The sequence below is a fragment of the Sebastes fasciatus genome, chromosome 5 (assembly GCF_043250625.1).
Source record: "Sebastes fasciatus isolate fSebFas1 chromosome 5, fSebFas1.pri, whole genome shotgun sequence".
NCBI classification, from domain to species: Eukaryota; Metazoa; Chordata; class Actinopteri; order Perciformes; family Sebastidae; genus Sebastes; species Sebastes fasciatus.
The window spans coordinates 17,788,740-17,932,918 of record NC_133799.1 but is presented as its reverse complement, the minus strand read 5'-3'; the positions used below and the strand labels follow the sequence as shown (position 1 = coordinate 17,932,918).

Below are 144,179 nucleotides of genomic sequence, written 5' to 3'. Positions count from 1 at the left end.
TATACAGTTAGATAGTTTATTGCAGTGGTTCCTAAATTAGAAATTATATACAAAACAAGTTCTGCTACACAAATTTGTAGGGCTGTCCTCTACCAAAGAAATTCTTAGCCGACAAACACTCATGCAATTTAGTCGACTAATCGATTAGTTGATATAATCCTCATAAGTTTCTTGAAATTGAATGATTTAGCAAGAAAAAAGCATGAAAAGGACTAATCGACTAAATAAATCGTAGTCGACCGAGACAAAACGACTGATTAGTTGACTGATCAACTAAGAGGAGGCAACCCTACAAATTTGCATTCATTTTTTTTTTTACTCTCTCTAGCCTTTATATTTGTAAAATATTTGATATTTTTACCTCTTTGGACATCAACAATGAAACCATCTGAGAAGTTTGGAGATAAAATTGCTGGAACTGGGCCCTGTTCTTCAGATGTAGCTTGTTCTTACTGGTGTCGTTTGTGGTTCACAGTAAACCGTCGAGGTCACGATCCGGCTGACTGTCAATAAACCTGCCCTTTTACAGTTTTGGGCTTAAGGACTTTTTGCTCTGACAGCACTTCCAGATATAAATTAAGACAGCTTTGTAGATCAACAACAAACCAACATGTTTTGTTTTTTTCATGTAAAATTTTAACCTTTATTTACAAAAAAGTAATTGTATCTATAGCTGTCAAATAAAAACTGGGATAATAAAATGTCCCTCTGAAGCAAAGAGTAGAAATAGAACGTTTCTTAAAATGGAAATACTCATGTAAAGTACAAGTACCTTGAAATTGGTTCTGGGTTATATATCAATATTATATCGATATTGTGATATGAGACTAGATATTGTCTTAGATTTTGGATATCATAATATGTGTTTTCTTTTCCTGGTTTTAAAGGCTGCATTATAGTAAAGTGATGTGATTTTCTTAACTTACCAGACTGTTATCTTTTACCCACTTATCACGTCATTATATCCACAATACTGATGATTATTTATCAAAAATGTAAATATTTTGTAAAAGCACCAATAGTCAACTCTACAATATCGTTGCAGTATTGATATTGAGGTATTTGGTCAAAAATATTATGTTTGATTTTCTCCATATCGCCTAGCCCTACTTGAAGATGTAGTACCTGAGTGAATGTACTTGGTGTCTTTACACCCCTGTAAATCATAAATGGTAAACGACTACTCTTCAACATGACGAACATGTTGACGGTCACTTAATTAACTTTATTAGGTTTGTAAAAAAGCAATGACAGCATTCAAGCCAAAGATCCTGTCAAGAGGTCCACAAAGTTACCTCACTCCCTCTCTCGCTGGGAGGATATTAAAGCTGAAACAGTCTCACTGTTATGGAAAGCTGAAACTAGCACTCAAGTTCAAACACAACAGCAAGGACACACCGCAGGGCGAAACAAGGGAGAGTCCCGTCAGTCTTTAAATGGCTGGAGGTGTGTGATGCTATGTGGCCTCATAGGGGGAGATGACCGACCCAGTTGGCAGCGGCGTTTTCCACAACACATACATCACAGGAGACCCTCATCGCTTGTTGAGATGTAAATAGACAAGTGACACAAGGAACAGACAATGGCAGATGCATAATGACGTACAAAGGTATCCGTTACCAAAACAGCGTGAGAGGCGCTGAGCAGGTCACCTGCAGATCAAACACTGTCTGTGGAACAAAGTTGAATCTTTTCAAATGTGTCCTTGACACTTCAAAATCCCAGGTGAATGAATCCTAATGAATTTGAGCGTATTGCAGAGGTGACGGGAATCACAAGTCTTAGGTCACTCCAAGTTGCTGTCCTCCAGCTTGTGGCCGCAGAGGCAGACGGTGCAGCCCATCACTCCAGACAGAGTCAGGATAGCCAGCAGGATGGCCCACCAATGAGCCTGCACAGGATAAATAAAATGATTGCATGTGAGTTTGGATTACTGTTGACCGTATTATTTTGACCAGGCTTTTGTCATGCTAATCGGGGAAATGTTTTGCAGTGAACTAAAAAACAAAAGCTTCCTTCATGATCTTGTAACAGATTTTTTGGGTGACAGGAAATACAACAAACCATTCGTTGTATCCCAAAACAGAATACTTAATGTCTTCACATCTTGAGAAGCTGGAACCTGAGAGATTTTTCAACCCGATCTCACGGGAGGGCTCATAAAGAGCACGACATTCCCGTGTGTCATGATTACGCATTTTAGGCTTTTCGTGTATCATTTATACGCCACATTGTTAACGTGAAATTTTCACGGTTATGTTTAGGCAACAGAACTATACGGTAACATCCGCAGTTAGGTTTAGGCAACAAAACCACTTAAGGCTGGCCTACACTAAAAGATTTTTGTGAGAGAGCCCACACATAACGACATGTTATGATACATTTAACAATGTTGTTCCTATAGTGTGTGGAGAGCAACGATTTGACCAAAACAGCAGAACACACACCAACAGATTCCATTCATGAACAACAAGAGTCTCTCACGATCAAATGTGACTTTAGTGTAAATAAACATGGCCGACGACAGGCAGGATGAATTAGTGATGTTAGTTTTTGTACTACTTTGTAATGAAAATTCACAAAGTCATGGAGTGACGTTAAATAAACACTTGTGTTGTTGCTGCAAATCAGCAAGTTCAGGCCCAAAATCAGCTTGAATCGTGTAGTGTGTACCTGGCATTAGTTAGGTTTGGAAAAACATCACGGTTGGGCTGCAGCATACGCATTACGCAGATGCATTTGCAGTCAGTACAGACTACATGGCGTACACATGACACACCAAAAGCAACAGAGCCGTTGTTATTGCATGTACAATTACTTACAAAATACCATGTCATTCATATGCCATTTGGTGAGACTGGGATGGAACGTTTTATAATTTTTTCTTGAAACAATGACTTAAAAGATGAGAAAACCGTTGCATATCTGTCAATCGACCTATTGATTCATTGACTAATCTTCAAATCCCTAATTGACAATATCAATTTACATGCACAATCATTTCTATGACCTCACAAGGTTGAATCACATACAGTATGAGCTTTTATCTGTGAATAACAAAACAGCAGAAAATTGCAACAAGAGCAGTTTGAATTTTTACTCTCTTAGTGGCAGTATGGATAGATTCATGTTGGGTATCTGGTGTCATATTCTTGGTTGAACTTATGAACCTGCACTGTTTTGTTGTGATCTCTAGTTGGGCGTAGCAACATACTTTGCTGTAGGTGTGGTAAAACAACATAATGGTTCCTGAAATGAGGGGTGATTTCTGTCTTCAGTGAAACGGATGGCTGAGCCTTGAGGTGCTCTTTTAACCCAAATGGGCATTCCTGATTCTCCGCGCTGTCATGACGAGCTAAACCTCAAAGGCAGCGACGACTGAAACATCGAAGACAGCTGAACATCGGGGCAGGAGGTTTAACAAACACTGAGCTGAGGACGTCACCTACAGCAAACATCTGCTGCATCTTAACAATGACGACGTCCGTGGCCATAGAATACGGTAATATGGTATTTCAACCACATGCTGAAACGTTGCATCTGACCTGATGGCCAGAAAACCATTGATCAAATCTATAAAGTTAATACATGAAGACCTGTTTGATTAAGATCTCTGTGTACAATAAGACACTAATATTTCCTTTGAAAAAGTAGTAAAAGGAAGTGAAACAGCTCACTGATTACAACACTGATTAGATGAACCCTGTGGAGCTTTCATCGTAAACAAACACAGTTTTGTTTACCTTCATATTGCCTTTAGGCTTAACAAACATGTTGAATGCACAATGCATGTTTAGGTGCATTATCACCAGCAGCTGTTAGAGCCTGCAGCAGCCAGTTTAAATGTACAGCATAATTTAAACTATAGAAGGACCTGCTCATCAAAACATGACTCCACAGCGCCTCCAGTGGCCAAAAACTCAGCAGGGTGCCTTTAAGGTGACACAACAGCAGCCACTGTGGCCACATGTGACAATTACTAGATAATGGTAAATGCTGAAATGTAGTTTGGTACGGTAGCTCAAGTAGAGAAGAGTCACAGAGTCTCATGTTTCACAACAATATCCAGGTATCAAAGTTTGCAAACATTAGCTAACATTAGCCACCATGAGCTACTGGTCATATCAGACCAAGCAAAGGTCTTTACAGACTGGCAGTGCTTTTTTTCGTAAGATTAATTCGCACCTCAATATATTTTTTCGAACTGTTGTTTTGCCATGATTACTTCCATAGCATACGATTTTCAGGAGGGCATCAAGGCCAGACCAAGTCCCCACGACGACGTAGCAACATACTATTTTTTCTGAAAAGTGAAGCCAAAGCAGGTGTGCCTTAAACTTGCATTCTTTCTAATAGCCAGCAGGGGGCGACTCCTCTGGTTGCAAAAAGAAGTCTGATTGTATAGAAGTCTATGAGAAAATGAGCCTACTTCTCACTTGATTTATTACCTCAGTAAACATTGTAAACATGAGTTTATGGTCTCAATCTCTAGTTTCAAGTCTTCTTCAATACAGCATGATGTTCATTTAGTAAATTATGGTCCCGTTTAGAGTCAAATAGACCATAAAGCAGGGTATGCTTTAGGGCGTGGCTACCTTGTGATTGACAGGTTGCTACCACAGCGTTGTCCGGTCTGGGTGTTGTGTTTTCGTCTTACAACTTTAACCCTTTTACAGTGTTTTCAGTTTATGAAAGTTAATTGTAACATTTTGATCGCCCTAAAAATGTCTTATTCAGCGTTCGGTTGTACTAAGCACCACCCTCTCACTTCTGGTTGCAAAAAAACAAGATGGCGATGCTGAATTCCAAGCTTCAAAACGACAGTACACAAACCAATGGTAGACGTCACGGTGACTACGTCTTACATACAGTCTATGAGTATCAATAATGGGATGACATCCTTATTAACTGTTCTTCAACTTTACTCTCCATTATTTCACATTATGCTGTTATCAAACTAATCGTAGGAAACCTTCACCTTCATCCACTCCGCTATGTCATCGAAGTCATCCAAATTGAGGAAGGAGTTTTTCAGTCTTGCGATGGGGCCATCTGCATCCAGCAGACGACACACGTGGAATTTGTCGCAGTATCCCCGGTTCCCTGAGCACGGAGCGCCGCCGACCAACGCCAACGCCTTCTTTTGGAAGTGACGGGACAGCACAGAGGAGGTGGTGCTGGCACACGTCTCGGGCTTACCTGCCATTGAATCACATCAGATACATCATAATACATATCTACTTAAAGCCACTATGTATATAATTTAAACATTTCTGACTTTGGTAGTATATTTTTTTCTACAAATAATAACAAACCAAAATTGGAAAATTGTTTTCAAAACATAGATAACAAACTTCTAGCATCCGGGACAACAACTGAAAAATGTGATTCAAAACAAAACACCTGTTATAGTTTGTACAGGGACCATCGTGTCAGATGGTGTCTGGTGTGATAGTATTTAGGTCATCCGACGGAAAACAATAAAGTAACCTCAGTACAAATTGACACAGGGTGACGTGTTGGGACACAAAGCGTAAACACATTCCTCGGTGGTGGAGGACACATCGCAGGCCTGTAGTTACCGGGCTGCTGGCAGCACATGTGGCATTTCTCCTTCATGGAGTCTCCTGGACAGTCACACTGCTGCAGACTGTGCTTCACACACACCGACTCGACACAGATCTGCACAGAGAAACAGAGACGCTCATTAAGGTTAAGTTTAAACATCCCTGGTTCTGGATAAAGTTAAGCTTAGGTCCATAAAAAACCTCAGAAAAATCTTGAAGATAGAGCAAATATAGGTAAAAGTACTAAGTATACAGTTCCATGCATCCGCTCCCAGTTCTGATGTAGAAGCGTACCTCAGGGTGTGTCGGTACAGCGTGACATCACTGTTTGATGTGGTTAAAGGTGCCACAAAGCTCTTTCTGACCACACACAGGTGAATGAAGCCTCTTTCCCACTGGACAAAAAACCCCACTAACATCTGGCTTTTGTCTTCAGTGGGAAGGTTAAAATCGGCATTCATTCCCGGGACAAATTACTCTGTAGTAGTCTCTGGTATGGTCACGGCGCCGATCGGATAACATGAAATGGACATGCTAATTGTCGCCCCTTTTCCGGTGCGATGCTGTAGAAACCCCCCCGCCCCCTCATTTTTCTACTGTTCCAACTCTGGTTTGAGAGTTTGAAAGAGAGACTGAATAATTAACAGATAGAAAAAAAGAAATAACCACCGTAACATTTTCACTGTTTACAAACCATGTCCGTGACGATGAACCTGACGCACCGGGAAAACCCCCCAGAAAGGCCAGTGCAACGGCACGGCATATTCACAACGGGTAAGGAGTCTATTGCCTATTTTTAGCAGGTTTTTCTGTATTTAAAAAAATAACAACGCATAATCAAGCTAATTTTGGTGGGAAAAAGGTATCTGGTTACTCGTTAACAGTAAGTTGCTTGTTAAAACGTTAATCAGAAAAAAAATTCTCTCAAATCTTGCTGTATTTTTCCTTCTGTTTCCTAATATTACATCTGGGTTTGTTTATTTTGCATTTTACTGAACAATTACATAAATTATTGTTCATTGTTATTATTGTTTGTTATTTACTCAGTCTTTGGGAACACATTCTTGACAGTTTAATCTTTTGTAATGTGAGTAATTTGCTTCACACATGAGGCTTCGTAGCAGCCAATTATTCTCCGGTACTTGCTGTCATGTCCCTTTTCCGAATTCGGTTCGAATGTCACCTGTTTCCCTTTCAGTTGATTGGAGGTTATTCAGATCAACTGTTGCACAGGGTGTGGGAATTGTGGCTCCTAATCAATAACTGAGAGCAGCTTGGTGCATTATTCTTCCTGGCCAATCAGAGCGAGACGACGCTCTTTCTTCAGGGCTTAAAAGAGGTGAAGAATGACACACCCAGGACACTCTGATCCTTCTCTGATATAACGCAGACCTCATTTTAGCACATATTGTCAGCCAGAAACTCTGGTCCCTAGGCCTCTTTGAGACTTCTTTGCCGTTTTAACTTTTCTGATTGAGGGTGATTTTCTGAAACCTAGCTGGAGTGAATATTAAAGAACACCTTTCCACTATAGGTTACCTGCATCAGGGCAGAGCTTAGTGCTATTTGTGCAAGAGATAATAGCTGAACAAGCCTAACAATAAAATAACGCCTGCAGGCTTTATTTTGTTTCCTTATTTTATTGTTTTATCTTCATACACATTTCTTTATAATCAAAGAGGCATTTTTCATTATTATTAAAGAGGCCTTTTTTTCAGAGTGAAGGCACTTGTGAGATTTGTTTCCCAAAATAAATATGTCTTTATTTGTTGGGAACTGGTTCTCAGGCTTCTTCCCAATCAGCTGAAATCTGGGGAATCGGTACCGCCCCCCAGCTTTACACACTTTATTTTCTTCAAAAGGCTGACATAAATATAAAGTTTCTTTGAAGAACTGAACCAAAATGAGGCTTTAACTCTGTTTATTTGTACAGAGTGAGTCAGCTTTCCTGTTTTCTGTTCATTTGATTCTTAGAAGGATTTGAGCATTTAGTCGAAAGTGAGTCGGCTGAAATAATTTGATTAATTTGAGCACTATAACTAAAACCTTCATTTTTTATCTTGCATCATTAGATTCCTTTACTTTTCCAGTTGTTATGATCGATGTTGCTGGATGAGATCTTCAGAAGTTAGCACACTTAGCACCTCTGGAGAGTAATATATCAAGAATAACATTCACAGCTGGAATAAATTCCTCGCCTCTCAGGAGGACATCGTTAAACGCCCTTTTAACGGTGGAGGAATTCTGGTCAATGTGGTAACCTGGGTTAGATCAGATCTTTTCTTAGTAACCAGGATTACATCAGATCTTTTCTTAGTAATGTTGTGTTGCAATGGTGCATTTGTTTACAAATAAAGTGGATTGTGAACACACTTATTGGACAGTGGAACATCTGATTGAATCAAGATGTTCGTTGTGTTAGCTGATATATAAACAGGAAGCACTGAATCAGTTTTGCAATATCATATAAACAATAATCTATGAATAGATAGAATTTATTTCTAATTAATGATATCTGTCTGGTTGTGAAGTGTGTTTAACTACAAATCATGTATTCTTAACATTTTTGCGAAACATATTTGAAAGCAGGTGATACAGGTTGGAATACACTGTGTTGCACAGTGTAGCCACACGCGAGCGCGCATATGCACTGGCGTGTTATATCTAGTGAAGCCCGTCTTGCAAAACAGTGTTGGCCGCGGTCGGAGGACGCGGAGGAGACCGTAGTTTTGGTCTCCAGGGCCGGAGTCTCTGCTGTACTCTGCTCCTCTGCCTGCTTGCCTTCACTCAGCTCGCTCCACCTCACCTGCATGCGTGCACACTACACACTGCAGAAGACTTCGTAGCTCTGAGAATATCTAGTGAATGTACAGTGGACGTTTGTGCAGAAATAACTGCTGCAGCTCCTCCAGACCAACAGAGGTTTCCCGTGTCTTGTGAAGTGACGGGGCTCCGCTCAGTGACGGGGCTCCGCAGTGAGAAACGTTATCGTCTCCGACCGGGTGCCGGTGTCTCCCTCCGACCGCGGTCGGGAGGCTGAAGCAGGAAAAGCCAACGCTAGGATCAGCAGTGATTCATGGAGAGACCTTCGTCTGGTCAGCTAACATTACTGCCAAGCAGGTGAAATATAGAGTGATATTGTGGTTTTAGCTGACGTGTGTCGCCTCACTGTTTTGAGCGATGCTCGTTCATGTCTATTTAAAGCGAGCAAGCGCGAGCCCGATGCTGACTTTCGTTGACTTAACGGCCACAAGTGTCGCTGTTAACAAGCATTTCTGATTCTTACGAACAGTCCCTTTAAAGTTAGGGTAGGTGATTTTGAGAAATTAGCAAGAGTACGCTAGATTTGAAAAATTATCCAACCAAAAAACCCAGCTTAGTGTTGCAACTCTTTTCCAATGAAAGTAGCTAGCAGCACTAGCTCCAAAGGTCACTAAATCTAGAGAGAAAGTCACTAAGTCGGCAACACTGCCAGTCTGTCCCTTCAGGCCTCCCTCCATAGCCACTCCCCGAAAAATATCAAAATGAACTTAAACAACGAACATGACTATTGGTACATTGAAAGCTCCAGAATAGTTACTAAATGGGCCTTAAGGTGAGATTGTTTTCAGAGTCAAGAATAAACTCCAAAACATAGATAATCACTTTTTTTTTCTTTTCTGGACCAGCTTTGCAACATCGCTGTACACTTTCACACTTTGTTGGGCAATATAGTCGAAGCATATTGAATCACAGGGGTGATGTGCGGTGGATGTTGTGGCCTCACCCCGTTCATGCAGACACGCGTGCCCTGACTGCACACTGTGAGGTTTTCCTTTGCGCTCGGCTCGGAGCAGAGCGGGGAGAGGCCTGAACACATGCCTTCTCTCTGACAGTCTGTCTCTTCATCGCAGGTCTCACCCGCCGGCTTGAACTCACAATCCTGACCGCAGCACAGGCCCTGACTTGGACTGAGAGAAAGCACCACACACAAAGAGCCATTTATAAATAAAACAACGACTCACCTAGGAGATAGAACATCAACAAAGATGAATATGGTGTGCTGCTTCAAATTCTCCTGAAAACTAGAAATGTGTAAAGCTTTTATGCTGACTCTGCTGGTCTGTGTACCTGCAGGTTTTACCAGACTTGAGAAGACACTGGATTCCTACATGCTGTTTAGCGCTGAAGCAGCAGAGGTCTGTCTCGTTGTGACCGACATCACACTCCTCGCCTTCCTCGACAATCTGGTTTCCACAGATGGGCTGATCACTGACTGGCCAGAAAGAACAGACAAGCAGATAAACACACACAAGTAAACACAGTTCACAGTTATTTACAGTGACTGATACACAGTGTAAATGTTTGACCCCTGACTCAGCAAGCAACCCGCTGGTGAACACTGTCTGATCTTTTCTTCCTCACCCACAAAACAGTCGTCCTTCTTCAGCTTCAGGGTCTTGCTGATGTGTTCGATGCTGCAGGGCGAGAACTTCTCGTTGTTTTCGCGAACCTCGTCTGTGGCGTGAGGGAACATCAGGTACCTGCCTTTGCCGCCGCTGGAGCCGAGGTTTCCGCAGTTTGAGCCCTCGTCGTGCTGGAACAAAGACAGAACACCAGAAATGAACATGTTTTTTTCTGGATATATTATATTTTTACACACTGAGCAAATGGAATAAGCAGTTATTTGGACATTTTCCATTAAAAGTACTCAGCCGTGGACAGAAACAGCGGGGGGAAACAAATGATGTAACCAAGATGAAACATTTGTCTCCATCCTTGTTATAGGCCATCATCGCAGACAGTAAAAATGTTTTCAGTGCAGCCCACGGACAGTTCCGAATGGGCAAAAGAACATTATGACAGAAGTTTGTGATGGCCATCCCCATGCTCTATTAGGTCTCATAAATTGTTGCAGCAATGTTTGGGTTGATATCATTCGTTACAAGGATTTGTTGCAAAATTTAACCATTTTATACCACTTGAGAATTGATAAAAATTATCAAAAATCCCTCCAAAATACCAGATTAAGACACCAAGACCTTGAGGAACTCCATGGAAAAAGCCATGCTGTGTTTTAGTATCAAAAACTTTTGACATTTCTGCAAGCATTGCATTTTTCAGCGATTGGATGGCGAACACTTCTGTCCTGTAAACTGCTCGGAAATCCCCTTATTGTCAATCTTTATTCTCTAATTTATCTCTTTATGCGATTCCAAGACTGTTTAGGAACCCCAGTATGCAGAAATATTCAAACACACCATTTTTAGAATAGGCGAAAATAACACATTTAAAATGCATTAAAAAAACTGCATGTTTTTTGCCCCAAAACTGCATGTGATTATCTTAAAGTGGGCATGTCTGTAAAGTCTCTAATGGGTACCCAGAGAACCCATTTTCATTCGCATATGTTGAGGTCAGAGGTCAAGGGACCCCTTTGAAAGTCGCTATGCTAGTTTTTCTCGCCAAATTTGTAGCGTTATTTAGCATTCTTCCCGACAAGCTAGCATGACATGGTTGGTACCACTGGATTCTTTGGTTTTCTAATTTCGTATGATCCCAATACCTTCACTCTAGCTTGAAAACTGAGCCTGGCAGTTAAAGTTATCTTTGTTATATAAACATATCCTTTATGCAGTCAAAAGATGTCCCTTGTATCTGATGGCCATGAAGCAACAGACAGAGGAATGTCGGGACACCGAGAAACACAACAGAAAGCTCCTCCTGCTTTGATCAGAGATGTTTGTGGAACAGTTTCTGCAACTCATGTTCTCTGGATGTCAAACTCACGGGTGAATTATAGACCAGGGGGCGGGAAAGACTTGAATTTAACATGGATCGTGTTTTGATGCGGGTATTTCTGCATCTGTTCTTGATCAGTTTAATGGATGTAGTTTTATAGTTTGCACTATAGCTGTCAGTGTCTGCTGCTCTGGGGTTAACACTAACAGAACTGCATGTCCCAGCACATGTTGGTGTGGTTTCAAAAGAATAGTACACTTATCTTTGTTTTGTTATTTTTTTTGGGTTCATTTGGTATCATATAGGGATTTAAATTTAACGCTGCAGTCACAACAAAAAACGTGGCAAGCAGTGCAAAAAAAGAACAGCAGCCAAGTACTGTAAGAGTGTATATCAGTAGTGTACTCTGTCAATTTTGCACATTTCCTGTCCTTCCTGTTTACTTCTTAAACACCTGCTAGTGGTTTTACAGATACTGTCACCGCAGACATAACCTAGATTCAACTTTAACATAAACAACCCATCAAGAAAAACGATAAATGTTGTGACTGTAAAGCTTTTTGGTCTCGGAGGGAAACAAGTTCAGTCAAGTCTTCTCTAAATCTGACTTTGTGGCTAGTAATTACCAGAGGTGTGGACTCAAATTAGACACCAATGACTCGTGACTTCAGTTGGATTTGAGCCTTTTGATTTAAATACTTGATACCTTCCCCCAAGCCCAAAGATTAAAAAAGTACGTTATTTAAAAAATGTGCCACAAACCCAATTAATTTCCCTTCATTTCCTGAATCAACTAACGTTAACTCTTTTCATTCCCAGCAAGTCGACACTTAATTCCTCAGATCCACTTTGTTTGAATCAATCCGACATCATCCAATCAAGTTGCAGGAGAGAACCATGAAAAACTAAAGATACGTTACTGATCGCCAGTTGGAAAAAATTATACCAAATATAATTTCTTTCACGTACAAAAACTATGCGGCGTTCAACAAACAACAAATTGCAGTATGCAAAATGCGTGGGACAAAAATGACAGATGGAGACTGGAAACTCTAAGTTTAGGACTCGTCAGTCTTGACTTGCAAACACTTGAGACTTACTTGTGACTTGCAAAACAATGACTTGGTCCCACCTCTGGTAATCACTGTTCTGTATTTTGTGTTGTGCATTTATCTTGATTCTGTTTGTTTAAACTATTTATACATTTCAAGTAGAGCTGAGACAATTAGTCGATTAACTGATTAGTCAAACATAATTGGCAACTATTTTGACAATTGATTAATTGTTCCAGTGATTTTTTTTCAAGCAAAAATACTAAACATTATCTGGTTCCAGCTACTCCCGGGAGAGAATTTGCTGCTTTTATTTGTCATATATGATAATACTATGAATATCTTGAGGTTTTGGACTGTTGGTCAGACATTTGAAGGGTTCACGTTGGAACTTTTCACTATTTTCTAACATTTTTTAGTCAAAACTAGGGCCGTCACATTATCAGATTTTCGCTACACGATTATCATGGCCAATAGAATTCACGATAATGATATTTTCGCAATATTTAAAGAAGATTTGAAAAAAAACAACCGATTATGCTATCAGTCAAATTCATTGTTTATTCTGCATATTTTTTTGTGCAAGTTAATTACACTCAAAATACGAGTGTAGGGAGGTGGAGAGAGAGTCTGTAATCATAATTGTATATATAAAATGATTTAAGAGGCGCTGGATTATTTACACAATATTATAATATGTGTATTATTAACATGATATCAATATTTTATGTTTAAATATCACGGTTATCGTCAATACCGGTATATTGTTGCATTATTAAATTAAAACATAATTGTTAGTTTCTTATCTAATTAAGGGTTAAGAGCATGAAATGTAGCAACCAATTGTAAAAAAAATCAAAATGGTAGGAAGGAGCAGGACAACACAGAATTATATATTTCTATTTACTATATTTTGATTGTATCTTTCGCCTGAGCAGAAAATTGATCCGCAGCACACAGCTCTGAAAGCCACTGTATGCAATACAGTATCTGGTTTAAAGGGAAGTAGGCCAAAGGCCAAAGCAGCTCTTTACCCAGAATTCACTCTGCCCACCCCTCTCTCTCCTCCAACGTGATCGCTACAAGTCTCAGATGAAGCCCCGTGCGAGAGATTTCCTCATGTGCTTCCTCCAGCCTGTCCGGCCTGGAAACAATGAGACATGCCTGTCACAGGAGCCGGGGACACCAGAATTTACAGTAGTTTATCTTCTAAAATCCCGCAGCGTCCGACATAGCAGAACTAATCTGCTCAGGAACGCCCCCAGAAGACTCTTTGGTCTGTGGAGGTGTGAATAGCAGAGGGCCGGGTGAAAAACGCGGCTGGCATTTTGGGCAGTGGGAGAAAGGTTGCAGGTGTTAGCAGCCGTCACACATGGAGAGAGGCGTGTGCATTTCTGTGTGTGTGTATACACACGTAAACTGTGTGTGCTGTTAAGCTGGGAGCAGAGGTTGTAAATGAAAATAAACAGAAAAGAGGGAAATCAGAGATCCTCCCTCTCCTCTTATTTCAGATTATCCAGTGAGGCTGAGCCAAGAGTCGCTATGAAATAAACCAGTCAATACAGGCCAAGGTCTCTAATGCCCACATAAGTGAATCATTCACAGGCAATTTGTTGCGGTTCGGCGCAAACAGCCATGTATGCCCAGTGAGAACATGTAAGGGAAGTCTAAGTCTAAGGTTAGTCTCTTTGAATCAGGGGGGATTTGCCATGTTGAATTATCATTCAAGACGCAACCCACGCAGTCTCATGTTAGACTAGAAAGTGTTTGAATCCTCGGTTCACTGGGGCACCAAAAGGGGTTCAGGGTAACAGCTCATTGTAGTAGTCTAAGCTTAGACCTTTAACACAGACATGTTATGATAGAAAATCACAGCAAGCCAGTCGATAAAACAAATTCTCACACTAACAGGATCCTGCAACTGGAACACTTTGCAATGCGACCATAGTTAAAGAGGACCTATAATGCTCATTTTCAGGCTCATACTTGTATTTTGGGTTTTCTACCAGAATGTTTACATGTTAAAAAAAATGCTCTATTAATTCTCATACTGGCTGTGCTGCAGCACCTCTTTTCACCCTCTGTCTGAAACGCTCTGTTTGACCTCCTGCCCGCCCCCCAAAGTCTGCTCCGATTGGTCAGCTGGACCACTCTTCTGTGATTGGTCAACCGAACCAAACTCTTCGGACTTCGCTCCAGCTCCACTCTAAGTAGCTTTGATTGAGGGTATGCCAAACTAGCCGCTAAGCAGGTATTATGCAAATGTATAACTTGGTGACATCATTAAGTTACGGAAGAAAAGACGGGACTTCAGGCGAGGCGTTTCAGGCAGTTCAGGAGCAGTGTTACTGTGGGGGAGTGTAACTCCCTTTGGGGCGGACTTTGTAACTTGCAGACCTTCTACATGCACAAAAAACTATATAACACACTAAATGAAAGGCGGAAAGCAGAAAAGCATAATAGGTCCTCTTTAATGTTATTAATCAATATCCTGCTATGGAACGTTTAAATGTCTGCTAAAATATCCACAAAGGGACACAAGTTTGGCTTTTTTACATATGCTATTACCTTATTAGTAATATCTCTGCAAACCACTATTAATGACCAATAATTTAAAGGGAAATTCCACCCTAAAACAGACTCTACATTGTGCAACTTCAGTGATTTCAGACAGCTATCTGCAACTGTTTATACTAAACTTCCTATCTATGTAGGGCACAAAAAGTATCCTTAAAGTTCACATTATCAGGGGAATGTCATGGGATAAATTGAGTGTTAATATTCAGTGTAGGCATGAGTGGTTGGTTTGATTGAGCCACTTTTTGAAGACCCCCCTCTTCATTCACTATCAGACAGATGTTGTTAATGTTTTGTAAAGTTGGTGACGGCGACTGACCGGTGATCCCAGGCTGTGGCCGAGCTCGTGAGCGAGGGTCAGCTGGACGTGTGGACGAGGCAGGAATCGTCCGTAGTTCTGAATGGTGACCAGACCGGTGTTCAGGGTGGAGGTCCGGCCATTACGCAGGGTAGTCTCCTTGGAACATATTCCTCCCCAGTTACCTGAAGGGCACACATAAAAAGTTTGTGAAGAGTTTGTCAGACCCAATGTAAACATTTGCATTTCACTTTGCAATACACTTTGGTTGCATAACTGACCTTGTGCTACTGGAAATACCTTAAACCAACAATTTTTAGCTGAAGCGTTATCGACCTCTGAGGCCCCTTGTCGGGGAGACAGACAGACCAACAGACCTGCTGAACTTCTCTCGTTTCACATCAAAGCCTGCTCAGCCATTAGGCCTCCAATGGTCTCAATCTGCTGTTGGGTTTTACGTAACGTCCCTGAAAGCTATTCCCACAATTACAAACAGCTGGCCACGTTCACATGGATGCGTGGTTGGGATGTGACATCCTGTTTCAGCTGTCCAGCCAGAGGACAGCTTTTACAGGAACTATTCCCATTGGTCAAACTGGGCACCTATGATAAGGTTCCTCAGAGAGACTGGTACCAACCATGTTATAGCTAGCTAGCTCGTCTCAAAGGAGGTTAAATAACGCTATCAAGTTATGCTAAATTTTGGCAAGGAAAAACTGTCATGGCTATTTTCAAAGGGGTCTCTTGACCTCTGACCTCAAGATATGTGAATGAAAATGGGTTCTATGGGTACCCACAAGTCTCCTCTTTACAGACATGCCCACTTTATGATAATCACATGCAGTTTGGGGCAAGTCATAGTCAAGTCAGCACACTGACACACTGACAGCTGTTGTTGCCTGTTGAGTTTGCCATGTTATGATTTGAGCATATTTGTTATGCTAAATGCAGTACCTGTGAGGGTTTCTGGACAATATTTGTCATTGTTTTGTGTTGTTAATTGGTTTCCAATAATACATATATACATACATTTGCATAAAGCAGCATATTTGCCTACTCCCATGTTGATAAGAGTATAACATACTTGACAAATCTCCCTTTAAGGAGATTTGAAAAGGTATCTTTTCAATATTGATATTCGATATTCCTCGTCCATCATTGTTTCCTCAGCACTTATTGCCACCAAGTCTTTCAACCAGCTGCCTTGGGAGTAATCTCCATGTGTCCAACCTCTCTCTCCATTGGTTCCCTCCATGTGTGGTTCAGGTTGCACTCACGTGAATTTTATGTAACATCTCTTACACAATGTTGTCAGCAGCACCATTTAGATGGGAGAGGCTCGTGAGGTGCACGTCTGTTAAAGATATTTAGCGCCTGTTTCAGAGAAATCCGAGTTCACTAGGTGTTACTGAGCACTGTGGGAACCAGTCACGGGCATCTGGATCTCGTGTTTTTGTACGCAGTGGGCGTAAGTGTGACGTCCAGGAACGGCGAGGGACAGTTAGAGGTTGAAAAACAAAAACAAAAGTGCCCCTTTATCTGTGCTGTTGTAGAAACAATGAAGGTACTGTAGGGGTGAGGAGCAAAGACAAGCCGGTTACTCTACCGTCATATGTCAGGTGAAGGAGGCTGCCAGTGACAATAGAGTAAGCTGAGACTTTATTTGATCCCTTGATGTTTGATGTCACATGATGGCTTTTACCAGAAATGAGAAAGCACATTGATTATTTTTTTAGCTTTAGAGGAAAACTCTAAAGGAATTGTCTTTATTAATTGTACTCATCACCGCCAAAAGTATAAAGTCAACAGTTTCATATCAACAAACTGTCAGGACAGACCCCCTCAGCCATGTTAATCAAGAATTCTGGATGCATTTCTCCGCGGATTCCCAGCTTTTGACCTAAAATGGCCTCCCTGGTGGGCTATTCAAGGAGCCGGGTTTCCTAGAAAGAGCTTACTTTGGAGGGCTGCGCTGTGGTTTTTGGCAGCGCGAGCAGAAAGGGGCTGCGGATTTGTGTCCCCTCCTCCCTCTCGTCTTCGCCACAGAAAAGAGCCGCAATGAAAGACTCCTATTATTAGCTCGTTGGAAAAACACAAGCGACCCTCCGGATCACTTAATGCCACACACTCACCATCAGGGGGAAACAAGCAAACACACACACTAAGACACACATAGCACCCGCCTCAAGGAATATTTGGTATCAATTAACATCATAGACACACACTCTTTCACACGGTTTAATATGAGCACACAAACAATAGTAAAGGGGCAGTCTTTCCTTGGATAAACAAGCGGGGGGGAGTCCGGGTGTCCGAATAACACTTTAACAACAAAAACAGACACAGCGAGCGATTTGACCTCTAATAACACTGACCAAAGTTCCCAGAGAAGTACAATGGATGTTTTCTGGACGTCTATCAAAAGTATTGTAAATAATGTAACATCATCCGATGACTTCCCATCACTGCTCTCTTTGTCTCCAGAGTTCATTGACCTTCACGTTGCAAATCTCAATAGGATTTTCTTGCTGTATTGTGAGACCAAATTTGACCATTTTGTTGCGTGAATACAAATAACAGACTTGCTGGAATGCATCACAGGTCTTCTTATTCAACCTTATTTTTTGTGTTTTTGCTGTCGTTGATATCAGGTGTGATAACATTTGACTCACGCTTAACGAGAATATTGATCAGACAGATTAAATCAGGCAATTAATTCTCCAACTTAAATCTAAACCATAAAAGTGTATCATAATCATTATTGGACCTGAAGTACCACTACAAAATCAAATGGATGTTTACAATGGACCGCTTGGCAAATAACTTTATAGTTTTATAATGAAGGAAAAGGCTTCACAGTAACACGCTTCAACAGGCCTGTCCAGGGCTCTCAGAGTATGGCAATCATGTATCGGCAGAGACTTCAGAGATTTTTGGTCAAAAGTATACTGGAGCACACGGATATTTAAGGCAACCAACTTTATTAGAGGACTAATGTTTCGACGCCAGCCAGGCGCGTCTTCATCAGAGCCAAACAATACAGAGATTCACATTCTCTTAAATAACCTCCCTTAATGAGGAACTAATTCAGCACAGTCTGGAAAAATAGGCAGGGGACAATAAGCTGCATGTGGACAGGGTTCACAATTATACAAAAGAGAAAAGGAAATATATAACTATTTTAGAATTTAACATAAGTTATTTATAGATGTACTTTAGCTTCAGTGTTTTTATGGAGTAGTATTGTTGGTATACATACAGTATAGGGTATCCCGAAGATGGGTGGTGTGTGATCGATTGTGGTTGGCCACTCTGGGCCAAAATGCCGGGGACGATACTTTGTCCCAGTCCAGCCCCGCGTAGTAGTCGCGTCCCATGAGAACAGTGGAAGGTTAAAGGGGACATATCATGCTCATTTCCAAGTTCATCCTTGTATTTTGGGTTTCTACTAGAACATGTTTATATGCTTTAAAAGGTCCAGTGTGTAAGATCTGGCGGTATCTAGCGGTGAAGTGAATAGATTGCAACCAACTGAAGCCTCTTCCGTGTGCCAAGCGTGTTGGAGAGCTACGGTGGCTGACGCGAAAACGAGCGTATGTTCCTCGCTAGAGCCATTTGGAGCAGAGCCAGTGAGTAGAGTGTGTGTGTGTGTACGTGGGAAGTGAGTGGTGAAGCAAGAGAGAGAGAGTGGCGGCGACGGGAGCGACTCCGACCCAAGCAGGAAAAGTTAACAGTGTTTGGTTTGTCCGTTCTGTCCTACTGTAGAAACATGGCGGTACAACATGGTGGACACCGTGGAGAGAGGACCCGCTCCCTATGTAGATATAAACGTCTCATTCTAATCTAACGAAAACACGACTGTTCTTATTATCAGGTGATTATACACTAAAGAAAACATACTTATTAATTTTATATTCCATTTCTGCCAATAGATCCCCCGAAATGTTACACACTGCTCCTTTAATTGTTGGACTTATATTCTGTGGTATATGGGTAGGGACTGGGAGACGCCATATTTTTAAGGTTATACTCTGCCTGGATTATTTTTTTTACGACAGAAATGACCACAATCGACAGAAAGTAGAGAGTCTGATCTATTCAAACATCTATTATATGTTCATATTCATGTAACTTTCCATCCTGCTAGCAGGCAGTGAAAGACATAGTAGTGGAGGCGTCCCAAGGGCAACAATGGAAGGTTAAAAATCAACATGTCAAGGATATACATTTATGGTGTTATTTTAGTCTTTATGAGTTTGTACTCCCAAAAAGATCATTAAGCTAAAAAATAAACCAAACATCCACAACAACGCCGAAATTATTGTGTGGAAATTTACTATTTGTTCCTCAATTAGTCCCAGGAGAGGAAGGGATGGTACTGGTGCGAAAGCTTGAGTGGCACGAGACGTTTAGACCCTGAACGCCTCGACCTCCGCTGACGTATGAACACACGACTCTCAGAGGTCAGAGGAGGAGGTCCAAGTGATTGTTGGCGGCTGTGTGTGAGCATGTGTCTATGTCTGTGTGTGTGTGCGTGCTGTAAGCTGTAGTGGCATTGTGGTCTTTGAGTTTACGGTCTCTTTATGGTTAATGGGCCTCGTATGTCCCAACACCAGTAATAAACTGGTGAATGTGGGTTATGGAAACACTGAGGTTGAGCGTATCTGTTTCTGGAGGTCAAACATTATCCACGTTTATACCCTTCAGGGCGATCACATGAGACTGGAATAGTCACAACAATGTCACCGCCACTATGAATGTGTGTGTGTGTGTGTGTGTGTGTGTGTGGCTCACGTGAGACGTCACCATGGCGATCAAGCTGAGGAATGCAGTCAGAAATCCTCACTAAGATGTCTGGGAGTGGCGTGCATGTGTGTGTGTGTGTCAAAGGTTCATGTCATTGTGGTGGTCTGCTTTCACGCCCCTCAGTTTAGCCAATCGAAAGCTGCGTCTGAGTGAATGTCATAGAGACGAGCAGGAAGAACCTCCTACCACAACAATCCTAACATTCACCAGAGCTCAGAGTTGTGGCTGATTAGTTATGTTCTAGTGAATTAGTGTATTTAGGTCATTGACCTGTAATGTAATAAAAGTTAAACAGTGATTGGAAGTTTGCGATTTTTCTCTTAAAGCAGATTCTGTTCGTTGTTTTGTAAGAAAAAGTCAGATATCATTAAGAGTTAATATCAAATTCAGTACAAGGTTATGATAGTTTTGACTTTTCGATTTTAGTTTTAGATAGTTTCCAGAGTGTGTTTGTTAGTTTTAGTTTAGTTTCAGTTTTTCCAAAAAGGTTTAGTTTTTATATGTTTAGTATTCGTTTGTTTTTGTTGGGCCAGGTATAGAAGTATGTAGCTAGATATACATACAAAATACATGGTTGGAGAACTGTGTAGGAATGTCCATAATGTTTAATGTATAATCTTCGTTCTACTTTAATGTCCGATCTCCTGGAAGGCCGAGTCCGTTCCGTTTCTGTGGTTCAACGTCACGAGAGTTGACGGAAATTCATGCCGTCTCCTTTTTTAGGTAGTGATTTATTATAGCTAAAAAACTAAAACTTAAATAAATTATATTTAATATAATATTATAATAATTTAATATTTTTATTAGTTTTTACTCAGGCAATATCGTTTCAGTTTATTTTTTCTTAAAGTATATAGTTTTTAGTTAGTTTAAATTTACTAACAATATATTTCACTGCTTATTTTCATTTTAGTTTAGGTATTAGTTTACTATAATAACCCTGGTTCAGTAACACTGCATTGTGAGTTTAACTGGTATTTTGTAACAATATGCTAAAGAGAAAGATTTTATGACTTCACTGAATTATAATCCTGTTACATTATAGAAGAACCGAAAAGTGAGTTCATAACAGCCTGATGCAAATTATTACTTTTAAAGGAGAAATTCTTTTTTTTATTGCTTCAATCTCAGTGAAAGGGTGTGGTATGTTTTTTTTTAATTTGTTTTCTCATTTGTCTATTTTTTTTGTAAATGTGATATGTCATATAGGTTTTGTCTGTAAATAATATAATTAGAATGAAAAGAAATAATGAAACATGTCCATAATGTCGTCTCTTCTTGGCGTTTACGAATAATTTCAGCCTGACAGCAGCAGCTTAACATGCAAATCACTGGGATTGTTAATTGACGAGTTCGCTCACGTTTTGCTTTTGTGCTCTCAAACCAAAACACTGCTCGTATGAAAGGCCTGAAATACGGGCTGTTTAAGTCCTGCAACTCTGAGTGCCACAACATCATTTGATGCAGGAAAACCAACAGAGGCTGACATACAATGTGCACATCTGTTGTAACTCCTTAATTGACCCGACTAATGAACTAGACACGTAGTGTGCAGTTGCACCGGTTTTTACACCTGCTTTACGCAAAAAAACCTGTCAATCCAAACCAATCACCCTGGATCACCTCCGTCACGGGTCAGATCATTCACACTGATCTGTAAACTGTGAGTGTGTGTAGGAACGTGGCCTCTGGCGAGCTTGTGTTACATGAAGACCAGGGAGGCCAGAGAAGGAAATGCGATTTGATAGATCAACAGAGATTCATGCAGAGATTCACACGGAGCGGCAGAGCAGCAAAACATGATTTCACTTTTCATGACAGACCATACTCTGTATCACAAGCTATATAGTGTTTTTACAAAGCTTTACAAAGTAATAAAATAAAAAGAGAGCCGTTCAAGTGTGTGACTACTTTTCTTAATCAACCTGCTGTTTTATGGCTTCTTCCTCCAAGCGAAATAAAGTAATGGTAAAGTAAAGTATTCCTCATCCCTGGTTGTGTCTACAAGGTAACCTGCAAATTGCACAAACTTGCAAAAATACTTGCGAGACTTGCTGCCTTCTTCTAACCTTAAACAGTGGAGGTTAATGCCTAACCTTAACCATTTCGCGAGTTTCACAATTTGCTTGTTACCTTCTAGACAGGACCCTAATACCAGCTACACGTCTTTACTGATTTTTGGACTTCTGTGCTCTGAGGCAAATATGCAAATCACTGCAGCCTACATGTACAGTAAGTGTGTTACTTACGTACATAGTGAGACCAACTCACCAGCTTTGCCCTCCCAGGCGAGCCCCAGCACTCCGCTGTAGTCTCTGTTAGTGAGCAGGTAGGACAGACAGAAGTTGCCCCAGTTCTTCTCAGAGTACAGACTCAATAGTTTCTCAGGCCCGATGTACAGGGGGTTCAGAGGATCGTCTTTGTCCTCCTCCTTATCCATCTGGATGGAGACGGGACAAGGAGCTCATTTGACTTATAAGAATACAAACAATTATAGGCTACTTCCTCCACAGCTAAGAGAAAGTTAGCATAATATTTCAGTCATTTGAAATCATTTTGAGGCTGAGAGTCCCTGTTTGACTCTCACTGGTAGAAAAAGACATACAGACACCATCTGAGACTGATGCATTAAGGATTACTAGTTACTAAAGTTATCATTGTGTCACTCTAAGATGTGGCACAATTGTGTTGTTGTTGTTTGAAGGATCTTACTTTGAGGGATTTCAGTTTAAAGTTGATCAGCTTGACTCCATCAAAATCCACCTTGTCGTAGATGTCGTTCACAGCTTGCATGTAGGAGGCGACCTGAGAAACACACATTTATGTGAGAAAACACTCAATAGCAATAGTTTTCAGGGCCACCGTAGCTTCAGAAGGCAATAAATTGAAGGTTTTGACAATCACAAAACAGTATTTCCAGCCTGTTCGCACGAAAAGGCGTATGATGAATGCCACGATAATGCGCAAAGCACTTAGCGTGCAATAAGAAGGCCGTTCTTGCTTTTGCCGTGTCATTTGTACGCCATGTAGTCTGTAATGACTGCGACGTAAACGCATCTGCGTGACCATGTTACACTCAGAGCTAGTGACGTACAATACAAACTGAGAAAGTCCGCTTATGATGGACGGGAGGGGAGGTGGATGGGTCCAACAAACACAGGACTTTTAACCAGAAGACTGGTGTTCGAGACCGGTGTCTTGTTTTACAAGTTACGTTAGTGATGTTATTTTGTGACGTTCGTGACATGTTTTCTGTACTTATGTTTCGTTGTTTCCGTACGTATTTTTTATAAGCGCAACCATGACATTTTTCCTAAACCTAACTAAGTGGTTTTGTTGCATAAACCTAACCGTGGGCGTTACCGTAGTTTTGTTGTGTGGCGTACAAAAACATGCAAAAAGCCTAAAATGCGTCCTCATGACACGTGGAATGTCCGTGTAATGTTGTGCTATTTATACGTCTTCCTGTTAGACCGGGTTGATATTTCACAGTAGATTTAACAACTTATCCTTTTGACAATGTACTTGACTCTCCCTGAACTGCCTCACCTCTCTGATACATTATGCAGATTCAAACACCCGTGACCGAGTTTTGATCATGATTCATAAATGGACCACGTGAGGTAATCTGTAAAGTGAGGTGAGTGTTTTTCAGCGTGGGTGGCACAGCCGGTCTAGAGAGGCATGTGCAAACCGGTCACATGTGAAGGTCTGAGTCTATAGAGCAGGACACGAACATACAGCAAGGCCTACTGGGATTTTCCATCAATGTTAATATTTGTCACCTTAGACGCCTCATATGACTCTGAAACCAGGTCAGCGGAGATGGACAACAGCATTTTGTCTATTTACACTCTCAGATTACATCACGGCATCACTTACGGTATAGTTTCTGTCCTGATGCAACACAAATCTGGCTCCGAACCAGAGACAACAAGAAGTTTGTTTTAGGTGGAAAGAATCTGAGGAGGTCATGAGAGGATGGACAGCAGGAGGAAGGCCAGAGAGAATAACAACGTGGCCACAGAAACCAGCTCAGGACAGGCGTTCTTACTCAATAACGGACCTTGCTGTGGTCACAAAGATTTAATTTTAAAAAGCACTGATGTAAAACCTGGATCAGATGCTGAGAACATGAATCTAAAATAATGAGATAAAATGAAACAATCTATGATGTTATAATTTCGTATCAAATAAGGAATGTAATGACAAATACTGTTTATTGGTTTTAATTTAGGGGAAGCTACAGAGGTATTTATGTTCAAGTTATGTCACTGGATTCCCACATCAGTATGTGGCTAAACTCAATATCAGGAGAGCATCTCATATGACCTCTGACCCCAATGACAAATGCATTGTTCAGACAGAGAATCTTCAACACAGACACTTAAATCACTGTTATCTTTCCTATTGCACTGAGACAATGCAGCTTTTAACCCAGTATGTCACTCAAATCTGAGTTTAAAGCCAGTCAGCCAACACAACAAGGAAATAAATAATCGAGATAAGAAGTGTCACCCATTGGTTTGTGGACTACCGTTTTGAAGCTTCGAGTTCGGCATTTTGGATGTGGACTGGCTGCTCTGTGCCAGGCCTTTACACCTGGCACAGAGCTTTATTAGGCCAAATGTCTTCGACCCATGTGCCACCAGAGAGAAGGCTCTGAACCTCTTCCCTACTGCTGCCGTGTGACAGCTGTGTGCGCCTGTGCAGGCCCTGGCATGTGGTGCTTTATTCAGCCTCGCTGCAGCAACAGCTTGGCCCTTTTATTTAGTATTATTACATGTCTTTGTTGAATACTCGACTCTGATTCTACGGTCTGTTATTTCTGTATAGCAGACGGTTGCCATCAGTGCAGTTCTGATGTCAGACTCTCGTTTTTGTTTCAAATTATTGATTTCTTAAGTAAGTAGCCGTGTAATAAGCGGGATAATGTACAGCTAGTGCAGGTCATTGTTGTGAAATAAACCCCTTCAGTGCGATGCAGCAGTTGTCTGTGGCATGTGGACCCCGACCTGAAGTGGAGGCGTCTTGCATCACCCTGAATTATCCCTTACTTGTTGAATGCCATCCATCCATCTGCAACCGCTTATCCCGTTAGGGGTCGCGGTTGAATGCCTCAGTGGTAAATAATTCACTACCTCAAAAAACATTTTTGTCCTCTATCCTTTTAGTCATTAGAGAAAAACCTGCCAAAAAAAAGAAAGGTTTTAATCATGATCAAAATGCCTGCCTTAGTCCAGCAAACGGCTAATCAAAGATCAATATAAAAATCCTGAAATATTTCACAAGGACAGACCCTAAGTGAGATCACAGACTGCTCATATTAGGTCAGTTCAGTTAAAATAAGGGGAAATTCAACATTAAACAAATTTAAATTCCCTTTCCTCGGTCACTATTTTGAAACAAGACAACATAAGAAGGATCGCTGATCCAGTGCCAAATGACACTAGCATTACATCAGGTGAACTTTGATTGCAGCACCGTGTACCCAGGACGCTGTATTTAGGGACAGAGTTGCAAAATCAGCCAATGGCCGAGGAAATCCTGTTGGGTTTTGATGCTCCTGCTGGATGTTTCATTACACTGGAAATACTCCGCAGTACATTGTGTTCTCAGAGGCCCGAAACATCAGGCAGCTCAGGTATCAGCAGCATCACAGTGTCTCACCCTGGAGGGGGTGACACTCTGGCTTGAGCCTTTTCTTTGTGTTCAGAAAAATAGGTCACTGTATCTGAACTTCAGTGACCTCTATTTATCAGCTATAAGTATAAGTAGTATTTGGCATTTGATTTTTTTTCTGTGTGTGTGTTAACCCTTTTGACTACTAGAAGATTAAGAAAACTTGTATGAAACTTCATGTCTTGTCAAGATAAATGATGAGAACAGAGTTGAAGCGGTCACCTGAGCAAGGACTGCGTCAGAGGACTTAAACTTCTTGTAGTAGAGGTGGTCAGCGTGGAAGTGGAGCAGGCAACTGGTCTTTGACTCATCGACTGTTCTCCTTGACCGGCTCGCTGGCGCCTCCTGTGGGTGAAAATTGCAGAAAACGGAAGAAATTACAGGTGAACAGATTTTAAAGGGGACACAGTGTAGATTTGGCAGATGTGAATCCTCCTAAAATCACCAGCATGTACTTGAACCTCTCCTCAGATTTAGTCAATATTCGTTCTTATATTGAAGGTGTAAATTCATGAACGTGTGGCTGACGTGTATATGAAAACATCAAAATGTGATGTCATTATACCGGGGACGCCCCATGTCCCAGGGGGAAATGGGACGTGCAGACACAGGGACACAACATGGACGCTCCACTAGGAACAACATGTGTTCAGACCATTTTATGACCAAAAAGGAAATGATCTCTGCCGGCAGGCATGTTGTCAAAAATAGATTCATAAATGTCCCAACATCCATTGTTGATCATGAAGATTTGGATCGTTCCCTAGTTGGTCAAAGGTTAGCACTTAGTACCCAAGGGAGAGATTAGCTAAATAGATTTGGCAGATGTTTATTCCGTCATACCTGTTTATATAATCACAATCAAGGTTGTGTGATGGATCTGGATCAGTAGCAGCTTTATACTTTATACAAATATATCTAACTATAAAGCATGGAATCTCTGATTGTCTGTGTGTCCTTCACATATCTCGAGAACGACTCGATCGACTTCATATTTGGTGGATGTATTGCTGGGGTCCGAAGGACATGCAGTGTTGAATTTGGTACAATTTGGACATGTTCAATATTAATAAACTCTGGATAAACAAGCGACAGCGCTCTGTGCAGCAGCGGGGGGGTCGGGGCTTCACGGCTCTGCAGACTCCAGCATGTCGTCCGTAGCGGGCAGACTGCGGCTCATTGCAGTTCACTGCTGGATGTACTAACGTTACAGCCGAACTCTTCTTCACTTTCCTGGAGTCAACCCGAGCAGTGATGCAGAATCAAACCAGATTGCATTTCACCGGTGTGACAGTGTGTAAACATAGAGTGTATATAAAAAGCAGTCATAGTCACAGTGACGTCACCCATTGGTTGCTGTTTTGAAGCCTCGAGTTTTGCATTTTGGCCATTGTCATCTTGGGTTTTAAATTTCACCGGTGTTTCTGACTGTGAGTGGTTGCGACTTGGGTGTATGACGCAACTATGTCATGGCAGGTGTATTGCTGAGGACCCAAGGAAGCGCAGTGTTGAGTGTGAAGTAGTTTGTATGAGCGGTTCTCGAGAAAGCTGCAAGCAGCAAGACCACAGACCGCACATTCAGCCCGTTCTGAATAGGCTTGTTTTGAACGGGCTCTGACTGCACTAGTACTGTAAATGTAGCTGAGGCCTGTCAAGAAGCAGCTCATCTTTCAGCTTTCTGTGTTCATCACTTCTGCTGCTGTCATACTGTAGCATCCTGCTGGAAGTAAATCCTGTAATTTGCTCTCGGTGACTCAACAGGCTAAATAAAAGTGACCAAACGAATGAATAAGGTCAGTTATATTTACAGATGAATCACTGGTGAATTAATTGGCTATAAATGGCATTGCAGAGGAGGAAACTTAGAGGGTGAGGACAGAAAAAGAAAGTGTGCGTAAGTGTTTTTATGTGAGGTGATGTCTGGACTGTCCTACCTCATCGGGTCGGAGGCTTTGGGCGAGGAGGTTTAGAGGTTCTGCACCACAGAATTCATCAGTTCCACCAGTTCTCATGGATGGCAGGACTACACAAAAACAAGCAGAGACACTTTTAAATCAGACAATTAAATTAACTGATTTATTTACAAAAACATAAATTACGTTGCAAGAAGAGATGAGATGTGGATGACAGTAAAGTCAGCTGTGTAAGTGTGTGAATGTGTAGAAAAAATAGTGTGCGGGTCTTGATGGGAAAAATGGTAAAGGACAGATTTTGGGGGAGTGGTCTGGAAGGATCTTTTAACACCCATTCTTTCAACAATCCTTGAAGAACTCTTTTTTTGTCATGCGATTAATTTGCACGCCAATATATTTTTTTTAACTTTTTTTTTGTCATGAATACTTTCACACAGAAAGTGAATATTAAGCGGCAAAAAAGTGTCATACTTATTTTTTCAGAACAATATTTTTCTGAGCTTTCAGGACCGTGAATAAAGGCTTCAACCAATCACGTTGAGTTGCATCTATATTTATGAAACAACAACACGGAGGCAACGTAGTTTGGACCAAGACGGCAAACTGTATTACTCCTTTCAACCTTGACAAAGGCAGCGCAGACCAGATTGGTGGTCGTGTCTAGAGGGTAAACCACAATCAGTTTGTGGTTAAGGTTAGGATAGGTCATCGGGCAGCGAGTCTCGCAAGACTTATTGCACGTTTTCGCAATTTGCGGGTTACCTTCTAGACATGACCCAGATCGCTCCTGTCCACTCCTTCCATTCTTACCTTTCACAATAAAAGCCCTAGACATATAATATTCGCAGGAGAGTATTTAATTGTAATTGTATATTTATTGTAACCCTTTCCTCAAAAAAGGGTTCTTCAGAAGCAAATGGTTCTGGGTAGAACCTCAGCCCTTCAGGAAGAACCCTTTATGGTGGGAATATATAAAGGCAGCTTTGATATGTACTGGGAGCATTGGCCCAAAGTGGACAGCCCTGCCTACCAATTACATGAACCTGCTTTACAAGAGCCAACAAGGCACAAACAAACACACTCTCCTTCAGTCAAACACACAAAGATGCAGGTTTAAACACACAGACAAACAAACAAACACTGTCATCAGTAATTTTTTCCTTGAACATGTTCCATCAGTGAGTGAACTTTTTTACGACACCACATCAATGACTCACTTCAACGTGGGCGTATCAAATAAAACAGTGTTCTCGAATCATAATAAATAATTGAACAGAGATTAAACACCAGGTTTGGTTCAACCCACTACTGTTTGTTGGAGCAAACAGGATATTGTGCAAAGTAAGCCCACAAATAAACACACACATTGATGTGGGTCAGGGCCACAGTCTGATCTTTGCAAAAATTATTTGTTTGAGCTGGAACATGTTGCGTCGTGTGTATGCTTAACCAGGAGCAATGATCGGGGGAGGCAATGAATCATACCAGGAATAACAGATATTATCTCTTTCTGGGTCCTGAGCGAGGGGGGTTTCCGGGGGCCTAAACACCCATGCATGTGCTTTTCTAAAATGTGGGCAATATTTGGCAAATAGAGTCAATATCAGATAGGAAACCACGTCAAATCAACGATCTGATGTTTCCTGATATCTTTCCTGACATTTCAAGGTCTTGCAGTAAGTTTCCACACTTGACACAAAGTAGAGATGCTGGGTCATGTGACTTCTCTTGTTTACTCAAAAGGTGCACAAGGTCACAATTGTTGCTTTATGACCCCAATCATAGAAAACATGAGAGGCTTGTTTCCTGGAGGTTAAGTTTACTACTTTCCGGATTTAAGATACAGCAGTTATTTCCCACAGGGGTCCAACTAATGACCCCAGACATATAACTCTGTTGGTGTATTGCATGTGATCTCACATATGGTAAATTAACTTGTATTTATATAATGCCTTTCTAGGCCTCCGATCACTCAAAATGCTTTACACTATATGTCAACATTGTCAACATGGCTACCATTCAAGGTGCCAACCTGCCCATCAGGATCTAATCTAAACACTCATTCACACACTGATGGCACAGCCTTCGGGAACAAGTCGGGGTTAAGTATCTTGCTCAAGGACACTTCGACATGTGGACTGGAGGAGCCAGGGATCGAACCGCAGACCTTCCAATTGAGCGACAGCCTCCCCGTAGTTTAAAGCATTAACTATGCTTTACATTTTAACCTTTTCTTATACAGAACAATTTAAAACAACGTGTGCAGGAATCCATTGAATTCATTGCTCCTTAGTGACCAGAGGACCCACATTTGGAAATCAGTGTTGCGGTCTTTTTGTGGGAGCCATGGGGCAGTCTGTGGAATACGCTGTGATAGCTGCTGGTTTGATTTCACGTCTGCAATGTGCAACACCTCTGGGAAGGCCGCCTCGTTCAGATTGATGAAATAATGACGGGATTGCAGTCGAGGGAGACATTGCATTTGTATAAATTGGCCCGTCTTGTTGCTCTGGCAAAGACACAGAATTCCATAAAAATGCAATGAGCCAAAACTTCATTGCAGCAGAGTGTATTGGGTTTATGTTCAGGGACTGTGGGGGATCTGCATATGGAGGAAATAATGCAATGTAAAGTGCTGAAAAATGTTTCAGCATAATGTAAAATAATGAAAACAATAGGTTTCATTGGCCCTGTGGTTATAGCCTGATTCTAATGTACAAAAAATAAACCATTCATGTGGTGCGCTTTGAGCTCCACAACTTACAGTAGAGTCACATGACATAATCACTTTCACATGCCGTTGGCAGTAATGTGAGAGTAGACAATGTTTTGCCAGTTAACCCGGTGACCTGTAAGAACTTCAAGGGGTAATGCACAGTGTGTGCATGTGTATGTATGTATGCATGTGCGTGTGAAACACTCATTCACCAGTGCAACATCTCCCAATATCCCTGCATCAGACCTACAGTGAGGGACCGGCAACACATGATTGGATCACACCATCCTACGAAAGTCCTGCAGCCAATCGCAAACCAGTTATTCCTTCTATACATGGCATGAGTGGGGGTGGGCTGTGGGGGTGGACGTGGAGGGCTAAATGCCGGGTGTCGACCCACCGACAGAATTATTTCCAGACCTTATTCTCTCTCCTTCTCAGTTTGTTTCTGTGTCCCCATCATACTATGGGAGATGCATGTTTCTGGCCTGTGTTGCAAAAAAAAAAAAAAGAATCACGCTATAAAACAATTACAAACTATTAGTGCAAGACTTGGAAAAGAAAATGATTTCCCAAATGAAAAATGAGTGTCACATTTCAGTCCAGACTTCCCAGCAGCTTTTGGAAACTAGTTCTACGGTTAAGGGTAGTGTAAAAAAAAAACACTTTAGCCAGTGTATAGTGTATAAAGTCACATATATTTTTGCATTATGGTTGGGGAGTTTGGTTTCCTGGGGGCACAACACTGGCTAAAAAAGGTGTTGAAATGCCCCCTTTTTAAACCAGGATATGTTTGTACTGCAGTGGAACATTTTGACTTAAAGTCACTGCCCAAGTGCTTCATGAATGATCCTTTGGTCAGGCCAAGTGCCCTCAAGTGCCCTCAAGTGAAAGATAATCCTAAACCTAAATATAACATAACACTAAACTCTGTGTGTCGTAGAAGTTTTTTCTCCACTGCCCATGAGAGAGTCTGTGCACACCACTCCTCAGGGACAAATGCCTGTTGCTTGGATTAAACCTCTAATCTATTAAACCACAAGGCCACAAGTGTTCTTATGAATAACATGATTCACGTTTGGTGGGAGATTTCCCCGCTTAGTCCAGATTTTATGCCTCATGTAGTCCAGATATCCTGTATCAACCCGCATCCTCCCCATTTACGCAAGTGATGAAACCACCAGAGCTGAAGCTGCTGTCCACTCGGTATGATACTGTATGTCTATCTGTCACGGAACAATCACGCTTTCTTGCAACTGTAACAGCTGGTTCTTTAGCACTAATGCATAAGGCTGATAAGCCATTGCTGCAACACAGAAAGTTCAGCCAGTTTTCCCAAAGAGATATTTCTCAAACCCTCCGTGCTTGTATAATATAATGTGGCAATGAATACCACGAAGAAATAGATGTTTGAAGAATCAGTAACATGATTGTTAAACTGAAGATTTGGCATATTGGTATGTGTTTAATCTTAATGGAAGATCTCTCCTGTGTGCCAAGCGTGTAGAAAAACTACAGTGGCCGACATGAAAATGCAAATGGCCCTCTCTAGAGCCTGTTGTTGTAAGAATAGTGTAGTTCATTTGGAGCAGAGCCAGTGCGTAGAGTGTGTGTTTACAGGGGAAGTGAGTGGTGAAGCAAGAGAGAGAGAGAGAGCGGTGGCGACGGCAGCGAGTAACATTATCGACTCCGGCCCAAGCAGGAAAAGTTAACAGTGTTTGGTTCGTCCGTTCTGGGCTACTGTAGAAACATGTTGGTGCGACATGGCGGACTCCGTGGAGAGAGGACCTGCTCCCTATGTAGATATAAACAGCTCATTTAGCATCACACGCATTTACCTTCATCCCTTCACCATTGTGACATCATGATGGGGGTTTTCATACTATTAATGTGTCCTGTTTATCATTCAATATGTGGAATGATGCCCTTAATGTTTCAAGTGTTTGATTTTCAAGCAAAACAAGCAGGTGGTGATTGTGCAAAATGCAAAATGGCCGCCCTGGGTCGTCCTTTGTGTCCCAGACCTGAGAGACCTCACGACATCCTACATTCCAGGGGAGATTAATGTCCTTATACAACCTTTGTAGCCCCCAGACGACAACGACAGGAAGTGGAAAGATACACAGGAGTATACACATTATGTCAGCCCCCGCGAGTCCTAAATTACCACTTGTTGGGAAGCATTGATTGTGAATGATTTGGCACATGATATTTCAATAAACAGTTTCCTGCAGATATGCAGGCCTGTGAATGAAAGAACAGGATGTTGTCAGCCGCGACGTTATCTCATGTAAATGTTGCTCCAGTCATGAAAGAGGTGGAAGAGATGGCGGGAGGCGTAGGGAGAAAGGCAGCCATGGAGTCTGAGTAGACTTACAGTAAGGACAAACAGGGGGGTGGGGGGTTTGGCACGAACTGCACTGTTTCTAGGAAAATGCTTTCATGGAAATAATCTCATTCCGATGCGAATGCGCATGCGCAGCAGGAGAAACACACAGATAGAAAGACATGCACATTAACATTTTGACAGCTCTCACTGATGACTGACATCTGGCCAAGCCGACACATTCATAAGCCAACGAAGAGTTTGTTTCCAATGCCTTCAAGTTCCTCTACATGCTGCTCTTTTTTCCTCACCTTTACCTTTAGAAACTCATATCCTTCTCCTGCCATTGTACCCTTTCCTCCTCCTCTTTCACCTTCATATCTGCCATTGTACCCTTTCCTCCTCCTCTTTCACCTTCATATCTGCCATTGTACCCTTTCCTCCTCCTCTTTCACCTTCATACCTGTCTCCTTACTTTAGCCCCCATCTGTTCTCCCCCTCCTTCAAAAGTCACACCATCTTCTGTTTAACTTTTCTTTGGCCTGTGCCCAGGAAGGGTGCCAACACCCCCCAGAGCTCTAAATAGGTTTTGCTGTTATATTATAACACTACTCTTACTACAAGTTAGGGCTGCAGATAATTTATTGACCCCTAGTAACCTTGGTTTGTACAAGAGCTTGAGGCTGCAGATGTATAGATACAGTATGAGAACAGAGCAATGAGGATTAGTAACAGGAGGAAGATGTTTGTCTTTCTGTGAGACTACCAGGAGGCCCATGAATCAAACTGTTGGGGGGAGATCTACTGTAGAAAGGAATTTGTTGTCGTGCTCTTGCCATAATCACCAAATTGCCATAAAGCAGCTGAGGTTAGGGGGCGTCAGTTTGACAATTTCAATCTGCAGATGCACAAGTTTAATTTTTCATCCTGGACACCGAGGGCAGTAAGAAGTTACTACAGAGCCAATTTAAGCTTGAAAACATGTGCAGAGAAAACATGTTCCTAAAGTGGAAAATGGAAGGTATAGTCTTACCCATGTCATCCTCGTGGTAGATTATAGAGTGGTGATCTGTTTGACTGCTGGTGTATCTATGTACTGGCTCTATGTGATAGGTCCCGTTGTCTGTATGGATGGTTCCCTCAAACTGACCCTGTAACACCGAGCCATGGCAGGCTGAACCACGTTCACCTGCATGACCAGGTCAAGAGAGATAACATGTCAGGGTCAGTGAGGTGAAAATGAACAGAGATAACTGAGGTATAGAGACAGACAGACAGATAGACAGACAAAATAAATAGATAAGATACCGAGAGAAGCTTAAAGATTAGAGGCAGCGTTAAAACATCAGAGAGAGAGAGATGAGATATGAGGCGAGAGTGAGAAAGCGACGAATTTACTTTTCAATCTGCACAGTTCAACATGTTTTACTTTGTTCTTCAAATTTCATTAATCAGGAATTAAAAACAGATTTCCATCCAAATGTTTTATCCAGATGTTTTATGCAATCCTTAGAAACTATAATTGACTGTAGATGTTCGATGATTAAAACCTTTGATGCCAGTAAATTTGCTTAGACTTGAATCACAGGTACATTGTTATCCCTGTTATACCCACCCTCTAGTGTTCCTGAATATATGTGGGAGAGGTCAGGCGATGTAGAACCATTTTCACTGACCACCATGAAATTTTCGGAAAACGCTGCTACATCGCGTTTCAAACGCAGACGGAAAGTTCTGCAGGAAACAAAAACACAGATGTGGTCAAAGCTTTGTAGTGTGGTGGAAGGTATGTAGATCTATCAACAGCAGACAAATGTGGACAATTAATTGTTGACATATGTTATGGGTTTGGGAACCTGGAATAAAGGGTTCAAACAGAGAAAAAGTGAAAATTTAGCCAAACTGTGTATGTTTAAGAGGGCTTTTGAAACAAACACCACAGTTAGAGATGTGAAGTTACCTGTGGAAAGCAGTAAAGTCCAACTGCAGCGTGTGTTCCTGAGGTTGTGAGGCTCTCCTGACTCTCAGGTGCTTCCTGTGAAGATCCTCCCTGTCGTATGACAAGCCCTCATAATGCTTTATATATGGACTGATGTCACTCACAGCACCTGGCGAAAAGGAAGATTTCCAGTCACATCACATAGCTTCACACCGCACAGAGAAACCAGACAAGGATGCCAACTTTCACCTTCTATGTGTATCATCTTCAGTGAACTGATTGCTGCAGCCAATCACATCATAAAATCAGCCTTTATGCAGATGACATGTTGTTATACTTAAAACAGATTCTTGCATGTTCTTGCAAGAAATATTAATTCCTCTACAATTTTACATTGAAAATTTAACTAAAACATGAAAACCTCTCTGAAGATGCAAGTAGGTTTCATATACAGTTACAAATGGGGACAGATAACAGCACAACGAAAAACATACTAATGTAAAAGATTTGTTCAACTGGCAATAAATTAGTTTATTTGTTTTTATTGTTTATCTGTGACAACTCTTGAAAATAATGTTCAGATTGATATGAAATTTGGTGAGCACATTCATGCTCCCGATGAAAACCAATAAACCGAAAAATCTTTTGTGATTTTACCCCATTGCCACCGTCAGACCAAATTTGGACTGCCGTTTATGACTGCATGACTGATGACGGATCTGTCGTCTGAGTGTTGACGGTGAAAGTGCTGACTAACCGGAGAAAGCCTTGGAAGAGGCTTGTGCTCTCCTGTACAAGGTGGTAATCACTGTTGCCCCTCCTGAGTGAATCACACTTACCTAAACCCTTAATAAACGCTTGTACGACATTAATCACAACTACGTAAACCAAACATCATGTCTACATCACTGACAGGTTTAGCGTGAAAGCTCCTGTTTGCTGCATTCCTGAGGAGACAGGTTGAGACACGTCTGAGCCCAGAAGAGGCCAGTCCACCACAGAAGCCCAAAACTGCATATTCATACAAACACATCCACATGCACACCCACGCAAGACTGACACACACACACACACACAAAACTCAAACAACACACACACACACACACTTATTCTTATCTTATCTGAACACCCCACCAACACATTACCTGTAATCCCTTCACGGCAGGCGACCAACAGCAGCAGCAGCCAGTAGTGTTGAACCCCCATGGTCTCCTCATTGGTGTGTTTTTGTTTTCTTTCTCCTCCTTCGCTCACACCCGTTTCTCTTTTTCATCCCATTACCTTTCTCTTTCACCAGCTTCCTACCTGTGGCCGTCCCTCACTGGAATGTGACTAGTTGGGAGCCAGAGGAGATGCAAACACTGACAGTAGAAAGGCATATTCAGACTTGTTTACGAGCATATGATGAGTTATCTGCACTGTTAAAGGAGGGCTTTGAAAGACAGTTGTAAGAGGATTACTTACTAAAATAGTAAGTGTGGTGTGGTAAATATGAAAAGTGATATGAACATTTGCAATTGTAGCTGTAATTTTAAAGGCAGGATGGGTAGGATTTCCCTACAATCAGTGGCGGATTAAGGTGTTCAGGGGCCCACAGGCTACTCTTTGTGTGGGGCTCCCTTCTCATCGTGCCATGTGTAAAAGTGTGTTAGGAATATTACATGGCCCACAGGTACACACCTGGAGAGCATACACTCACACATTGAGACAGCCATTATGCTAAGCCTTTATATATTTAGCAATTTAGGGATTTTCTTTAGTAGATCTTGGTCACGGTGCTCTTTCTGCCATTGTGCTTTTCGTAAATATTGGGGTAATTTGGCAGTAATTCCAAAGAAATTTCAAATAGGTTACTTGCTAATTATCATCTAATTTCCAAGAAATTTACAGACCTGTAAAATGAAACCTTGACACAAAAAAGGTTGAGAACCACTTCTGTAGATGAAAGGTCAAAGATCACCAAGTATATAACAATTCATCCTGAAGGGGAGAAATTCTAGGGCACCGATCATTTACATTTTGAGACATTTCTCTCACAAATTTTGGGGGAATCTGGAGATCAGGAAAGTCGTTTTGGGGGACCATGAAAGTCTGTAGCAATCATGGCAATAGTTGTTGAGATATTTCAGTCTTGACCAAAGTGGAAGACCGCCCAACCGTCCGAAGTGAGAAATCCCTCGAGCCATGCCACATGTGTAGCTAAAAAGAACTTGCATTAGTGCGTCATTGATATTATTGCCAAATTTTGAACTTTGATTGATTTGCTGTATTTCCTGCAAAGGAAAAGGCCTCCCACAGGTCTTATTATAGACTCTTGTGTGGTAGAGAAAGTACTAAAATGGTTCCAAATATGGGAAGGAAGTAATCATTTGTATGACTCACACTGTGTCAGAGGTATATTGTGGGCTCATTCTAAACAAAGTGGGACGGCTTTAGGTAATTTTGAGGAACCATAACGTCTCAAAATGGGACACAATTTGACCTTGAAATGAGGTAAAGTAAAACAAAGGTTATGCTATTAAAGTAAAAGCCTTCTCGATGTGTGAACTTCTGCATTGATGAAAAGCAACAACGGTTTGTTGAACATTAAATTAAAGAGAAAATATTACATAATTTCTCAAAATGTACCTTAAAGGGAGATTTGTCAAGGATTTAATACTCTTATCAACATGGGAGTGGGCAAATATGCTCCTTTATGCAAATGTATGTATATATTTATTTTTGGAAATCAATAAACAACACATAACAATGACAAATATTGTCCAGAAACCCTCACAGGTACTGCATTTAGCATAAAAAATGTGCTCAAATCATAACATGGCAAACTCAAGCCCAACAGGCAACAACAGCTGTCAGTGTGTCAGTGTGCTGACTTGACTATGACTTGCCCCAAACTGCATGTGATTATCATAAAGTGGGCATATCTGTTAAGGGGAGACTTGTGGGTACCCATAGAACCCATTTTCATCCACATATCTTGAGGTCAGAGGTCAAAGGATCCCTTTGAAAATCGCCATGACAGTTTTTCCTCGCCAAAATTTTGTGTAAGTTTGGAGCATTATTTAACCTCCTTTGCGACAAGCTAGTATGACATGGTTGGTACCAATGGATTCCTTAGGTTTTTATAGTTTCATATGATACCAGTATCTTCACTCTAGCTTTTTAAAACTCAGCCCGCTACAACCTAAAAATCGCAAGTTGCGGTAATGCTTTAAAGAAATTAGTGCCGTTAAAACTAATTTGCGTTAACGCATTATTATTGCGTCAACTTTGACTACTCTACTACAAACATTTAAGAGTATTCGTTGATCTCATTCATCCATTATAATTAACTCAGTGAGTTCTGTTGAGGTGTTAGGGGATTCTGATCGTGATGCATGTGACTGTCGTGTTACAACGATGACATACCATCCACTATCTATTACTTCTTATATCTTAGCTGGGTCACATCCAGCAACAGATGTCACACTTTGGTCAGACAGACAGGTTCTTGGCCTGAGACGCTACTACGGACATCATACTACACCGCTGACTTACTCCCTCAGGTCAATGTTTTACAGCTCGGTTTAGAGCTTAACCTCCCCCGTCCTCTAATCATCCACCGACTGCCTCCCCCAGAAAACTCCTGCTTCGCACCGATTGGCCGGGAAGGGATCACCCGGATTCAAGCCATGACATCACAGATTCAGACACACCCACGAGGGCAGGCTCGCACAAATATACACACACACACACATTCCCATATGGAGGTACTTGCAACCTAACACCCTCGGGTATCCCTAAAGTTGTCCTAGTGAGCACCAAAGTTTTAAGCATTTGAATGAGTTTTGCTATTTTAAGAGGTTTGACAGCAAAATGAAAATGTAATGAAAAGTTGAACACCTGCACAACTTTTACTCCTCCTGAAGGGCCCTTGTTAAACTTTTACTTCTCTTGTAATTACCTTTATTTTGAAGTGTGGAAAGGTAACTCTAGGACGTTGACTTTAGATGGAAAGGCTACCGAAAGCTTTTTCTTGTGAAATGGGATTTGACCTCAGCATTTATGTCAAGCTCAAAGTTGTTCTGCCTCACTTGAGAACATTGGAAAGAACTACAACACCAATATCTCAACAGAGGAAGCATTTAAAAGTGAAATCTATGCTTGTTTCCCAAGTGTTCCTTACCAAAAAGAAGTTTATTCAAGTGTGCTAATAGTATACTTCTTTTAAACTTAAAATAAGAGAGTATACTTACAGTTTACTTTTTATGTGCTTATCAGAGATATACTGTACTTGACAAAAGCATACTTAAGTATACTTGACTTAGAAAAGTCCAAGTATATTTGGCCTGTAGGCCTACTTGTACTTAAGAAAAGTCTAATTAAGTATTCTTGAGTAGCAGACTCGAATCTCTGCTGAAAAAGTGGGCTACAAGTATACTTGCAGTATAAAAATTAGTATAACTACTACTATATCAAACTAGTAGTTTACTGAGAGTATGCTTTAAAGTGCACTTCCATAAACTATCAAGTGGGCTACAAGTATATACAAGTATACTTTCAGTATAAAACTATTAAACTAGTAGATAGTATATATTTTAAAGAGTACTTTTATAAAGTGGGATACAAGTATAAAACTAGTGAACTATCAGTTTACTTGTAGTATAGTTGCAGTACAAAATAAAACTTAGATATAAACTTGTTGTGTACTCAAAGTTTACTGTTCTTACACTTAAAGTACACTTAAAAGTATACTTTTATAAACTAAAAAGTGGGCAAATTTAGTCCCAAGAAGTATTAAAGTAGTAGACTTACAACTATACTACTAGTACATTGATATTAGTATACTTAATACATAAAGTATACTTGGGAAATATATACTTGAACTTTACTTATGCATACTTCATAAAATAAACTTGAAGTATTCTACTTTTTCGTAAGGGATTTCCCAAATGTTTATATCTCAGTTCTTGTTACATGAATGGCAAACTCTTACATGATGTATGCACTGGTGTAACTGATCCTGTCAGCTCTGGGAACGCGTCCACATATAGATTCTCTGCTCTGCATTAAATATTCATGTTCGTTCCTACTTTCTGGTTTTGCATGATGTGAAGTTCTCATGAGGTTTGCTCATTGCTTGACTGAAGTGTTTTAATGGGGGGTTTCTGGTTGCTTTTGAGGCTAATTCAAACCAACACTACGCATGACATCCAATCTGACCCCACAAATGTCTCGGCATTTAGTGCTAGACAAAGGATCATGGGATAATTAGTGCGACTGCAGGCCCTTAGCAGGTTTCTTTGCTTCTCGAAGGGTTCATAGGCTATGGGAATTATCAAATCACATCATTCTGCTGACATAGCCAACTGGTTAACCCCTTCATGGACTTGACCCACTTCACAAAGGGCCGCGGCGTTTCCTTTCTTCGTGCCCGGGCACCGCACAATATCCAGCCTGTGTCACGCTCCATAATGAGCACATTGTATTCAAAGCGTTGACATAGATCCGAGCCGTGCAGATAAGCCCGCTGTCATCCATCTCTGTCTCGTTATTGATGCAGCTGATGCCTTCGCCTGCACTCTGACAGCTGAGAACTTCATGTTTGTCCATCATGCTGTTCAATTCTTCTCAAATCAAATGTATATCAGTGTGCAGTGAACACATTTACACTTATTGCTCTTAACATGAATAACTGTCAAAATATTTCAACATGGCTCTGTCTGCATTGTAGTTCCAGAAATGTTGATTTAACCAATATTGATAGCACATTCTGGAAACCATTTGTTGAATGCGATCATGTATCATAAATCTATGCGATTCATGGTTAAATATGTCAGTTATCTTACTATAAACAAAATAGACGCATAGCCTCAAAGTTATTTTTGCAAAAGTTTGAAACATGATTGTTAATTCCTTGTTGCAGCTAACAAAAAAGTAATTTGAAGGTTCATCATATTTGTTACAGTAAGCCTCACACTGGTGAAATCTCTCAGTTCAGTTGAAGACAGGAAGTGTCAGAGTTTTACGGCAATAGTCAGTCCACTTGTAATGCAATGCTTCCCCCTAGAGAAAGCTTTTGAAAATGAAGCATAAAGACAATGGAGCTGCATGGATTATTAATTTATATGCAGCTTTATTTCCTTTTTCATTAATGTTGTTTTTTTTGTGCACATCATAATGATTTCTTTTTCAATGTTTTCGATAGAGTTTTGAAATTGTCTTTGTTGCATGATGTATGAAAATTTTAAAGGTCCCATATTGTAAAAAGTGAGATTTTCATGTCTTTTTTTAAATTATAAAGCAGGTTTAAGTTCTATATAAATACTGTGTAAGTATCAAAATGCTCAATACACAGAGAAATACACACAGCCTGCAGAAACTGTGCGTTTGAAACAAGCTGTCAGGATTTCAGTACATTTGTGATGTCACAAATCAAAAATATATAGACCATAGATATAAAACAGTGACCGTTCATGAAATAGACTTTTATTCATTGTTAAACTCAAATTTACATCACAGGAACTATACAACCGTGTCCCCTCTTTTGTTTTCTTCTGTCCTGTGTCTCCTCAGTCTCCGTCTTTCACGGTCTAAACTGTTGTATCTGTGTAACTTAGCCGAGCCCACGTCGTGACGTCACAGGCTAGAGTACTGCGACATGGCGTCTGTCCTTGGAGTCAGCCTGGATCCAGTGGAGAGTGCTGGCTAGGCTGCTGGCTATTATGGACAACACCACCCACCCACTTCACCACACTTTGGCCAGACAGAGGAGCACATTCAATGAAAGACTTCTCCTACCTCGGTGTACCACGGAGCGGCACAGAAGGTCCTTCTTACCCACTGCCATCAGACTGTACAACTCATCTCTGGACTAACTAAATAACACCCCCCTTTCTCACACACACCCACACACTGTCACTCATCCGTCCACCAGTGCAGTCAGACATGCATCACATTTGGACATTAGCACCTGCGCTTGCTAACCAGCTTTTAAGAGTATTTATTGCTAATGCCTATTTTTAATCTTATTTATTCTTATTATATTCTTAATCTTGTTGTGTGCTTGATCTATCTTTTGTTGCTGTAACTCAGAAATTTCCCCTCTGGGATTAATAACCCCTAATTAATAAAGTACCTACCTACCTACCTCTTGCCACAAAAGATGAAACAAAGCTTCTTTTTCTTTTAAATGCTTACATTTGTCATGTTTGTTATATAATTGTTCATTAGAGTGGAAATTTAGTAAACCAGCTTAACTTGGTTGACTGTTTCAATTCCACTTTAAATCATGTAAACATGCTCTGGTAGGAACACAAAATGCAAGTATAAACCTGAAAATGATCATATGGGACCTTTAACTTTATGACCCATTGTCCCATTTATATAGTTTTTTCTACTGCCACTACACACACTTTTAAGTTTCATGTTGTCTTTTCAAATCATGATGACGTAAGTGGATGAAGTCAGGACAAATTGACAAACAAGCAACCAGCACACTCTGGTTGATACTGAGTGCAAAGATCTGCATGTAGTAATGTTTGTTTATTGATATTTAGTAAAACCTTTTAAATGGTGCATACGGCATTTCCTCAAATCTCTCAATATCCCCGTCTTGTGTATATCTTACTCATTGCCATCTTGGGCCCAAGGTCATGACCTACCCAAAACAACCAGTCAGACGACGTCTTTTGGACAAAAGATTAGAGAACAACTGCAGGGACTATCAGCAGAGACTGGAGCAGTGTCTGCAGCAAACATCAGGATAAACTGTGTTTGGTATGGCTCTGAAGTAAAATACTTCCTTAAAACACATCCACTAACCTTGACACATTTGGGAATGTTGTGCGGTCAATGTCATGTTGAAAGACTTTCTGTTACAATTTTAAAAAAAAAGAAAATGACAATGTTTCCAACCACAGTTTCGCTGTCATCATCACATTATTTTTTTTTGCTTAACACAACACATAGTAATAGTATAGTAGTAGTAATAATATTGACAAATGTGTACCACTTTGGTTTATTTGTCTATTTACAAAAGAAAAAAAACAGTTTGCCATTTTGCAATAATACGTCAGTACACATGATCCAGCACAAGGCTGCTCAGAGTCAATGATACTTTGATCACTGACGCAACAGTCAAAGGAGCTTTATTTCTGATGAGCCACACTGCCACTCCAGTATGAACTAGATTATTTTGCCCTTTTGTTGAATTTTGTACGAGCTGGAAGCAACACTAGACTGCACTGGTTTTCACTGGAATGGTTTCCTTTTTCTACAAACAGTTTTTTTTAAAGACGTCATAACCACATAAAAACCTTTTCCCCTCCCTTTGATTGAAGCAGCAGTTGTCTTTACATGTAAGTGAATGAGTACAGGCAGACATGCAGATGATAAATAGCAAGTAACCTATTTGAATTTTTGGGGGAATTACTGCCAAATAACCCCAATATTTACCTCAAAATTTATCGAAAATGTATTTATTATAAACATTATTTAATACTTATATTCCGCTATTCCAATAGCTGGTAATTTATTTGATTAAGGAAAAGAACACAAAGTTAATTGATATGCTTTATAACCATGTCTGCTGATAAATAGATAATAATTAGCAAATAACTTCTTTGAAATTTCTTTAAAAACTCCCTGAATCATTACATTAGCTACCAGGTTACATTAGTGTAGATAATAAGTCACACAATGGTGAGATTAGTGCCTAATCAGAAGTGTCTTCTATTAGTTTTAGTTTTCCACCTCTGATGAAGAGCAGCGCACAGCTGCTTCTCAAGCTCAAGGGCCCTATTTTAACGATTATATGCTATTTATATTATTAAATAATGTTTATAATAAAGTTATTATTAATACATTTTGAGGTAAATATTGGGGGTAATTTGGCAGCAATTCCAAAGAAATTTCAAATAGGTTACTTGCTAATTATCACCTATACCATGAAATTTGCGGACCTGTAAAATGAAGTGTTGCCCAGAATTTATGGGGACCATGTTGCTCATTTCCATAGTTTCTAAGTCACCACATTCCTACATGAATTCCACTTGCAGGAAACAGATGCTGAGAAAGAACAATCAGGGCCTGTTTGGTGCTCTGCCTCTTGACAATTGTGATACTCTGCAAATCCAGCAGAGGGAGCTGCTCACACACACTTTTATACTACATTCGTGAGCAAACAGTGAGGACAGGAGGGGGTTAAAGGGAAACCAGCTTATATTATGTTCTACTAGGGAGGGAGGATGGGCGTGACTCAGTAAAAGTAGAAAAAGTATGCTGACACAAAATACAACTTTAAAAGGGATTTTGAAACAATTTGGAATAAATGGTAAAATAGGGAGTTTATTAGAGTAAAGAGCCAACATAACATAAACATCTCTAATAAGATCAGGCCTGTGTGTGTGTGTGTGTGTGTGTGTGTGTGTGTGTGTGTGTGTGTGTGTCCTCGTCTGTTTATACTGGTGATGACAAATGACCCCCTTCCATTAGTCCCTAAATGAAGCCATATGTTTAACAGTATGGGGGCGAGGCGAAAAAAGACACTGACCTGTTCTCAGCCACCATCACACACACACACACACACACACACACACACACACACACACACACACACACACACAGACACACACTATAGTCAGCAGCACCAACCAGTATATTATTCTTATGCTTGTGTAATGTGTTTTCATGTCATCCATTGGCTTATTTAAAACTTGGTAGCTAATGCTGATGACTAGTTTAAAGGGGAACTATCCCCATTTTCAAAATCCAAACATGTTATTCCACTGGTCTAAGACAGTCCAAAAATATTAGTAAAAACACAACTCTCCCAAATTTAAAAGCTAGAGCGCTAATGCTGCAATCCATTGCAAGTCGGAGGTCGATAATTCCGAGCCGGTATTTCCGACTTCCAATCTAAATGCGTCTAAATGCATCTCCTTAGGATAACATGGACACAACCGCAGCAAACTGATGTTTGTAAGTGTGTATATATGTAAGTGTCTGAGCTTCACAAGCATCTACAGAGGACCTACATCAATTACCATGGCGCCATTAGAGAAGAGAAACGCATGTAAAATACCCATCTTTAAATTAACAATTAGAGAATACTGTGGGTAAATATTTCTGAAAATTTAATTTATGACATTTTAAGGATCCTCGGGAACCCTGTTAAAAGAGACAGGTGGAGTAGACTAGTACCACATGCTCGCAAAGACTTCTATCAAGCACAAATGAACCGAATGGAAATGGATATGGCAGTCACAACGCTGTTACAGCACGTTTCACAACACAAGCACTGCATAAAAGACTACATAAAGTAAAAGAAAATGCTGGAAAGGTAATACATTCTGGTTTTTGGCTTTGAGAGACAGTAGCTCATGTTCACACATATTGATTGAACTTTCCTAGGCCATGGAAATAACACGTTGGCATTCTTAATTTAGGTGGTGTTCCCATTTAAAACAGTTCTAGAGAGTGCATCAGATGTGACAATATTTCTGTGACTTTGGTATGTGACACAGAGGTGCTAAATATGTGAAAAATGAACGCGAGTTTGGTAATTAGTCGAGAGAGAAGATGTTGGAACGGTGAGTGTGATTTTACAGAACGGTGCAGCTGAGAGAGCAACAAGCTTTACAAAAGACGTCATGGAGTGACCATTGTGTGCTGACGTGGGTGGGAAGTTCAGTCCCAAACCAGAGGGACATTTCAGGCCAGGCTGGTGTCCAAGTTGCCACAGAGAGGAACCAGCAGTCACAAATCGAGCCCATGCAGCGCTGGTTTCGGGGCGTTCCTTCAGTATCAGGATTCAGACTTTAATGTGAGCGGCCAGTGGAGGGAGCAGGGGAGGGGGGTGAGAAGAGAGAGTTTTGGGGAGGTTAAAGTCGAGGCAGGGAGCATTGTTTTGGATGAGGTGCCGGGGTTGGAGAGAGTGAAGTTCAGCCAAGAGAGATTTACCGTAAGACTAGAGTCTGGATGAGGAGCTTGACTCAAAATGAATTTGATTTTATCCATTTCATGTGAGATTTAACGGCAGCGTTCAGCCGAGATGACTCTCACACAGTCGTCACATGCTCTCCTCAACACCTTCGACTTCCTTTTTGTTTCATTTCTAATCCAGGAAGGGTGTTGATCACTCATACGGCGACCTTTGACCTCTAACAACTATGTTGGCAGTGGCAGTGCCTCTGGGTTCACGCAGAGCTGGCAGCTATCAGCAGCCTATCAGCAGAATGGCTGCAGGATAACGTCATACATTCTTCCTGCATGGGCTCCTGAGTGTGGCACCAAGATAACCTTGTTGCTTTGTTAAACTGCTAACAGCTTTGTCCTTGGATACTCACCTTTTAGAAAGACATGAGGTCAATTGTAATACTGTCTACAAAAACAATAGTAGTACATTGCAAGAAGCATATTTATTATGCATGTAATTTACTTTAAAAGCTGCTCTAATCAATGTTTTCATATGAACACTGGGTCCAATGTGTGTGATGTGACAAACCCACAGAGAATTATTACCCAACTCTGTAGTTCCCCTCAGCTCTACAGATCTTTATAGCCTGTTTTAGCTAATTGTTTTGGTTTTACAACCCTCAACTTTACAGTTTGTTTCCTGGCCACAGCGGGCACTAAACAGCAGATAAAGTTAGCAGACTAAGTTAGCAACAAGCTGCTGACGAATTGGAGCATTTAGCAGCTACAGAATCAAATATTTTTCTCAGGAGTGGGTGGAGACCAAAACAGAGCTAAAAGGAGAATTTGACTTATATTCACCAGATCATCAGAAATAAACAGACAGGCGACAGTTAGCCATATTATGAGAAAAATAAAGCATTTCTTTTTAACATTAAAGCATGTAAACATGTTCTAGCCCAAACCCAAAATACAAGTATGCACCTGAAAATGAGCATAATAGATCCTCTTTAATTCATGCAGCAAATCATCATGGCGTATGCATTACCTAAACATGTGTTTGTACCCTTATTATAAAATGTTACCAACTTCAAACAACCAAAGTGAGCAGAAGGTTGCAGAGAAGCAAACAGTAAAAGCTTTGCAAATATCTATGTACTGAGTTTTAATGAGATCTGACGTAATTCAGAATACACTTTTATTGTAGATTTCATATCTTCCTTTTCCACTTCATCATACCAGGTGCCGGGTGAGATACGTTTTATTTCCACTTTTTTTGTGGCTGTCTCTCCTCTCTGTCCTCCGCCACCAGAAAAGGTCTACTGTACATTTCCCCTCCCTCCTCTCCTCTCCTTCCTCTCTCTCCCTGTCAGCCCCTCTCTCATGAATGAGTGTGATGAGGTGATAAACACTCTGAATAACTGGTGCAAGACAGGCTCTCATTACAGCCATTCAACCACAGGGCTCTTTATTTACACATCCTCTGTGAGCAACGCCACAGAGCCAAATGTTAGGCCAGATAACAGAGGGTAAGATGAGGGGGCACCAACACAGACACACACACAGTGTTTTGTGATGGTGAAAGCAATAAAGGGAGCCAAGGGTTGAGTTAACATGTTGACATGGCCTCGTTGGGGCAGAGGTCACACACACACACACACACACACACACACACACACATACACATTCTGTATGCTTTATTTTAATCCACCAATTTTAAGTAGGCTTAGAGGTTACAAACAGCTGTCTTGCTCTTTCTTGTGTCAACCTGCCAATCGTAACCCACTTACAGTCAGTTTGTGAACAGCTTCAGTATCTCTAATAAACATTGAGCCCAGCGTTACAACAAGTTCTGGATCCGGTGGAGGTGTGTTGCTTCCAGTGGCCAACGTCCGGGTCTGAAAAGTGAAGCCAATGCGGAAGTGCCTTAAACTTGTATTCTTTCTTATAGTTAGCAGGGGGCGACTCCTCTGGTTGCAAAAAGAAGTCTGATTGCATAGAAGTATATGAGAAAATGACCCTACTTCTCACTTGATTTATTACCTCAGTAAACATTGTAAACATGAGTTTATGGTCTCAATCACTAGTTTCAAGTCTTCTTCAATACAGCATGATGTTCATTTAGTAAGTTATGGTCCCATTTATAGTCAAATAGACCATAAAGCAGGGTATACTTTAGGGCGTGGCTACCTTGTGATTGACAGGTTGCTACCACAGAGTTGTCCGTGTGTTTTAACCATTTCACTGTGTATTTTCAGTTCATGAACGTTAATTATAACCTTTTTGGTTGCCTGGAAATGTCTTATTCAGTGTTCGGTTGTACTTAGCTCCACCTTAACTTTAACAAAAAAACAATATGGTAATAGCCAAAATGCTGAAATTGAGGCTTCAAAACGGCGGTCCACAAACCAATGGGTGAGGTCACGGTGACCACATCCACTTCTTAGATACAGTCGATGGTTGCTTCAGGCACCGTGAGACATGAGATTTGGTTCTAGGGTGTCCACTTTGAGTAACAAATCCATGAATTTGAGGGCTTTGCAGATGCCAGAACACTACACAGAGGTTTATAATATGAAGGATTTTACAAGTCTGGAAAATGATCGCATTGGCGAATATTTTCTCTTTTGATGCAGTGATTGCGTGGTAAATAGTAATCCACCAGGAATGTGTACAAGTACATGATTGGCCAACGCAGTGCCTCATGTCATCTCATTCTGGTGGGCCTGTGAATGTCTGAGGTGAGGTCAGAGAATCACCAAAGCTGGTAGGCTTCATCCTCTGGGAACCATGAATGTCTGTACCAAATTTCACAGAAATCCATTAAAATTGTTGTTGAGATATTTCATTCTGGACTTCAGACCGACGTTGCCTGCCATGCTGCCAAAACTTCTCTTCGGCCTTTGTCAACAAAAACAACATAAGGCGTGTTACAGATGTTACACAACAGGTCCTATCCTGACACCATCCTGGCATCACTCGTGAATATTTGAACATAATTGTCTTGGTGACACGCCTCTGACATCAGTGGCAATTAAATCAACAATACAGTCAGGTCATGTGTCATGTCACACACACATTAAGTTAGGGAACTTGTGTAATTCCCTTGACAATACACAACAATTTCCCATAATAGCTTTAGATGCATCTTTTGTTTACAGTTGCTTTAAATTGCAAATCATTTTCCCATGTGGAAGAAATGCATGGGGTCTGTTTCCCACACTCCTCTCCACTTAATATGACTCAGACAGACGACGTGAATGTTTCTCATGTCTGTGCAGCAGGTCACCGGCTTTGCCATAAAGATACGGTCATGACCAGGACTAATGTGTGCCTCAAGTCATAAATGCTCTGATAGTGAAATGTTATGAAAATGTGAGTTATGGCGAACCACATTGCATGGCTGCACTCATAATTCATTTACAAAAAGAAGGAAATACTCTTTCCCTTCTTCCAAGTTTGGTTTCTGATAAAAAGTTTTTGAATTTTGTTCTGTTTCCTAAAGTCTTTCCTCACTCACAGGCTTCCAGCCTGCGTTTCCCTGCTGTCTCTGACTATATCTTAGCCCTATTCCCCAGTGAGAATAGTTTTGGGGAGTTTTTTACCTTAAAAGGCCATGTGGAGTGGAGCGCTGGTTTCCTGTGGGAGGGCTTTCCTCTCTCTGACTCTGGAGCTGGAGGCCGGGCCCATCCTCATCCTCTCTCACCCTTCAGTCACTCCCACTTACACACACACACAAACACATCGCCTTCCTTTTTACACTTTCAGCGAAGTGGTGAAATCCAGCTACAGCCAGATGTGTGTGTGTGTGTTCATGTGTGCGATCCGCGCTGACCTCCTTAGCTAACAGGAGGTGAACACACGGTCACACAGGAAAATAAGGTAATGAGGGGGACAAAGAGTAAAGAGAGGGAAGTAAAGACAGAAAGGAAAAGGGTGTGAGGAATTAAAGTGTGGGAGGGGACAGGAAAAAAATTAGAGGATTCAGGGAAGAAGTGTGGAGCGGTGATAATGAACACAGCTTTATGGGACTGCAGATCATTTGAGGTTGAAGCTTTGGTTCCCTGGTTCCTCCCTCCCTCAACAGTGGGCTTGTCAGTTGCCAGTCAGTCAGATAGTAAATGAGTATGAGGGATGTTGTCCTTATAAGGTCAGTGCTGAAGACCAATCTGCTCTGGTGAATTGTAGTCGGCCAGAGCTACAGCTGCGTGTGTGTCAGCATGAAGTCATAACTATCACATACTGAACCCAGTCTGACTTTCTCGATCTGTTTCCTTTTCGTCTGTGACTATAAACACAGCCTCCTTTTCATCGGTGTTAGTGTTCTATCATTATGTCTCTCTTTCTGTCAGTCTGTCTCAATTTAAAAGCGAATAAATGTAAAATAAAGTAAAGGGGATTTAGTAATATTCACCACAATAAGAAAGCAGGCAGTGTAGAGAAGACTTTTGGAAGAACATTTAGAACATAATGTAGGGAGATAGAATTGAAAGAAAATGTAATTTAACACTTATATTAATAAATAAAATGTAAAATGTATGATTTTCTTAGTACTACGAAAATCTTACAGTTCAAAAACCGTGCTGCGACCTTGGTTAAAGGGATAGTTTGGGTGTTTTGAAGTGGGGTTGTGTGAGGTACTTATTCATAGTCAGTGTATTACCTACAGTAGATGACGGTCTGCACGCCCCCAGTTTGGAGAAACAGACAGGAGTTACCGCATGGAACCAAAGCAATGTACTGCTGTGGACGGGGCCGGCAGGCCTTTCCGACGGGGAACTGAAGACGTTTAATCCATCTATGCTCTTGCCAAAGCCACCAGACTCCAGACCAGTAGACCAGCAACTCCCGTGTTCTGGAGGAAAAATTACTGTTTTTTTCAATGGAGTCTGGTTGGTTTGGCGAGAGCATAGATAACAGATTAATTTCCTCGTCGGAAACATTGACTGTAAAGCTGTCTCAAGGCAAGGTAAACCGGTGTAAATATTCTAAATATAGCTTACACTTAAACTGATAGTGGACCATGAGTTTCCAAGATCAAGAACAACAAAAGCAGTACAAAGTGCATGTTGTGTATTTGCAAATTGTTACTGGCCAAATATTAAAGGAGACACTATTCATTTACAGCAAGCATAATAAAGTATTGCTGTATGCAATTACAATGACAGGAATTACACAGTTTGTATATGCGCTCTTGCAGTAACATAACAGGGTTGGATTCAACAAAACTTTTACAAATGTCTTGTATTGACGGCACAGTGGAAAGAATTAAAGTATATACTGTATGTGTACCAGGGCTTCCTGGAAAGCAGTTTTAACACCTAGTGGATTAGCCTGGTGAAATAATCAAGGAATACAGACAATGAAGCATAATGGTTTCAAGCTTTTTCAAAAAGTATTTTGCTGATTAATGTATATCATGAGCAATAACTTAAGAGTACAAATTACAAACTAATGTCCTCATTGGTCTCTGTGTCATCTGTTTTTCTGCCTGTCTCTGTCTCTGTCCTCAGGTAGCTCATTGGATGTGTCATTCATGAATGTTCTCACTTGTTTTACGCAGAGGAAGTTGTTGCATAATCAGACATTCACAGATAGTGGCTCATCGTGTGTTGTGTAAAAACACTTTCATTAATCTTCTAGATTAATGAGTAAATGTTACAAGACCAGACTAGACCATATATCACAAACATGGTTGCCCCAAACTAATGTTTTAGACTTTGACGATGTTTTTGTTGGGATCCTTCAGATCTACGAGTCTGGTTTCGGTCACAGTGTGTTTGTCAGACTCAGAGAAAGTAAAGTTAGACAAACTACGTCACCCTCCCTGATCTCACCACTTCACATGTGAGCAATCAGATTCCTGTTTATGAGATTAAATTCCCACCATTTAAACCTGAACTGCAGGTTCCTGTCTCCAGCTGGCCCGAAAAATTCTTCATCTGCATTCACGCTGACTTATTGCTCACTGATTATAAACTTATTAAGCAGTGAGAGTATAATCATTGGGACCAATGACTTGTCCTTTTCAGATTCATTACAGTCAAATTGTGCACAACAACACATTCACCGAGGCATTTGGCTCATTACACATGCACAGATGCACATTATGTGATGATATGATGACGAGAAAACAGTGAAATTGTGTAACAGTCGTCTGGCATCACTTTATGCAGCTGTATGTGCATGTTTGTAATCTCTCCTTCATCAATACTACCAGCAATGACGCGCTGAACTTGCCCCACAGCGAAGTGTTCAGACATGCAATCTCACTTCTGGTTGGTTAGTTTATGATTCAAATATCTGTGAAATGCCTGGAGAGGATGTGTTTGAGTATGTTTGTGTGTGTGTGTGTGAGCAGGTGATTGGGGGGGTCACGACAGAAGCTCATCGTCATACAGGAAACTTGTACAGACAAAGTGTTACACAGGAGCAGCATCTCACTGTCTGTGTGTGTGTCACCAGAGTCCAGGTGGTGTCCTGTCTAGGTGAGTCTTGACGTATGCTTCCACCTCTAGGCCATAGGAGTTATGAGGAACCTCATGATCTACCGCAGGGGCCGAAGCATCACTTCTGCTAAAACCATGATGCCTTTCTGTTAAGCTTTCAGTCCAGAGAGTCTTCCCGGCTCCTCTCCTTCCTCATCCTCTCCCCGTTCTCCATCATAAATCCAAAGCATACACTTGAATTGGCGGCTCAACTTGCATTTGCAAAATATCTCCGTGTTTAGTCTGGGCCCCTCCGCAGCATTTCTGTGGCAGAGCAGCAGTGAGGGAAAGCATACTTGAAGCGTTGGGAGAGGATATTGAAAACACTAAATTACACTCTCGAATTACTCAGTGAGAGGTGGAACATGGCAACACTCATACAGTGTGAGCAGGAGTCTTAAAGCTGCAGCCTCATAAATCAGTGCAGGAGACTGCTGCTGCTAGTGCTGCTCACATTTAGGACAGAGGGGATGCTTTCAGTGGCAACAGAGTCAACAGATTTAATAGATTCCAATTGCAACATGCACACTCGGGACAATTCACTTGTGTTAATGTCACTGTCCTTTTAAAGCAGCAGTGGGTAGAATTGGAGCAAATATTATTACAAAAAAGTTTTTTTTATAAAACGGTCACTCTATCCTCTCAGTAATGCATGAGACAGGTAATCTGAAAAAAAATCATGTGCCTCTGTGTCCTCCTGTGCTCCTAATGGCATCTGCTAGATTTCACAGACCGGAGGAAAACAACCAATCAGAGCCGAGCTGGAGCCTTGCCGACTCTGAGCAGCTGTCAATCACTCATGAACTCCGATCAAACGGTCAAACTAGGCAGCGCTGATCAAATATGAGTTAATATTCTGTTACTGTAATAACTATTTCTCCCATAAAATGTTTCCAGAAACATCCTGTAGTGTACTGTTTAGCTGTAAAATGAGAAAGTTTGTGACCCGGCAGCCATGTTGAGATCAGATGAGGAAATACTAAGCACCGCCCTCCAGCCGCAGCAAACTTTCTCATTTTACAGCTAAACAGTACACTACAAGATATTTCTGAAAACATTTGAGGCGAGAAATAGGCATTACAGTAACAGAATATTGATTCATATTTGATCAGCGCTGCCTAATTTGACCGTTTGATCGGAATTTGCGAGTGATTGACAGCTGCCTCCGTTGAACGAACAGCCAATAGGAACGCTCTCTCTCTGAAATGACCTGTGATTGGTCAAAGTCTCCGGTCACGGGCTAGATTTTTTATAGCCTGAAAACAGAGAGATCTCTCAGATCACTTGAATTGCAAAATGATGAAAGGTTATTATGGATTTTTTTTATTTTTGCCCAATGATGCCAAAAACAGTTTGCCTACTGAAGCTTTAAGTACAGTAGCCTACTTGAATAAATGCACTTAGTTACATTCCAGCACTGCTCTAGCCCAACCATGTGGTTGACCTCTTTGGTTTTGAGTGAATAATCATGATACATATTGAATGGATTGCCATTCAATTTGCAACAGATCTGACATGAAGCAGTTGGCTTCATCCAAATCCATAAATCCAATATAACATTTGTCTTGCAACCTATCCTCCCAAAGACACGAAACAATCCACGCTGCAGTTTAGTTTATTCATACCCAAGCTTGACAGTAAACAACAGTTATAATATGTCTAGAACAATCCTTACAAAACTGAACACAATTCTTTATTATGATTGCCGTTGCTCCAGTTTGCATTGTGAAACACACTGAAGCCACAAACAACTTCCAACAGTCAACAACACAAAGCCCAACTGCTTCTCAATTAACATTGTTGTTCAGTCACCTTGACATGCTGCCAGACACCAAGCAACAGTTGACTGGAACGTTCTGTGCACCAGGAAAAGTGCAGCTAGATAGATGATTATGTGATATTTTTCTCTTTGTCCATTTTTCCCCCCTCCCTGGTGCTCTCTCTCCTGCTCCACTGAAGGGGGGACAGTTTGGTTGTGGATCGGTTTTGCAACTCCTCCAAATCAATACCACAGACAGCTGTAACTCACATCAGCAGCTGGAAAATAACAGTGCCGTTACAGCAGGGTTTTTCTTCCCACTGTGCAACACATTTACTCCTACTAAAAACACATTGAGAAATTTCTTTAGGATATTGGCCATTCACTTAATCCTGGCGTATGTTTCTGAATGCTTTGAAGGCAAAGAGAGCAGACGGCGTGAATCAAAACCTGATGTTTTATGATGGATCGAACAGGAGGAAGTCAAAACGTCTGCATTCCACTGGTCATAACTGATCATAATGGTATGTTATGTAATACACTCCTTACATCTGTAGCAGTAAAGGCCTGTAAAACATCTGTAGAATGACAAAAATATGGATTTATTGTAGGTGTTAATAATATGATACACACTGGCATTTTGATAATACCCAATAGTTCATTATGGACTTCCGTAGAAACTGCAGCTGAATTTGACGTCATTATAACTGCAAAAGAAAAAGGAACAAAGAGGAAAAAAGGCTAACTGGTCGACATGAGCGAGCAATGTAATGAGAGCTGATGTAAAGTTTCTTTGACACACACACTTTGATGTTACATACATCAGCAGTAGCCTATCAGCTTGCTAAAGCTGCTGTGTATTGTCACATTTCTCTCTGTTCCTCACACAGACTTTTGATTTACCAGCTATCTGTTTTTTTTTTACTTCGTTAGACTGATGAAGTGCAGCTGCCAAGAGATGCTAAAAGCCAATGCACAGTGGCTCAAAGATGTCCGATGACCTGTTAATTGAAGAGTAAAAGAAGTAGGCTAACATTAAAGGAATATGGTTGACATATTTGACCTGATACTTGATCAAAATGTTTAATAATGAAGGAAGCTGGGATTTTTTACACAATGCTATGCTTCTAAAGTTTGCCTAGTTAGTGCTGAATGACTTGCTAAATATAGCGTAGGTTAGATTAGCATAATCATTCTAAATTAATACTTTTAACTCCAGAAGACATATTTTTCTCTGTGTTTGCATATGTAAATATACCTAACATAGAGCTACATTTAGAAACGATTTGCAGTTGGTTTTTAGTTATCGTTTTAAGCCTCCGTTATACAGTATTTGTAAGTTATGCCTCAGCTTGTGATGCTATAGTGACTTTCTGTTAACATGACAGCTTTTGATTGGATTGAGCTACAGATGTTTAACCAGCCCGTTCTCATACCCAAGGCGTCAAATACTGAGGCTTTGTGACGGCCAACGGCGTTCGATACCGCTGCTCAAAGCCCCCCTTAGTGCCGGTATGAGACGCACCGGGCGTTCAATTAACTACAATGTAAACCCATCCACGGCAACAGTAAACGCTCAGATAAAGTGAGCCAGGAGTGTGGTAACGTAGTCAGGCAGGAGGGGAATTGGATGGGTCCAACAAACACAATGGCGTTCATGCAGGAGACCGCTGTTCGTGTCCAGTGCATCACATTACAATCAGCTTTTCATTTTTTGTGTCCCATCTTCACAATGTTCAGTGTCATTTTCACTGTACAAACGTAGTAGTTTTAAGGCCAACCATGTAGTTCTTTCCTAAACCTAACTATTTAATTCTTAAGTGACGCCATGGGTAGCTAGTGGTTTTGATGCAGAAAATAAAGTGACACCAAGGGTTATGACAAAGCGGCGGTATGTGTCGTGTTCGGATCTGATTTACAAATTACTACAGTCTTTACTTGTTAAGATATTTCTTCAGTTTTAATGGTGCAGCTCAATTTATAAAATCTCTAGTTTGAATTTAGCTAGTGGTTGACACAACTTTAGTGATGGGTTTACAGTACCTGGTGCAACCCAGCCCTGGGGAATAATAGGGTGTATAAGTGTATGTCTTTGTCCTTCTTTGCATACATTCATACCCCTGGATCTCCTCCTTTAAGGGCCATCCATATCCATCTTTCTCCATACCCCTCTCTCTGTGACTGTGAGCAACTGTGGACACTGGTCTCCATTGTTCACATAAACTCTGATTCTCAGTCTGCTTTTCATCCCTCACTCACCAAACTCAAATATCAGGTGCACAGAGCTCAGGGCTCAAATTTCAGACAGTGTTTCATAAGCTTTTTTTCCCTGATGACCACATTTGAAATAACCATACAGGAGCTGTCTGAATTACATCATGTAGTCATAAAACCAAAATAGCTCAGTGGTAGCATGATAGAGGCAAACATTTGCAGGATGTGAAGGGATGTACTATCACACTTCCTCGCAGAGCATTACAACTAATTGAAACAAACTTATCTCTGTTTGGCTAGTTTAAGTCTCTTTGGCATAACTGTGGACTTTAGCAGGGCAACACCTTTTTTAATGACCAAATATTATGACAGTGCATGGGAACTTTTTCTCTATCCTTTATCTCTCAAACTCTCCTTCCCTCTACTTTGCATGCTACTCTTCCTCTAACATACACAGTCTTGAAGGCCCTGGGTGTGGGATGTTGTGTGCCAGCGGGACACTTTATCCATTGACAGGAGGTTAAATGTGGAAACAGGACCTGTGCCTCTCTCTCTCTCTCTCTCTCTCTCTCTCTCTCTCTCTCCTGTCTGATCTGCAGCTCTCCCTGAAAACACAACAACCCAAATAAGGAGATCAGCCACGTTTGAAGAGCGAGTGAGTGGAGAGGAGAAGCCAGGAACAACCCTTAGAAAGACCTTGGACGGGTGGGTTGATAGGGTGGAGTACGTGTCTGAGAGAGCGATAGTCAGGGAGTCGGGATGAAGTGGAGGCAGACTGGTGAGTGAGGGAGCAGTGGATGGAGAGGATGGAGAGAGAGGATGAAAAGAGGGAGGTAGAACATGGGAGGAGGAGGAGGAGGAGGGGGTGATCAGAGACTGGAGGCAGGTTCTGTTGTCGTTTAAATAACTACCCATATAGGGCTCAACTCTCCATCTCTGTTCACAGCTCTTTCTGTCTCCTTCCCACTTTCTCCCCCTTTCTGTCTCCCTCTCTCTCTCTCTCTATTCCTCTGCAGCTTTGTTGGACTCCAGCTCTCTCCAGCAGTACTGCACGTAAGACCCGAAACCTCCTACACCTCAACACAGCAGGAGACTTTTTTGAAGCTGCATTTTCACATCTCAGAGAGGGAAATCCATCCAAGCAGCCACCATGGAGGCCATCAAGAAGAAGATGCAGATGCTGAAACTGGACAAGGAGAACGCCATCGACCGGGCGGAGCAGGCGGAGACGGACAAGAAGGCAGCAGAGGACAAATGCAAGCAGGTGGGAATGAAAGACGAGGACAATAAAGAGATGGATGAGTCAGTAGTGATGACAACAATAGTGTCAGAGTACTAAAGAATTCAGATACTGTTTTTGATCAGTTAAAAAGCTAATAGTTACATTAAAGTTATGGATTAAGAGCCAAACAAACAAACAAAAGCAAAGGAATACTGGTAATTTGGTACTTGGAGGAAGTGTTCATTATTTGGTTGATGAGTTTCAAAACCTATTGGAAAAAAAATGTGCTCCAGACCCATCATAAGACATACTTGAGGTTTTCCTTAAGGCTTTCCTCTTTAGCCACTTCTTAAGCTAATCATCATACCAGACATACCTTTAAGAAAACTGTCTGTAAACACATTTATCTATACTACATTCCTCACAGCTAGTTAATTGTTTTACTTGGCTGTATCACAGCTACAAAATATTTGAAAATATATATTTTTTTTGCAATCGCTCAGAGACTGGATGGTAGATTCAACAAATATTTGAAGAACAAACACCTCCTTAAAAGGCCAGGCAATGCTCTCAGGATAAGATCTCGACACTATACAGTCTCCATTTTCTGTTACATAATCATGTATTTCAATTCCAGCTCAAATTCATCACCTGTAGGAGGAACAAATCCAGGAATCCCAAAAAGAAAAACACCAACTTTTCTGAAACATGGTTGATTTCTGTGCAGTTAAACATCTGACACTACCAAAACTCCACAAACAACATATACTAAAAAGAAGTCTGTAGTAGCTGAATGTAGTGATAATACATCAGTATTAATGCTGTTTACAGTGGTAAACATGGTGGTTTTGGCCACTCCAGGTGATTAGACCACCCAGGATCAGGATTTGCGCTCTAGGGGGAGAAAAAGTGGTTACATCCCTCCCTCCAGGAGCACTTTAAAGAGAGTTAATGGAGCGTCTGTCTGCATATTTGACAGGTGTATCCAACACAGGAGACAACACGCACACACACACACACACACACACACACACACACACATACATAAGAAGCATGCAAATAGATACATGTGAACACACAGATTAAACACACAACACACATTAGGCCCATGGTCCCAGGCGTCTGTGTGTTCTCACTGATAACAGCTGTATTTTTAGCCACCAGGAGAGAATGACAGGGTGGAATTCAGTGGGATTATCAGAAGTACTTCATGGGCTCAGGGGCGGTGGGGACACTGATTAGGGTGAACACTTAACCCTGTGAGTGTGTACGTGGGTATGTGTGTATGTGGGTATGTGTGTATGTGTGTGAGAGAGTGGATTAGGGTTCACGTCATGGGAGACTGATAGTAAACCATTACCATTTAAATGTTCCCATCATAAACACAATTAGACTCCCAAATCAGCCACTGTTGCTTTATCACTAGTCTGAATTCAAACAACTTTAACGATGTTCCATCAGAACAAATCATTATTGAAGCGGAATACAAACACATTAAAGCAGGGGTGCCCAAACTTTTTCCCTTGGAGGGCCAAAACTGGAGCTCAATGGTGGGCCTCGGGCCAAAAGTAAACACCTATTGTATTGTATTGTATTGTATTGTTAAGATGCAAAATGGTGCCAAGTTCCACCAATGCAACAATTTTTTTTAACATATTAACGCAACTTGCTGTCAGTGTGTCAGTGTGCTGACTTGACTATGACTTGCCCCAAACTGCATGTGATTATCATAAAGTGGGCATGTCTGTAAAGGGGAGAGCCGTGGGTACCCATAGAACCCATTTTCATTCACATATCTTGAGGTCAGAGGTCAAGGGACCCCTGTGAAAATGACCGTGACAGTTTTTCCTCACCAAAATTTAGCTTAAGTTTCGAGCGTTATTTAGCCTCCTTCCTAGCTAACATGAGCTATAACTTTAAAACTGAGCCAGTTACAGCCTCCGAAAGACAGCAAAAGTTGGTCGGAATTGCTGGCGATCCATCTGGCGAGCCAAATCAAACTTGAGCCAACTTTGGCCCACGGGCCCCACTTTGGGCAGCCCTGCACTAAAAATAATGGATTTGATCATTGTGCTCGTATCAACAGTTTTTTTTTAAGTTTGGTAAACTGTGGCGGAAAGTGAGGAAAAAAATTGGGTAAAAAAACCCTAATCTAACCGAATTTGGATAAAAACTCTCTGACAAGAGTCAACTGGACTAACAGTCTCTCATGTTGTAGATGGAGGACGAGCTGATGGACCTCCAGAAGAAGATGAAGCAGACAGAGGACGAACTGGACAAATTCTCTGAGGGCCTGAAAGACGCTCAGGAGAAACTGGAACTGTCTGAGAAGACGGCTGCAGACGTGAGTAAAGTGTTACACACTTATACTGTACATACAAACAAACATACACACACACAAACACACACACACACACACGCACACACACACACACACACACACACACACACACACACACACATACACACATACACACACACACACAGGGGGGAGGTCAGCTGGGTTTCACTTCACTTGACTGAAAATGTGAAATGAAACTGCCGTTCCTCTACAGTAATAATGATGCAGCACTCTGTCCTATTGACAAGAGGCTCCTGCTCTTGTCCTTAATGACTTGCTTTTTCCAACTTTGACACACACTCACGTTACCATGGCACCGCTGAAAACCAGAGTCCATTATTCCACAGCTGGATGGTTCTCAGCCATTACCAGCTGTGGGTTTACTTTGATCCACGGTGAATGGTTTGGAGCACTTCAGAGACTGTTACATTCCTGTGCAGCCACTCCTGAAAGAAGAGCACACGGATAAACTGTAACCTCACCCAAACACACACACACACACACACACACACACACACACACTAAGAAACACACACACACACACGCACACACACACACACACACACACACACACACACACACACACACACACACACACACACACACACACACACACACAGACATCTTCACCCAGGTCCTCCAAACCAGCAAACCAGGGCAGCAAAGGTGAACAGACACTGTTGTTCATCATTATCCTTGTTAGGAGCATGACGTTTATATATTTAGTGTGTGTAAACGTACAGAGGGACAGTTTGTGTACATGCAGACTTTGCTATGGTGACACCAGCATGGAAGTATTGTTTTGCTTTTCACTGTTATATGTCATGTGATTATCACCACAGAAACCCTTTCCAAACTCTAGTCATTGATTGTGTTGGATATATACACACACTCAAATACTGTACTTTATTAGTACAATTTTGTGGTACTAGTACTTTACTTGCATGTTTCTTTTTTATTCTACATCATACATCTACAATTACGTGTACTTTTTTTACTCCACTACATTAAGTTGTAGTACAGAATATAAGTGCACTTACTCAAATACTGCACATTATAAGTACAACTTTGTGGTAGCTTTACTTGTACTTTACTTGAGTGTTTCTATTTTATCCTACTTTGTACGTCTAGATTATGCGTACTTTTTACTATGCTACATTTATCTGGAATTTGTAGTACAGAATATAAGTGTAATAAACCCGTCCAATCATTACATTCGGCATGAATATTATGATAATTTTGGGGGAGTGGCTTTGGAGGGAGGTCCGAACAGGCGGACGGTCAGTGTTGCTGACTTGGCGACTTTCTCAGTAGATTTAGGGACTTTTGGAGCTAGTGCTGCTAACGTTAGCTACTTTCATTGGAAAAGAGTTGGCAACACTGGGCTCGGTTTTTCGGTTGGATCATTTTTAAAATCTAGTGTACTCTTGCTAGTTTCTCAGGATTGCCAACCATAGCTTTAAGGACATTTATCATGTTTTACACGACGCCCTCCGGAGCTTATACAATGAGTTCCCCTTTAAGTCAACTTTTTATTGCTGAACTTTTACTTGTATCTGAGTATTTCTACACTGTAGTATTGATACTTTTACTTAAGTAAAAGATCTAAATACATAACGGGACGACTGTGTTGTCTACATCAGACCCAAACTAAGTCAAGTTTGTGAGAATGTTTTTTGTATACACAAATAATTAATTTCAGTAAATGTAGCAGAACATTGGAAATGACAGTTGTGCCGTGGCTAATCAACTGCAATCTGGGAAGAGAGATCATATTTGAGATTGTTGGCAACACCGCAAACCACAGCGCTGTATATCTGCCAGCGGTGGCTCCTCTGGCATTTTAGTGCATGTGTGCACAGGCGTGTGTGATTACTGTGTTTGTGTGTGTGTGAGAGGGAGAGAGTGAAGGGAACTCAAATATAAAACAAAGTCCATATTAGGGAGTCAATTATGTCCCATAAGGATAAAATACTGATCCTACCAGTTTAAGCAGTGAAATGCCCCTTTTATAACAAGGATCCAGTCATTCCAACAAGATTACTAAGCAAACCGTCATGAAAACAAAAACTCTCCCAGCTGCCACCAAGATGTGGTATTGTTTGAGCCTTGTGGAGGATATCCCAGGGAAATGCAGCGTTGTACTACACACAAAGAGAGAGGAAGCGTTTGACATACAGACACAGAGACGGAGGCTGAGACACGCTGGATTATCCTCACGCAGAGATTAAATAAATTCTGAATAGTTCGGAGAAGACTCACATGTAAAGTGGGTCAAGTGGGCCCCTTGGAAAAAAGGAGTTGTTGAAGTTGTGGTTTGAGCCTGACTGTTAGGTGTAGCTTCTACTTCAACGTTTTGTTAAAAATAGATGTATTTACAGTGAAGTCCTATACACACCAACATTTCCAGTTTGTACTCCACCTCCATGAATCCCCCTCCACATGTCACTTATTAGAGGCAGCAGTCGAGTCATTACACATCTCAATTCACACAGAATGGAAACCTGGAGGGGGCTGGGAGAGCAGAACAGTGAGCCAAAGACCCCAACAAGCAAGCTGTTGTGATTCATAAAAAAAAAATGCTGATATTTAGGTCGTCACGGCTCTCCGTCAGCTCAAGCAACCTGATGAAGAGTCTGTCTTTGCAAGCTTAAGGTGTCAAAGCGATTGGCAGCATGTACAGTAGTTTTAATATTGATAACAGTATTTCCCAGCAGCAACAGTTACTGTTTTAGGGGAAACTGGACTGTGGGGGCGGCCGGGCAGAGAAAGCAGAGAGCAGGCAGGGGGGGCTCTGGTATGTGAGGAATGCAGCTAAGGCAAACAGAAAGCCCCACACTCCTCCTGTGTCTAATGAAATCAATGCTTCCAGGTTTTCCGGTGCAAGGGGGCAAATCAGACAGAGAGGGGCTCAATCAACACATGAGACTGATTGTGAGAGATTTTCTTCTTCACAGCATTGAAGTGAATTTGAGCTGAACCTGAACTGAAGCGCGCTGAGATCTGAATGGCCTAGTTGCTCGTCCAGTCAGCCGGCGTGTTGTTTGCTCACCAGGGCGATCGTGTGAATAGGAAGCTGAGAAGGGTAAACAACACAGGCAGGGCCGGCACAGAAACATGAAACATAAATCTGATTTACACCCACACATGATCTACGACAAGCTGCAGGCAGGTGGTGGATGATGTCTGTTTGCTTACTCCTTCAAGACAAACAGTCACACAGTTCCTCTCAAATAGAAATATTTATGATTTATATTTGATTGTGCGTGATTGTTAAAAGTTTACTTAACAGATTATATCATATTCTGAGGTGAGGATGACTTAATCATCATGAATTTATATACACCCCATGTGGTTAGTTACATGCTCCATCCATTAAAGGGGACATTTCATGCTCATTTTCAGGTTCATACTTGTATTTTGGGTTTCTACTAGAACATGTTTACATGCAATAATGTTTAGAAAAAACTTTATTTTCCTCAAACTGTCTGCTTGAATATACCTGTATTTACCCTCCGTCTGAAACGCTCCGTTTTAGTACATTTCAATGGAATTGCAATGGAATTGCAATGGAATTGCATTGCTAGTCAACAGCTTGGGTCCATGTGTAACTTCCTGTCAGCTGATGTCATTCACATACACAGCAACAGGAAATAAACTGGGACACATTTAGAATGTTTACGTTTAAAACTTTGAAATTGCCTAAATATTGTATATTTGTGACATCACAAATGGACAGAAATCCCGACGGCTTGTTTCAAAAGCTCAGTTTCTGAATACAGGCTGTGTGTATCTCTCTGCGGATTAAGCGTTTCAATACTTTCACAGTATTTATATAGAACTTAAACCTGCTTTATAACATAAAAGCCGTGAGAATGTCACTTTTTACAATATGGGACCTTTAAGCCCCAACATAGGTCTTCATCAGGGTCATTGTCCTTGTGTAGACCTACATAAGAAAGTATTAGGTCCACCTTGATTTAGTAGTGACATTGTATCATATTCGTCTTAATCATTTGTGTTTACCTCTCATCTCCTCTTTCCTTCACTTCCTTTAAAAAAAAGAAAAGACAATGACCCTGATGAAGACCTATGTTGGTCGTCATTTTAAACAATTATTGCCATGTAAAATAAAGGCATTTTGATTTTTGTTCAAACACTACAGTGTGCCTTGGGTTATTTTTTTGAGGGAGACTTACATTTCGTACTTTTTTGAGACCATATTCCACCCATGCAATGACAAAGAACACTTGTATGTGATTACCACAAAGACCCAGCAGTGCTTCTACTACTCCATTGTCTTCATATAAATAAACTTGTGTTTTCAAGCAGGATGGAAACTTCAAAACTTCAAAAGTCTATAAAGGGAAATTTTTACTGTCAATACAAGTTTGTGTGTGTTACATCTAAACTATGGGCACTGCCCCTTTTATATGTGAAAGTAATTCTTCCTGGCTTTTCTCTTTTCTTTTTGAAAGTCTCATAGCAGTGATCACATCAGTCACAGGGATCAGCTATTACACACACACACACACACACACACACACACTGCAGGAAACACACGCCCCGCCCTCTCTGACCTCATCATCCCGATCATCTCTCTCCTCCTCCGGCTCTCAGTCTGGCGCTCTCCGCTCTCCTCACCGCGCAGCTTTTCTCTAGTCCTCCTCCTCCTCTTTAAACCGGACCAAAAAACTGCAACATTCCCGAGGACAACTTTCTTAACAGCTCATGAACGTCTCATTCCTCCAGACCTACAGAGGAAACATTTTGGGGTTATAACACCTGGACACTGTGACTTCCTGGTTATATAACTTTTTTTTTTCTTGCACTTCTTGAACGACTCTTTTTACATTCCCAAAGACTTTGGACCTACATTTTTTGAAATCTCCATTTTTCATCTTATTATTATAATAACTCTGAACAGACCAGCATAAGCAGGAGGCTGATTTTTTAAAAATATTTTTGCACAACCCCATAAATAGTCTTATTTCCCTCTACGTCTAGTCTTAAATTAAGTATTAAAAGAGTTAAATAATGGCAAGTGTGAACTCTCTGGATGCTGTGAAGAGGAAGATTCAGTGTTTGCAGCAGCAGGCCGACGACGCAGAGGACCGAGCTCAGGTCCTGCAGAGAGAGCTGGACAGTGAACGGGAGCTCCGAGAGAAAGTGAGACAATCTTTACAAACTTTTTACTTTTACAGGTCTTTTTTTTCTCTCTCTCTCTTATAACCGCGCTCCACTATCCGCTATCACCTCATTTGGACTCATTCATCCATGTTAACTTCAACACATTCACCTTAGTCACATTAGTCCATGCCATTGATTCATTGTGCCACAATGCAAGGCGTTGGTCTGCAATGAAAAAAAAAGTTTGGATTCCTGCAGGTTTTTGCGCATGCGCAGTGGTGTCTGATTCACAGGCCTCTTGCAAAACTACAGTGAACAACCACGTAGACAGCATTGGACCTATTATTATGCAGAATTAAATTAATCTTATCACACTGACCAGATTACTTCTTATTAATAAAAATTATGATATCATTATAACTACTTTAATTAATGAGGTCTGAGTTTTTTAGAGCTTAAATGGGAATAAAGTTGTGACCTCTCCCTCTCAATGAAGAAGAAGAAAGGCACTTTATTCATTTTTTCACTCTGTTATATACTGGACACACACATGCACAAACAGGATCTATATACATGCGTTAATGAGAGAGAGATGTCAGAGCCAGATGACCGGCGCCCCGAGCAGTTGGGGGTTTTAGTGCCTTGCTCAAGGGCAGTGCCCAAGAAGCAAACTGGCATCTCTCCAGCGACCAGTTCACACTCAATACTTGGTCCATGCGGGGACTTAAACCGGCAACCCTCCGGTTACCAAGCCAAGTGCCTATGGACTGAGCTACTGCCACCCCAATGCTTTGCTCAGTGGTACTTCAGCTGGGTGGATGTGTGCCAGCTGCTGCCTGGTTGAATGCCCAACCACCATACCATCCTGCCTGCACTGATGATAGGAAAATAAAAAGGGCATATACTTAAAAGTATGGCTACTCTGTTATTAGGGATTCAAAGTCTGGAAAATGTGGCATTTTTCAACTAGAGCGGAAACTTTTACTCACTTAATTGATTTGTCAATCAACAGAAAAATGAATCAGCAACAATTTTTGATCTTTAGTTAATCGTTAAGGATTTTTTTTCAAAGCCAAAATTGCAAAAAAGGTTACTGGTTGCAGCTTCCCAGATGTGAATATATTCTGGTTTATTAGTCTTACGTGATAATAAACTACATATATGTGGGTTTTTGGACTGTTGGTCAGACAAAACAAGACTTTTGAAGATGTCATTTTGGGCTCTGGGAACTTGGAAAGTGCATTTTTGTTTGCTATTTACTGACTCTGTAGATCAAACTGTTAATCGATAGTTTAATCAATAATGACAGTAATAGTTAGTTGCAGGCCTACTTTGAATGTGTGTTCAAATCAGCAGCAGTTACACAATTCAGGCTGTTATTAGCACAAGTCATTTTTGAAGTTCCACAAATGTGTGGTTTCTCAAACTAGACGCATGGATGTGTGACTCATACAAGTATAGAATAGAATAGTATTCACTGTGTCACCTGCCTGTCTATCGACTCTGCCCACATCCGAGTTTTGTAACCTCACACAGAAAAGTTAGAGATTGAATTGGAGAAAAAATGCTTAGCAGCAGAGTTAGGTAACAGTCTTGACTTGTTTCACGTGCTGCTTTATGGTGTTTCGGTGCCATATCCTCTGCATTATAGGAGCTGGTTAATGACAGGACAAGTAGAAAGACTCCAGGAGAGTGGGAGGGGAAGGTGTGGCTGTAAAGATATGGGAGCTGGGATGATGAAAGAAGCTGGCGTGCTGTAGAACTAACCCCTTTGTTACAGACTGCCTATTAGGTAAAAGAACAATTGGGCGTTTGGTCAGCTTGTGTGTACTCGTGCTGATGAACTTGTATGTTCACATCAGTGACATCATCAATCATTATTTTAAAATAAGTTTTAACAGTCTTTAAGTATGAGGTCATAGTTGTCTGTTTTATCTGTTGTCTGTTTGTTGGGACATATATAGGAGGGGCTGCATCTAACGATTATTTTCATTGTCGATTAATCTGTCGATTACTTTCTCAATTAATCGATTAGTTGTTTGATCTATAAAATGTCAGAAAATGGTGAAAAATGTCAATCAGTGTTTCCAAAAGCCCATGATGACGTCCTCAAATGTCCACAACTCAAAGATATTCAGTTTACTGTCATAGAGGAGTAAAGAAATCAGAAAATATTCACATTTAAGAAGCTGGAATCAGAGAATAACAACTTTTTTTCTTAAAAAAATACTGAAACCGATCAATCGATTATCAAAATAGTTGCGGATGAATTTAATAGTTCACAACTAATTTATTAATCGTTGCAGCTCTGATATACAGTACCTTGACATCAACATGAAGTGTTGTGATTGTTTGGTGGATGCCTTCTTCTGTTCTTCTTCACTCATTTAACGGCCTTTACATGTTTGTTTTCTTCTTGGAGATCTCCAGCCTGCAGGCATACTTTAAATCTAAAGCATTGAAGTGGTAGTAAAGTAAACGGATGGATTGAATTTCTGGTTGTGCATATTAACTGGGATAGTAAGACACGCCTTCTATTAATCTCTGTTGTTAGTTGAGGCATTTGTGTGTTTCCCACCACATATAAGAGTACAGTAACTGCTTAAGAGACAAAAGTAGTGACTTTGTAGTGAGTTTGTAGTCAAACAATATTTTAATAATTGAGAAAAAAATGTTGGGCTGGGTAATATGACAATATATATCATCAAAACGATAAAAAAAGTCTATCATATATATTTTTCTCTATAATTTCTATTGCAATATTGGCTAGGCCTATATTTATTTCTTTTTTATCTAATTTCATTTAAAACCACTATGTTCATTTTGCACTCAAGTTCTTAAAATGAGAAAATACTTCTCATCTTTCAAGTATTTAATTCACACGAGTATACAAAAATAGGCTTTACCATGTGCTTATTTCATATAAACTATTTATTTATTGAATTAAAATAAAACATGCTATATTGTGATATATATGTATAGTTATCGACATATGAAAATATCTATATTATAATAGAAGATTTTGGCTATATTGCCCATCCCTAATTTTATTCTTAAAATAATAAATCCAACATTTGTAAAAAATGACAGATCTTAGAAAATGAAAGTATAAACTTTTTTTTAAGGATAACATGCACTTTCAGAACGTGAAAGTTGAAATTGGTATTTTAGAGATATTACTGTAACGGTAAGACTTTACTTTAATCGCCTCTATTTATCATTTATAAGCAGTATATTAACACTTAATGAATACAACACATAATAATGTAGTTATAAACAGATATAAGGGCATTTTAAAGTATTTTCAACCTTTAATAACAACTTCTTCTCCAATAAAGACATATTTATATAGTTACAACTATGTTATATGTTAGAGTCATTCATTATCTGTGTGTATATTAGCTTATGGGTGCTTCAGAGGAGGAGTTAAAAGTGTTGACAAATAGATCACTAAACACTTAAAAAGACCCCATATCAGCTTACAGCTACACTATAATCCCTATTAAAAGTGTTAATACTGCTTACAAATGCTAAAGAGATGGCTTGAAATTGTCTTTTATCTGCAGAGTGGACGTGTGACATTATGTTTTCCATGTCATCCTTAATGTGTAAAAGCAGTTGTCACACAGCTCACTCGATGTGCATTCAAAGTCAAACAGAGCCGTGCATTTGTGTGGCGATGTTGGTGTGGTCCCATGTGTGAATAATTAGGGCAACCTGCAGTTATTCCTTGGCACAAAAACCCTTTTCATTGGAGCACAGGGAGATCAAAACAGGAACCTCGCTGAGTGTGTTAAGGTAATGAATCATTGTTTGAAAATGTGGAGGCATCAGAAGAAAGAAACAAAACACTTGGCTGCACATCTAACTACAAAAATAAAAGCTAATTGCTTCGTGTTATTTTATAGTGTGGTTTTGACGCCTCTGGAGATGTTACTCAGCCGCTCAATAATGCTTTAAGGCTCTGTCACATTACAGAGACGTGACATTGGGTTGAAACGCTCATTTGACCCACTTAGATGTGTTTTATTTACGACCGTTATTCTCAATAAGCTGTTCATTCTTCATAGTGTTCACAGCAGTTTTCTTGTGTCGTGGTTCAGAGTCGAGAGCCAGGCCAAAGATGATGATTTGTACTTTATCTATGAACCTGAGAGCTGTGAGAGCAACACAGATTAACCAGATTGGCTCTTTATTTACCTTGAATGGCACCTGGGTTCTCACGATATCACAAGATCACACAAAAATCCATCTTGTCAGGCTTCTAGTAATGCGTTTGTGACCAATCAGCGTCCTGTGATGAGCTACTGGCAGCTACAGGCATGGTTTAGATGTGTGTGACGACACAGAGAGGCGACTGTTCGTTCTAAACAACAATGGCGGCTCCTGAAGAGGTCAGCGTAGCTGCAATAGCATCAGTTATATCAGAACTGTATTTCTTCATTGAAATAAGAGCAAAGAACAGCACCGAAGGCTTTTCAGTATGGAAAAGATGTTTTCACTCTTCTCCCGACTGGCCTCGGCAAGAGTTTGATTGACAGATGGTGCATCCAGTCACCTGCCAAGTATTTTTTGAAAGTGCCTGCCCTTTTCTAAATTGTTTCCAATGAGAGCAGTTTCGTCCGCATATTACGCACTACATACCAAAATGTGTATCATCCTTCAACATACTTTTGTATGAATAAACAGTAGTATGTATCTTTTCGGATGCACTAAACTGCAATTTATGTCGACACTTCCTGAGAGCTTCCTTGCCGGTTGGAGACATGTAACTATGGTAGGGCTGTCACGATTACAATTTTTTGGGCTTCGAAACTTCGGTGAGAAATATTTGGAGGTTATTCAAAAGCTTCGTGGCGTGGTTTGGCGCAGCGTGGCGCAGCAGGGTGACATGTTCTTCTGTCTGTCTGTCTCCATCTCCCCTGTTTCAGTGCCCGCGGGACAGTGTGGGATTCATACTTTATTATTACATACTTATATATAAAAAAAACCAAAAAAAAAACCCAAGCATTTGAATACTGATTTCAAATGACAGTAAAAGTAAAAATGACAGTAAAAGGCATAAAAAGCATCTATTTCCTTTTTTTGAAGTTGATGTATTTGTGTATGCTGTGTTGAATGGTTGCCATGGTGATAATTGGTGTAGAATGTAGAAATAGTTTGTGACATACTGATCCATATCTAAAAACAGATAAAAAGGGGAAGTGGGACTCAAAACCTCCACTGACGTATAATAAGCGTTGGGGAGCAGGTCTCCCACCAACACCCCCTAAACCTCCCGCCCCCACTGCCCCTCCCAGGATGTCGTCTGCCGACTCTGGTCCAGCACTTCCTGTGCTTCTACTCCCAGCACTTCCTGTCCCTGAGCTCCAGCCCTGATCAACAGGAAGATTAGTGTATGGTGGTGGAGTGATATATTCCAGTCAGTGGTGTACAACTACAGTGAAATTTTAAAACACATGTTAAGTGGCCACATCAGTTCACTAGAAGTTAGTTATCTCATGGCGATGGAGGTCAGCTATTGATTTCAAACCATCTGTTTCTATATATAGAGTTTCTCCATCTACTGTACCGTAAAGACATTTATATTGGACTTGCTAGACACACTGAAGTTGTTTTCTACACACATGACAACTGTGCTCACTTTACACCTCATATTGAAAGCTAATTGCAGGAAGTACTTTAGACACACTTCTCTCAGCTCATCAGTTTGCCAAAATGAACTCGAGGGGGTTCGTCTGTTTGGTGCTCGGTGTGGCCAGTGGGTTTGACGGTTTTCTGCGAGGCCTCTAGCAGACTCCCAACAGATTCTGTGGAAAGATTTACTTCCTGGTTTCACTGTTTTCTTTGGACTTTCTCCCTGGGAATAGCTAAACTTTCCAAATATAACTGCCACATGTTGATAGGTTTTGGCAGTCGCCGGCATTCTGGAGAAAACTCCCATGTTAGTGGCTTGTGGCTTAGCTGATTATGCATGCCAAGGCTGCGGGTTGCAAAGCTAAATTTGCTATAATGTCATTAAGTAGCATTTAGAGAGTGGAAATGATGCCGGTCTTTTCCTTTGTGGATGCATGCAAGGCTCATTGAGATACTTAAATCATTTTCAGAGATGCTTTTGTCTGTTAGCATGTCGGTGCTAGTACTGTAGAGTGGAAGTGGTGTTAATTTAGCCTGAAAGGACTGTGTAAAAAGTAGGGCTGTCAACGTTAACACGATAATAACGTGTTATGTTGCAAATCTGTTTTAACACCACAAAGCCTGTTTAAGCGGGATCAGTTTTAAAGCTAGAGTAAATATACTGGCATTTATGAAACTATAAAACATAAGGAATCCATTGGTACATGTCATACAAGCTTGTCGTGAAGGACGTTAAATAATGCTCCAAACTTATGCTAAATTTTGGCGAGGAAAGACAGTCTTGGCCATTTTCAAAGGGGTCCCTTGATCTCTGACCTCAAGATATGTGAATGACAATGGGTTCTATGGGTACCCACGAGTCTCCCCCTTTACAGACATGTCCACTTTATGATAATCACATGCAGTTTTGGGACAAGTCATAGTCAAGTCAGCACACTGACACACTGACAGCTGTTGTTGCCTGTTGGGCTGCAGTTTGCCATGTTATGATTTGAGCATATTTTTTATGCTAAATGCAGTACCTGTGAGGGTTTCTGGACAATATTTGTCATTGTTTTATGTTGTTAATTGATTTCCAATAATAAATATATACATATATTTTCATAAAGAATGCATATTTCCCCACTCCCATGTTGATAAGAGTATTAAATACGTGACAAATTTCCATTTAAGGTACATTTTGAAAAGATAAAAAATGTGTGATTAATCGTGATTAACTATAGACCATCATGCAATTAATCACAATTAAATATTTTAATCAATTGAGAGCTCTAATAAAAAGTTTTATTGCTAGGATAAAATTAAATTCCAAAAAAAACAAAGAAGGACAACTGTCTAAATAGTTTGGTTATATATTATATTTGTGGATTTCTGATGGGCCTTTTTATAAACGGGTTGCAATGATCCTCCTGTCAGGATTAGACACTTCAGTATTGTGCGTCAGAGCCTGAACGAAAGACTCAAACCTGCTCAAGAGAGCTGTGTGAAAGTCTGACAAATTACTTTTCTGCACAGAGAGATCTCATTGTGATGCTTGTCTGGAAGTTTAATGACCCTCTTTTACATATCACACCTCATGACAGGCTGCCTTATACATTGTATGCAGCTCTCTTTGCATGCCAGGAAAAGATTACACACTCACACAGACACACATTTACATTGAGAGTATAGCGAGCAGCAGCAGTGTCAGGAATAACTTCCCATGGACCCCAACAGCATTGTGCAGCTCATTAGCCCACTGCCCTGGAATCAGCTAGTAATTAGATTCCTCTTTCACTTGTCCTTGATCTTGTATCTAATACACTCAGGTATTTCTTAAGTCACTCCCAGTACAACTGTGCTGTATCTTCAAGTCAGGCGGTAGACTGTTTACTGAGTAGAGACCAGTGACAGAGAGGTGAGGAGGAATTAGAGCCCTGTATTCCAACGTGTTGTAGTTTGTCACTTATGCCACTTTCCCACCAAAATTAGCCTGTAAAAACACGCTAAAAACAGGCGACAGGCACTGGCCGGCACAGGAAGCAGGGTTAGTAAACAGTGAAAATGTTACGGTGGTTACTACTTTTTTTTATATCTGTTGCTTATTATATATATTATATTAGGGTCGGTGATTGTTGGATAAGTGGAAAGACAAACAAAGATGTTTTTGATTGAGTTTTATTTTGTTTCTGTCGAGTTTAACGGGGATCAACGATGTCAAATTATCGTTTTGTGACTGGAGTCTGGTGGCTTTGAGGAGCGCATATCAATTGCATGATTTGTACGTTAAGAAATTATAATAATTGTCCAAATCCCTCTTGATTTTATTTACTATATATTCACTTCAACACACGTCACATAGCATCGCATCGGAAATGGAGACATACACCGAAGACAAAAGCCAGATATTAGTGGGTGTTAGTGTTTTTTTTGCTGTTTCGATGCTGCGCAGAATAACCAGGCAGCACTGACTGTTAAAGGAATAGTTTGACATTTTGGGAAATATGTTTACTGCTGTCTTACCTCTAGTGTCTTCTTGAGCTAGATGAGAAGATTGACACCACTCTCATGTCTGTACATTAAATATGAAGCTACAGCCAGCAGTATAAAACAGCTAGCCTGGCTCTGTCCAGAAGTAATAAAATCTGCCTACCAGCATCTTTAAAGCTCACTAATTGACACGTTAAATCTTGTGTGTTAAATCCATACAAGAAACGGAAGTTTAAAAACACAATGTGGTTTTACAGAGTATTGTTGTCACAGTGCGGTTGCCAGGCAACCACTGGAGACTGCAGCCGGCCAAGAATACGTCTGACACATAACCTTCTTTAAAACCACTTTGTTGTTTTTACAGTTTAGTTTTCTTTATGGATTAAACAAATAAAATATAAAAGGTTAATTTGTGAGCTTTGGACAGAGCCAGGCTAGCTGTCTCCACCTGTTTCCAGTCTTTATGCTAAGCTAAGCTAACCACATGCTGGCTGTAGCTTCGCATTCATCGTACCGACATGGGATTGCCAGGCACACACTACATGAGAATCAAGCCGATTACCCCCCTACCGACAATGGTCACCATGCCCTGATTTTTTGATGGTTTTAAAAATGTTCTCTCCAGATATTCCTGTGGTGTGAAATATGTTAATATTGCTCCAATTTCAAATCAGAAATATTTAACACTGAGGATAGCCGATAACGCAGTCACGTGGGAAAGAACGATAACCAATTGGGAACCAAGCTGACTAAAGAAGGAAGGACAACAACCACAGCCGTGGCTAATGGTCGTGTCTAGAAGATAACCCGCAAATTGAAAGCTTGCAAAAACATGCAATAACACCTGCGATACTCGCTGCCCGACGACATATCCTAACCTTAACCAACATGTCGTTATGTGTGGGGTCTCTTACATTTTCAACATCTGTTAAGATATGAAAATATCTTTTAGTGTGGGCCAGCCTTAAGTCTCAGCAAAAAAATCAAACAAGCAAATCTCTCAAACTGTTGAACTACTCCTTTAAGAGTCTTACAACCACTATGACTGAATGTCCTTTAGCAAGGCACTAACTGGTCCAAGGCAGCTGTTAAGTAGCCAACAGTTCACCTCTTAGAAAGCACCAGTGTTACACATTAAGCTAGATTGATAACAGAGCAGCTACTTGTCGTCCAGTATCTTTTACATATATACTGTATGTGTGTGTGTGTGCGTGTCTGTGCTCGCGTGCGTGCTCGCTGCCACAATCTTCCTGATACTCTCGACCACAAACATTCTCCATAGTTTGTTTTACCATATAAGGCGGCGTGCGTCCCTGGCAGCCGGAGAATGCAAAGTGGTTGCTAAAGGAAGGGGGCATGGCCAGAGACAGACGGAGAGAATACCAGCTCTGAAAGAAAGAACAATCACAGGGAGGAAATGAAAGGATGTCGGGCAGCTGACTTCCTGTCACTTTTTTCAAGATCCTCATTTGTCTAGTAACGTTTAACGTCTATTCTTAGAGTAAAGGTTCGCCTAAACACTAAAAGAGCTTTAAGCAATGATTTAATGGTTTTATTATCAATGGAAGGAGGAATGTATTTCCAACATTACCTTACAGGAGAAGCTCTTCTCTTCTCATGGCTGAGTGAATTAGAGGCATGTACTGTATGCATGTACACTTTTTTACTTGACACAAGGCTGCCTCTGTATAAGGGGATTCCCCCCCTGTGATTGTGAAAATCTGATGACAGATAACGCGCCAGGTTGCACACATTTGATTTCGAGCGTAGATATACTACCACCGCAGTGGCGTTGGCTGAGACTTTTTAACATTTTACTAGGCGGCAGGAAGCTAGCTGGTTGCTAGCTGAGCTGGTGATGTTTGTTAGAGAGAGGCAGAGATTGACAGAATGACTGTTTGCATGTTTGCAGAGCGTGCGTGTGTCTGGAAGTGCATTACAGCCGGTGTGGCTGCACCTAAAGCTCATGAATAGCATGTTTGTTTGTGTGCAGAGTGCAGACGGTATTCTTCACAGCACATTGCTTCACTCAGGACTAAGGGGAATAACGATATCTGTTATTTCAGGCTCTGGTTTAATTCTGTTCAAACTAGCCAGATGTGGCGTCGACAGACCTGTGTGAAGGACGTTGCTGATGAGATTTCAAGATGTTCGACCGATTTATGACTTTTCATTCATTCCGTGTTGGGTTAGGTTTTCCTCTTATCAAGTACTGGCTGGCTGTTTTAAAGCATGTCAACACTAGTCGTGACAGACATTTCCTGTCTCATATCAGCGGCCTCCCTCGGCAGCTCTGGGTGCAGTAGGGCAGGACCTGGGAGAGGACGGAGAGGTGGAAAGGCTGACTGGCTACTCAGCAGTCTAGGATGACATGGGAGACGGGAGGGAGAAAATATGAAAAATGAAAAAAGAGGCCTGTGCCAGCAGCCAACAAGGAGGAAACCATGCTTTCATTTCCTGAAATATTGAGCCTATGACAGCATGGAAATGAGAGGTCTTAATAACTCGTTTCCACTGAGCTTTCTGAGCTCGCTCTTCCTCTCTGTGCAGCGTCACCTTTCCTCCTCATTGCCAACTCTTTCTCCTTTGTCTCTCGTAATGATTTTATCTTGCCAAATGCTGTCAGAATGACTCACCCACCTGTAAGCTGAATGGCAGGCACTTTGACTGGCAACCTGACTTCTGGACTGAATGACTAGCTAATGAGTCACTGACCTACTAACTGCAGCGCTGCAACCGAGCACAGAAAAACGTCTGTTTGTCTAAGAAACCCCCACCTGCTTCGTTTTAGTAACAGGGAGTAAACTTGTGTGAGTAGTCTGGGTTTGAATGAATAATTCAGTGTTGTAACGGTTCAAAAGTGCAGTTATGTGGCTGTCTGGTTGTAAACTTTTAACAGTGGACAGTCTCTTTGTGGTAACCTTTTGTATGAAAACTGAGGTGGGCTGGTTTCCAATTTGAAAGCGGCTCCATAGGAGGCGGCGGTTGGATAAACTCCCTGTCCAACAGAGAGGAAATGCCTGTATAGTTGTCTGTTTGCTTTCTTTTTCCCCTCTCTGCCTTTGTTTACCAAGGGCAGAAGAGACAATACTTGGCCCAGTTCTTCATTCACAGTCACCGGAAATTTAGTTTTTGTTTCATTCAAATCCAAAGTCCTGCGATGTTCAGATATTAAAAAGGATTAGACTCGACAGGCAGACTCAGCAGTCAGTAGTTGTGTTTATTGTAGATAGGCCTCGCTCCTATATAAAATCCACTAAGGACCTCCAGCTGTCTCCATTTCAGTTATTATTAATCAACTTGACAACTATTGATTTATGAAACATGAGCGGCCCCAGAGAGCATGAAGAATAGATTACAGTATCTCACTTACAGATGGAAGTGAATGTATTTCAGTTTACTTGCAGTCAGACTTCTTTATGTGGATTCAGTCTAAGTATGAGTGTACAGAAAACAGACACAGCACTGAGTGTTGAGGCAGAATATCTCCCTGTAGTCCATGGTTATATTCACTTATTTATCAGAAGTATTTTCAGAATAAGAGTCCTTGCAGCGGCATTGCACCAACTGTTTGTGTAGCTTCCTCTCCCCCAACATGGCTGCCTCAATCCACTGGTAACAGCTTTGAAAATAAAATGCACAGTTTCTTTGCAGTGATAAAGTTAGAGAAATATACAATAATAACACTTGAGTTTAATTTTTGTATTTTTCTTTTATATAAACCAGGCAGCAACGTCCGATTCTGAAAGGTGAAGCCAATGCTGAAGTGCCTTAAATTTGCATTCTTTCTAATAGCCAGCAGGGGGCGACTCCTCTGCTTGCAAAAAGAAGTCTGATTGTATAGAAGTCTATGAGATAATGACCCTACTTCTCACTTGATTTATTACCTCAGTAAACATTGTAAACATGAGTTTATGGTCTCAATCGCTAGTTTCAAGTCTTCTTCAATACAGCATGATGTTCATTAAGTAAATTATGGTCCCATTTAGAGTCAAATAGACCATAAAGCAGGGTATGCTTTAGGGCGTGGCTATCTTGTGATTGACAAGCGTTGTCCGTTCTGGGAGTTGTCCAAATTAGCTGAAGTTATCACTCAACATTTGAAAATACATAATCATTTTTTTCCAAAAAAATGACAGATACCTCAGTGGAGAAGAAGCTGCTGAGATGTTCTGTTCGTGACACTTTGATGAGACAAGGAACTTTCAGTCAGTGACTATTGCTCTGCACTCCTCATGAATCAAATGCCTCATTTGAAACCTCTAGACCGTGGTGGTTGTCAGGTCAAGACAGTACTGGACAACACACCTGATTCCTAGAAACTAAACTATGATCCCTGTCTTATTTTTCTTCTATTCCATTTTCAACATGGTCTTACAAAGAGCTTTACAAGCCATAAAACTATTACAAATTAAAAAGCATGAAGTTAAACTATTTTACTCATCTCAGCTGTCTAATAGCATTTATTCACTTATTTTAGAGTGGACTTTTATACAGTTGATTTGGCTGTGCAGACAGTTGAAATAAAGCTACAGGTTGCTGTCCATCTTTTTTTTCTAGCTATTCATAATTTGTTGTCGAGCTGCTGACTTTTCTCTCCCCCCGTTGCCCTCTTTGGGCCTTTTCCTTCTCTTCCTGTGTTATGGTGGGGAAGAGGGGGGAAGGTGAGACCAGCTTGGATGATTTAAAGTTGAATGAATGACTAAATTTCTCTCTTCCCGCTTTTCTTCACTCTCAGGCGGAGGGTGATGTAGCAGGTCTGAACCGTAGGATCCAGCTGGTGGAGGAGGAGCTGGACCGAGCCCAGGAGAGGCTGGCCACGGCGCTGCAGAAACTGGAGGAGGCTGAGAAGGCCGCAGATGAGAGCGAGAGGTCAGTTTAAGTCGTATTAAACAACCTTGATATTCTTTGGATTCAAATGTTGTCTATGTGCATTTATGCCTGCAATTGCCTGTGTGTGAGAACGCTGCATCACCTGGCTTTCACAAAATCATTTAAAGCCTTATTTATGTCTCGTCCAATCAGAGGGATGAAGGTGATCGAGAACCGAGCAGGCAAGGACGAGGAGAAGATGGAGATTCAGGAGATGCAGCTGAAGGAGGCTAAACACATCGCTGAGGAGGCCGACCGTAAATACGAGGAGGTGAGACTTTGACAGTGGACGCTGCACTCTACTTTTCAGGCATTTTTAGTCTTTAATCTGACGTATTCGTATCTTTCGGACTCTACTGTGCTTCAAGTCCAAACGGTTTTAATGTTTTTCCTCCCAGGTGGCCCGTAAACTGGTGATCCTTGAGGGAGAGCTGGAGAGAGCTGAGGAGAGGGCCGAGCTGTCAGAATGGTAAAACCAGTGAACGCACGAACACGAGCGCTACACACACACCCTCGCCCGCTGCTCTTCCATTAAAACCAAGCATACGTTGGTTTCTCTCCACAGTAAAGCCAGTGACCTTGAGGAGGAGCTGAAAAATGTGACCAACAACCTGAAGTCCTTAGAAGCCCAGTCTGAGAAGGTGAGTGTCATGTTGCACGTGAGTGCGGCGATGATGACTGGACCCTGCAACAGAAATACACATTTATAAGTAGTACTTCTTTTTTTGGCCTCCCAAGGTGCCAGATCAGTGGTGTTTTTCCACACTGGAAAAAATGCAGCAGACTGCAGTCAACTTATCTTTTTTATCTGTTAGTCACGGAGTTCCACATGGTTCTTTGCTTGGACCAATTCTATTCATCTTATATATATGCTTCTTTTAGGCAATTTTATTAGAAAACACTCCATAAACTTTCATTGTTATGCAGATGATACCCAATTATATCTATTGATCAAACCAGACGAAACCAAAAAGACAAGATGACAACTGCCAAAAAGCCGAACTTGAGGCTTCAAAACTGCAGTCCACAAACCAATGGGTGACGTCACGGTGACTGCGTCTGCTTCTTACATACAGTCTATGATAAAAAACACTTGTTTACCAAGTTGGGCTGCATTCACTGACTCTGATAACGTTTTGCTGAAGGCAAATGTATCTGTTTAGATTGCATCAATGGTAAAACTTAATTTTCTAATTATATTGGCATACAGTTGCGAAGCTCACTGATTGTTTATGGAGTTGCTTTCCTTCTCTTTCACAAATAAACAACCTAAATATACAACAGTATAAACTGAACACCAGGTCTGGCACCCAGCACATACTCATCTCCACTTGCCTGCATCCTATCATTTGGGCTGTTGTCATGGCTCAGTGGGCAGTAATTTGAGCGAGTAGGGAGGGATACCACATCGACAAAGTATTGTTTCATACTACCTCCGTTATAATTGTGTATCATCAGGCTCCGCTTCCAACGCAACCTTTTATTTTACCTCAGGCTGTTTAGATGAAAACCTGAATGTATCAAGAGTGCAAGACCTGAACTCTACTATTAGGAGTAGCTGTTCGAACATATGTTTGTTCAATAACGTATCCACCGCGTGACAAAGTTTAATGTCGTACGCCCAACAATTACAAAGAAGGAGTCGCTGGCTCCCTCTAATAATGCTCATTAAGAAGATCACACAAGTAAAAAACAAAATGAGAATCTAAGACATCAAAATAGTGCCTCTGAGGCTGTTTTTGTGTATGCAGGGTTAATGGCAGCATAAGGTGTTTTGGTCTATGTGGACTAGCAGCCTGTAGAGACCTGCAGCACATTCTTCCTGTTTGCTACGTTAAATTCCTCCCCACGCACAGACAGGCAGTATGACGGCGTGCCAGGCTAACCACATGACCTGTAGCGATACATGCCATTGCTTTGTTCAGTCAGGCCGTGATTGGCATCGCAGCACAACTTGTTCCCAGGTCAGGCCAACACCTCGCCTCTTTCGTGCCACTATCCTCCCACTTTACATATTACTCCTCAGAGGGAGTGGTGCAGCTATAATCCTTAGACGATAGAGAGTATGTTGTGCATTTGTAGGTGAAAGCATGTGTAAGCATTTGTTTGTATTTCTGCTGCTGATTAGGTAATGTTTTTTTCCCTCTGTGTCTCTGTATGTCAACAGTACTCAGAAAAAGAAGACAAGTACGAAGAGGAGATCAAAGTTCTTACTGACAAACTGAAGGAGGTGAGATCTTGATTCTTGTCATCACACTAGTTGACCATAAACTGTATGATTTTAGAATGAAACAAATCAGCAATGTGCCACATAAATGCTGGCACTTTTAAAGAACACCGGGGCAGACATCATAGTTGGATAGTGGTCTAACTGCAGTGTCTTTGGATCGAATCAGGCCAGGGACCTTTGTTGCATGTCATCCTCTCTCCCTACATTCACTATCTCCCTCTGCTGGATACATCTTTTAAAATATGCCAAAAAATAATCAACTTCTTCATCAAGTTTTCATCACATCCTTTAGATCGGTTATTTATGTTACTAAATTGATGATTTTAGCTGGTTCAATATTCATTTTTATCAGTTTAAAGGAATACTTCACCCCCAAAATGTATCAATTACTCACCTCGTGTCACCTTGAATTTGTGTAGAAAACTTTTCTGGCATGTCTCCACAGTGAACAAAGAATCCAGAAGGTGCCTGCTACTCTGTGTATGGAGCAGACACTTTCACTTTCAGTTTGTAGCGTCCATTGTCCGACTATATATTGATAACACGGCGCTGATACACAAATATCAACTGAATGTGTTTTATTTCTATAAAAAAAGCAAAACGACGGTGGGGGTGGTGGGCAATTAATGTAATCGGTGTGTGCCCGAACACCGTGTAACATCGCGTAACACTGACTACTGCGGCAAGTCTAGGAAGTAGTGAGCGTACGACTGGATAGATGAGACTTGGGTAATACTGCAGGAGTTGTGTACAAGTTTGTAAACGGATATTTTGATATGATTTTGCTGTAATTAAACGCGGCGCCCATTCACTACAATTCATCAAAAATCTTCTTTGATTCTCTGTTCATGGTGGAGGCATGTGAGAAAAACAACAGTAATTGCTCTAACAATGTGTTGAATTTGCTGCGTTATAGCTGGTTTCTTTACCTTGTAACATACGTACTGTGTCTGTGTTTCCGTCAGGCTGAAACCCGTGCAGAGTTTGCAGAGAGGACAGTGGCCAAACTGGAAAAGTCCATTGATGATCTGGAAGGTATGAGATCAGCACCACATAATGTTGCACCGCTTTGTTTACACCGAAATATACCATTTTTATAACACAACATAAAAGCAAATGCAATTCATGACTGGCTTTAAATGAGCAACCAGTCATCTCTGGACCTAAGGGTGCATTCAGCTTCAGTAAATTAGGAAATATGTTTGTTGATGAACCACGAGCAGATCGTTTAGTGGAGTTTCCTGCAGGTCAGAGGCCAACTCTAATCCTAATCCATCGTAATGCTTCAAATACACAATTACATTCAGCTTGACATAGACCCCAGAAGAAGGAGCGTTCTATTTCAGCAACACTGTAAACACTTTCTGTGGAAAAGAAAGCGCTCCCTGCCAAATGGATGGAAACCCCTGAGCTCATGGAAGCCCCTTGTTTGTGAAGGACAGCTACTCCATGTTAGCCGCGCCGCAAAGAGGACAGAATGTGCTCCGATGTTTTTAGGTCAGCATTGTTTAGTTGTTGGACCACAGGCCGCTGAGTTTATTGTTTTTGGAGCAGTTTTATGAGACATTCAGAGCAGCTTTAAGCTTGCAGCTCTTTAGCTGAGCTTTGAGCGTAATTAGATATTCACCATTCTTTCTTCCAAGCATTTCTGCATCTTTAAAAAGCCTGACCTATTTATTTTTGTCTTCTCCTTCCTCCCTCTGCTCTTCTTCTTCCTCCATCTGCCTCTCATTCTTATCCTGCTCTCGGCTTGTTTGTGTCGCTGCTGTCCCTGAACACCTGCACTGTACTTCCTGTCGACCTCTGACCTACAGATGAATTGTATGCTCAGAAGCTGAAGTACAAGGCCATTAGTGAGGAGCTGGACCATGCTCTCAATGACATGACATCTCTGTAAGATGCTCTGGCATCTCTCTCTCTCTCTGCCTCTCACTTCCCTTCCTCTGTCTTGTGCTTTGAATTCATCTTTCATTCATTCCTCTTCTCTCTCTGGAGGATTCTGTATGTGCCTTCTTCCCATCTTACTGTGCAGGAAATAATTAATTAAAAAATATTTTTCTTTCCTACTTTACAGCTTCTGTCTCTCTGTTCTTGATTATTCATAAAAGTTTGATACCTTCAAGTTTTATAACCTCAGCTATGTAGTGTACATTGCCATCACTCTGTGATTTCTATAATTATTAGGGCTGTCAAAGTTAACGCGATAATAGAACGTTAAATTTGTTAGAGTGAAGATACTGGCATCATATGAAACTAGAAAAACCTAAGGAATCCATTGGTACCAACCATGTCATACTAGCTTGTCGCAAAGGATGCTAAATAACGCTGCAAACTTAAGCTATATTTTGGCGAGGAAAAACTGGCATGGCCATTTTCTAAGGGGTCCCTTGACCTCTGACCTCAAGATATGTGAATGAAGATGGGTTCTATGGGTACCCACGAGTCTCCCCTTTACAGACATGCCCACTTTATGATAATCACATGCAGTTTGGGGCAAGTCATAGTCAAGTCAGCACACTGACACACTGACAGCTGTTGTTGCCTGTTGGGCTGCAGTTTGCCATGTTATGATTTGAGCATATGTTTTATGCTAAATGTAGTACCTGTGAGGGTTTCTGGACAATATTAGTCATTGTTTTGTGTTGTTAATTCATTTCCAGTAATAAATATATATTACATTTGCATAAAGCAAGCATATTTGCCCACTCCCATGTTGATAAGAGTATTAAATACTTGACAAATCTCCCTTTTAAGGTACATTTTGAAGAGATAAAAATGTACTTTGCGAATAATCCTGATTAACTATGGACAATCATGCGATTCAATATTTTAATCGATTGACAGCCCTAGTAATTAGGTAACCAATAGTTTGATCTTGTCAAACTGATTGTTGATGTACATTGTGAGTCTAATTATCAGCGCAAATTCATGTGAGACAAGGTGAGATTTTCTCTGTTTTTTGTGTGAATTAATGCAGTTTGCAATCCCCTTTAAAACACTCCTTTGATTGTAAATCTAACTCCTTTTTGATGGTTTTTGATATTGCATATATTTATGTGTCTACTTACATTACACAAGGTAGCATCCAATACAACAAACGTATCACACAAGTCCTCTAAAACATCCGTACTGTAATCTACTAACAGTCTTCTGGCAGAGAACGACAGTCAGCAGTTTATGCATGGAAGGCACAGCGGTGTGGTTGAGGTTTTTGCATGTGGCACAACTTTAACCAAAATAGTTATGCAAAACATCTGTCCAGTAAAACAGTGCTCTGTGCTGTTTTGCAAGGGATGCTGTTTTTTTTTTTTTTTAGACGAACCTATAATGGAGAATAAACTGCCGTGACACAAGCAGTATTTGATGATGTGCTGATGTCACTTTTCTTCTTCTTCTTCTCTCCAGAGAAATTATCACATGCCAAAGAGGAGAATCTGGGCATGCATCAAGTCCTGGACCAAACCCTGCAGGAACTGAACAGCTTATAAACACACAGAGAGGAAGCTGGAGAGGATGACATCGTCATGTAACATTCCTTTAAATGTTCGACTCCATTCCACATTTCGAGCTGTAAAATCTTCCCCGTGTGAAGGGGGATTAACTTAATGCTTGTCCCTTGATGTTTTTTTTTTTTTCTAAGGCACAACTTTCTTCTTCTTTTTTTTTTAAGATGGGATGTCATTTTGATCCCATCGCTTCTTCTTTTTTATCTCCAGCTGGGATTGCAGAAATTCTCCCCAGAAATAATTTTTGACCACTTATTATTAGAACGAACTGGCAACTAACTAACACACCCAAAGAAACCTCAGATTTGGTCACTGACTGAACCACTTAAACTGGCTCAATAATTTTACGTGCACATACATTAAGCCTCTGTCTGATTATTTTAATGCATATGCTACAGATGGTGTCGGGTTTTGCTCTGTGGCTCTAAAGCGCCACCCAGTGGTGATATGAAGTTAGTCAACAGTCTTGTATTTCTGATCATGCTGTACCACCTGAGGAGGATACAAGTTAACAAACATACAGTAGAGTGGTGCAGGGATGACATATTTTTGTAGGAAGTTAGCATTGCACTGGTTCCCTCGACAAAAAGCCAATGGGATTTTGTCATTGGGTTTTTGATTATTGTAGAAAATAAGCTCTGTGGCAAACAAACGTTTATGATACTACACGTTTTGTTCAGCAAGATAATCTCCACAAATGAACACCACTTATATGATTTTTGAAGCGTGAATGCAATCAGCAAAAGTAAAAAGCTAACGTTAGGCTATAAACTACACCACAGTCGCATGACTTCACGTCACCACCACTAACCTAAAGGCCCACTAGTGTTTGGCGTGATGACGTTTAGTAGTCTCATTTAGCCACTTGTTAGCAACCGCCTTTTTTAGGACACGTAAAAGATTAAAAATTCATGAATGGGGTTTTTATTGATGTATTTTATGTTGTAAAACAAAATGTATTAAGTTTGTGTTAATCACAGACCTTATTTCAGGCATCTAACCTAAAAACCCATTCAAAAATCGAGACGAGGGAACCGGAAGTGCTAAAATGTTAACTCATTTCCGGGTTTTAGAACTCGTTCCTGCAGCATTCTGTTCAGCTTATGTGTGCTTGTCTTCGCAGTATCCTCCGAAATGTGTCCTGGTGAAATGGACAGGTGATATTATGGAAAGGTTTCACTGATAAATAAACAGGTCAAGGCACATGCTAGGCTTCCTTACATTTCTTTAAAAAGTAATGCCTCTTTGCCAATCCCTGATTATACTGAGGCCTACATGTTGAAGATGCATCAAATGTGTTCTCTTTTTGCAGTGTGGGAATCTGAGAGCTGTGCATGTACATTATACATTTCTCAACTGTACAACCTTTCCCTCAGCAGCTGACCTGACCGTTGACACTTACAGTACTTCATCATTGCCAACTATATGTAGCCAATATTTACTAGATTTACAATATATTGTATTACATGAGCGAGCTAAACCCCAAACCACTGGAAGCTCGAGTCAACTTTTATCAACCATGGATACTTATTGTATATAGTAGAATAATGTTAGGTATTTGAGAAATTGTATTGCTTCGATTATTTTTGTTTCATTTACACCACTTCCTTCTTCTTATTTTGTTTTTGCCAGGGGAACTCTTAAGACCAAAGAACTCACATTACACAGACAATAAATTCTTAAAATGTTTTATTATTTTTTTTGTTTGTGATGGTCATCATGGTTTCATCTCATGCCACACATCATTTTGAAATATTTTATTTCATTCACCAACCCCCATCTATGTCAACTTAATAAATGTTTTACAGAAATCATGACTCGTTGGACTTTTTGTGCATTTTGAAGATTTCATAACGTGCTTTACTCACTACTCTACATAAAAGTGCTTCATCATATCAACCTGATATGCATACAGTTCAATCTGAATATACGGGGATGTCTGCATGTTTATGATTTAAGTTAATCTTGAGCTTGCATAGCTCCTCTTCTGCTCTGTTCTATGAAACACCACAGGGGGGGGGGTGGCGGGATGAAATTTCACTCCACATTATCAATATACAGATAGATATATTTCTCTACTAAGGATTTAAAAGCCCAAAGTGCGATGCTTTCTATGGTACATTCTTCCAGCTGCCTGTCATGGGTGTTCCACACATTTTCTGCTCAGGAGTATTTTTTTCTGAAGGCACAACCTAGACAAGACAAAAATCAAACACGTCAATATCTCATCACAGGTAAAACCGTAAGAAGAATAGATTTGAAACCTTATTTTTTGGGCTGTCCCGAATACCATTTTTTTTACTTCGAAACCTCGGTGAGAAATATTCAAAGGTATTCGAAGCTTCGAGACGCAGCGTGGCATCTGTCTCCATCTCCCCCGTTTCAATGTTGCTGCCACACTACTGTACACACACAAGCACACCTCTAAACACAACAAACGGCGATATCCGTCTGAGAATAACTAATAATAATTAATGTTTTTTTTTCTTTTTTTGAATGGCTACATTTATTTTTAATATTATTTTTGCTGCAATCAAATACATTTATTGATGTATCGAGGCATTTATTTATTTTTATTCATTTATTTTTCAATATTATATTTATTGTTTTTTGTTCATTTTGAAACAACAGAACAAACATTCACAAACGTCCCCAATAATAACATTCTTGGTACAAAAAAACGTAACAAACCTAATATTAAGATAAAATAAGCCAGAATAGATACAGGAAAAACATATTACATACAAAAAATAGATAAATAAGTAAAAAGAATATACACAGGTAAAAAAAAAAAAAATTGAAAACAATAAAATAAAATAAAATCTATTTATATATACATATATATACATACATACACATATACCCACACGCAGTATATACACATACAAAAACACATATACATATAATCAACTAAAAAAAAATTAATTCATGTTAAATATGAATAATGTTGATGGATTAATCCATATTACATGGGATATTTTCGGATTTATACTTTGTAATTAAATATAAAAAATCAAAAACGAAGCATTCGAATACTGATTTGGAGGTCGGTTACCATGGCAATGGTCAAAGCTTCTAAGCTTCGAAGCATTCGGGTCAACCCTGCTTATTTTTTACTTTATTTTTTTTACCTTCAGTTAGTCTGCATTTCCCCCCTGCTGGTTGGCAGAGGATTAAAGCGCAGCCTGCACAAGGTACCACTGTCTGGGCATGGCTGAAGATGGTGGTGATCTTGTAACAGCCTGGGGAGGAGTATATAGAGAATAAGATCAATTAGAATACAGGCTACCACTTTTAAGCACATACTTAATCCAAAAAACACAGGAAAAAGTAGCTGTGTGGTGCACTCACCTGTACATTTAACATCCATGAAGTAGGAGTTGGGACTCTGCACCAGCCTCTTCTTCTTGTGTCTACTCCTCTCCTTAGAGAGACTGGGATACAACAGATCCTTATCCTGCAACCCAGATCAGAGCATGATTCAATATTTGTCATTTTAAAGAATTAAATGATTTATTATTATTATGTTACTTATGCACTGAATGATGATAATGTTTTGATTATACCCTACTGCCCCCTACAGTCTGATGAATTAATTTCTTCTTAGATCAAGTGCACAAAAAATGTCCAGACAAGCCCTGCCTGCATCATACCTGGGAAACTATGCACCTGTACTGTATACTGCATACAAATAATGATATTTATAAAACCCATTTAGGCATATTCCCACTGTACACCCCATGTATCAACTGAATAATGGCATAATGTTAGGTTTAGCAATTAATAACAGACTGTTTGAGCAGCTTAGTTCTGTCAATCACAACTGTTCTACAAGATCTAAAGTTTGTAACCACAAATATATATATCAATAAAAAGATTTACACTTACAGGCATTTTTGCTCAAATCACTCCGATTTATCGTCCGATGCAAATACGATGTAGAAAGTGTGATTTCTTGTGCTCCTCTCAACCAGCTCTAGTTTGTTGTTGTGATGTTTTGATCACTGAGCAGGCGTGGTCTGTTTCTGTATGGGAGGTGCAACATACTGGATGGACCGGTCCATGTTGAGTACATAATAATGATACTTAATAATGGCTTTATGATTTACTAATTAATACTTACTAATAATTACTTTTGCAAACAGTACAAATCAAGGGTCAAAAATAATAGGTAGGCTAAGTGGTTAATTGTTCTGACTAGTCCACCTAGAAAAAGTACTTCAAGTTTATTTTATCACATAAAATGATGTAAAGTTCAAATATATTTCCTAAGTATATTTTATGTAGTAAGCATACTAATATCAACTAGTAGTACGTTTACTACTTCAATACTTCTTGGGACTAAATTGACCCACTTTTGAGTTTATAAAAGTATACTTTTAAGTGTACTTTAAGTGTAAGAATAGCACATTTTGAGAACAAAACAAGTTTACATCCAAGTTGTATTTTGTAATGCAATTATACTATGAACTATACTACAAGTGAGTTTATAGCTACACTGTTAGTATATATACTTGTAGCCCACTTTTTAGTTTATGAAAGTTTATTTATTATTTTTAATGTCTTTTAATCATGACTTTTTATAGTGCTTCTTGTATTGTAATGTATAATGTATTGTTGTTGTTGTTTTTCTTTTTTTCTTAACTGGACCTTTAATCTGCAATAAAGTTTTAATTGAATTGAATTGAAAACGGCTAATTAACATTGTTTTAATCCGGGTGACCGTAAACATCAAAACGAGCAAACCCAAACGGGATAACAACAGACTTCCGGGAGCCACGACAAGGCCTATTAAAGAGGATAGTACCACGGTCTATGCGAATGCGCGGTGTAACTGTAGCTGCGGTCACGGTCCGTCAGTGCAAACTGCGCATGTGCTTTACCTCCTAGATAATGATGACGCATGTACTTTCCTCTTTTCCACCGTCCTTGGAGCCACGACGACAGAGCAGAGTGACAGCTGATTGGACCAAAGACAGCTGACGAGCGGTGACGTCACTGTCTCTCCTAACAACCAGCGGGCGGGATATCCGCAGCAGTTAGTAGTAGTGAAAGCTAGCTCAGCTAATAACATGGCGAAGACTTACGATTACTTGTTTAAACTACTTTTAATCGGCGATTCAGGCGTCGGGAAGACCTGCGTGCTATTCAGATTCTCAGAAGATGCCTTCAACTCAACGTTTATCTCAACTATAGGTTAGTAAAGTCTTATTATTAACACTGTTTTTACCTTAAAAGAATGTTAACAGCCCATCCCGACATGCTAATCTCATGCTAACTGTTCTGGCTAGCATTCATAGCTTGTAGTCAGGAAGCAGCTCAGCCGGCTTGTTAGAGGGGCTTTTCTAGACACGACAGTGGTATTTTAACCACTTGTTATACTTGGAAAGTCCCTGTATGTGTGAACAAAGCTGTAACAGTAGATATATGTAGTATTAACAGTGGTAAGATGAGCTAACAAGCTACAAAACTGTCAGTGTAAGCTAGTTAGCAGTGTCACTTTTCATATGAACTGTACTTCGCACCCTCACAGCCAACAGAGTTACAGAGGTACTGTGCTTCATAAAACAAACATTAAGGTTATATTACTGTCAATCGGATGCTATGTTTTTGCACTATGGAACTATGATGCTGGAAACTTGAATTTCCCTCGGGATTAATAAAGTTACTATCTATCTATTTATCTATCTATCTATCTATCTATCTAAGTGAATACCTAATAGGACTTGTTTTTTTCCTCAGGTGTTGATTTTATTTATTATTATTGATTGATTACTTGGAAAACCCCTGTATGTATGAACAAAGCTGTAACAGTAGATATATATATAGTATTAACAGTGGTAAGATGAGCTAACAAGCTATTAAACTTTACAGAAGTATTATTGAACTCTGTGCTTCAAAAAACAAACATTAATGTTATTTTACTGTCAATGGGATGCTAAGTGAATACCTAATACCTAATATGACTTGTTTTTTTCCTCAGGTATTGATTTTGTTTATTATTATTGATTGATTACTTGGAAAGCCCCTGTATGAATGAGCAAAGCTGTAACAGTATATATATATATATATATATATATAGTATTAACAGTGGTAAGATGAGCTAACGAGCTACAAAACGCTTTTCACTTTTCATATGAACTGTACTTCGCACCCTCATAGCCAACGTTATCAGAAGTATTACTGAACTCTGTGCTTCAAAAAAACAAACATTAATGTTATCTTACTGTCAATGTGATGCTAAGTGAATATCTGCACCAGATAAAAAGATATTGAATTATATGACTTGTTTTTTCCTCAGGTATTGATTTCAAGATCAGAACAATAGAATTAGATGGAAAGAAGATCAAGCTACAGATATGGTAAGACAGTCACAATTTTATTTTTAATTTTATTTAACCTTTATTTAACCAAGCTAGTCCCATTGAGATTAAGAACCTCTTTTCCAAGGGGAGACCTGGCCAAGACGGTCAGCAGCAAGAACACAAAGTTGCAGCCACAGACACAAATAGAGATAAAATACAATTCACAAACACTAAAATTTGCATTAAAAGAGAACTATCTAAAGACAAATGGGGGGACAAAAAGGAACTTTTCTGGGAGTCAGCTGTACAACAAGGGGGCTAAAAACATTGGCATGCCATAGAGTCTGCTTCTAAAGCCTTCATTTTAGATTTAAAAATATTTAATAAATATTTAATATAAAAAAATGATTTCACAACTTGACTTGTATGTGGAGAAGAGAGATTCATGATGGATGATAAATACACTAAGTTGCTTTTATTAGGTACATTTAACTTAAATTAATGCAGTCAAATACAACAGCCCTCCAACACAATATTGTTTATTGCAGACTGGTTGTATTAGACTGTTAGTTTCAGCTTTGATTATCTAATAAACTGAAAACTGAGTTAATGAGTTTATGGGAGCACAACATGAAGTAAAGTGGCATGTTGTTAAATTAAGTTATGGTGATGTGATATCACCTAAATCAAGATGAATAATCATGACAGTGGGATCCTGTAAATATACAATATAATACGATAAATAACTATGACCTTGGCTGATATCTGGTTCTATTATCTCCTATATTAAAATTTGTAGAGCTGCAACAGTTAATCGATTAATTGATTAATTGTCAACTATTAAATTAATCGCCAACTATTTTCTTAATCCCTTTGAGTAATTCTTTTTAAGAATAAAAGCCCAAATTCTCTGATTCCAGCTTCTTAAATGTGAATATTTTCTGGTTTCTTTACTCTTATATGATAGTAAACTGAATATCTTTAATTTGAAAACAAAAGATTTGAGGATGTCATCTTGGACTTTGGGAAGCATTGATCGATATTTTTCACCATTTTCTGACATTTTATAGAGCGAACAACTAATCGATTAATCGAGAAAATAATCAACAGATTAATTGACAATAGAAATAATTGTTAAATGCGGCCCTAGTAATCTGTCTCACACTGTTATTAAACAAGACACTCAGGTTTCCTATCTTTAAAACTGTGTACTACGTACTTTTGTATCCTCTCTTGATAACGCTGTTGACTTCATGATTCTCCTTGTATTTTTTATAGAATAAAAACCAGCTCTTGGTAAATTTAAAAGTTTAGCTACAGTAACTGTGTCCACCGAGCACTCGCGAAACAACATTTACACCAATATATCCTCTGCAAATACTCGTATATCAAAGAAATATTTTAGGGGTATTTGCTTAAAAGCTTAGATGAGATGAACATCTGAGGTATACAATACAGAGGTAGCATGTGATTAGTTCACTGTTGCACAAAGACTGGAACCCGGGGGGAAAACATCCAACCTAGTGCTGTCACATGTATATTGTATATGAAAAGAGTCATAATAATACAAGATCAAAAACACACAAAAGGCAATTAAATACAACAGATAATAAAAAGTAAATAAATAGTTTGTAAGTAAAAAATAAATTAAAAGCATTATTTCAACACGTGGTCGAGGGTATGGAGAAGGGTTTGTAGGCCTGTCTGTTGGTTTTGTGGGTGTTTGAAGCAGGAACCAGAAGGCAAGGTCTGAAACCGAAACTCTAGACTCGGGGGGGTGGGTGCAGTCAGACAGGATGGATTCTGCTTTCTTGAACAACTGTTTGTTATACTGCTTGTTAGTGTCCTCAAAGTTGCTGGCTTTGCAATTTTCAACAAAACCGAGCTGTGGTAGTTATGGTGACTAGTTTGCAGTATAACAACACAACACAAAAATAAGACAGTTAGGGATTTGATTGTGAGGTTAGCTGTTTCCCCTTGCTTCCAGGCTGTTTGCTTTTGCACAGATGGAAATTTAGCTAGCTAGGTAAATCTAGCTAGGTTCTGCAAGGCAAAGTTTAAAATAAAAACAAACTCTTTTCTATGTAGGGATACAGCAGGACAAGAGAGGTTCAGGACCATCACGACAGCCTACTACAGAGGAGCCATGGTAAGTTGCATTTCTATCTAAACAACTCAGACAATAGTATAGATTATGTCTAGGATCTGAACGGGTGAAGTGGTGTCTACTTCAGGTGTTCAGCACTGCAGCATCAACCTGTACCAGAACCACACCCAGCATTGTTGTTATTATTATATTTGTACACACCTGGGAAATAAGAGGTGTGCTCAGTGCGCTGTGATGGTATTTTTGCTAGCGACTCCTTTAGTTCAAGTTTAACTGGCTGTGTATGCAGATTTTACTTCAGGAACATAGTTGATCCTTGTTGCCTTTGTTATACAAGTGCCGTGCTTTTACTTGAGGCTGCAAAACCATGTGATCCATCACTAATGAGAGTTGACACGGACAGCAGAAAATCACATTAGGCTCTTAATTTCCTAGTCGGTCTCTATGGACTAATGAGAATTGGTAGGGAATGATTTCATTGTTGTCTGGCTGCTCAAATGATTTATGTCTTTTCCTCTCCAGGGCATCATGTTAGTGTATGACATTACCAACGAGAAGTCCTTTGACAACATCAAGAACTGGATACGGAATATAGAAGAGGTAAATGTTTTATATTAGTGTATGTGACTAGGTGTGTATTTGCCCTCCTCCATATGTACAAATAGTGATATTTATGTGTTATGTGTGCATGTTCGAGTGTATTTTATTTTGACAAAAAGCTCAAGAGTATGTGTAAATCTAACACACTCTTATTACTTTCAATTCCCTGTCTGTTCACCATCCGCAGCATGCATCAGCAGATGTGGAAAGGATGGTCCTCGGGAACAAATGTGATTGCAATGACAAGCGACAGGTGTCCAAAGACAGAGGAGAGAAGGTGGGATGATAAAGAGAACTTGATTTGAAAAGTACACTTGATCCTCGCTCTCTTGGTGTACATATTTATTATCTTGGCTCATCGCACTGACACCGATTCTCTTCTCTTTTCTCCTGCTGTCAGCTGGCGCTGGAGTACGGTATCAAGTTCATGGAGACCAGCGCAAAGGCGAACATCAACGTCGAGAATGTGAGTTCACACTTTTTCTGGGATTACTCATTCACAGCTGAAAGTATTGTTGCGAAGAGTTGAGCCTTTGTTCATTGTTGTCTACGTCCTTGTCATGGTGTTTGAGTAATTCACTGCACAGAAGGGATTAGATGAAATAATGACCTGTACACATGTACAGAGTGCATGGTGGTTGTAGACCATTAAACCAGAATAAAGTAGGAAACCTTAAAGGGATAGTTTGGGTGTTTTGAAGTGGGTTTGTGTGAGGTACTTATTCATAGTCAGTGTATTACCTACAGTAGATGACGGTCGGCACGCCACCAGTTTAGAGAAGCAGACAGGACTTACCGCACGGAAGCAAAGCAATGTACTGCTGTCGACAGGGACGGCAGCAAAACTTATATTAGCCACCTAAAAGAAAGGCTCACCTAAAAAAAAAAAACTGTTTAAGTGTTCGCTGTATTTAGAATATTTTTGCCGGTTTGTCTTGCCGTGAGACAGCTATACAGTTTGTTTCGAAGGGGAACTGAAGCCGTTACCTATGCTCCGCCAAAACAACCAGACTCCGTTGGAAAATAACAGTAATTGTACCTCACAGAACACAGGAGTTGCTGGTCTACCGCTGCCTCGACCGGTTAGTTTGTTTGTGTTATTGTGTGACTTTGGTTAGTTCGGATTCCCCAAAGTCACACAATGACACCGAGTGCTACCATTAATGTGGTTTAATTTTAACTATTTAATTTGTTTAACCTGTGTTTGTCTGCAGTCCTTCTTAACCCTCGCCAGAGACATCAAATCAAAAATGGACAAGAAGCTGGTAAGAATGAAAACTTGATTGTTATAAAGCTGTTACAGCGGTGTATCTGTGTCATGTTTTTTGTTTGCTGTTCTCATAATTGAATGTGTTTTCTCATCTGTGTGTATTTTAGGAGGGCAACAACCCGCAGGGCAGCAGTCAAGGAGTAAAGATTACAGAACAACCCAAGAAGAGCAGTTTCTTCCGCTGCCGGCTCCTGTGAGGAGCCTGGAGCGTCGGCATCCACCATCGCCTTAACTGTGTCCCCCACTGGACAGAACTGGACAGAGCACACTCGGATCTCTCTTTTACTTCTCTTCACTTGTCTTCCTCCTTCTCTTTTTCTCTATTAGGAGAAACAAACGTTTATCACTCTTTCGGTTCCCTTGACAACTGTGAATCTAACTACTGTGGCCTCTGTTAGATGCTAAATCCGATTTCTTTTTTTTACGGTTGCTCATTAGATTCCAACTCCATTCCTTAGATTTTATTGACTTTTAAAGACTGCCTCCTTGTGAGACACTAGTTACGATCAAACCGTTACTACTCACAATAATGTCTGATTCCCAGATGGTTTCTTTCACCTGTTGTCAGTGTCACTTGGTGAAGTCTTTATTTATTCGATCCTTATCACTAGATAAAAGTAGCCCGAATAGAGTGCTGCAGGAATGAGTCCATAAACCTGTAAATGAGTTAGCATTGTAGCACTATCGGTTCCCTCGTCTCAAAATCAATGGGTTTTTTGAGTGGGTTTTTAGTTAGATACCTGAAATAAGGGTCTGTGGTTTAGTTTAAGAGATTTAATTGTTTGTTCTACGTTATAAAATACAACTCGGCCAAGTGAGTCGTGTAACTTGCGGTCCAACCAAAAATCACAAGAGTGGTGTTCATTTGTGAAGATTATCTTGCTGAACAAAACGTGAAAGTATCATAAATGTTTGTTTGCCACAGAGCTTATGTTCTGCAATAATCCAAAACCCAACGGGAAAATCCCATTGGCTTTATGTCGAGGGACCCGGGGCGATGCTAACCTCCTGGTTGATCTACAAAAATACATCATCCCTGGAGCACTCTATTATACTTCCAGAAAAGACTTACTAGTCCGAAGGGCTTCCTAATTTTGAATATACTCCATCTCTCGAATAATGACAATGAGAGTACAATCCAAACTATTATACCATGTTTGTGTACTGACTTTTATACATCCACATTAGGTAACATGTAAATATATATCATTGATTATGATTCACCATAGGAAACAGTAGTGCCAGCGCATTTTACTCATCATATCAACGTTGGGGTTTACATGTTCCACCTTTTTTCTACTCATCTTTCTGTTGATTTCTTAGGCTGAAACATTCCTCTTGTGATGTGCAATGTAATGTGTGTGTGTGTGTGTGTGTGGGGCCCAGATTAAGCCTGTCTTAAGTACTCACACGGTTGCAATAAGACTGGGTTCTTGACCAAGTATGCTTGTTTTAAGGGCACACAGATTCCTTTTGTAGTGGCCTGCCTCATCATTTTAGGTATTGCAATTTCTAGATAAGATGTGATTGGTGGGTAGAGGTTTATTTGATGCACTTCAACTGTTGGACTAGCAATACCTGACTCTGACACCTGGAGGCAATACGGTGACACAGAAGGAATCCCAGCGATGATGAAATCATTGTTTTATGCATTCATACTTTTCTTCCTGTTGTCAGTTCCAATGGGGGAACAATGTACACAGCTTGTTTTCTGGGCCTTGGATAGGGGCTGTGCTGTAGCAGTATTTATGGAGTGAAACAAAAAAACATAGCACCAAAATGACAAAGTGCCCTTTTATGTTCTTATTGATTATTATGCACTTTTTTTTGTCCTTTCTGTAAAAAAGAAGTTCTTAACATTTGTTGACTTTGCTTGTTGCAAGTCTTAACTGAAAGCAAAGAATATTCATGCACAAGTTTTCAATATCTGGGTTTCCTAAAAACATCTGAGCACTGAAACCTCGTCTTTTGAGTTGATATAATGAAAATATACTGAAGGCCTTTGATTTAGAGATGTTTACCCCCCATTGCAACCTTCCTGTTAATTGATATTTCACTTTTTCCAGCTACTTGCATCCCCATTGATGCTTTTGGGAATCCCAGATGCACCCACCCCTCACCCACGAGTCTCCCTCCCCTGTTCTTCCCCTCTCCCTCCTCTCCATGTCTCGTTTTGGCCCAGTAACACGGCCATCTGAACTATGCATTCTGGGTGCGTAGAAAACCTCAAAAAGCTTCGCACATTTGACTTGACAAGCTTTATTTGAGATTATAAATGTGCAAAGGATCCTTGCTGTTTTATTTTCTGCTGTCACTCTAAAAAATTTTGCTCGGTTGAGACGTTCGGGCGCAAAAATAGGAACTATTAATTGAGACGTTTTACGATGAGATCAAATCATTTCTAGCGGTGCTGAGGAGTCTTTGAATCGAATATGTAACTGCGTAGGTGTTAACCTGTGGATTTAAATCATTGTTGTTAACATGGTTGGACTTTTGGCACAATTTCGGTTTAACTGGCTCTCACAGATTAAGTAAATTCATGGCTTGAGTTTGGCTTAAATTTCATCTGTTAAATGAGCTCAGTCATTTGTAATTCTCGCCAGCTAGGACTTTGCCATGTTAACATATCTTCAGCATTCCCTGACTAAATTTGGATTTCATCGCTGATTATTAAAAATTATATCGTGAGGAATAAATTAAATAATTCAGCAATTGTAAATAAGATCTACAATGATTGTACTGAAGGTTCATAAATCTTATTGATCTACACATTTTGTAGATATGTGTTTTGATGATTTATTAAAAATGAGATTCTTAAAAAAAGATGTTTGTTCAACTTATTATATTTGCACCTTTTTTTTATTTTTGGAAATTCATGTAGACGATTAAATATGTAAAACAATATGAGGACGGTTACTTTGCGTGTTTTGTTTAGGTTTAATATTTTGACTTGTAAACAGAAAATTAATCAACCTGTCATCCAAAACTCACTTTATAAGCACATGAACAAATTCTATGTATAAGATATAATTCTATTCCATAAGATATGGAAGACCAAACCTGACTTTCTGGGAAATTGGCAAATGAGTACATAAAATGTTAAAAGAATAATTTGTGAAGTTGGTTTAAAAAAAAAAAAAGTTATTGAATTTAAACTAAGTCCACACTGACTGGGTTGTCTTATTTCACAGTTTGTGGGTTGGTAGACACTCCAGACACCCAAATGTGTGTGCACAAGCACTGAGAATGTGAGTTTTCCTGATATGTCCCCTTTAAAAATGTCTTAGTGGTCTAACAGGAAGAGTAGGCTATTAATACCGTCTCACATGCCTTCGTTTTTTCTGTTCTCCTCAATGTGATCAACAAATGAAGCAAAAGGCGACATGGTATGCTTGACGGCAGAGAAAGGAATTGTTCATTATTCGGGAGGAAAACTTCCCTAACCGGCTCTTTTACTTTCCCTGAAGCGGCTTTCCAGCATTATCAGGAATTTTCATTGAACAAGTTTCATTAAACAGTTAATATATCACCAACAATCATAACGCCAAAGACCGTGAACTTTATTGTTGAGATACTTCCTGTCTGTGAGAGGTTCCTCTCTCTGACTAGAACAGCAGATGGAAGTCAGAGAAGCTTTTTCACATCATGCACACATTTGTCCAGTATTAGTATATTATTAAATCATCAGCCGAGCAGCAGCTTTCTTATTTCATAAAAAACAACAATACTAATATTACGTAAACGGGAGGCTCATTGAAACTTCCCTGATTAATCACAAAATCTCCTTAAAAAAAAATACAAAGTAAACTTCACAAAAATATTTGTTGCTATTCAATTGCATGTAATTGTACAGGCAAGGTGTCCATGGTGTTGTGTGCACTCCTATAGTCCTTTCTTCTGACAATAAAACAGTGTATTTGCAGAACAGAGGTTGAGATATTATTTCTCTTTATATATGTGTGCTGAATGCATCATAATACACACCTGGCACTGGAATAAAGCTGGACAGTTGGTAAACATTGATATTTGATTCTTGGGCAAATGTAACTTTAAGCAACGGCTGAAGAGGGCCGGACTGAAGCCTCTCATTTAATGTGATCTGGCGAAATGTTCACTTTAACCTCATTTTATTTCATTCACCTTTATGATATACTTATCTATGCAGGTTAGAATCCGAGTACACTGTCACACTTATACAGATAAGTGTTTACCTGTCTGACCACATAAAGGACGGCTGGGTAATTTGTTACCCACAGTATATATGACAATGTTTTCTTTGTTATTTGGCTACATGATGTAGAGTTCTATGTAAATGTGAGAGTTAACCAGCTCCTCACAGATATGTGAGTTTTGCCTCCTCCCCCTGACAGGCAGACAGGTAGTCAGTAGTCAGGTGCGTGAGACCTGCTGTGTCACTTTTATCACAGAGCTGCCAGACCAGGTGAGTAACCTTTGCTGTGAGCTATGTTTAATTTAGAATTTCATTTACAAAACAAAAGTCATTTTTAAGATTTATTGAATAAACCAAATCAAAGCAGGTCTGGCTTCTTCAATAATGAAATGTTTTTACAAGTAAAACATGCAAATAGTGATAGTATAAAATCATGTCTAAGCTTTTGTATTGTAAATCATGTTTAAAAAGATGGTTAGAACACAAATAATGTATTATGGGGTTTCTTTTTATGTAAAAGTTCAACTGTGGGACAATGTTAACAGTACGTCACACCATATAGTTTATTCAGTGACATTATGTGTAACTAAAGGAGGAAAAGAAATGATCAAATCATTGGCATTTGAATGCATAATCTGCTAGTTATCCATGACACATTATAGCCTAAAGGCAGGAATCTTTGTTTACTGACAGCTCACATATCGGTAGGTGGTTTGTATTGTATTGTACAGTTTGTACTCTGCGTAGAAGTATCTTATGAATGGACTCATTGAGCTGTAAATTATGCATTTGCAGGTCTTTCTCCTCAGTGAATTTCCCAACAGACCCAACGGAGGATTAAATGATCCGTGTCCCAGGATGATGGAGCGAAGTCAATTGCCACACGGACAGCATGATGCTCTGACCTGGTTCACAGAGTCCCAGCTCCGGGTTGTGATCAGGAACGGGGTCGTCCCAGAATGGTTTCATGGGATCATTTCCAGGAAGTAAGTTCTCACAAAGTCTATCGCTGTCTGCCATCTGTAAGGAGGAGGAATGTGGAGAGCCATGTTTTAAAAGCCGTACACGATAAAAGATATCAGTGTTGTGTTCCAGCCTGCAGTGATTGTTTTGAGTGAAGTATAAAACTGCTCTAGTATAGTCTTTAGGATGCATCATGTGTATTATATAATATTAATGTCAGATTAAAAAGAGGAAATGTAAAACTTTATATATGTGCCCCCTTTCTAGAGCAAGTGCTCAACATAACAAAAGTAATCTTAAATCTCCAAAATGTCCATTTTCAGGAAGTAATATAAACTTTCAAGATATTCTTGGCAACCACGTAAAAGTAAAGTGTCAACAGAATTCCCATATACTCAAAGCATGTGCTCCTTTAAAGCTGAAGTCTGTAACTTTGTGTGAATATGATCAAATAAGTAATTTTTTTATAAAACGGTCACTATATCCTCCTGGCAGTAGTGTATGAGACAGATAATCTGAAAACAAATCATGTACCTCTGCCTCCTCCTGTGCTCCTAAAGACATTTGCAAGATATCACAGCGCCGAAGGAAATCAACCAATTAGAACCGAGCTGTCTCTAAAGAAGCTGTCAATCACTGCTCACGAAACTCGCGAACTCCGATCAAACGGTCAAACTAGGCAGCGATGATCAAATATGAATCAATTCTCTGTTACTGTAATGTCTATTTCTCGCCTCAAATGTTTTCAGAAACATCTTGTAGTGTACTGTTTAGCTGTAAAATGAGAAAGTTTGCTCCGGCTGGTGGGCGGTGCTTGGTATTTCCTCAACTGATCTCAACATGGGGAGAAATAGGCATTACAATAACAGAATATTGATTCATATTTGACATGTTTGATTGGAATTTGCGAGTGATTGACAGCTGCTCAAAGATGGCAGACTCCAGCTCGGCTCTCATTGGTTGTCTGTGAAATCTTGCAGATGCCATTGGGAGCATCGGAGGACACAGAGGCACATGATTTTTTTTCAGATTACCTGTCTCATGCACTACTGTCAGGACATAGTGATCGTTTTATAAAAATTACTTTTTTAATCATATTTGCTCCATTTCTACCCACTGCTGCTTTAAGTAATGGTAAAACATCAAAACCACAAAAACATGTGTCGGGAATTAGACATGTGACAACAGAGATATCGTACTTTTCCTCCATTTTTAGACAATAAGCAAAACTAGACCACAGTTTCTTTTATCTACCTGTACGAGAACAAAACATTGATTATTGCACGTTTACTTCTGATGCACAAAGTCACAGATTTACCTCTTGAATGGTTGACTTTACCCCTTTAGCAGATTTCTATTTATAGTGAATTTGTGCTTCCTCCACACCCAAAGTACACAACTCTGTATAATGGTTGATTTATGTGGATTAAGAAAAGGCATGGTGTGTACTCTGTCAAGTTTACTTGCTGAGCTGTTTCCTCCAGATCTCAAAATGACAAATTCCCAGCTTCAATTCACATGCCAGATTATTTGCAGAAGTGCATGTGTGAAAGGGTTGTCTTGTTTTGTGGTCATTTGGGCATGTTAATTGTTTGTGCAGGACATCAGAGGAACTGCTGATGTCCAAGCCTCGTGGCTACTTCCTCATCAGAGTCAGTGAGAGCCGGATTGGCTACACTCTCTCGTACTGGTGAGTGATTGCACGATTAAAGGAGCTTTTATTTTACAGTTTATACTCACACACTCCGACAGTTAAAAGCCCGGCTCTGTTCACTCTTCTTGACATATAATCCTTAGCTTTCCATCTCTTTGACCCTCAGTGCTGAGGACCGCTGCAGACATTTCATGATCAGTGCACTTGAGGACGGTCATTACATCATACTAGGGGAGAAACGGCGTCACCGGTCTCTGCACGACCTGGTGGACTTTCACCGTAGGACTCCCATCGTGCCTTTCAGCCAGGTGCTGACTGTCGCCTGTGGACAGGTGAGGAAATGTTTTATTATCCTACCTGCATTCATTCCATATATTATAGGTGTGTGTGATTTGTAGGTCATTGTATTTATTTAGCTCACTAAGTGTATGATGTGAAATTAACTCATTTAAAGGGACAGTGTGTAGGATTTTGGCGGCATCTTGTGGTGTGGTTGCAGATTGCAACCAACTGAGTATCCCTCCGCTCACTCCTCCCTTTCCAAGACTGTAGTAACAAGAGCTGCCGGTTGCAAAATCGTGGTAACGCCGTTCGCCTCGCTCAGAGGCCATCCTTAACCATAATAACACTACTTTAGGAGCAACAGAAGTCAGGCGGCGGCTGGCGATACCACGGTTGCATGGTGCACTCTGCGATCCACAACAGTTTCACAAGCATGTCGGAGACCTACGGTGGCCTTCAGGTAACATAAAAATATGAAAGGCTCTCTCTAGAGCCAGTGTTTGGTTTGTCCGTTCTGGGCTACTGTAGAAACATGGCAGAGCAACATGGCGGACTCCATGAAGAGGACCAGCTCCCTATGTAGATATGAAGGGCTCATTCTAAGCTAACGAAAACACAACCATTCTTAGTTTCAGGTGATTATACACTAATGAAAACATAGTAATGAATATTATATTCCATTTCTGCTAATAGATCCCCCAAAATGTTGCACACTGTTCCTTTAACAGGTTAAATTAGAGTTAAACACCAGGACTACATATTTGCTTTTAGGAAATGACACTGCATGCATTTCAAGTTAAAACTGAGTCACCTGCATTCCAAACCACAGCATTTGCTTATTTGCTTACCACCTGCACAGCATGCAAAAACAAAACAATCACAACTTGTTCTGTTTTCCTCTTGTCTCTCTTTATCTGTCTGATCTCACTGAAGACCTCGAATGACCAGACTGACTACGCAGAGTTGCTGTTTCCACAAAGACATCCGAACCCAAACACAAGCCGGCTACCAAACAACTCGCTGCATCCCAGCGTGAGCCACCCAACATCAGGAGAAGAAGATATCCCACCGACCCTTCCTTATCGACCAAATGGCTTGATGGACTCCGCTGTCCTGTCTTCAGACAAACTTTACCCCAGTTTCGAGGAAGACTTTCCACACGTCACCTCCTCTCTCCCACCCATGGTAATCGTGATCTCTTCGTATATTGTTTTATATATTGTCTGCTGCTAAAACTGTTCTTAAAACTAGAATTACCTCCTCCCGGTTGTTTGCCTCCGCCATGTTAACAAGATGCTGGGGATGAGGTCCTATATGAACACATGGTTTTCTCCTAAACTTTTAACAGTTTTGGTCGATTCCCATGAGAGATTTATGGGTTTCTGTTGTTGCTTTTTGCACTGATTTGAAGTGGGCTCAGCAGGAAAACATTTTTTGATAACTTTTGTGCACAAGACAAGACAAGTTGTGGAGGCTCCTCAGTTAAATCTGATAAAAACACACCCACACAGTCCTGATGAAGCAGATTTGCTGAGTTTTTTAACTCATGAATACTTAAAGGTGCTAAACTCGATATCCAGTGCATTAATATAGCAGCAAACAACTATTTGCTGCTCCGTGCTTTGTTGACATAGACGGGCCAGCCACGTGTTCTTTTAGTGTATATTTGTGCATGTGAGCGTGCCCCCCTGGCTAGCTCACGGCCGCTTCTCTACACTACTCTGATATGACAGTTTCAACTGATAACGCCGTCCCGACTGACGGCAACATCGCGGAAGCATAGCACCCACCCTCCGGTTCCAATCCAGGTTAACACCGTTAGCTATGTCAGCACTTTTGCCGTTATTTGCACTGATTAGCGTTGTTAGCTGCGAGCTGCAGCTCTCCGTATGCATGCCCCGTATTTAGCACCTTAAAGATTTAAAGCAAGTTTTCAGTGTCTTTAACATTAAAATGTAAGGCTTTTATTTTGGAACACATTTCTGTGCTGTACATTTCATGTTTATGATCTCCAGCCTGCGACCAGAAAGAGATACACAGCCGACAACCCTCCATCCGACCAGCCTCCGGAGATCCCTGCTCGGAGCTCTGGTCCTCCACTGAAGCAGGACCAGGTACCTGAGAGTCCCTCCTCACTTACAGCCACTGAAAACCCCCTCGGCACCAACATCCAGTCTGTAAAGAACCAGGAAGCAAAGCCGTCAGTCGCTTCCAACCTGAAGAACCTCAGGAAGAAATTCCAAAAGAAGAAGAGCTTGTCGCAGGAGTGCACGTACGCAGAGGTTAATGTGGTGTATCCAAGGAGAGGAAACGCTGAGAATGAGTACCAGAACACCTTCAACGCTCAACCATTTTCTTACGCTCGCACTGATGTGAGAGTGACTGATGGAGGGTTACCTCACGAGTACCTTCCTCCTCCACCGTTTGCTCCAGGCTTCTGTTACGCAACTGCTCCATTAGAAAAATAATTCACAGATGGATCAAACCCTAAGTGGGTGCAGGACAAACAAAGAAAAAAGGAGCAATAGTTCACATATTGCTTATTAAAACCTTACAGAAGTTTAATCATTTATTGTTTCAACCCTTATAAAACAGGTTAAACTGCTGTTCTCATGTGAATGTGATTAGTGCCAGTGACTTTTGAGTGCTTCATCTTTTATTTATTTGCTAGTTTATTCAACAGAGACAATACAGATAAACATTGTTACATAAGGAGAAGTAATGCAACAGATATACTCCCTATATAGGCATCCAGTTATTAGCCACTTTGTTTGGTAGTGTAATGTATGGAAAGTATGAAAGGAAAACAGGAGGAAGTTTGACGCAGCGCATGTAAATCAGATATTACTGTACATGGTTTACGTCAGCTGCTTTGAATAAAGGAGACATGCTGGAACATCAGAAGCAGATCTGTTATCAATAACATGATACGGGAAGTTGGAAGGAAATGCAGATATCAGTCAAACTTGTTTCACAGGCAGACAGGTGAGTTTACCTTTACATGGCGTCTGGACACACAAGGGGTAAACATCATTTGATCAAGTGTTGAGTCATTCTTCTGTTGATATTTTTTACCATATAAAAGGATGTCAGTGGTTCAGATTATATGGTGTATGGTAGTCAAATCAGTCCAGAGCCCTCCATACTTAACTAATAGAAAACACATGTCTCATTATAGACTACCATCTAGTGGCAGTAAACCACATATGATCCTTTATGTAATACCACAATGTCAAATTATGCAATTTCAAATCTGCTTTTAATTTTTTACTTAAGCCAATGCAGCAAATTTCATAATCTGAACACGTGTTTTGTATCAATATGAAATGTAACTGTAGATGTTAAAAATGGAAGTGCAGCTCAATATATTATTCTTCTGAAATGTAGTGGAGTGTAAATATAAAGTACCCTAAAAGGGTAACAGACAAGATTAACACAGATTCATTTTAACACCACTAATTGCTTTACGCATTAACGTAATCGATCTTCTGGAGGTTGTAGCGGGCTCAGTTTTTAAGCTAGAGTGAAGATACTGTTATCATATGAAACTAGAAAAATCTAAGGAATCCATTGGTACCCATCCTTTCATACTAGAAGGTTAAATAACGCTCTAAACTTGCGCTAAATTTTGGCGAGGAAAAACTGTCATGGCCATTTTCAAAGGGGTCCCTTGACCTCTGACCTCAAGATTTGTGAATGAAATACCCACGAGTCTCCCCTTTACAGACATGCCCACTTTATGATAATCACATGCAGTTTGGGGCAAGTCATAGTCAAGTCAGCACACTGACACACTGACAGCTGTTGTTGCCTGTTGGGCTTGAGTTTGCCATGTTATGATTTGAGCACATTTTTGATGCTAAATGCAGTACCTGTGAGGGTTTCTGGACAATATCTGTCATTGTTTTGTGTTGTTAATTGGTTTCCAATAATAAATATATACATTCATTTGCATAAAGCAGCATATTTGCACACTCCCATGTTGATAAGAATATTAAATACTTGACAAATCTCACTTTAAGGTACATTTTCTGTACATGTTTGGACAATCATGTGATTAAATATTTAAATCGATTGACAGCCCTAAATATAATATAACTGTCATAATTATGAATGTTTATTCTAATGATTTTTAATAATTTAAATTTTTTGGCTTCCATACCAACTAGATATGTAATTTGGAAAATAAAGAGGTCAAAAGTAAAGCCAACCAACAAAACAGTTCCTGTCCAATTGAATGTTTATTGAAAGTTGACAACATACACAGTATGAATGTGATTTTTGGGGGGTAAAATATATATTTTTTTCCAAAAGTACAAGTACATAAATAGTACTTAGTCAGAATATTTTGTAAAGTAGATAGATGGACTATGTAGGATCATAAAGGAGGTCACTATTTGCCAGTTCCTTTTAAGGCAGGGGTCAGCAACCTGCGGTTCTGGAGCCACATGCTGCTCTTTAGCCCCTCTCCAGTGGCTCCCTGTGGATTTATAAAAATGGAAATGAATAACTTTATTGTTTACATTTTCCTTTTTATTTTTTCATTGTTGTAGGTCTAATGTACGATGGTACGACGGATTATTAGGGCCACATTGAGGGAAGAAAAAAAATCTGAGATTTCGAGAATAAAGTCATAATATTATGAGAATAAATTCATAATATAACGAGAATAAAGTCATAGGTTTACGAGAAAAAAAAGTTGTAAAATTATGAAAATAAAGTCAGAAGTTTACGAGAAAAAAAGTCGGTAGTTATATGAGAATAAAGTCAGAAGTTTACGAGAAAAAGAAGTTGTAATATTATGAGAATAAAGTCATAATATTATAAAGTAGTAATTTGACGTGTTACTTTCTTTTTTCTCGTAAAGTTATGACTTTATTCTCGTAATATTATGACTTCATTCTGGAAATCCCTGGAGAGTTTGATTTGTACCTCGTGTCCTTACAGAGTCAGTGGAAGAGACGTTAAACACCGCCCGCCCGCCCGCCCTGGCTACCCCGGGCTACCCCGGGCTACAAAACACGCAGAGCTGCTAGGCTGGGGGGCGCGGTGACGTCACCTAGGAAGCCGTTGGTTTCCATCCAGGGATCAGCCTGCTGCTTTACTCCTGAAGAGTAATCTGGGAAGTTCTCCCACTGTCGAAACCTCTTTTCTGTCACTTCAACAACAGTTGTTACAAGTTTCTACAAATTTTTTTATTTGCCTAAACGTCGTAGCGACATAATGTGTACTTTCGTCCCGGGACAGCCGCTGACCGCTGTAGTGGTGAGTAGTTTGGGGGGTTATATTATTAGGGCTGTGTCCATTCAGCGGCTCTATTGTTCCGCTTCTGGTCCGGTAAACAGCGTTAAACCAGCACAAAACTCTGAATTAACTCCTGTTAACTGGTCATAATGCGCTCCATAATGTTAGCAAGCTGTATCAACTGTAACATTACTTTATTTGTTTCGCTTGAAGTGCTACACAACAGAAGCTAGTAGCCGACACATCTCTCCGTGAGACGCCTCTATAAAGTTTGGGTGCGCCTTTTCTCTGAACTTTACGGTAAAGAGAGATAAGCTTTACCGGGAGGGTAATTAGAGACTTTATTCTGCACGTTTTCTCACTTTACAAAGCAAAGTGTTGCAGTATGAAAGTCTTAACCTGAAGAGAAGCTATTACATCTTAATGCTAGCACACCACAAACTGTTCAATTTATCGAGTTACCTTGTCAACTCACTGCTCTTTACAGATGGGCGTCACCATCGGTGTGGTTCAGTCTTCCGGTTGACTTCAAGGAATATAAACGCGGACATTTTTTTTTTGGAAACTTGAGTTTGGTGGATTATTTCTCTGTTGTTACAATGCTAATTTGCATTGTTTTTTACATCGTTGGAAAGCCTCATTATTCACCTTCACAATGATGTCCCACTTGTAAGGATCATGCATTTGTGGGATGAGCAGCACAGCTGATTATGTGGGTAGCGCCCAAGACAAATTTACCAAAATGCTCCATCAATGGTAAACAGTGTATTCTCCTGTTGGTATTGACTCTTGTTTTGAGTTGTTTGGTGGATTGGATGATTGAACTCTCTATCAGTAACAAGGAACAAACAAGACATATTGGCAATTTTACACTTTATTCATTTAATACACCGTCAGGAGCCTCAGTAGCGGTGGAAGATCCATACGCAACCACAACAGCCTGACACCTCCTCCTCAATACCAACAGGAGAATACACTGTTTACCATTGGCAGAGCCTTTTTGGCAAATTTTTCTTGGGTGCTACCCACATAATCAGCTGTGCTGCTCATCCTACAAATGCATGATCCTTACAAGTTGGACATCATTGTGAAGGTAAATGAACAGGCTTTCCAACGATGTAAAATACAATGCCAATTAGCATTGTAACAACAGAGAAATAATCCACCAAACACAGATTTCCAAACTTTTCTTTCCGAGTTTATGTTCCTTGGTTGACTACTTTAATGCAAAGTTACAGACTATAAAGTGCAGTTGAATTAAATTGTATTATTGCGGTGCCGTGTAATGATGCAGGAATCGTCACAATTGCAAATATGGTTAAGCCAAAGAGGTGGTAAATATGGTTAACTTCCTTATTGTGTGTCATCCACTATCAATAAAAAGGACAATTCAATTTGTATATCACAGAGATTTAACTTGGCAAGTGCTTGTACAAATAAATGGAAGCAGCACTGTGTTGCTCCCTAGTAAAAACTTAAGTCTTCCTTCAGTCAGACAGACAGGCTTGACTATCAAAGAAGTGATATATTATTATAGCCTGACTAATGCTGTATTATTGAGGCAGATACTGACTTGATATTCAAGAGTTATATCAGCTAATTTATTACAACATATCAGCCAATATTATTATTTTTTTACATTGTAGTTAGAGTTGAGAAGACATGTACTGAGTGGGACTCAGTTGAAATAGAAAACTAATGTCCTGGTTGAAAAACAATGTAATGAAGACACTCTCTCTAAATGACCCCATACTACAATACTCTACAAAATTATTTTAGGCATTTCTGGACTGCAGTTTCTTGTTTCTTGTTAGCTGACATATATGTACATAAATAAATAATGTAATATCAGCCTATTTATTGGACTGCCCATGTTATTGGTCTGATATCAATTTCCACAAATTAATACTAATAGGGTTTGATTAAACATCATCTCCTCTCGGTCCACATATAGAAACAAGTAGTGTCATATTTATGATTTAATATTTTTGATGATAGAGTGATAGAAGGTCTACCAGTCAGGCTTTAAGGCTGCATTCATACCCGATCCGGTGGTGAACAAGTCTTCCCATTCATTTTGAACGGGGGGGGGGGGGGTAGTACGTTTGGGCTGCGGCGGCCGCAGAGAGTGCTGAAATAAAACATAGCGGCTTGCGGCAGAAAAGTAGAAACAGAATCAACTTCTGAAGAAACGCAACCCGACGTCACGCTGCGGTGGCTAATCATGTAAACGTCAATCCAAAGCTGTACAACCCAACCATGAGGGAACAAAAGACGTTAACTGTTGCAGTCAATGGACCATTAAAGTAACTTTCCCTCCCACACTGCCGCACAACCCTGCGGCAAATCTCTGCAACGCATGATAAAGCGTGACGTCGGGTTGCGTTTCTCCAAAAGTTGATTCTGTTACTACTTTTCTGCCACAGGCTGCTGCGTTTTTCTCAACAAACCGCAGCCCAAACTCACTACCTACATTCAAAATACATGGGAGGACTTTGCGTTTTCGCCACACCGCCGGATCTGGGGCCTCATGTATAAAAGACTGCGCAGCTTTCACACTGGAAGATGGCGTACTCACAAAATTGGAAAAGTACGTACGCACAGAAATGTTCACATGTATAAAACCGTGCGTACGCCTGTTCCTGCGCACCTTTCCTTTATACATCCCAATTGACGTGAAATTGAGCGCAGCTGCACGTGCCACTTGGTCCGCCTTTTCTCCTCCCATTAATAACTATGCAAATGACTATAAACACGCGCCATGCTGTCACTTATTGTCCAAATAACAACGGCAAATCACGCTGGAAAAGGAACAAAAAAGAAGAATTTCACAGAGTGTGAAATTGAAATGTTTGTTACTGAGGTGGAAGCTAGAAAACATATTTTATTTGATGGTCTTTCATCAGGAACCAGTAACAAACGCAACGTCTCCACAGCAGCTGACCGTGCGCTCCCGAAGGCTCCCGAAGGCTTCTGAAGGCGCACGGTCAGCTGCGCCCCGTGCCTCGGCTGCTGAGGGGCGCCGGTCTGGCCGCGTCCTCACTAAATATATACTATACGCTGTGCTGGAGTCACAGAGAGAGATTGTCAATACAATGAAGGATATATATATATATATATATATATATATATATATATATATATATGCAACGAATTAAAAAGAATGAATGACGTTCTTGGTGGGATAAGTCATATATTAAAAGACCTTGTTGAAAAATAAATGTTTGTCTCAACTCACCTAGTTGCTTTACATTCTGTGTATCTCATCCAAACGGCGCCGTATAGCTGCTGCATTTGGCTCATTGTTAGGTGTGCCAGGGTCCGGTTCATCCATCTGTAGCTCCAGGGGACACAGGCTCACCACGGTGGTTTGCCACATTGTGCAGCATGCGATTTTGTTTTTGGCACGGTGGTTAAGACATGTCATCTCTGGGAAATTAGTTTAAATGTGTTTTTGTTGTGCCTTTCTGATGTTAAACATTATGCGCAAACTAGTTAAGAAATATGTGTTGTTTTTTTTTATCCAACATCATAAATAAAGCTCAGTAAGTTGAGTGGAAAAATTATTTTTACACATTTGGCGAGTTTCAGCACTTTGTAGTTTGACGCTGCCAAATGACAGAGTTTGTAGGATGGCCCGCACATTCTCACGACTGGTCTAGAGTTTGCGGCACGGTACGCACATTCTCACGCCACGTTGATTTTTATACATCCCGGTGTGAGCGTGAAACACAGCGTACGCAACATTTTAGTACGTGCGCACCGTTTATACATGAGGCCCCTGGTGTGAATGCAGGCTTATAAACCTCTTTTTAATGTGTTGTATGCCGGCAAGTCCTGACTGACTGACTCAGTATGTTAACGAAGTTCCAGACATCCTCAGACTTCATTGTATCAGCCACACCACTCAGAGAATGTCTGGTTATTCATCAGCACACACACAGGCGGTCTTTGTGTCGAGGAGAGTTGTGAGGAGCGCCACTGTCAGAGTCATCCATCCATCTGGTGGTTACTGAGCCTGCAGCTGCTTGTCAGTGTCAAGGGCAGGGCTTCACTAATGAAGTCTCTGTTCCAGTGTGGACTTCAATCATTGGGGAGCGGCCTCTGAAACCACCATTTGTCATGCGTTGAAATGTGTCTGTAGTGGATAAATCAGCGCCTCACTGGATGGTAACTTGGCTGTAATCAGTCTTTTTCCTGCTTTTCTTTTGCATTTTGCAAAGTATTTTCTAGACTGTTGCACCTTTCATACAGGTTAGTGCAGCTGAAAGTGCTTCACAGATGACCGACATGCCGAAAATAAGACAGAACAAGTGTGGACTGTGAAAACAACAGAAAAGACAAAACAATTGAGCAATTTAACAATTTGATCATTTGAGACCAATGCATGCGAGACAATAAAATTATGAAAATTTAATAAAATATAATTAAAATCTATAATAACGGTAATAGTAAAACAGTGTGAAGTAAAAACTAGATTAATAAAATAACAATAAAATAGAATAAAATTATACAACTTAAATACAATAAAATAAGTGATGCATAAAATAACAATAAAATAGAATAACATTATACAATGTAAATATAATAAAATAAGTGATTAATAAAATAACAATGAAATAGAATAAATCACACAACTTAAATATAATAGAATAAGTGAATAAAATAATAATCAATCATAATCAAAGCCCTGGCTGAATAGGTAGGTTACCACATAAGAGCACTCAGAGTGACACATTTCCTTGAAAAATGTGCAATTTTTGTGCTTTTATTTTTGAGACAAATCAATATCAGTTTGGCAGTGATGGTTTTATGCCAGTGAGCCAGTATCCAAAGTCCACTGGTTTCCTGATCAGGGTCATAGTTGTAAACTACTGAATGTATTTTGTGTGTCAGGGTTTATAAATTGGCCGGGCTGCCGCATGATATGAAGATGGATCTGATTTACTTTTTTTCTGTCTAACAGCAACGGATTCAGATCCAGAAGTTGCGGGACGGAGATCATCTGATCCTGGGCTTCAGCATCGGAGGAGGGATAGACCAGGACCCTGGACAGAACCCCTTCTCTGATGACAAAACTGACAAAGTAAGTCTATGCGTGTATGTGTGTCCGTCAGCAGTGTATGTACTGCATTTGCATGCAGTGAATTGGTACAGCCAGGGGTGAGTGATGGCGACAAAATTACTACTTCTTTATTGATAAAGACATTGTCTTCATACATCCCTGATCTGTTGAAGCACAGTGGTACTAAAGCAGTACTCAGGTTCAGGACAGGCCTGAACACATTACCCGCAGCCTCAGGTGGGAACAAACCAGACTCACCTCACTGATGTCATAGAAAGGAATACTGCTGCAGGTTTACACAAAGTCCGGTCTTACCTGCTGACTGTATATTCTGTGTTAGCTGGAGAGATGGAAATGTGCCAACTCATGCCAGGCACAGACACCTTGTTACAGAGGAATGATAAGTTAAGATATTGGCTTCTACCTTTTAACCTTTTAGGCTTTCCTTTAGATATTCTTGACATTTTTATAATTGGAACATTCCCACAGAGTGGATGCTCTTATCTCATGTATACCACGTAACACTTATCCTTAAAAGAACCATAGACTTCTGTCTCATTTTCTGTTCCACAAAGTGCTGAAAATTTCCTATTTACATTTTTTTTAAAGGGACAGTTTTAATTTATAAATACACATGGTATCAAAAATGCCGGAATTAGACGAAATGCTATTTTTCATCTGCTGTCCCTGGCCAAGGTGTTAGAAAAGTCTTCCTAAAATACATCAGAACAAAAATACAAAACCGTGCATGCAGTTTTAAATGTTGGAAAAGGACACAGTTGTTAAAAGCAGTAGAAGCAGTAGTGACATTTATACATATAAAACAACATTGCAGGCAAGCAGGACAAAAAAAGAAAGTTTAGTGCTGACATGTTAGCGTTTAAGTCATTAATAAAGCAAACATGCCAAAAATGTGTTGGTTCCAGCTTCTTACAGTATTTTTCTCCTTTTTCTGTTTCATTTCATTGTCAGTTTAATATCTTCGACTTTGGACTGTTGGTGGAACGAAACAAGTTATTTGTGATGGGCATTTTTCGCAATTTTCTGACATTTTATAGACTAAACGATTAATCAAGAAAATAATTCTGATTAATCAAAATAATGGTTAGTTGCAGTCCTAGTTTTGGACGCGTCCGCGGCACATCCAAGATGGATCGAATGCAGCAAGTGCACCGCAATAATTAACCAAACAGCTCCACAGAATTTGCTTCACCCTTTCTGCCCAAGAATGTCACAACATCCAGTTGAAAGGTTAGCAAAACTGAAGACTTTTTCCACAAAGAAATCGAGTGTGTGAGGGATTTATAGTGCTGGACATCAAGTTATCTTTGTTTTGACTTTGTTTAGTTTAGTCAGTGAGGCTTTTACTGCTAGTAATGGCAGGCACAACAGAGCGCAAACTCCAAGCACCTTAGATAAAAGGATGAAAGTGGCACGGCTGGCGTTTACCACGCATTTTTAGAAGCAACATGTAAACGATCTCTAACTCACCCCAGGTTGTGCTACCAATTAAATTCAATAGAATTAATTAATAGTAATACTCGAACAGTGAAAGAAGAAGAAGAGTCCCAAGGATTACGATCAAATCAGAGAGACTATATTATAGTACAGTAACAGTACAGCAAGTCTGATGTGCTATTTCTGTTTGTCGGATGTTATTTCATATTTTTGAGGTGCCCTTTTTCTTAATTTGTTTGAGGTCTGTATTTCATATATGATCATATGAGATAGTGAATGTGTTTGTGTTGTCCAAAGGGCATCTACGTGACAAGGATAACACCTGGAGGACCGGCAGACAAGGCAGGCCTGAGGATGGGAGACAAAATAATGCAGGTGTGTAGTGAAACAGAGCTTTGGATCCACAAGATGGCACCATGTGTACACTAGAGAGTCAGATAGCAGCTGTGCATCACCGCTGTTTGAGAGAAAATGTCTACAGCTTTCTGAAACAAAATCCGTTTCTTCCTCGCAGGTGAACGGCTGGGATATGACCATGGTGACCCACGACCAGGCTCGTAAAAGACTAACAACGAAGAAGGAGGACGTGGTGCGGCTACTGGTGACCAGGAAGTCGTTGGAGGAAGCCGTCAAACACTCTAAGGGAGGTTACCCCAGGCAGTAATGTAGTGACACTACTTACAACCACAGACTAATGCAATAACCAAGGACCCAACACTGCAACACATTCAGATGATGGTGTCACTGTGGCCTTTATAACCATGTCAGTGCAAAAATATTAAGCAGACCAGATCCTTTAATATCTAGGTGACTTATGCAGATGCCCGAGGCTGCACAGGGCAGTCAATGGACAATTAGAGGGTGCTCTTTCTTTCCATACACACTCCTACTCATCTCAAAGTTATTTGCTTTACTTTATATATCTTTGTAGCATATTTTTTCTGAAATATGGAGCAATCCAAAACTTTTTTTCAGATCTAAAGGGCTCAAATACATTTAATCTGTTCTTGAGTTAAAAGAAGAATTCACCGTGAGAGTATGATAAAGAGAATTGATTTTCAGTAATGAGTCTTAAAGGGGACATATCATGAAAAACTCACGTTTTCAGTGCCTACCAACCCACAAACTGTGAAATCAGACAACCCAGGCAGTTTTTTGTCAGCTGCCTAGATTAGAAAACGTTCAGATCCCCTTCTTATGTCACATGCAGGCTCATTAGAATATATCACCCACAGCTTGAGAACGACCTTTGCAAAGGTGCACCATATGTTTCTCTCAAGCCAATCAGAGCAGACTGGGCTTTTTCTGGAGGGGGTCTTAAAGAGACAGGCGCTAAAACGGAGCGTTTCTGACAGAGGGTGAATACAGGTATATTCAGACAGACAGTATAAGAAAAATAATGTGTTTTCCCACCATTTAAGAATGTATACATGTGCTAGTAGAAACCGAAAATACAAGTATGAACCTGAAAATGAGCATGATATGTCCCGTCCCCTTTAAGATCCACTTTTGGCATCAAGTTATTGCCGACCTTTTCACATTAAGAGAAGTGCTCCAAAACTCACATGATCTATTTTGATCCAAATGGTGTAAGAAATGAATTGTTAAGGATTAAACACTAGTAACAGTTTATGCAGGTATTCATAATAATTACTATAATTAGTTTGCTTGTTTTGATTTTTGAACAAAAGCGAGCTGAAATTAGTTTTTTTGAAGACCTTTTGTTAAATAATGCTTCTGTATCTCTCCACTACACATGAACTTTAAACTACCCAGCATTGTTGATTCATTCCCACGTTGGAGGTATTTGCCAAATATCCTCAATCCACGCTTGATACGAGTTCTTTGGGAGCAATCATAGTTATTGATCCTTTTTGCCTACAGCTGACCAAAGTTGGTCTTGATGGTTTAGATACATCAAGAATGTTCATTGGTGTTTATTGTGTCATTAAAGGGCAACTACAGCCATTTTTAAAATTCATACATGTTATTCCTATGGTCTAAGGCAGTCCAAAAAATACTATTTATCATGAGCAACTTTCTCCCAAATACAAAAACTACAGTGCTAAAACTCAAACTTCTGACGTCATAGGGAAGTGTGGAGCTGCTCCATAGACGATGCATTTGTGAAGATGTTCTAGATGACACTGAGGGCACCCAGGGGAATGATCTGAGTATATGGGAACATTTCCTGTTTCACAACTGACAACACTATAGAATAAAGCTCATTTGGGTATAAAAAAGAAAACAAACATTCTTTGGTTTCATAAAATCAGTCTCCCGTTCATCGTCTATGGAGCAGCTCCAGACTTTATACCCTATGACATCACAAGTTTGAGACTTACTTCTCTGGTTTCTGTCTTTGAGAGAGAGCAGCTCATGTTCACAAATATTGGTTGAACTTTCCTCGGCCATGGAGATAACATGATGGAATTCTTAATTTGGGTGGTGTTCCCCTTTAATGATCAGTGTTTCATGTAATTTAAATAAAAACAAAATGTTTTGCTGTCATTCCTGTCAAGATTACAGCATCAAATGCCAAAGTAAAAGCCAAGGCACTGTAAAGTGATCAATATGTAAAGCAGTGTTTGTAATAATTTTCTTTTTCTTGTAATAATGGTACAGTATTCTGTACAAAGTCTGTATAACAAACCACATACCTGTATGCACAATGATTTAATGCATACTGGTGTCTTTTCATTTATTATTCTTTCTGTTCTATTTATCTTGCCTTTTAAGTCTATCACATGTGTGGGAAAGTAACATATTCTCTCTTTCTGTGTCCGTTAAAGTAACAACACAGTTAAAAATGCATATTTTCTTCTTAGTTACACTAATTATGCCTCATACAAACAACATTCCACAAGCTGGACCTACTTTTGGATAACTTTTCTCCAATCATTTTCAATATATTCACTCAAGTATTTCAGCTTTATCGGGTTGAGCAAGGGAAAGCTGTTAATTTTCTGTTTTGATAAAAGCAAACCTTCTAGTTTCACACTGGAATCGGCTACATTCAGTTGTTTATCGTCAGTGACCAAAAGTCCAAGTCGAAACTGTAAACCTGAACCAAGCAGGAGTGAATGTTGTTTGATAACTGGGAATGTGCACAGTAGCCTTAAATCATACCACTAAGTTTAATGAATTGTTTTCCATTTTCTGCAACACAATGATTTACTGCCTCTTATACAGTTCGTACTGCATTAATATTGCCGATGAGTGATTTAATACTAATCATAAACAATATTTTGACTTTGAAATGTTACAGTACTGAAAAAAGGAGAAAATTACAATACTATTCTTATATCCTGGGTGATCTTATTGGCTCTTTTTTGTTATGCTAATAATATATTTTGTATTTGTTTAATACAACCATTTGAGTTGTATAATATTAATAGCCGTATCTAATAATCAAGTGTGTCATTTCATTTTTCATTCCAAAATGAAGTATCCACTGTAAAAAATAAACTGGTAAAATGGAATAGGTTTGACATTATGCTGATGACAATAAATTAATGTTAAAGGTACAGTCTGCCGAAAAATATATCTCAATGTATTTTAACGAGTCAAAATAATTAATTGGTGGATTCAATATTGCACTTTTACAATAAACCATTTTGGAATGAAACATTTCAATACTTTACAGCACTGGTTCCCAACCTTATTGGCTTGTGAGCCCTTAAATTTAATCCATATCTGCTTGTGACCCCTCATCACAGATTATTGCCTCAGTATCAACATACATTTTGAACAGTTCAATCTATTTTTTTTCTCATCAGATCATTTAATTTAAAGGATTTTTAGAGGCCTAACAAGGTGAAAGTATTTTGCAGGAAAAAATCAAAAATTTGAGAAAAAGCTGCAATTTTGTTTAAAGAGGACCTATTATGCTTATTTTCAGGTTCATACTTGTATTTTTGGTTTCTTCTAGAACATGTTTTCATGCTTTAATGCAAAAAAAAAAAATGCTCAGCCCAGTCTGCTCCGATTGGTCAACTAAACCAAACTCTTCAGACTCCACTCCAGCTCCGCTCTAACTACCTTTGTTTGATGCAAACGTGTTACTTGGTGACATCACCATGCTACGGAAGAAAAGGCGGGACTTCAAGCAAGGTGTTTCTGTGGGGGAGAGTAACTCCCTTTGGCGTGGACTTTGGGCTTTGTAACTTTGCAGACCTTTCACATGCACAAAAAACTATGTAACACTAAAGAAAAGGGAAAAAGCACAAAAGCATAATAGGTCCCCTTTAACAGAAATAACTTTCTTTTTTTTTTCGTCTTCCTTTTATCATCCCGACCTCTATGTTCAGTGCTTTACAGAATTCCAATAGTGGTACATTTTGAGAAATTATGTACAACATGAGAGACAAATCAGTTGCAGTATTTCCTGTATGAATTATGTCCGATTTAGACTGAACTGCCAGCAAAGCACAAAAGTTTTGCATTTGATTGTATACTGTTTATTATATGAATGTTTCTCAGATATAAAAATGACTGAAAACAAAATATGCCTCCCTACCTTTTTATTGATAAATTACCAATATCATACGACCCGGAGTCTATTTTTACCCCCCTCCTCTTCACACTGCAAAGCCTTTTTTTTTTTTTTTTATCTTACAGGCCCTTCAAATAGCTTCATGTCGCCTGTTATACAGTAATCAGCTGACATTTCAAAGCAAGGAATCTATTCCCTGACCTTTCTGTGTTTACCAAGGCATTTTGACACAGAGAGCTTTCTCTACTTTCATCTCTTAAATATGTGAGCCTGGAACCAATCACTCGCCTTTCAACTGAGGACTCGTGGAAACAAACATTTCACGATGATGCAAAATTAGAAAAACTAATCGCAAACAGCGACTCTTATTAAAAATTGAGTGTGAGAAAGTTTGATTTTAATGTGCTTCAATGTTCATGTTCAATGTTTGATTTTGGCTTTTAGAAACACTTATTCCTTCCTTTTTTATTCTCTCCTAAGCAGTTCGAACTGAAAGAACAACGAGGGGTGGAAGTAACAAAAATGAATTGATAAAAATGGATGTTATGAAAATGGATGTGAAATGGAATGGTAAATTATCAAGTGATTTGATTAATTTAAAGCCAATTTGATTAAAACAGTCTTGATATGACAAAAACAGCATGTTTCATAATTTTCCCCGTCTTACATTCATAATTCACAACACAAAATTGCCATTTATAATTTAAGGAATGTGGCCTCAAGGGTGGAAGCAACAACAAAAATAATTGAAGAAAAGGGGAAGTGATGAAAATACTTACAAATTAAAAAAGGAAGTGATGAAAATGTCTGTGAATTGAAAAATACAGTGATACATTTTCAATTGATCTGATAAACTTGATTGACATTTTATTTGAAACAGCATTGCTCTGATAATAAACTGTTGACTTATTTATTTATTTATTTGACAGGGACAATACATGTAGGCATTGTTACACTTAATTAAAGTGCAACGCATATAGGACTTCTAGCTGTAGTTAATTTCCAGACCTTGTCCCTGGTTAGGATTTTAAGAACAAATAAAATCACATATTACAACATCGTACATTACAATCAATTTACATATGTAAATTCACAACACCCAACTGACATTTATTGTTTACAGCATGCAATTTTTGTTACTTATGCCCCAAAATCGCAATTAAAATCCACACCCACTGAGGCCACTTTCTTTAATTTCAATCATATCATGACTGATTTAGTCAAATCGGCTTTAAATTAATCAAATTACTTGATAATTTACCACTCCATTTTTCAATTTACATCCATTATTACGTCTCCATTTTTCAATTCACATGCATTTTCATCACCTCCATTTTTTATCAGTTAATTTTTGTTGCTTCCACCACTCATAAAGTACAAGCTAATTAAATACTTTTCCAGTTACCTAGTCCATGGCTATGAGATCCTGAGTTACCCAATTGCCATTAATTTTCCTTCTCAACATATTTTTATTTAATAAAGGTAACTGCGGTTTGTAATTGTACTGATAAAGTTAGTTATTAGCTTCATAATGGCAGGCGATATACAGTATAATGTAATGTACTATTCTGGTTTTCTGAGGTCCGAACATAGCTGAGCTGAACTTGCTGTGTAATGTTTTTAAAGTCTTAAAATAAAACCAGGTCTGTGTCACATCATGGCAGAGGGTCGATTTAGGGCAACGCTGAGCTAATATCCCCCCTTTGAGAAATAATTGATGAGCAAACCGTGTGTGTGTGTGTGTGTGTGTTATTTTTGTTCCAGGAACCGAGGGAAGCATGCTCCATTCCACTTGCCTGGGCATCATACTATTTATTATATGAGACAATAAAGTGGTTGCTCACCAATACCACAACATGAACACATTGCATGTTGCTAGGTAACTAATGGGTAAGTGGGAGCAATGACCACCCAACTTCAGGAGGAACTGCGTGCTATAATTTAATCAGCATTTGCAAATACGCTTCATAATTTTGTTGCAAATTAATCAGACTTGAATCTATTTAAATATATTTAATGTGTTAATTTACACACTTATCGAATCATTTATATAAACTCACAACTGCAAAAAAATCACATCAAACTAAATGAAAAAGTTGATACCAGAAGAATGCAAAAAAAAAAGATAACACTGAGATAAATGTTCTTCCCTGCAGGCGGGTGAATAATTACACTATCTAACCGTGGATCATACGTGATCCTTGCCTCCCACGTTATGGCAGCGTAATTGTGTTGCCATGGCGATGCAATCTGCTCCTATCACTTTGGTCCTACACCAGATTGGAACCAGAGGGAAGTCCACAGCCTCGGATTCATCTGCATGTTAGGTGCAATAAATGCCTCGCTGAGTGTTTGCAGTGAGTGTACGGGCATGCAGAGGTTATTATACGTGTGTTTTCATTCTGTTAATATGTACAATACTGTTATTTTTCAGGCCACAGAAGTATTAATTTCCAAAGATACCAAATATGTTTGGCTAAATTTGGAATAAAATGAACATTTGAAATATTTCCATGTCATGTATCTGTAAAAAAAAAAAACTCATCATATTGCGATTGAAGGCATCAGACAGCTACAATGAAGTTAAACTCAACACAACGTCCATTTAGTAGCTATTCTGAAGCTTTTGATTGTATCACCCAATCTTCTTTAGCACTTTAAAAGGGAACACCACCTAAATTAAGAATTCCAATATGTTATTTCCATGGCCGAGGAAAGTTCAGTCAATATTTGTGACCTGTTTGTCACCTTTCAAAATCACAGTTACAAAGTGCTTTACAATAAAAACAGAACACATTCAAAACAGAGATAACAAAAGGTACTTAAAGCCAATAACTAAACACATAAAAACCTAAAGGGTAAAACAACTAAAATGTCATAAAACAAATAAAATCAGAGAAAAGCAATTCTAAAAAAGTGAGTTTTTAAAAGTGATTCAAAAGACGTGACAGAGTTTGCAGCCCTGATCTCCTCAGGCAGGTCATTCCATAGTCTACTGCAAAGGCTCGATCACCTTTGTGTATGAATCTGGACCTTGGAACCACAAGGAATGACGCGTTTGAGGATCTCAGAGTGCAGGAAGTGATCTAGGGCAATAATAGATCCGCTAAATAATTTGGGGCGAGGCCTCTCAGGGCTTTGTAAGTAATTAGTAATATTGGTCATGTTTCCTTGTCCGGGTCAAAAGAACGCCTTTCTTGCTTTTGGCGTGTCATTTGTACGCCATATAGTCTGAACTGACTGCGATAGATGTAGTTCCCCTTTAAGGACTTTTTGTCCATCGTGGCTTATATCTGCACAGCATTCTCATCGCAAGTTCAGTCGCTGTTCTGGAGCTTTTGATCTCATCACATGATCTTCCTCGGCAACTGGAATTTAACAAGGTCAACTTAACCTGCTGAGGAAGTTGTTTGTGATATGATGGAAATATCAGGAACGGCTTACTGAATAGACTTTGTGGAGTTGTGTTTCAATCTCAACTGCTATGAAGCTTTGGAACAAGAAGATGCACGATATTGTCAGGATTTATTTTTTTTGTCATACAAATGTACAATTATACTCTGAAAAATAAATATGTATGCTTGTTATGTTCATTTACTTTTTATTTCCAAATGTCACATTCCTAAAGGGCCAGTGTGTAGCATTTCCGGGGATCTATTAGCAGAAATTTACCGCCAGCTGCCGTCTGACTTCCGTTGCTCCGAAAGTAGCGTTATTATGGTAAGGATGGCCTCTGAGGGAGGCGATCAACATTACCACAGTTTTGCACTCGACGGCTCACGTTACCGCAGCCTTAGAAAGGGAGGGATATCAGGTTGGTTGCAATCTGCAACCACACCACTAGATGCCACCAAATCCTACACACTGTCCCTTTAAAAGGCTTGAGGACGTCTGCAGAACTTCCTTTTAAAAGTATCAACCAAAAAAAAAAAAAAAACTTACAAAGACATTGCTTTAGAGTTTATATAATGACATTAAACTATTTTTTTCTGTCTTTTTTTGTCTGTTCGGGCAAACCACTAGTTCCAATGTATCATTTCCTCTTTATGATAGACAGTTTGAATATGTGTGTTAGTTAAAAAAAAAAAAAAAAAAGCACACATATGGTGCAGCTTTTTCAGTTTGTATGCTTCATGCATATCAATGCAGCTTTTGTGAACGTGAACATGATGAGTGGGTGTTGTAGAGTGGAAAGCTGGGCAGCTGGGTGTCAAAGGGTTACAAATACACCAGTTCCCCAGAGCAGTATAGGAGTACTACTGTGTGTTTATACTGCAGGCTGCTTCAGGAACCAACCACTGTTTAATAAGCAGAATAGATGATGGTATCTTTGTATGAATTCTCATAAAGTGGCTATTTCTTTTCTCACATTTATCTAATTATAAAATCCATTAACAGTGTGTTTATTAAGAGTATTTCACACAGGCAGCAGCAGGTGGTTCATCTGTATTATTTCTCTCTCCTGGAGCATCCTTAACCTCTCCTCCTCCCACGCAGACAGACCTCCCAGGCTCCTCTCTCCGCCGCAGGCAGGCTGCATTGACGAGCAACGAGCTTTACTTGATAGTAAAGCTGTAGAGAAATTGTACCAGTGAAGCTGATGAGAGGAGATACAGTGTGTGTGTGGGCAACATCATTATTATTATCGGCTGTGAGGTGGAGAAACAGAGAGACAGAGAGAGAGACAGAGAGAGACGGAGAGAGGCATCCACATGACGGTGTGAGCAGCGTCTTGGACACACAGAGAGGTGTGTAAGATTTGATATGTTAATTTTTTTGTAAGATAATAATAAGTGATCACTTTCTAGATAAGTCTGTTTGAAAGTTGTGTGGAAGATTGTAAAGTTTGAATCTGTGTTTTTGCAGCAGCGTCTTCAGGGAGGGAGGACATCCAGGTGAAGATCTGTCTCCTCATGAAGGCTTGACAAACCAAAGGCAGAAAACAGGGTACCCTTTTAGACTTTATCTTTTTCTTTATTTTGCAGCATGTGGTTGATATTAGAGGTTGTTAGACGATCACAAGAAAGAAAAAAATGCATTTGTAAGAAAAGCTGTCATCTATCTATCTATCTATCTATCTATTTATCTATCTATCTATCTATTTATCTATCTATCTATCTATTTATCTATCTATCTATCTATCTATCTATCTATCTATCTATCTATCTATCTATCTATCTATCTATCTATTTATCTATCTATCTATCTATTTATCTATCTATCTATCTATTTATCTATCTATCTATCTATCTATCTATCTATCTATCTATTTATCTATCTATCTATCTATTTATCTATCTATCTATTTATCTATCTATCTATCTATCTATCTATCTATCTATCTATCTATTTATCTATCTATCTATCTATCTATCTATCTATCTATCTATCTATCTATCTATCTATCTATTTATCTATCTATCTATTTATCTATCTATCTATCTATCTATCTATCTATCTATCTATCTATCTATCTATCTATCTATCTATCTATCTATCATGGATTTATGATAATTTGATGCTTACTTGGTTGTGATAGAACAAACAGCTCAACTGACTACAAATTAAAGGGATATTCCAACAATTTAGAGTTGCACTTCCATAAAGTTGAGGGACTCGTGAGATGCAGATTTAAATATGAACAGTCAGAATCAAAGCAGTATAGTGTATGAGACATCATCTCCTTCGTCCCTCCAATGAACTGTGAAGTTGCGGTGCGGGTTTATCATTGGTGAAATTTACATGTAATTTACATACTCAGGTCTGATTGGACAGCTGCTATACTGGTACTCGACTAAGTAGGCGAGGTCATTTCCTGAGCAATGTGTTTCGATTGTTTGTCGTTTCTCTTATTGAAGTCCTGGTAGCTTGTTAAATGGTTAATGGACTTGTATTTATATAGCACCTTTCTAGTCTTCCGACCACTTAAAGGAACTGTTTGTAAGAATCAGAAATGCTTGTTAACAGCGACACCTGTGGCCATTAAGTCAACGAAAGTCAGCGTTTGGCTCGCGCTTGTGCTCGCTCTACACAGACATGAACGAGCATCGCTCAAAACAGTGAGGCGACGCACGTCAGTTAAAACCACAATATCACTCTGTATTTCACCTGCTTGGCAGTAATGTTAGCTGACCAGACGAAGGTCTCTCCATGAATCACTGCTGATGTTAGTGTTGGCTTTTCCTGCCTCAGCCTCCCAACCGCGGCCAGAGGGAACAGGGGAGACACCGGAGTTTTGGTCGGAGATGATAACGTTACTCGCTGCGGAGCCCCGTCACTTCACAAGACATCATGAGATCGAAAGCTCCAGAAAAGCGACTGAACTTGCGATGAGAAGGCTGTGCTGATATTACACTAATGAAAACATAGTTGTGAATATTAACCTTTAGTCCCTAGTGTGGGTCAAGCTCCAGAAATTCTGAATCCTACGTCTATTCATAATTATAATAATTATACAGCTGAGTAGTACTTTGTGATGAGTAAACTGATTTCCATTTGTAAAATTGGTGTCACTTAAAATCCCAAAAATGTTGGTCTGGATGTCTTCTTGTGTACATCATGATGTCATGTTGTACAAAATGTTGTTTGGTGTCACATGGACAGGGTTATGTGCAAAGAGTTCAGGGAAGTAGATCAGTAATGTAAAGAAACTTTGCTGAAGGTGCAGAGTCGGATTAGAGAATGGAAACTTGATGGCTGGATTTGACTTTGATGGACTTGTCGTGGACTCCAAAAGGTTGGCTGTTCAGTGTCCATGTGCGCTTGCATGTGTGTGTGTGTGCGTGTGGAGGTGTGAGAAGGTCAGGCCATATGAGAGGCCTTTTCATGTCTGTCTGCTTATGAGAGCAGAGCGGTGAGACGCCCTGTCATTGTACCACTCAGCTCCGGACGCTCTCACACACACGCCGTCCTGACTCTCTGTCTACAAGCTGAGACTGTTTGACACCATGAGTGGTGAGTAACCAGCGAGCACTTCATTCAAGTTTGCAAAGCTTCGAAGCTTCTTCTTCTACCTCTGTATCTTGTGTAATTAAGTGGAGAATAGCAGTTATATTGAGAGATTTTTGATATTGTCGTTCCTTTATAGCAGCATATGCATATAGACCCTCTCTGATTATTGAAGGAACAATTCTTGTTTGAAGAAATCAGTGAGAAAATGTGCATAAAATAAATCAAAAGTGATGATACTACAGTATTAGAAATGCGTATGTGACAGCTCGAGATGAGGTCTCTGTGTCCCAGTATGTTTTAACATGGCAGTCTGAAGTGGCTTTCTGTTGAGGTGTGAAATGTGCTCTCTGCTTTACAAGCTGCATGCCAACCTACCAGCAATACTGATGACACTGAGTTCAGTTTTAAATGTTTAGTGCTGCTGTAGTTGTAGATTGATATGTTGTTTTCTGTATAACCATCTCAGGGTTATTGATAGTTTCCATTACTGTTCTTGACCCTCATTTCCTTCATGTTAGCTTAATGTTTATCGCTGCTCTTGTCCTCATTTATTGGTGGATGTTTGGGTTGTCAGACAGCCGGACCAGGGCGGGGCAGTTTGAGTCAGAGTTGGTGGCTTCAAACTGGAATTTTTAGCATGGCGATGGCAAAACAGCTGCACAAATGAAACTAAGTGACAAACATAATAAAACAATGCAGTGAATAGACGGTTAAAACTGCAGCCTTTTACTCAGTCTGTGAATGAAATAAGGATATGGCATTTAAAATGGAAAATTCTGGCAGTGTTTCTGTTCATTTGTCAAACTGACCTCGACATTACAATTTGTTGTCACAAGTGGTGAGTCCATTTCAGTGAAGTGTGGAGAAGTGTGTGATTTAATTAATCTGCCTTTTCATCCATTCAGCACTCCACTCAGAGATGGTGAAATAGGATCAGCAGCAGCACTCTCTTGAGTCCTTCAGACTTGTTGTAAACCACTGTGGCTGCATTTCACATTTTATCAGATGTTTCCTCCACACACACACACACACACACACGCACACACACACACACACACACACACACACACACACACACACACACACACACACACACACACACACACACACACACACACACACACACACACATAGGCAGTAAGTGTGGACAGTGCTGTGAGAGCTGATTATTCTGACACCGAGCTAAATAATGGGCTAGGATTATCCGGGGTCATCCTACAACCTGCTCAACAATGGGTCTTTTTACGTCGTATGTAGGATGTAACGATAAACCTTAGAACAATGGACAAAAGAAAATCAATAAAGAATGATGCAAACGGTCTTTGGAGATCCCCCGTGGGGGAAGAATGAAAATATAAAGGTGTTGGGAGCTCAGAGTGATTATGTTGTAAAGGACAAGCAGATGAAGAGGCTGGCTGTGTTACTATTGTTTCTTTATTAGGCGCTGGTCTGTTTGCACAGTGTGATTCAGAGGAAACGTAGTTAAACAGCCTTAATAGATAAGAAGGAGAAGTGAGACCAACAGCCACGTGCTACACACAGACTACTTTGTGTTACTCATTCACAGGGAAACACGGTAAACAGAAGCTTTTGAACTTTCACAGTGTTGTTACAGCTCTTATCTATTTAACCGTATAAAAAAATGATCACAGTAAAGATTTAGAAACAGAGATGATGTTTACTTTCTCACTATAGTACAAAAGAGTTAGTTAATACAGCTTTAGTCGCATAGTTAAGGAACCAGAACTACACTTGTAGCTTGATTATATTCAAGGTCATGCAGCAGTGTAATTTAAAGTTTAACATGTTCTCTCTCTATATATTCTGTTTTGATATACTGTACTCTAATAAGTTTTCATTTTTCATTGTGTTTATTCATAATCTTAACACAATTGCCATTAAGTATTGTACAATCTGACGTCATGAACAAGTGCTTTTACATCTGACCCTTAGGTACTAATATACCAAGTACTTTAATTATATATTTTCATTACAGTAGAAATTAAAATGGAGAAATGGGATGTTTATGTTGTTACTGATAAAGTTTCTCTCATCTCTGAGTAATGACTCAGTCTATAACGGACCTTTTACATATTGGTATCAGTGATTTCAGAGCTGCAGCTAATTATTTTTTCCTTATTAAAAAATTGTGAAAAATACCCAATTCACAATTACTCAGGGTCCAAGTCTTCACATCAGGTCTTCATATTGCTTGCTTGTCCAATGAACGGTCCAAATCCCAAATATATTTAATATACTCAAAAAGGGGAAAAAATCCAGAGTGCTCGGAAGTTCAAATCAGTGGGATGAAGGTGCTCTTATAGGGTACACAAAGGTTAAAAAAAAGGGGGGAGTCCAAGGCACTCTTCTGTCAAAAGAAATAAAAGCCTTTATTCAAATGGCTATTTCATGATAAAATGCTAAAAACAATGCTGGTACATGTTCAGATTGGGTAATAACCCACACGTAGCGGCACAAACAGCCTTTTTGCCAGAAGAGTGCCGTGGACTCCCCCCTTTTTTATATTTAATATACAACTAGGAACCATCTTGCGATGGGATCACACCAGCCGTGACGCCAAAATCGGGCCAGGGCGAGAAGTGGGGAGGCCCCTTCCCCACTTCCTATCCTCTACTGTACTTCCAGCGCCCTTGCTCGGACCACACCCACTTTCGAACTCGACCACATGAAAGTACAGGTGTGAATGCACCCAAAATGCATTGGGGATGGTTATTCGATGGGCCAAACCACCTGTTATCACATTGAACACAAGTGTTAAATGTAATTGCGTTTTCAATCCACATACAATAACTAAGTGGGCGAAAATCCGTAATGTTAGGACTGTCCTAAATACCATTTTTTGGGTTCCAGAGCTTCGGTAGTAATAAAACAGAGAATATATGAAGCTTCGGCCGGGTGTGTGTATGTTGGGGGGGGGGGGCCAGGCTCAACCTGCAGCGCACTCACATAAATATGAATCAATATTCTGCCTATTTCTGGCCTCAAATGTTTTCAGAGACATCTTGTAGTGTACTGTTTAGCTGTAAATTGAGAAAGTTTGCTCCGGGCCGGTGGGCGGTGCTTGGTGTTGGCTCATTTGTTCTCAACATGGCGACAGTAACAGAATATTGATTCATATTTGATCAGCGCTGCCTAGTTTGACAGAATGATCTGAATTCAGGAGCAGTGATTGACAGCTGCGTCAGAGAATCCTCTGTTCGGATTGGTTGTTTTCCTTCGGATGCAGCGGAATCTTCCAAATGCCATAATGAGCAGTTACCAACTGCAGCTTTAAGTGACCTGCAGAATAACATGTTTTACACCATCAGCTTCACTGTAGCTCTAATTATTGTGTCACAGCTTGGCTTGGTTTTGAATTGGAATGGTTAAATCTGTCCACCACAGCAGCTCATTTGATGTGACTCCCTCCTGTTTACACTCAGCAATTTTCCATCATCTGTTTTTGGTTTGGGAGCGGATGCTTTCTGCCTGTTGGACAATATCAAATATGTGTGGACATTCTTAAGGCATTCTCTAACCCTGCCAATAATTGCACATGAGAAAATCTTGATATATGACTGATTATTTCTCCCTATGTCATCCATGTCTAGTTTCCCACGAGACCTGCCTCCTAGACCAGGTGCTGGAGCTGATTATGAGCGAGAAGCCCCCCACCAGTGCTAGTCTTTTCCTGAACGAGGACACGGACAAACCCCCCCTTCCGGAGAGAGGAGACCTGAGGAGACGCCTACGCAGGGCCATGGAGAGGAGAGCCAGCAGCATGAAGGAGAAGATGAGCTCCATCAGTCGGGACAGCGTCAAAGGTTTCCTCAAGAGGAACCTGTTTGTTCTGTTCACCGTTGCCGCCGTGGTTCTGGGTGAGTAAAGAGGACAACCAGGTGGAGGTATAACTCTGATTTCTCTGCAGTCACTTGACTTAGTTTGACTTTTTGTACATTTGTGTGTTTGTGCAAATTCAGGTGTAATCCTGGGCTTTGCTCTACGCCCCCACAACCTGTCCCTGAGGGAGATCAAGTACTTTGCCTTTCCAGGGGAGCTACTAATGAGGATGCTGCAGATGCTGGTGCTGCCTCTCATCGTCTCCAGCCTGGTCACAGGTCGGCTTTTAACGAACACAAACACACATTGATGACAAAATCTAAACTTGCATCAAACTGATTTACATTCTCAAATGAATTTCCTCTGTCTGTCTCAGGTATTTCCTCCTTGGACAGCAAAGCGTCAGGTAAGATGGGTGTGCGTGCAGTCGTCTACTACATGGTGACCACCCTGATCGCCGTGTTCATCGGCATTGTAGTCGTGATGATCATCCAGCCGGGAAAAGGCAGCAGGGACAGTCCTGTGGTCAACAGTGGAAACATAGAGCCAGTTCAGGCTGCTGATGCTTTCCTGGATCTCATCAGGTAACAGTTTAGAAACTTTACTTACCTTAAACATGAAGGCGCACGCTGGTGTTGTTACTGCATCAACTGTTTTGAGTCACAATTTTACATCTTTCACATTTAAAGTGATAGTTTGAAAATGCCAAGAGTTCAGATGAGAAGATCAATACCACTCTCAGATGGGAAAGTGGTATTAATCTTCTCATCTAACTCTCGGCAAGAAAGTTAATAAGCGTATTTTCCAAATTGTGGAAGTATCCCTTCAAAGGCTTTATGTATAGTTATGACGACATTCAGACATAAAAAAGTAGGAACAGTGAGTGTGGAAATGCACACATCCATTCACCTGAGATTATCACATGATTATTGAGTAACATATTGCAATATTACAATATTTACAACCTGCTGTGTGTCATGTGGTGTTGTTTTATAGAAACATGAGCAGAAATATAATAATTTATCCTCTTTTATTTCAGGAACATGTTTCCTCCCAATCTGGTAGAGGCGTGTTTCAAGCAGGTGAGGCCCATCCGTCATATAATATTACTTCATATGACATTTTTCATTTAAATTTTTAGAAACAGTAAACATACATGTCATATTATAACACAACTCCCATCATCCATCTCAACCAACCACAAAGAGAATACATAAAAGACAAAAAAACACATTATTTCACTGTGAAATCACATTTATTGCTTCATATTTCACTCTCAGAAACTTAAACACCCAAAGATAATTATTCAAGTTTTCATTTTTTTTTATAATTTCCATGCTCTCTCGCAGTATAAAACTGTGTACAAGAAGACTTTGCGCACAAGGAACGTGACGGTGACCCTGAACCTCACCGACTCCCTCAACGTGACGGAGTCTAACCTGAGCGTGAACCTCAGCAGGGTGCTGCACACCATACAGGTGGGTGGCGGTGGCAGACATGACACAGTTCTTAATGGGGAGAAAAATAGTTAAAAACTGTCGTTATCCACTCACTGGTGCTCCATTAATCCAGTGACGGTTTGCCTTTTCCTTTTTACTACGTTTCACATTTTGTGTCAAGAACCTCAGCAGGAATCATATCCATATTTTCTCTGACAGGAGACAGTGGAGGAGACAGTGCCAGTGTCCGGTTCCTCTAATGGAGTGAACGCTCTGGGTTTGGTGGTTTTCTCCATGTGCTTCGGTCTAGTCGTTGGCAACATGAAGCAGCAGGGCCAGGCCCTCAGGGACTTCTTTGACTGCCTCAATGAAGCCATCATGAGGCTGGTGTCCATCATCATCTGGTCAGTAAAACCGCATCACCAGAAGCTCGTGATTTCGGTTTCCATGCAGTTTCAATTCCTCGTTTTTAAGACACAATGTGATTCTCTGTTTATAAAGTGTGCTATATTGGTAAAGTTTGACTTGGCATGACCTGATTACTTTCTTAAAACCCCACTGAATCGCTGGTGTATCAATCATTTTCAAACCCAATTAACTTTTATTTAACTTTCAAACATTATATACTGTAGATTCAACGAAGAGTTTGAACAAGCTGATAGATGATACTGTCCGACAGAGTGAACTTAAAATCGATTGTTTTCCACTTAAAGCTACTTAAGGGAAAATAAAAGGGGGAAACTGGTTGTTTTTGGGGGCTTCAGACTAAAATTCAAAGAGTAGTGAATGCTTATTTTTACTGAAGATTGTGTGTAACAATTCCTAGAGTTGTAAGCTGTAGATTCACAGAAATTTATAGAGCAGTTAAGTAGCTCTTGCTCTTAAGGCTCTTAAGGCTTAAGTTGGTTACAGAAACTCACTTTAGTTGCTTAACACAGTGGTTCTCAACCTTTTTCATATCATGGACCCCTAAATCGATACAAATTAGCTCACGGACCCCCATTTCATAAAATTTCACTTCACAGGACCTACATCTGAAAAGATTTTGGTTGTTATGATTAAAAACAGAATTATTTAGTTGTCAACCACAGTTGAGGAGATAACCACGGAGGAAGTGAAACATATGATCAGAGTAGTCACTCTTATGTCTCTTACTCACATTGGGCTCTCTTTTATACTGAATTAAATAGTGAAATAAGTTATTCCCAATTTTCCTGGGTACCACCTGGAACTTCCTCAAGGACCCCTAGGGGTCCCCGGACCCCTGGTTGAGAACCACTGCTTTAACATAAGTGTCTGTCTGTCTATCTTCCTCTTATACAATCACCTCACCTCTCAGGTATGCTCCTGTCGGCATCCTGTTCCTGATTGCGGGAAAGATTGTGGAGATGAAGAATGTGGCAGAGGTGGGCGGCCAGCTGGGGATGTACACCATGTCGGTCATTGTGGGTCTCCTCATCCACGGCCTCTTTGTCCTGCCGCTGCTCTACTTCCTGGTGACCAGGAAGAATCCCTACATCTTCATCGGTGGCCTGCTGCAGGCGCTCATCACTGCTCTGGGAACCTCATCTAGGTGAATTTCATCCTCTGTCCTGCTCCGATACTGGTGTCCATGACCTTAATGTCTGTGTCCCATCCAGTGTGTTTAAGGGTATGTTGTATGTGTCATTGATTTGAGATGTATATTCGGTACGGTATGGTACGGTACAGTACAATGCGATACGATACGATACGATATGATATGATAAAATATGATATGATACGATATGATATGATACGATATACAATAAGAAACTTGTCTTATTATCTGTAGACAGGACCTAAATGACAGTAACATTGCCACAATACGATACGGTATAATACCGTACGATACGATACGGTACAATACAATACAGTATGGTACAATACGGTACGGTACGGTACGGTACGGTATGATGGGATGCGATATGGTACGATATACAAAAATAAACTTGTCTTATTACCTGTAGACAGGAACCAAATTGTCAGTAACATTGCCATGATACGTTACGGTGCGACGCAATACGAAATGATACGATACAGTACGATACGATACGATACGGTACGGTACGGTACGGTACGGTACGGTACGGTACGATGGGAGGCAATGTGATGCGATATGATACGATATGTGATAGAAATTGATAGGGAATACTGTGTATTATATTATATTGTTTTATTACACGGCTTTGTTGATTACTCGATTCTAATTGGTCAATCAGGGCGTTCTGTTATTTCTTTGTAGCAGACCGCTGCTGTGTATAACAGACTGTTGCTATGGACGCAGTTCTGATGTTGGCCTCTGGCGGACCGTTTTTGTGTCAAATTATTGATTTCTTTAGTAAGTAGCCGTGTAATAAGTGGGATAATGTACGGCGAAAAGGTCATTGTTGTAAAATAATGACCGGCTCGCTGTTCATCCCTTACTTACATCGTGACTCTACATCTCTCTCTCCCTGCATACTGCAGCTCCGCCACCTTGCCCATCACTTTCCGCTGCCTGGAGGAGAACAACCGCGTGGATAAACGAGTGACACGTTTCATCCTCCCTGTGGGTGCAACCATCAACATGGACGGCACCGCCCTCTACGAGGCCGTGGCAGCCATCTTTATTGCCCAAGTCAATGACATGGACCTAAACTTTGGGCAGATTCTCACCATCAGGTAACCCTACACTAGTTTTGGTTTACACCATAGACACAAATACTGTAGATGCTGGAGGAATGGGGTCCCATATGTCATCCTTCTCATTCCAACATCTTTTTGTCTGGGATGACTGAAGTAGAAAAAACTAGTTTCATGGTGACAAACTCACATGTGGAGCTGTACAGAATCAGGTCTAGCATAGGTATAAAATGTATTTGAAGTGTACTTTGACTTTTTAGTTGTTATGTCCCATCCGCTAACATGTAGGAGGCAGGCTTTATGACCTATAACGCAGCCAGCCACCAGGGGGCGGTCAAAATGTTTTGGCTTCACTTTTAGGGATCCGTCATGTCTTCCATCTTTATATACAGTCTATGGTTTTGACAAGGAAGGAGAATACATGGCATAAATAAGGCAATATCTCTGGTTCGGCTGCATCGATTTTTATCCTTTTTTTAAACTGCCAATTCTGGCGAGTTATAGACATGCTAAACCAGTGGAATAGTATTTTAAGGCCTTCTTGTGGTATACTGCAGGTGTATTGTGTTTTGCCTCTCTCTTTTCTTTGTATCATTTAATGATAATTTTTTACTTAGTTTTATTATTCTAAAACATGTTGTAACTTATTGTTTTTAAAGGGGATATAGAAGTATTAACTCATGTTAACACAAATCCTGGCTGCAGTCTAATGATTAATAGCAACACCTTTCTCAGTTAGGTCTTACTGCACAGTTTGCATACAGAAATGTGCCTCCACATGAATTCTCTGCTTCATATTTATTACCACCTCACTTCAGAAGAGGATCAACATGTGGTCATAGTTTATTTACTCCATGATTCACCTGGTCAGCCTTTCATTAACAGAGCATTCTAGTGTGTGAATTTCAGGATATACATATTCTTATATAGAGTCTAAAATAGAGCTAAAATTATCTTGACAATATGTGCACAACTTTCTGCAGTTTTTAGAAATAGCTGTGTGATCAGCTTGTGCTGTGGATAAATTTACATAATTCTATAATACCTCATGCTTTTGTCCCTCTACTACTCCCACCAGGATTGCACATGTGCTGATTGTTTGTGTCCCTTTTTATTAAATGTCTTCACTCTCCTCTCCATCCCTCCCACCGCCCACTCAGTATCACGGCAACGGCTGCCAGCATCGGAGCAGCAGGCATCCCTCAGGCTGGCCTGGTTACCATGGTGATCGTATTGACATCGGTGGGACTGCCCACAGAGGACATAACACTGATCATCGCCGTGGATTGGTTCTTGTGAGTTCCCACTAAATGTCAGCTTGATGGGGATTGGTCTGTGTGCTGTTCTGTAGGTCTGCCAGACTAAATGTCATTGTGGAGCTTCAGAGAGCCCAGAGGTCCCACCACTACAAAGGTTACTGATGCATAATGCAGAGTGACAGATTAGAAAGCCTGCGTTTAGAGGCACATTTATACAGCTGTATTTGTATAGCAGATATACAATAATATTTCCCCTGTCTGTACATCTCTTATGTTTTTGTCTCTTATCCGATTCTCTCTCTCTCCCCAGGGACCGCTTGCGGACCACCACCAACGTGCTGGGTGACTCCCTCGGGGCGGGTATCGTGGAGCACCTTTCCCGCGACGAGCTGCAGAGTCAGGATGCTGAGGTGCGCAACTCTGTAATCGAGGAGAATGAGAAGCCCTACCAGCTTATCTGTCAGGAAAACGATACACACAACCACCGCAACAGTGAGACCACAATGTGAAGACAAGAGGGCTTCATGTGCCAAAAGCATTTTAGCTAGAAGGGTGGCTCGCAATGGTGCAGGGAAAGTCTTAGAAAATAATAGTTCATGGTCAACTCAGCCAGTGTTTTGGGGTTCGAAGACCATTTTTGCAGTTGCAGATGAAAACTCACCCTTCAAATACAAAAGGTTCTCTGGGAAACAAGGAAACCCAAAGCCCGTCCTGGGGGTTTCTTGATGACAGGAAATAAATAAACATGCTGTTTAGGAACAGTTACTCATTCAATACCTACAAACACATTGTTTTGCCTGGAGTGACAGTTATTTAGGGGTATTTTTAACTGTTCAGTATGTCAAAGACAGTTGAAAGTATTTTTTTAAAAAGTCTTCAGCTTCATCATGTTATCAAAGATGTGTATATTTTATGATCCATTCAATCAAAGCAGCATAAACTCCTTACCAGCATCAGTGTTAGAATACACAGTATTACTGTAGAGAAACACAACATAACCAGCTGATTTTCCACTCTTGTGAATATGTAAATCTGCATACTTTCTGTTCTGCATGACTTAACACTTAAAGGGATGGTTCAGGTGTTTTGAAGTGGGGTTGTATGAGGTACTTATCCATTATAGGTGTATTACTTACAGTAGTTGACGGTCGGCGTGCCACCATCTTGGAGACACAGACAGGAGTGCCGACACTGGAAAGCAAAGTAATACAGTGCTGTAGTATGGGGGGGGGGGGGGCAGAAAAACTTATTGTAGCCTCCTAAAAGAAAGGCTAGACCTTTAAGTGTACACTATATTTAGAATACTTTCACCGCTTTATCTTGCCGTCAGACAAGGGGAAATGAACAGAAACTGAAACTTATCTATGCTCTCTCCAAAGCCACAGGATAACAGGATAGATACGTTTCACTTTCAGTTCAGTTCGCCGTCAAACTGAAAATATAGCGTACACTTAAACGGATATAAATTTTTTTAGGTGAGCCTTTCTTTTAGGTGGCAAAAATAGGTTTTTCTGCCATCCCCGTCCACAGCAGTACATTGTTTTGCTCCAGTGTCGGTGCTCCTGTCTGTTTCTCGATGCTGGGGGCGTGCCGACCTACTATGGATAAGTGCTTCATACAACACCACTTCAAAACACCCAAACTATCCCTTTAAATACATATTATTTCTTTTGTAAACACTTTGTTATTCTCATTACGACTACCTCTAATAGGACTTAGTTATGGAGCTTCTACCGTGCTACACACAGAAACACTCAATGGAGCATATCAGCAGGATGTAAATATATCCGTCTTAGAATTGTTTCAAATATTTTTTTTATGTTATTTAAGTTTGCTTGCACAATTTAATTGTGAAATGTTTAATGTACTTGACTGTTAAACACTGGGGGATGATGTGAGGGAGAATATTTGCTACCTATTATTTTGAAGTTGATATATTTCAAGTAACTTGAATGTTTTTCACTCAGTGCTTTCTTATAAATATTATATCAGTGTGTATTTCCTGTATTTTTTTGGTGCTATTGCTTTTAAATTATTGGTAAAGGATTGTACGGCTACACAATGATTTCACAGGAATATCTACAGTTGTACTCTTTTTTTTTTCAAGCAACTATATAATTACTCTAGTAGAAGGAAATGTAAAACAAGAGGGTGATCAATTTCCTTTTTTTCTTAGGTAAAAGTTATTTTTCCATTTTCCATTAGATCTTTTTTTTTTTTTAGATTACTGATTTATAAAGTATAAAGTTTCAAGATTAGAGGACTTTTTGTTGCTGGGTAGTGTACCATTACACCTGCCTGTCTGTTTTTTTCTGCTTTAGAAGTCATACTATCAACATTTAATTTTGTTAAATTTTGAAACTGGAATGATATATTGCAAGCTAATAATTGATTTATTTTATTGTTTTGTGAAAAGGTACTGTGAAGAAAGTTTGTGAATGCCTTGAATTGATTGTACAGTTGCTTTATGCTTGTTGGTGTTGATTGTTTTAGAGGAAATTGTAGTGAAAGTTATATACCATTTAAGGTTCTTCTGACTTCGTGTCACTTTAATGCTCATTAAGAGGTTTGACTTTAGTTTTGAGGCTTGATGTTATTTCTGTAAAAAAAGATTTTGATGGACAGCTTATGAAAAAATGTGACAAATAAATGGCTCAGGAATTGAACTGTGATTCTCATTATTGTGTTTGTGGCTACCCCTGGTGGAGGATATTCTCCTGTCCAGAAGTTGTTCTCCTTAGAGACACACATGGGTCAAATTTAATATGATAAAGAAGTTTCTAGTAATAATACACAATCATTTACAATAATTGAATGTCAAAACGTTCTTCTGTCATTCTAATGCCTTGCACTGCAAACCTGTTATTTTGAAACTGACTCAGAGCTCACTCACTGATGAATGTCCACAAAATCATTAACATAGATAATAATCAATTTGTTTACTTTAAGTAAACAAAGTTTAAACTCCCCATTTCTAACTTGTTGGTTCCTAACAGTGGGCAACCTTCAGGTCTGAGAAGTGAAGCCAATGCTGAAGTGCCTTAAACTTGCATTATTTCTAATACCCAGCAGGGGGCGACTCCTCTGGTTGCAAAAATAAGTCTGATTGTATAGAAGTCCATGAGAAAATGACCCCACTTCTCACTTGATTTATTACCTCAGCAAACATTGCAAACATGAGTTTATGGTCTCAATCGCTAGTTTAAAGTCCTCTTCAATACAGCATGATGTTCATTTAGTAAACTATGGTCCCATTTGGAGTCAAATAGACCATAAAGCAGGGTACGCTTTAGGACGTGGCTACCTTGTGATTGATTCTGGGTCTGGGGATTGTCTGTGTTTTCGTCTTACAACTTTAACCCTTTCACAATGTGTTTTCAGTTCATGAAAGTTAATTGTAACATTTTTGGTCGCCTAAAAATGTCTTATTCAGCGTTCGGTTGTACTTAGCTCCACCCTCTCGTGTCACTTCTGGTTGCAAGAAAACCAAGACGGTGACGGCCATGAACCACTACGTCCACCTCTTATATACAGTCTGTGGTTCCTAACAACAGCTGTTAAACAAGAGTCTACAGCAATGCTAGCAGCTCTGAGAGGCTACTCAGCGGTGCTTTGAGCTAAATGCTAATGCCAGCATGCTAATATGCTCACCTCATTGCCCTCACCTGAGTTTCCCCGCCCACCTCACTTCCTTGTCAGCACCTCACTTTTCCCCAGTCAGTGTTGTCAGATCGTTGTAATTTGTTTGTTGCCATGTTTCTTTGCTTTTGCGCCACCTGTACCTGTTTCTTTGTATCTTCAACTGGTCATTAAAGGTGCTAAATATGGGATTGTGGGCCTTTCTAGTGCCTCTTAATGGCTCTTATCATGGCCACATAGCTCGCAGCTAACGGTGCTAACAGTGCTAACAAAGGCAACAGTGCTGACGGAGCTAACAGCATTTACCTGAAGGGTGGGTGCTACGCTTCCACGAGGACGCCGAGCGACAGAGGGAGAGCGACTTCATTCACTGTTCAGGTAGACATTACTCCTCTTTATCTTTACATAGCAAATTGGTGTTTGCTCCTATATTAATGCTCTGTATGTCATATTTAGCACCTTTATAAATCATTGAACTGTCCCAATCTGCCACCGCTATCTGCATTTGGGTCCTTCTCCTGCTGCCTCACACTCACCTGCCAGACAGCATGGCTAAATAAAGTGCACTTTGTAGTAAATAAGACACACAGACACACATAAGGTACCCAGAAAAAAGACAAGTGAGGCAGCTCCAGTTATTATTTCAGATTAATTTATAAAATAGTTCACTTGAGATACTGTGTTTTAACATAGAGTGCATTCTTCTACAATACAATACTTGTGTGCTTCACACACAATTGAGCCCTCTAAGTTTTAACAGCCTTGCCATGTGGTGATTTGAATCATGAATACTTTGGCATAGTTTAGTGACGGACTATTGGTGGAAAAGACAAATGTAAACTGCAAATGCGTAGATATTTAAATCTCTGGTAGATGCCTGAGGGCCTAAAAGATTGACTCGGGTTTCATGCTGAGTTTACAAACAGTCAATATACAAAGTGGACAAAATATCAGGGACATTTGCTCTTTATGCGACACAGGAAGTTGTATCCAGGTGAAATCTTGTCTCTGATCCCACTTTGATTTCACCTGTCTAACAGTCAAATACATCAGGGCAAAGCCTGAAGAAGGATTTTTAAAGAGGACCTATTATGCTCATTTTCAGGTTTATACTTGTATTTCGGGTTTCTACTAGAACATGTTAACATGCTTTAATGTAAAAAAAAGAAAGAAAAAAAAGATTAATTTCTCTCCCCAGTCTGCTCTGATTGGTCAGCTGGCCAACTCTGTTGTGATTGGTCAACTGAACCAAACTCTTCAGACTCTGTTACAGCTCCGCTCTAGCTAGGGCTACATTCCAAATCGCATACTTTTTCTTTTTACTTTTAGTACATGCTGCAGCTGCCCTTACAAAGTATGTACTGTTGCATGCATACTACTTCGTCATAATATTGTGCGTTGAACTTTGACCCGCTTGCTCATATATCTGTTCCGCAGTGGATTGTGGGTCAGAATAGCCAGAAAAGCACGCTGTCTTTCATACTGCAAAATGCGACCGGATGCAGTGGGACATTCTGGTATTTTTGGCATACTGCATTTGGCATACTATGTATTGGGACATACTAAATCTTTTTTTGGCACACTGAATAGTACGGTAGTACGGGTATTGGAACACACAGTAGCTTTGTTTGAGGGTGTGCCAAACTAGCTGCTATGTAGGTATGCAAATGTGTTACTTGGTGACATCACCATGTTACGGAAGAAAAGGCGGGACTTCAAGCAAGGTATTTCAGGCAGCTCAGGAGCAGTGTTTCTGTGGGGGAGAGTAACTCTCTATTGCGTGGACTTTGGGCTTTGTTACTTTGGACACTTTTACATACACAAAAAAACTTTATAACACACTAAAGGAAAGGGTAAAAGCATGAAAGCATAATAGGTCCTCTTTAAACTTTAAGACAACTGGGACCTGGATTAAACCAAACAAAGTGCAAATCAATATTAGAGAGATGTTCCCCGATATTCTGCACACTCAGACGAAACCCCATCTACTTAACTGTGTGCAGTTTTATAAACACATTACTGAAGGTATACAAGTCACAAATAAGCATAGAGAGTATCTTGCTGATATACAATATTCTATAAATATCACTGCTCGTTTGCTTAATTACACCTTATTCACTGATTTCACATCAGCCACGAGTAGTAATGTTGCAGAGGGAGACACTTCCAGGCAGACTCTGGCAAATAACAGTATTAGCCATTTAAAAAAAAAAAAAAAAAAAAAAATTCAATTCAACTTATCTTACAAGTAAATACTCCTCGACTGTTCCAGCCAACGTGTTTGAGAATATTTCAAGCACAGTTCATGTTTAAATATCTAAAGCCATTTAAATATGTATTGCTGGTCCCAGGTCTGGTCCCAGGGAGACGGATAGTGTAGATAGAGAGAGACACAAGACGACTGGAGAGTCAGCGAGCTGCGCCGTGTAAAGATGACGAGCCGCTGAAAGTTTACTTGGCCTGTAGAAAAGTAGGCAAAAACATGGGATGAGACATTTAAGAGAGGTACTTTCATACATTATATACCCTGCACTGAAAAAGAACGTACTTATGACTATGAGTTTTCCTCCATATTTGACGGCGCTCCATCACTCCACATTGAGAACCGCCCAGTTATCTTTCTTGTCCTGATGATCATAAGAGGAGGAAACAACATGAAAATCTCCCTCAATATCTCAAGCATCATAGATCACATTGGCTTCTTTTGGCTGAATCAATATGATTTAATTACATTTTATCTCATTACATTCAACATTGAGAATAGTAAGGGTGGGGAAAAAATCAATACATCATAGTATCTCGATATTTTGTGTGGCAATATTGTATCGATACACGGACGTCAAATATCAATCTTTTGTTATATAAACTATTAACGTCTTAACAATTTGATGGCGCACCTTCTATTATTTTGTCTTTCAGAGGTTGTAGCGGGCTCAGTCTTAAAGCTAATGAAGATAGTGGTATCATAATAAATAAAAAAAAACCTAAGGAATCAATAGAAGAATGCTAAATAGTGCTCCAAAGTTATGCTACATTTTGGCGAGAAGAAACTGGGCATGGCCATTTTCAAAGGGGTCCCTTGACCTCTGACCTCAATTCAATGATGTGAATGAAAACTGAGATGAACAGAGTGAAAACTTTATCTTCTTAGATAAAACAGATGTTGACAAACTGCATAATTTGCAGTTGAACAATTCAATAAATCGCAATACTCAGCATATCCAACACAGTCTCACGGCAGTTTGTGAAATAGTCACGAAATTCTATCTTTATATTTGATTCGTGTGCATAGACACATATTTCCCTTTTTTTCGTAACGCTCACCACAACTTTCAACAAAGTATTTTTCGTGCTTTGAATATCCAGCAACACGGACAAAGTGTCAATTTCCACTGCAAACTTTTCAAAATAAAATTACTCAGTTAGGGTTAGGAAAAGATTGTCTTAGTTAGGCTTAGGCAACAAAACTAATAAGTTAGGTTTAGGAAAAGATCAACTTAGTTAGGTTTAGGCAACAAACTACTTAGTTAGGTTTGGGAAAAGATCGCGGTTTGGATTAAAATAACTCCGAAAGTGTCGTAACTTAAGTACGGAAGTTACATACAAATTGATTTCATGCTGACCATCACGAAAAAAAATTTAAATTCGTGCCTATGTACACAAATTAATACATTCAATTTTGTGACTATTTCACAAACCGCTGTGCGACTGGGCTGGCATATCGCAAAATGTTTAAAATCGCAATAAGATCGTATCGTGACCTTAGTATCCTGATAATATCGTACAGTATAGTGTACTGCTGGAGGTTGTGTCATGTACCTCTGACATGACGGGCAGGTTGTCATGTGGAAGGAGCCACATGGTTCGGTGGGCCTTGGTTCTCTGTCTCTGCAGGAGCTTTCTCAGCAACCTCTTCACCTTACGGTCTCTGGGGTCTGCACACTTCACCGCCTTCTTCGTGTAAAGACTATGAAAAGAACACAATTCTTATTACACAACACAGGACGGCAGTGCAAGGCTCTGCACAAACCCCCAAATTTTAATCTTCTGGAAGCAAAAAAAAAACAATGATTCAGCAATAATGTGGAGGACTACAAATATGTCTGTCAAGTGTAGCAGAGTTTGAGCCCAAAGGAAAGAAGAGATGTTGTAAGGTGACTGGAAATATCTCTGGTAGAAAGAAGTCAAACTGTGATCAAAAGTGAGCAAAGTTGAAGAAAAGAGGTTGGGGAACCACTGAAATAGAGAGGACCAAAAGAAACTGTGTAAGAATCCTATGTTTTTGTTAACTGGACCGCATGAAAAAGCAAGCTCCTCATTCCCCGGCTACATCAGATTTCTCTCTTGGCCCGCTGGAAACAATAGGTATCACAATGCAGAATGGTTTACTTAACTAAACCCTGCTGTTCTGACTGAATGGCTGCGGCAGGGCTCAGCTGGCTCGGAAGGTATTTTCGGATGGCTTGTTATTCCCACATATTTCCTTTCTTACTTCCCTGGCAAATGCAGCCCCGAGCCCTGCCATAACAACATGACCTGGAAAGATGACAATGCCTCTCAGCCCGGCTCTGCCCTCCTCTATAACGAGAGGCATATTTTCCATGCCTGCAGATCGCTGTGTGCTCTTTAGCTCCAGGAGTGGATAGTTGAAATACTTGCATGATGGCTTGTATACTGCAGTCGGGCCCCTCCGTCTGCACCTCAAACCGCAACACATCTTTGGTACGCACCTTGCCCTGGGAGTACAACATGCAGCACTGGACATCTCTTTGCATCTGCACGCCTTTACCTAAGGGGGAAAACAGACACAGAGAAAACAGAGCAAGAAATATTAGGAAACAGTGTCAAACAAAAGCAAATTGACAGTATTATACTAAAGTTCCTTGGTGTTAAAGAGGATCTGCTATGCTCATTTTCAGGTGCATACTTGTACTTTGGGTTGCTACTAGAACATGTTTATATGCTTTAATGTTCACAAAACACTTTATTTTTCTCATACCGGCTGTGCTGAAGCACCTCTTTTGTCTAAAATGCTCTGTTTGAGCTCCGCCCCCCTCAAAAAGCCCAGTCTGCTCTGATTGGTCAGCTGGCCCACTCTGTTGTGATTGGTCAACCGAATCAAACTCTTCAGACTCTGCTTCAGCTCCCCTCTAACTAGCTTCGTTTGAGGGTGTGCCAAACTAGCCACTAGGCAGGTATTATGCAAATGTCTTACTTGGTGACATCAGCGTGTTACTAAAGAAAAGGCGGGACTTCAAGGGAGGCGTTTCAGGCAGTTCAGGAGCAGTGTTTCTGTGGGGGAGAGTAACTCCCTTTGGCGTGGGCTTTGAGCTTTGTAACTTTGCAGACCAAACAAAATACTAAATAACCCACTAAAGAAAAGAGAAAAAGCACAAAAGCATTATAGGTCGTCTTTAAGCTCAATTAACTATGTTTGCTTACTGCCTTCTTTTTCACACCTATGGTTCTATTTTAGCTTTACTTTACCAAGTGAAAATAGTTCTCTCAAGTGAGGACGGGACATTGAACATGGCAGCGACAAAAGTTTCAAACAGTATGCATTATTGCATATTATCACACATAACATTAACATTAGAGACATTTTACATTTGCACAGAATCACAATTTTTCAACACTGTGAAGTCAATATCCTGATGTTGGCAAAGACTGAAACAGCTTAAAGCCAAACATTATCTGTTCTGCAGAATGTGCACATGCCCTCTACAGTTACATACACACACACACACACACACACACACACACACACACACACACACACACACACACACACACACACACACACACGCACACACACACACACACACACACAATCACGGTATGGACACACACACACAAGAATGTCAGAGGAATTACAATGGCATCCCATTGTGCTGCAAAACATGCTACCATGGCAGTGAAAGGAGAGACAGAGAAAGTGAGAGAAAGAGAGGAGGGGTGTGTGTGTGTTGGTGTGGAGGGTGTGCCATGATGCCTTTTTCATCCAAAGCAAATGTGTAAACAAATTAAAGTGTGATGGAAGCAGCAGGAGCAATAAGAGCTGAAAAATAGGACAGTGCTGCTCTTGCTATGCCACAGATGATGTTCGAATCCATCCTTCGGGAACGTCACTGCACTTCCAGCGCTTTCACAACATTTGAAAAAACAGACCAGGCGACACCGTCACGCATGCTGAGCCCTGAGACAGTTGCTTTCTTTCTGTGTTATGAGTGTTGTGTGATTTCAGATCCTCCTGCGTTCTGCCCCTCTGTTTACATCCAGCCTCCCTCCCTGCTGCTCCTGCTGCTGCTGCTATCCCTCTTCTCTCCTTTTTTCTGTCATCGCCATCGCTCCCTTTGCTACACTGTCCACCTGCAGGGTGCATGCAACCCATGCAACACACACACACACACACACACACACACACACACACACACACACACACACACACACACACACACACACACACACACACACACACACACACACACACACACACACACACACACATAGTAAGTATGGTTGTGTCCTACCTTCCACAGATGCCAGGAAAATAACAGTCAGAGAGATAACAGTCAACATCTGCAGCATGAACATGATGAGGCTGGCAGAGAGGAGGAGAGGAGAGGAGGATAATCTACTCTGTCACCTCTCCCTCTATGGCTGCCTCTCTTATATTACTCCCTCCCTCTCTTTATACCTCCCTGCCCATCTCTCACTCACTCACTTCCACCACCTCTCTTTTTCTGTCTTACCGTCTTCCCCCTCCCACCCTCTGTTTATCCATTTTCAGTCATTCTCACGCTCAGCTAAACTCCCTCCCTCATCCTCTTTTTTTTCTTTCTCTCACACTCATCTCACCTCTCACTCATTTCTCCTTTCCTGCTTTTTCACTCAGAGTGGCATGCCTCATTTGTCTCATTTGAGGCTTTAAATTCCTCCTTCATCCTTCTCTTGTCCTGTATGCATTTTCTCCTGAAACACTGAAACAGATTTTATGGGTGAAAGCAACAAGAATTCACCCTGTGGCTTTCAGATTACATGATCAGTCCTGATTTGGCATTTAATTTAAATGGCACAAAAATCCTTTCCAAATAATATCCAATTAACCCTGGTTTTGCAGCTGTATAACGTACTTGTGGAAACTCTCTGACCGAACAGTAGGCGTGTCTGTCTCGTGCATCTGGATCAGTCTTGCAGCAGAGTTATGTTCTCTGTGGGATTCCAGACAAAATGCCAAACACACCTAGGAACTGCGATAAACTGAATTTATTAGCTCAACTTAACCCTGAAAGACAACCTGTATAAATGAATCATGGTTTAAAAAAATGCCTGTTGTAGATATGTACTATTATATGTACAGTATGTGCTATTCTTGTACCATTAACTCTTCCTGTAATTGAGCTTTTATGGTTATTGACTCTTGAATAGCCTCC

General features: G+C 40.1%; 8 protein-coding genes across 14 annotated transcripts; 5 read left to right on the top strand and 3 right to left on the bottom strand.

The window, feature by feature from the left end:
* Positions 1-1,204: 1,204 nt before the first annotated feature.
* Positions 1,205-41,455, bottom strand: LOC141767779 (disintegrin and metalloproteinase domain-containing protein 10). Of its 2 annotated transcripts, none has more exons than XM_074635401.1 (15): positions 35,743-41,455; positions 34,619-34,766; positions 34,274-34,392; positions 33,692-33,847; positions 27,638-27,726; positions 25,926-26,048; positions 22,734-22,826; positions 22,293-22,461; positions 15,237-15,400; positions 9,972-10,143; positions 9,678-9,822; positions 9,334-9,517; positions 5,583-5,682; positions 4,979-5,199; positions 1,205-1,891 (listed from the first exon to the last, which is right to left on the bottom strand). In XM_074635401.1, the coding sequence occupies exons 1-15, from the start codon at positions 35,801-35,803 to the stop codon at positions 1,787-1,789; spliced, it is 2,049 nt and encodes a 682-aa protein (XP_074491502.1). In that variant the 5' UTR covers positions 35,804-41,455; the 3' UTR covers positions 1,205-1,786. The 2 variants fall into 2 exon arrangements, with proteins under 2 accessions (XP_074491502.1, XP_074491503.1); XM_074635402.1 differs by having other exon boundaries at positions 41,378-41,455.
* A 15,182-nt stretch (positions 41,456-56,637) lies between these two features.
* tpm4a (tropomyosin 4a) lies at positions 56,638-85,175 on the top strand. 4 transcript variants are annotated; one of them, XM_074635422.1, is made up of 10 exons: positions 56,638-56,732; positions 56,971-57,218; positions 59,395-59,520; positions 77,492-77,625; positions 77,779-77,896; positions 78,024-78,094; positions 78,191-78,266; positions 79,793-79,855; positions 80,821-80,890; positions 81,670-81,921. In XM_074635422.1, the coding sequence occupies exons 2-10, from the start codon at positions 57,105-57,107 to the stop codon at positions 81,750-81,752; spliced, it is 855 nt and encodes a 284-aa protein (XP_074491523.1). In that variant the 5' UTR covers positions 56,638-56,732; positions 56,971-57,104; the 3' UTR covers positions 81,753-81,921. The 4 variants fall into 4 exon arrangements, with proteins under 4 accessions (XP_074491523.1, XP_074491522.1, XP_074491524.1 ...); XM_074635421.1 differs by lacking the exons at positions 56,638-56,732; positions 81,670-81,921 and adding an exon at positions 83,261-85,175 and having other exon boundaries at positions 56,883-57,218; XM_074635423.1 differs by lacking the exons at positions 56,638-56,732; positions 56,971-57,218; positions 59,395-59,520; positions 81,670-81,921 and adding exons at positions 64,017-64,686; positions 83,261-85,175.
* Positions 85,034-87,404, bottom strand: LOC141767798 (small ribosomal subunit protein eS27-like). Its single transcript, XM_074635436.1, has 4 exons — positions 87,250-87,404; positions 86,713-86,818; positions 86,493-86,603; positions 85,034-85,553 (listed from the first exon to the last, which is right to left on the bottom strand). The coding sequence occupies exons 1-4, from the start codon at positions 87,253-87,255 to the stop codon at positions 85,525-85,527; spliced, it is 252 nt and encodes an 83-aa protein (XP_074491537.1). The 5' UTR covers positions 87,256-87,404; the 3' UTR covers positions 85,034-85,524.
* A 985-nt stretch (positions 87,405-88,389) lies between these two features.
* On the top strand, positions 88,390-96,466 carry LOC141767793 (ras-related protein Rab-8A-like). The gene is made up of 8 exons (XM_074635427.1): positions 88,390-88,557; positions 89,663-89,723; positions 91,755-91,815; positions 92,296-92,373; positions 92,561-92,650; positions 92,774-92,839; positions 93,588-93,638; positions 93,751-96,466. The coding sequence occupies exons 1-8, from the start codon at positions 88,434-88,436 to the stop codon at positions 93,838-93,840; spliced, it is 621 nt and encodes a 206-aa protein (XP_074491528.1). The 5' UTR covers positions 88,390-88,433; the 3' UTR covers positions 93,841-96,466.
* Positions 96,467-98,670: 2,204 nt separating this feature from the next.
* Positions 98,671-104,863, top strand: hsh2d (hematopoietic SH2 domain containing). Its single transcript, XM_074635420.1, has 5 exons — positions 98,671-98,800; positions 100,378-100,467; positions 100,598-100,763; positions 101,647-101,898; positions 102,729-104,863. The coding sequence occupies exons 1-5, from the start codon at positions 98,673-98,675 to the stop codon at positions 103,179-103,181; spliced, it is 1,089 nt and encodes a 362-aa protein (XP_074491521.1). The 5' UTR covers positions 98,671-98,672; the 3' UTR covers positions 103,182-104,863.
* An 806-nt stretch (positions 104,864-105,669) lies between these two features.
* On the top strand, positions 105,670-116,986 carry tax1bp3 (Tax1 (human T-cell leukemia virus type I) binding protein 3). The gene is made up of 4 exons (XM_074635429.1): positions 105,670-105,978; positions 110,924-111,043; positions 112,778-112,855; positions 112,995-116,986. The coding sequence occupies exons 1-4, from the start codon at positions 105,937-105,939 to the stop codon at positions 113,142-113,144; spliced, it is 390 nt and encodes a 129-aa protein (XP_074491530.1). The 5' UTR covers positions 105,670-105,936; the 3' UTR covers positions 113,145-116,986.
* A 4,082-nt stretch (positions 116,987-121,068) lies between these two features.
* Positions 121,069-135,767, top strand: slc1a6 (solute carrier family 1 member 6). 3 transcript variants are annotated; one of them, XM_074635408.1, is made up of 12 exons: positions 121,069-121,723; positions 121,845-121,922; positions 127,538-127,804; positions 127,907-128,044; positions 128,143-128,350; positions 128,806-128,848; positions 129,116-129,244; positions 129,425-129,609; positions 130,545-130,778; positions 131,693-131,887; positions 133,009-133,143; positions 133,418-135,767. In XM_074635408.1, exons 3-12 carry the CDS (start codon positions 127,582-127,584, stop codon positions 133,614-133,616), a joined length of 1,689 nt encoding a protein of 562 aa, XP_074491509.1. In that variant the 5' UTR covers positions 121,069-121,723; positions 121,845-121,922; positions 127,538-127,581; the 3' UTR covers positions 133,617-135,767. The 3 variants fall into 3 exon arrangements, with proteins under 3 accessions (XP_074491509.1, XP_074491508.1, XP_074491507.1); XM_074635407.1 differs by having other exon boundaries at positions 121,842-121,922; XM_074635406.1 differs by lacking the exons at positions 121,069-121,723; positions 121,845-121,922 and adding an exon at positions 123,816-123,929.
* Positions 135,768-137,381: 1,614 nt separating this feature from the next.
* Positions 137,382-143,433, bottom strand: ccl44 (chemokine (C-C motif) ligand 44). The gene is made up of 5 exons (XM_074635430.1): positions 143,277-143,433; positions 141,406-141,535; positions 140,566-140,713; positions 139,295-139,373; positions 137,382-139,206 (listed from the first exon to the last, which is right to left on the bottom strand). Exons 1-4 carry the CDS (start codon positions 143,338-143,340, stop codon positions 139,335-139,337), a joined length of 381 nt encoding a protein of 126 aa, XP_074491531.1. The 5' UTR covers positions 143,341-143,433; the 3' UTR covers positions 137,382-139,206; positions 139,295-139,334.
* Positions 143,434-144,179: the final 746 nt, after the last annotated feature.

Coding starts and splice junctions, on each gene's coding strand:
- tpm4a (XM_074635421.1), top strand. CDS start 57,105: ATGGAGGCCATCAAGAAGAAGATGCAGATGCTGAAACTGGACAAGGAG. Junction 59,521..77,491: donor CTGAGAAGACGGCTGCAGAC/GTGAGTAAAGTG, acceptor CTTCACTCTCAG/GCGGAGGGTGATGTAGCAGG. Junction 80,891..83,260: donor GTCCATTGATGATCTGGAAG/GTATGAGATCAG, acceptor TCTTCTCTCCAG/AGAAATTATCACATGCCAAA.
- LOC141767779 (XM_074635401.1), bottom strand. CDS start 35,803: ATGGGGGTTCAACACTACTGGCTGCTGCTGCTGTTGGTCGCCTGCCGT. Junction 34,393..34,618: donor GACTTTACTGCTTTCCACAG/GTAACTTCACAT, acceptor TGTTTCCTGCAG/AACTTTCCGTCTGCGTTTGA. Junction 5,200..5,582: donor CATGTGCTGCCAGCAGCCCG/GTAACTACAGGC, acceptor ATTCAATGGCAG/GTAAGCCCGAGACGTGTGCC.
- LOC141767798 (XM_074635436.1), bottom strand. Junction 86,604..86,712: donor CATGGATGTTAAATGTACAG/GTGAGTGCACCA, acceptor ACTCCTCCCCAG/GCTGTTACAAGATCACCACC. Junction 85,554..86,492: donor GAAATGCAGACTAACTGAAG/GTAAAAAAAATA, acceptor TGTCTTGTCTAG/GTTGTGCCTTCAGAAAAAAA.
- hsh2d (XM_074635420.1), top strand. CDS start 98,673: ATGATGGAGCGAAGTCAATTGCCACACGGACAGCATGATGCTCTGACC. Junction 100,468..100,597: donor GGCTACACTCTCTCGTACTG/GTGAGTGATTGC, acceptor TTTGACCCTCAG/TGCTGAGGACCGCTGCAGAC. Junction 100,764..101,646: donor TGACTGTCGCCTGTGGACAG/GTGAGGAAATGT, acceptor ATCTCACTGAAG/ACCTCGAATGACCAGACTGA.
- tax1bp3 (XM_074635429.1), top strand. CDS start 105,937: ATGTGTACTTTCGTCCCGGGACAGCCGCTGACCGCTGTAGTG. Junction 105,979..110,923: donor AGCCGCTGACCGCTGTAGTG/GTGAGTAGTTTG, acceptor TCTGTCTAACAG/CAACGGATTCAGATCCAGAA. Junction 111,044..112,777: donor CTGATGACAAAACTGACAAA/GTAAGTCTATGC, acceptor TGTTGTCCAAAG/GGCATCTACGTGACAAGGAT.
- LOC141767793 (XM_074635427.1), top strand. CDS start 88,434: ATGGCGAAGACTTACGATTACTTGTTTAAACTACTTTTAATCGGCGAT. Junction 88,558..89,662: donor AACGTTTATCTCAACTATAG/GTTAGTAAAGTC, acceptor TTTTTTCCTCAG/GTATTGATTTCAAGATCAGA. Junction 93,639..93,750: donor CAAAAATGGACAAGAAGCTG/GTAAGAATGAAA, acceptor TGTGTATTTTAG/GAGGGCAACAACCCGCAGGG.
- slc1a6 (XM_074635406.1), top strand. Junction 129,245..129,424: donor GGGTGCTGCACACCATACAG/GTGGGTGGCGGT, acceptor TTTCTCTGACAG/GAGACAGTGGAGGAGACAGT. Junction 130,779..131,692: donor GCTCTGGGAACCTCATCTAG/GTGAATTTCATC, acceptor TGCATACTGCAG/CTCCGCCACCTTGCCCATCA.
- ccl44 (XM_074635430.1), bottom strand. CDS start 143,340: ATGTTCATGCTGCAGATGTTGACTGTTATCTCTCTGACTGTTATTTTC. Junction 140,714..141,405: donor TGCAGTATACAAGCCATCAT/GCAAGTATTTCA, acceptor TTCTTTTCATAG/TCTTTACACGAAGAAGGCGG. Junction 139,374..140,565: donor ACCTGCCCGTCATGTCAGAG/GTACATGACACA, acceptor TATGATCATCAG/GACAAGAAAGATAACTGGGC.